This window comes from Convolutriloba macropyga, chromosome 1, assembly GCF_964194025.1.
Source record: "Convolutriloba macropyga chromosome 1, txConMacr16.3, whole genome shotgun sequence".
NCBI classification, from domain to species: domain Eukaryota; kingdom Metazoa; phylum Xenacoelomorpha; order Acoela; family Convolutidae; genus Convolutriloba; species Convolutriloba macropyga.
The window spans coordinates 79,373,734-79,511,141 of record NC_134468.1 but is presented as its reverse complement, the minus strand read 5'-3'; the positions used below and the strand labels follow the sequence as shown (position 1 = coordinate 79,511,141).

The 137,408-nt window shown below is 36.1% G+C and overlaps 1 protein-coding gene and 1 non-coding gene across 2 annotated transcripts; both read left to right on the top strand.

Annotated features, from left to right (window-relative positions):
* Nucleotides 1-39,376: 39,376 nt before the first annotated feature.
* On the top strand, nt 39,377-125,382 carry LOC142343043 (transmembrane 9 superfamily member 3-like). Its single transcript, XM_075394733.1, has 13 exons — nt 39,377-39,491; nt 39,557-39,752; nt 39,821-39,943; nt 40,049-40,212; nt 40,832-40,909; nt 40,973-41,104; nt 109,941-110,107; nt 112,276-112,370; nt 116,118-116,388; nt 117,056-117,271; nt 118,133-118,216; nt 118,612-118,688; nt 124,179-125,382. The coding sequence occupies exons 1-13, from the start codon at nt 39,417-39,419 to the stop codon at nt 124,244-124,246; spliced, it is 1,746 nt and encodes a 581-aa protein (XP_075250848.1). The 5' UTR covers nt 39,377-39,416; the 3' UTR covers nt 124,247-125,382.
* LOC142353013 (small nucleolar RNA SNORD18) lies at nt 95,980-96,042 on the top strand. Its single transcript, XR_012761016.1, has one exon. It is a non-coding gene; the product is annotated as a small nucleolar RNA SNORD18 (small nucleolar RNA).
* Nucleotides 125,383-137,408: the final 12,026 nt, after the last annotated feature.

Sequence of the window (137,408 nt, the reverse complement as noted above, 5' to 3'; positions counted from 1 at the left end):
GTTAGGATTGAGTTTTATAAAAAAACACCTCTTGTGAGCATGTTTTCTACACTTGTTGATAGTTGCAAAGAAATTTAAAACACTGTCTATTTTTAAGAAAAAATGACAACAAGGGTTTCACAAGTCATATCACATCAGTTTTTGGCGATTATCTTTAAATGAAATATGAAATTAAATTTTTTGCCATTCCATGATCCTCTAGGGGTATGTGACGATGAATTTTAAGTAGACTTCTTGGTATAACGTACTGAACAGTAACTACTGCGATATAGTTTTCAAATTTTTATTTTGTACCTCTTGTACAATATGGGAACAGATCTCGATTTGCGCAAACCTTTTTTCTTTTAATTTTGGTAACTTATCGGAGTTTCTTCTGATATCATCAATTAAGAGAGCGTTGAACTGAGTAATAAATTTTTCTATGTCCAGCTTGAGGTAGTGTCCAGACCGTCCCAGACAGCAAAAGCGTACGTCCAGACCGTACAGATGGAACCAGCTAAACAGCTTCTGTGTAGAGTTTTGAGCGTTCACGTTCAAAATTATCATGTCTCAACTTTCGTGCGTTCATATTCAGACTTTCGTGATGTTTCCAGACATTTTAGTTTTCTGCGTTCATCCTCAAGCATTCATATTTGATCTGGAATTCTGGATTCTGGCTGCGGTCTGAGTCTGTGGAACCATTCAATATTCTCTCTTGACCATTTTATTTCAAACTTTTCCTTTGTTCTTGATCGATTGAGGCAAACACGAGCAATGATCAGACATAACAAATGAACACCAACTCCTCGTGAGTCTTTAGATGACTTGCATGCTGGTTAATTTTTCGCCAGTTTTTTATTCTGGCTCACTTTTTTGGTCGAAACTTACCATGATTGAAAATTACTCCGAATATTGTTCAAAATTTACTCAGAATTGACTCAGAATTTTGATCGAAATTTATTCAGAACACATAATTAGAGTAGCATCCACCTATTGCGTGACCCAATTGGATATGTTATCACCTGATGGCAACAAAAGTTATTCTTATCAGAGGTGGTATGTATTTGCGTGTCATTGTAAAGAGGAAATACTTGCCGCTCTTTGATGTTGATAAAACGTTATGCTGTAGATCTTTGACGATAAAAACATTCTATCAAATTGCATCCTATTGCAGTGGCTGGAAATTTCAACAGCTGAACGAGATCAAAATCAAATTGGTCAAAAAAGTCCTGTCAGAGCTCGTCTTTCATAGAGCTGATGAGAAGTGTAAGGTCGCATTAAAAGTGGTCTTTGAACGTTAGGAACAAAAATGGCAAGTGTTTTGCCTGTTGCGTAACAGCTGCATACCACAATTACAATAAGCAAACACTAACATCAAAAACTCAAACGATTGGATGAATAAACAAGACGATACCAGGGTTTTCGATTCCGACACCAACCTACTTGCTCATGGACCAGTTGGTGATTTCAAATACCAAATGAAAATCGACAAAATTCTCAATTTAAAACAAATGAATTACGTCGATGTCAACATTTTCAGGTAAGTGAATCATTGTTTTTTTTTCAATTTTAAAACAAACGTAGCGTACTTAGTGTCTAAGTGAAAAAAAAGTGTAATCTCTTGATATGGCATTCAAGATTTGTAGACACTTTTAGACATCAGAGAAGGAACTGCTAAACTATCGGATCTCAGAACCTCGAACGTTTTTCCATATGGACGTCTTACTGTTAAGTCAAAACGAAAATACCCAATTTGTACTCATCAAAAACTTGCAATCCCACACATACAAAATCAATAAACCAAATGTTCAATTGCGATCCGAAAGAAATTTTTATGTCTAAATTGTTTTCATACATGCTCCAGAAAAACCAGTTTTGAGAGCCGCCAGCGTACCTGTTTAACCCATGAGCCACAGCAGATGACAATGCCAGAAAAATTTGCATTTGAAAAACAAAGCTGCTATATCATATTGCCCCTATATTTGTTACTTCGCCCTCGATTCAGTCTTACAACCACCTAGCTATGATTTTAATATCCCAAATTTTCCAGCTCTACGTTTTTTGAGAAACATATGCCAAGTAGTTTGTACCTGGTTCTTATAGAAAAAACCAACACTGCACCCTACTATTGGTTTGAAACGGGGTCCTGATGCAATGCAACAACTGTTGAAACTGCACTAAAAATTAGCTGAAAATTCAACATGAAACAAGCAGTTTTTGATTTTCACCTGAAAAAAGAAAACCTCGTTAAAAATTCTTGGATTTGTGAAGAAGCTTCTGCAGAAGATGACGTAAAAATTTTTTAGAACATTGCCAGTTTTCTAGAAAATTTTGAGATATGCACAATGAGTCTGTAAACTTCAGCCAGAAAGAACTATATTTACGCCCATTGATGCACAAAATCTGGCTAGCTGCGATCTTCATCACGGAATACGTGGCTTAGAAAATTGAAGTGAAGATAACTCTATTTCAGTAGTACCCTTTTCAACAAAAAAGGCCTCTTCGTCATATTTATAAAGAAATACTATTTCTTGAAAGCTATAAGTTCTTGCTTTGCTCGTTGGACAACATCCAGGATATTACCGAGGTACACAAAAGACTAATTTGTGTACCTCGATAGCCGTTTTTCCGCCCACTCATAAAAAGAAGAAGAAAAAGGGGGATGAGGGGCGTTCAGCATTTTTAGGTGCCCATTTCGAAGAAAATTTCAAAATACAAAATTTTCCAAAAATTTTATTTTGATTATTTTGCGAAAGTTTCTATTATTTTTGTGAACGTGGTGTCGTGAGAGTAAAAGAATTTTTTAAACGTTTGCTGAACAGTTGAAAATTTTTCAATTATTTTGTGATTTTTTAAGGAAGTTTGAATAGGTTTCTCCTCTAATGAGGAAGGACTGAAACAGCACATCTGACTAGATCGATGGAAGTGGATGAGCTATATTTGATCAGTCTTGTTCCAAAGTAGACATTTTTTTTTACAATTTTGGGAGGCTGAGGCAGAACAAGTGGTTTTTTTTTGTTGTTTTTATTGCCCATATGTTTAAGTTATTGAGTAAGTGAGATGAAGGGCAATTGGAAGCCCATTTGAAATTTGGAGTGATGTCTCAAATGAAATTTTTTTAAAAAATAGTGTATTAGAATGAATGATGGACAAAATAACGTGAAAATTGTTTAAAAATTTAAGAACATGGTGAAAAAAATTTGTCTGCCATTTGGTTAAGAAGTGATTTTTTGTGTTCAGTACTGTGTCGCGAAATGTTGTTTTGAAAACCAAGTTAATTTATGTAAATTTATGTAATAAAAAAAAACAAAAGGGAGTATTTTAAGGTGTATTTTTTAAGTCATTATGCGCCAAAAACCAAACCAAATTGGGAAGATTGAAAATTGGCGTTTTTTGGTAGTTTAAAATTTTTAAAGAAATGCTTTTCATAGCTAATGAGAACTTCTATAGAATTTTTCATATGTAAAATGTTGGCACTAAGGTATAATTAAGGAAAACAAATCGTATGTTTTTTAAAGAGCTTAAGTGGTAACAAAGAATGTTAAAACGGAGCAGACATTGGTTATTTTCAATTGAACTAGAAAAAAATTCGTCTTCCGAATTAAACCTTATGTTAACGAGTAATTGGGTGTTGTTTTTATGTTTTTTGTTGTGAAATTTCTTTCACTTTTTTGTTTTTTAGGATAAAAAAGTGGTAGCTTCGGGATTGGGAAGGTATAAAAACGTTTTTTGCTTAGTTGCTACACAGGTTAGAAGTGACTTTTGTAGCCAAAGTTTGAGCTTGAGTTCTATCTTTAGCGCAACTGTAAAATCGACAAAAGGTAGAGTAACAAATATTCTCTTGAATATTGCGTTATTTTTCAAAATCGTTTAAAATAAAATAGAGCGTGTTGTTACTATTTCAGAATTGTTAGTTCCCTCGACGGAAACAAGGTCATGACTGAAAAATGTCCCTTTCAAGATAAAAGTGATTTTCGCCATGCAATATTGTGTTCTAGCAGAAGAATTGTAGTTGCCTAATCAAGTCAAAGAAAAATTAAAAACACCGAAACTACAGGAAACAATATTACTCGAAGGCACTTCAAAAAAGGAATAAAAATTTTCCGCTCTAATCTAAGAATAACACTCTCAGCTGATAAGATCTGTTTTTTGGCCGCAATAGAAAAATGAATTCAAGTTTTATCGTCTCAAGCTACTGCAAATAAAAATTACTGAGAGCAACCAGCTTCCTGTGGAAGTGATCCTGACAAAATATCATTACGAAAAGAAAAGGAGGTAAAAAATTACGACAATATTTAAAAATAGAGCAAGTGGAAGTGACTAAGAAAATATCTTATAACATGTGGAGGCAGTGGAGACAAAAGTGCAACAACTAAAGTGTTCTTTATGACCGGCAAATTTTCACTTAATTTTAAATTTTTTTTACCTCGCAATCTTGTTCTCTAGCAAACAAATTGTTTTTGGTCCGTGGAAACATGCTATACTATAAGCACAAAAATTATTCTACGTTTCTTTAGAAAAAACTCAGAAAAAATTGTTTTAACCCAAGAATAACTGTCTCAGCTGCCGATTTCACTTTTTGGCCACAAAAAAAGATTTCAGATCTATTGTCTCAATCAACAGCAACGAAAAGTAACCGACAGCAACTAAATGCTTGTAGAAGTCATCTCTATCAAAAATACTTCTACGAAAATAGAAGCACCAAAAAAGTAAGACAAAGAGTTTAAAAAAACAAAATGAATAGGACAAAAATTTTAGATTAGAAAAATGATGGAGGCAGTGCTTGAGTGCCGAGCGCAACACTTTTGTCAGGTTGCGAACAATTGTGTTATTTGACATGCCAAAACCAATCTATCCTTGACCAGACGGCGACAGTGAACTTTGCCTACAGCCTTTATATGAACAATGATTTTTGTAATGTGCATGGACTTCACTCTCATGTTGTTGACTCCAACGATCAACTTCAAGACTTTTTAAGTCAACCGCTTCCAAGCCGTTCAGTATACCATGTCTTTTCACCTGTTTTTAACTACGTTTTAAAACAAACTCATCGAAGACATTATTGCGGAGAATTACTGAACAAACTTGATGAGACAGGGAACTACAACCAGCAAGACCAATTGAAATTCGCAAACACTAAGTGAAAACTATCAGACGTTAAATGTGTTATTTTTAGAAATACTGTGAGATCTCAAACCATATTTCTGCCTAACTGAGCGGTGGATTGTTTTCTAAAATTTTGTAATTTATATAATTCTTGTCTGTGCGGTGACATTTATAAAATACTTGACATATTGAATACTGGCTACAGATATTCGAAAGACAATAATTTGACTTTGATATACTTTGATGTGGAACCGAAGTCTATCAATTATTATTACTGCTCCTTGTTGTGTCTGATAAAAGTAATCAGAAACGTTGTTTACATAGTATTACAGCACTTGCTTAGCAAAGCGTAGCAAATCATCATTATCCAGATTCAATATAAACGGATATTTGTACCAAAACATCAAATGCAATTGTTTAGCAACTCGTAGCAACTCATCATCAATCATTTTCAATATAAACGGATATTTGTAACTAAACATAAAACGCATAAATTCAGCACTAAAAATCCTCAGAGTTTTCAGTTTTGATTTTGAACTGGATTAAGTTTTGAAAATCGGTGTTATTTTCTTTGCAAAGTTGTACCAAACCGCAACACCCTAATTGGTAGCTTTGTATCAATAGTTGCGCTCTACTAAATAAAAATCATTTTCGTGAAAAATAGGAACCATCCATTAATTTCCACATATTGCGCTGATCAGGCATTAACTATGACTAAATTTTCTCTTGAGGAAATTGTGTTTTGGGAAATATTTCGTCAAAAACAATATATGAAATGTTCACATTTTCCCAGCAAATTGCGTTCTTTCTCACTATCCATCTGTACGACAGCCAATAACGGTTTTTTGTGAACTTTGTTCCGTATAAACATAAAACGTAGAGCTTCCAAAGACAATTTTTCCCTATTAGCTGCCAATACATCGTCAAATGAACTTGAACAGAAATCAGTAAGTTCTGGACGATTGAAATTGTGAGACGTATCAGCTGCTGACTTCAGTTTTTCGGCCACAAAAAATATTATGTTTCTATTGTCTCGAAGAAATGCAAAAAAGTAACCGATAGCAACTAACTGCGTGTAGAAGTGATCTCAATCAGAAAAACCTGTAAGAAAAGAAAGGCACCAAAAAATACGCCAAAAAATATTAAAAAAGTAAATATGAGAAATGTTACAGATTAGAAAAAGGCCGAGGCAATGCTTGAATACACAGCGGAATAATTTGGTCAGGTTGCGGAACAATTTTATTACTTGACATGCTAAAACCAATCTATCTTTGATCATACAGTAACAATGAACTTTGCCTAGAGCCTTTAACTGAACAATGATTTCTGTAGTGTGCATGGACTTCACTACCATATTATTGATTCCAATGATCAACTTCAAGATTTTATCAAGTCAATTGCTTCCAACCCGTTCAGTATACCGTGTTTCTTCACCTGTTTTAATTTACTTATTAAAACATGCTCATCAAAGTCCATTTTTTGCGGAGAATTACTGAACAAATTTGATGAGACGGTGGACTACAACCAGCAAGACCAATTGAACTTTGCAAACACAATGTTGAAACTATATAACGTTAAATTTATTTTCCAAATACTGTAAGAACTCAAACCACGTTGTGTTTTACGGTGCTGTTGATAGTTTTGTAAAGTTTTTTTTAATTATAAAGTTGGCTTGTGCGATGACATTACCACAAAACTTGACATATTGACTACAGTCTACCGTGGTTTGAAAATTGACAATAATTTGTTTTTAAAAACACTTTGACTTTGATATAGAATGGAAGTCTTCAAAATAATAATTCTGCTACTTATTGTCTCTTATAGAAACAAATCAAAACGTTATATACATAGTATTACAGATGTTTAGCAACGAGTAGCAACTCATCATCATTCGTTTTCAATTTAAACAGATATTTGTAACTAAACATCAAATGCATACCTTCAGCACTAAAACTCCTCAGAGTTTTCAGTGTTGATTTTGGACTGGATTAAGTTTTGAAAATTTGTGTAATTTCCTTGCAAAGTTGTACCAAACCGCAACACCCTAAGTGGTAGCTTTGTATCGGTAGTTGGGCTCTACTAAAAAAATTCATTTTCGTGAAAAATAGGAACCATTCATTAAACTCCACATAATGCGCTCTTCAGGAATTTAATAAGATAAAAATTCTTCTTGTTGGTTTTTGGAAATTGTTTTTTGGGAAAAATTTCGGCAAAAATAATATATCAAAAAAACGAATTTTCCAACAAGTAGCGCATTTTATCACTATCCATCTATAAGGCAGGGAATAACTGTGTTTTTCTCAACATTTGTTTCAAATTATTATAAGATGTACAGCTTCCAAAGACAAATTTTCTGCATTTGCAAACAATGCTCGCTCAAGTGAAGTTGAACAAAAATTAGTAAGTTCTGGATGATTGAAATCATGAGACGCCTCTGGCGATGAAATTTAGTCTTAAGCTATAAAAAAGAAACTGGGCTATACACCCAGAGTTACATCATGCCTACCTTTGCCGAGAAAATTCTTGGCTTCAATAGTATTGAATTAAGTGCGATGGTTAAAAGATGTTGAGACAAAAGTTCCAAAAATAGGCTGAACCTGAACCTTTCCAGTTGAACAAGGTGGTTAAAATCAAATTTCTGTTTTTGGAAATAGCTATTGTCAATAACTGCGAGGTATGCTTTGATTCGTTTTCATTGAAAAAATCTTACGTCGTACCCGTTTTTCAGAGAAAATTTTCTCATAGTGTCTCTTCCTTATTAGCGTTGTAGATAAAATTTTTGGGGCAAAAATTTTCTATATGGTTACACAGCGGCGATTTTCTGTTTTTTGGGGAACAAAAACAAGCGTTTTATTATATTGCATTAAATCGGCACAAAACGTGAGAGAACGGAATTATCTCACTCCATTGACGATGGATAGTGATGATATTTGTTATTTGTTGGAAAAATGGATTCCTTAGAAAAGTTCATTTCACGGGTTTTTGTCATCAAAGAAGGATTTCCAAAAGACGGCAAAAGGTTCATGCCTCATCAACGCAATAATCGGGAAGTTGTTAGATGATTCAAATACTTTTTCGAGATAAAAGTTTTTGGGAAGATGACTTTGGAATACCGATACAAAACTACCAAATATTTAATTGCCGTCTGCTACAAAAATGGAATGATGTAATTCCAATTTTTAAAATTAACCTAGTTCAAAATCAATGCTCAAAGCTCTGCGTAGTTTTTGCATATATAATGCGCACGTGATGTTTAGTTACAGTTATCCGTTTAAACAGAAAATAAGTGATATTTTCTTGCTAGGTCTTGCTAAAGACATGCTCTATTATTTTTGAAATAACAGTTTTTGCAGATTTCATTCCTCAGAGACAACAAGGAGCACAATTATTGCTTTGATTTTTTTCATTCCATGTCGAAGTTTTTTAAAACCGAATTTTTGTCAACATGCAAACAACCGTTGCCGGCATTCAATATACCAACTATTGCGGAAAGCTCACACGACTGACCGCTATTATAAATACTACAAAGTATATAAGTGGTACAATTTAACAAAATATCAGTTTAAATGTTTACACTCTTCAGAAGAACACTAAACGATAGATAGTTTTTGCTTAGAGTTTGCAAAGTTCAATGGGAGCTTCGGTTAATAGTTTTCCGGTTCCCCATTTGTGTTAATTAATTCTCCGTCAAAAATAATCTTCCCTGATCTTGTTTTAACTATTAGTTTGAAAAATATGAAGAGATGCGTATTGTCTTGAAAAAAACTTGAAGTTGATCATCAGAGGCATCAAAATGATAGTGAAGTCCATGCACATTACAAAACTCAGCGTTCATATAGAGGCTGTAGGCAGAGTTCACTGTTACTGTGTGTTCAGAGGCAGAGATTTTTGGCATGTCAAATAACAAAATTGTTTGGCAAAATGACGAAAATGTTCCGATGCGTACGCAATTACTGCCTATAATTTCTGTCATAACAATTTCCTTTTTTAGCGTTTTTTGTCGTGGTATTTTGGTGCTTCTCTCTTCGAACAGGTATTTTTGTTTGAGATGTCTTCTACAAGCAGTAGGTTACTTTCGGTTACTTTTCTTTGCAGTTCATCCAGACAATAGATCCAGAATCTTTCTTGTTGCCAAAAAATTGAATTCAACATCTGAGGCTATTATTCTTTGGTTAATACAAAATTTTCTGGGTCTTTTTATTAAAAACCTCAGAGTAATTTTTATGCCTATCGTTTGGCATTTTTTCACTGAGGCAAAAACAATTCCTTTGCTAGATAACAAGATTTTGAGGTAAAACACTTTTAAAATGAAAGGAAAACTTATCGGTCATAAACTTGTTTCCGTTGAGAAATTAACACATTTTTGCCGTTGGAGAAATGATTACAAGATATTGATTGTAACCGAAGTTTAGGAAATGCCGTTTATTTTAATTTTCATAAAAGGGTAATGCGTTAACAAAAAATCTGTTATAGAGTTTTTTATTGCACTTTGCTTTTGCCGGTAGCACATATATGCTAAAAATTGAATTCAAATTCAATCTTAATCTAAGTTTTTTGTGTAACCACGTAGTGACGTGATACAAGAGCACCCCAAAGGGATCTTTAAAGAAACATAATTTTCGTAATCGTTGACAAAATTGTTTAAAAACTTGATTTTTTCTTGCTATCCCATACTTTTCACTCCTCTTTTTGAATTGTGTGTTGAAACAAATGATCGAAACAACATTTGTTGACAAAAAACTGGCTGGTCAGTATAACAGCTCCTTCATTATCAGTATTGCTTTTGAAATTTCTCCTAGAAATTTTTAAGTAAAAACATAAAAAATTGACAAAACTTAAAAACAACTAACATAAGTTCGAAACCCAGGTAGTCACTATTACTTTTTTTTTACCAACTTCCTACCTCACAAAATTTTCTTGTAAATCGTGTATCTCAAATTTCCCTTATTAAAATACAAAAAAAACTGACAAAATTTCCAATTCCAGTTAGTAACTATTATCTGTTTTAGCAAGGTGTTAACTGACAAAAGTTTCTTGTAAGTTGTGTGTTGACTAAAATTTTTTTCTAGTTTTCCACATCAAAATACTAAGTTTTTTCACTTTTTTGAAATCAAATATGCAACAAATTGAGAAAAAATTTTAACGAAAAATAACACTATAAACAACACCCAATCACTCATTATTATTTAATGTACCAAGTTTTACCTGCTGCAAGTTTAATATGATAAAGTACTGTAACATACTTTAACATATTAGACTTTATCTATAGAAGCTCTTAATAGCTGCAAAAAACATTTCTTAAAAAATGTTACCATGTTTAACAACTTTTAACATCCGAAAAACTGTCGTTTCGTAGTTCATTCTATCATATTCCTGAATCTCACTGCACTTCGCCTCAAATCTTTCATTTTTTGGTTAACTTAGAGATCTTTTAGTTTCAGTTTCTGTCTTTATTTTTCTTCTAAGGGTAGTTAATTTCAGCGCAAGGTAATTCAATTTCGGCGCATGAGTAGTCTTTTGGATCCATGCAGACAGATTTTGTCATTGCTTTAATCTCAAGGGGTTTTATTTGCAACTCGGAGAAACATCCAGCTGTACCATTGTTGAAAATTTACATTGGCATTCTTTTAGCTAAAGGGCTCGGAATCTTCAACTCAATTTCGGCCTTCGGGCTAACGAAGTCATAACTGCAGAAGCTGCAATTTTTAACTTTCTTCAAGTATTTTTTGCTTCATACATTCAGTACAAATTCAATGACAATCGGAGGCTTGTCGGAGAAACCCGATAGGCTGTGAGCAAAAATGGATGTTGCAATAATCTGACCTGATTTTCAAACGAGATCTGGACAGTTGGTTGTGTTTAAGATCGCCAATTTTTTATCTAAGTTTTACAGAATTTATTTCTTTGATGAGGAGTATTCCAAATGGAGATCTTGAGAAGAAGGATTTGAGATTGATGATGTTTTCAGTGTTGGTGCAAGGTCTATCAGCTTGGTGCAGGGTCTCCTCCTTCTTTTTCGTGGTCCCTAGTGTAACATGAGTTGCAGGTAGAAATCACACTGAAAATTTTATGCTGATTTTTGGACATTCTTTACGTTATTTTTCAGCGGATGCGAAATAACCTACTCCTCTGAAAACACTGATAAATTTTCAAAATCTCATACAGTTAGCCTTATCGTTGGCTCTGTTTTCTAACATTTGACAAAATAATTTATTTTGAAGAAACTTATTGTCAATTAAAGAATAATTCTGACCTCACTTTACGTTCATACTCAGGTTAAAACTGTTTGAAAAGATTTTAAAGGATGAAATGAAAAGGTGTTTACATTTGTCTGGGACTATAATTGAAATAGTTCAAGTTTTTTAAAGAAAAAACGAGTGGTTTTTAACTTTTTTTTTACATTTTCACACTATTTTAGCTTATTTAAAACCTCATGTTGAGATTTCTTACCATTTTCTTCGAAACTTGTTTTTTAAAGGGTAATCGAGAGTTTTGCACTAACCTAAAATTTCGTCATTTAGGGGGTCTGCAAATTTTGTTCGCAAATATTATGAGCCCCGAAACGTGAGATCCCAGCCCCGGTATTTGTTGCGTGTTAGTAGCCCTGGCTTCGAATGGCTTCATTGGTTATAATATTGGGTCTTTTCCATTGTAGCACCCTCGGCTTATTAGTCACTTTGCCTATAACCCCATCCCCAATCGTGGTATTTATAATATAATGGGGGGCTATAATTTCAGGGAGGGCTATAATTGGGAAGACACATAATTGTTTTTACTGTTTGTTTGGCATCAAGAATTCTCCATTCAATGCTACTCATGGGGCCAAAACATTGAGCAAGTTTTTTTTACCAGCCTTTGAATCCTATTTTACTGATCTGATATCTTAGCGGTAACATGGCGGCTTGTCTGCAAATATATTTAGCTTTGCATTCGTTACATTTTATTTCATATACTACGTGAGATTTCAGGTTTATTTCGAAAATTGCTATCAGTGTGGGGAAGCATGGTCGAATTTTGTGCATTGTCAATATAATTTGCTATTCATATTGTCTTTTCATTTCGCTTCCAACTTTTTGTAAGGTTGTTTTTGTATTGTAGAAAAATTTATTGTTTTTTTGTATCTAAAGTCTGCTTCAATTTTTTGATGACCATTCAACTGGATCCATATTTTTCTGTCCGCTAGGTCTCGTTGTTTTCAAAAGCTTCAGCGAAGGCAAACCAACTAGTTTTTGCGTTAAACACTCTGTGAACCGTCCCTTGAACTACGTTTTTCCTATGTTGAAGCGGCGCACCGCTACGAAAATTTAATATCATTTCCGTGTGAGTTGGTTTTTGATACCAATGACAAGTAATTTATTGTTGTTGCTCACGTTTATGTTGATATCAAGAGAAGTCCAGTTTCCTTTTTTCCTTAATTTTTTATTAGATGAAACGTTGTTGAATATTTACAATGTCAATCTTTTAACAAAAGTGCTCGGACTCTTGAATTCCATTTCGTCCTTCAAGCTAACGGGGTCATAACTGCAGAAGCTGTAATTTTTATCGCTCTTCAAGTATTTGCTTCTTTCACTCGGTTTAATTTTGATGGCAATCGGAAGCTTGTCGGAGAAACCTGAACGGCTGTGAGCAAAAATGAAATGTTTTCCAATAAGCTGATCTGGTATTAAAACAAGATCTTGACACTTGGTTGTGTTTAAGGTTGCCAAATTTTTATCTATGCTTTGCCGAATTAATTTCTTTTGATGGGGAGTATTCCAAATGGAGATCTTGAGAAGAAGGATTTGAGATTGATGATGTTTTCAGTGTTGGTGCAAGGTCTATCAGCTTGGTGCAGGGTCTCCTCCTTCTTTTTTCGTGGTCCCTAGTGTAACATGAGTTGCAGGTAGAAATCACACTGAAAATTTTATGCTGATTTTTGGACATTCTTTACGTTATTTTTCAGCGGATGCGAAATAACCTACTCCTCTGAAAACACTGATAAATTTTCAAAATCTCATACAGTTAGCCTTATCGTTGGCTCTGTTTTCTAACATTTGACAAAATAATTTATTTTGAAGAAACTTATTGTCAATTAAAGAATAATTCTGACCTCACTTTACGTTCATACTCAGGTTAAAACTGTTTGAAAAGATTTTAAAGGATGAAATGAAAAGGTGTTTACATTTGTCTGGGACTATAATTGAAATAGTTCAAGTTTTTTAAAGAAAAAGGATTTGAGATTAATAGTGTTCTCACTCTTGGTTCAATGTCTATCAAATTGGCACAGGGCCTCTGCCTTGTTAAAAATCGTATTCTTTTTTGTGGTCCCTACTGTTTTTTTGTGTTGCAGGTAGAATTTACATTGAAAATTTAATGCTGATCTTTGGACAATCTTTACGTTATTTTTCAGCAGACGCGATTTGACCTACTCCTCTTAAACACTGATGAAGTTTCAAAATCTCATACAATTGGCCATATCGTTGGCTCTGTTTTCTAACCTTTGACAGAAAAAATGATTTAAAAGATTTTTATTGTCAATTAAATAATAATTCTGACATCACTTTACGTTCATCGCCAGGTTAAAAAATGTCAAAGGTTCAAGAGAAAAGATTTTTACTTTTGTCTGAGACTCTAACTGAAATAACTCTAGGTTTTTTTTGAAAAAGAAACTGGTTTTAAATTTTTTTACATTTGCTCACGTTTTAGTTTGTTTACAACCTCACATTTACATTTCTTACCATTTCCCTTAAATGTTCTTATTCTGGATTAATCGATTCTTCATAGTTTTTTTTGGAGTGTGATTGACAATTTTGTCGTAACCGAAGGCTTTCCTCTTGTACGGGGTCGTGCAAATTTTGTTCACAAAATATTTTTGCACCCTTAACGTGAGGTCCCGGCCCCGGTTTTTATTGTGTGTTGCTAGCCCTGGCTTCAACTGTCTTCAACGGTCATAAAATTGTGATTTCTCATTATAACCTACCAGCTTAGTGTAGGCATGACCTATACCCCTTCCTCAAATCGTTGTTTTTATAATATAATGGGGGCTATAATTTCAGGTGGGCTATAATCGGAAAGACTCATAACTGTTTTAACTGTTTGACTGGCTTGTGGAATTTTCTGGTTAACACTACTCGTGGAGCCAAAACATTGAGCGAATTCTTGAGCCACCTTTGAACCTTATTTTACTAATCTGAGATTTTAGTGGTAACAGGGCTGCTTGTCTGCTAACGTATTTGGCTCCGACGGCTTGATGGAAAATATGTGATGAGGATTGATTTTAATTTTTGCGTTGTCAATACAATTTGCAAGCCACATAGTCTGTTCAGTTTGCCTCCCAATTTTTGTAAGGTTGTCTTGTGTTGTAGGAAAATTGTTGGTTTTTAGCCTATCTAAAGTCTGCTTCACTTTTTTCGAAGACCATTCTTCTGGACCCCGAATATTTTGTCCAGCACGATTCGATTTGGAGCGCCTTAGCGAAGACAAACCGACTAGTTGCTGCGTTAGGAACCCTGTGAACTGTCCCTCGAACTACGTTTTTCTTATGCTGAAGCGGTACAGCTACAAAAATTCAGTATTAGTCCCACGTCAGTTGCTTTTTGATGCCAAGGACAAATTATTTTATTATCGTTGCTCATGTTAACGTCGATATCAAGAGAAGCCAAGTTTCCTTAGTCGATTTTTTGCAAAGTAAAATGCAGGTTTTTGAGTATTGAATTTATGAAAATCCTTTCAAACATTGCGGATTGATTCCTCATTTCTCGCCTAATGCTGCTAACAAAGGATGGCATTTCGTCTCATATTCTCCCTAACATTACTTCTATGGGTTTTGTTATTTTCCTTCTCATCAAATTTTTCTTTCACAAGGTGTTTGGATCGCAACGATAGGACATCAGATACAAACCTGGGAAGCCTAGCTCCGTCCAAGCACCCTGTGAGAAGCGTCCAGAAGAGTTTATAGCCATGGTAAAGTCGACCACATCTTTAAGTCGCTCTCGACGTAGTGCGAACCATGTGATGAGTTTGATTGGAATGATATGTCAAAATCTCGATTCAAGTTTTCAATTGACAAGTTCACTGTGACAAAAGTTGACAAATAAACTTCTTGTTGCATTTGTGCAAAATGCTATCGCTGTTTCTGCATCACTAAAATTTCGATTTTTCTTAATTCTTTTAGTTATTGGTTTTCAAAGTCATCTATACAATAATTCAACGTCGACAATAAGCCACTGAACTCCATGTTTAGGTGCCTATCTTAACATGTTTTAACGACCTATAAATATGGTTTTCTGAAAAACTAACGGCCAACAATCAAGTTTGAACACGATTCTATGAGTTGAGGAGCGGAAGCGCAATGAGTTGGACTAAGAAGCACTTGAGGCGCTTAGTTATCGTGATTTTGGTCCATTAGAATTGCACCTACTTCTCTTCGCTGCAAATTTCTCCTTTTTCTCACTTTTTTGTGCTCAATTTTCCTCCTGTCATTATCTATCTAATTATCTGTCGCCTATATATGATTTTTTACTCCAATGATATACCGCCATTTGAAGCTCCCTTCCTTTGAATCCTTTGAATCCTATTTTACTGATCTGACTTTTTAGTGGTAACATGACTGCTTCTCTGCCAACATATTTGGCTCCGGAGGCTTGATGCAAAATCTGTGGGGAGGCTTGATTGTAATTTTCGCGTTGTCAATACATTTGGCAAGCCACATAATCTGTTCAATTTGCTCCCCAGTTTTTGTAAGGTTGTATTGTTTTGTAGAAAAATTGTTGCTTTTTAGCTCATCGAAAGTCTGTTACACTATTTTTGAAGACCATATATCTGGACCCTGAATATTTTGTCCAGCTTGATTCTATTTGGAGCGCCTTAGCGAAGGCAAACCGACTAGTTGTTGCGTTGAAAGCCCTGTGAACTGTCCCTCGAACTAGGTTTTTCTTAAGCTGAAGCAGTGCACAGCTACAAAAATTCGGTATTATTCACGTGTCAGTTGGTTTTTGATAAATTTGACAAAATTTTTTTTTATCGTTGCTCATGTTAACGTTGATATCAAGAGAAGCCAAGTTTCCTTAGTCAATTTTTTTGCAAAGTAAATTGCAGGTTTTTGAGTATTGAGTTCACGAATCTGTATTGAGTTAACGAATTGAGTTAACGAATCTGAGTTGAGGAGCGGAAGCGCAATGAGTTGGACTAAGAAGCAGTTGAGGTGCTTAGTTATCGTGATTTTGGCCCATTAGAATTGCACCTACTTCTCTTTGCTGCAAATTTCTCCTTTTTCTCACTTTTTTGTGCTCAATTTTCCTCCTGTCATTATCTATCTAATTATCTGTCGCCTATATATGATTCTTTACTCCAATGATATACCGCCATTTGAAGCTCCCTTCCTTTGAATCCTTTGAATCCTATTTTACTGATCTGACTTTTTAGTGGTAACATGACTGCTTGTCTGCCAACATATTTGGCTCCGGAGGCTTGATGCAAAATCTGTGGGGAGGCTTGATTGTAATTTTCGCGTTGTCAATACATTTGGCAAGCCACATAATCTGTTCAATTTGCTCCCCAGTTTTTGTAAGGTTGTATTGTTTTGTAGAAAAATTGTTGCTTTTTAGCTCATCGAAAGTCTGTTACACTATTTTTGAAGACCAGATATCTGGACCCTGAATATTTTGTCCAGCTTGATTCTATTTGGAGCGCCTTAGCGAAGGCAAACCGACTAGTTGTTGCGTTAAAAACCCTGTGAACTGTCCCTCGAACTAGGTTTTTCTTAAGCTGAAGCAGTGCACAGCTACAAAAATTCGGTATTATTCACGTGTCAGTTGGTTTTTGATAAATTTGACAAAATATTTTTTTATCGTTGCTCATGTTAACGTTGATATCAAGAGAAGCCAAGTTTCCTTAGTCAATTTTTATGCAAAGTAAATTGCAGGTTTTTGAGTATTGAGTTAACGAATCTGTATTGAGTTAACGAATTGAGTTAACGAATCTGAGTTGAGGAGCGGAAGCGCAATGAGTTGGACTAAGAAGCAGTTGAGGTGCTTAGTTATCGTGATTTTGGCCCATTAGAATTGCACCTACTTCTCTTTGCTGCAAATTTCTCCTTTTTCTCACTTTTTTGTGCTCAATTTTCCTCCTGTCATTATCTATCTAATTATCTGTCGCCTATATATGATTCTTTACTCCAATGATATACCGCCATTTGAAGCTCCCTTCCTTTGAATCCTTTGAATCCTATTTTACTGATCTGACTTTTTAGTGGTAACATGACTGCTTGTCTGCCAACATATTTGGCTCCGGAGGCTTGATGCAAAATCTGTGGGGAGGCTTGATTGTAATTTTCGCGTTGTCAATACATTTGGCAAGCCACATAATCTGTTCAATTTGCTCCCCAGTTTTTGTAAGGTTGTATTGTTTTGTAGAAAAATTGTTGCTATTTAGCTCATCGAAAGTCTGTTACACTATTTTTGAAGACCAGATATCTGGACCCTGAATATTTTGTCCAGCTTGATTCTATTTGGAGCGCCTTAGCGAAGGCAAACCGACTAGTTGTTGCGTTAAAAACCCTGTGAACTGTCCCTCGAACTAGGTTTTTCTTAAGCTGAAGCAGTGCACAGCTACAAAAATTCGGTATTATTCACGTGTCAGTTGGTTTTTGATAAATTTGACAAAATATTTTTTTATCGTTGCTCATGTTAACGTTGATATCAAGAGAAGCCAAGTTTCCTTAGTCAATTTTTTTGCAAAGTAAATTGCAGGTTTTTGAGTATTGATTTAACGAATCTGTATTGAGTTAACGAATTGAGTTAACGAATCTGAGTTGAGGAGCGGAAGCGCAATGAGTTGGACTAAGAAGCAGTTGAGGTGCTTAGTTATCGTGATTTTGGCCCATTAGAATTGCACCTACTTCTCTTTGCTGCAAATTTCTCCTTTTTCTCACTTTTTTGTGCTCAATTTTCCTCCTGTCATTATCTATCTAATTATCTGTCGCCTATATATGATTCTTTACTCCAATGATATACCGCCATTTGAAGCTCCCTTCCTTTGAATCCTTTGAATCCTATTTTACTGATCTGACTTTTTAGTGGTAACATGACTGCTTGTCTGCCAACATATTTGGCTCCGGAGGCTTGATGCAAAATCTGTGAGGAGGCTTGATTGTAATTTTCGCGTTGTCAATACATTTGGCAAGCCACATAATCTGTTCAATTTGCTCCCCAGTTTTTGTAAGGTTGTATTGTTTTGTAGAAAAATTGTTGCTTTTTAGCTCATCGAAAGTCTGTTACACTATTTTTGAAGACCAGATATCTGGACACTGAATATTTTGTCCAGCTTGATTCTATTTGGAGCGCCTTAGCGAAGGCAAACCGACTAGTTGTTGCGTTAAAAACCCTGTGAACTGTCCCTCGAACTAGGTTTTTCTTAAGCTGAAGCAGTGCACAGCTACAAAAATTCGGTATTATTCACGTGTCAGTTGGTTTTTGATAAATTTGACAAAATATTTTTTTATCGTTGCTCATGTTAACGTTGATATCAAGAGAAGCCAAGTTTCCTTAGTCAATTTTTTTGCAAAGTAAATTGCAGGTTTTTGAGTATTGAGTTAACGAATCTGTATTGAGTTAACGAATTGAGTTAACGAATCTGAGTTGAGGAGCGGAAGCGCAATGAGTTGGACTAAGAAGCAGTTGAGGTGCTTAGTTATCGTGATTTTGGCCCATTAGAATTGCACCTACTTCTCTTTGCTGCAAATTTCTCCTTTTTCTCACTTTTTGTGCTCAATTTTCCTCCTGTCATTATCTATCTAATTATCTGTCGCCTATATATGATTCTTTACTCCAATGATATACCGCCATTTGAAGCTCCCTTCCTTTGAATCCTTTGAATCCTATTTTACTGATCTGACTTTTTAGTGGTAACATGACTGCTTGTCTGCCAACATATTTGGCTCCGGAGGCTTGATGCAAAATCTGTGGGGAGGCTTGATTGTAATTTTCGCGTTGTCAATACATTTGGCAAGCCACATAATCTGTTCAATTTGCTCCCCAGTTTTTGTAAGGTTGTATTGTTTTGTAGAAAAATTGTTGCTTTTTAGCTCATCGAAAGTCTGTTACACTATTTTTGAAGACCAGATATCTGGACCCTGAATATTTTGTCCAGCTTGATTCTATTTGGAGCGCCTTAGCGAAGGCAAACCGACTAGTTGTTGCGTTCAAAACCCTGTGAACTGTCCCTCGAACTAGGTTTTTCTTAAGCTGAAGCAGTGCACAGCTACAAAAATTCGGTATTATTCACGTGTCAGTTGGTTTTTGATAAATTTGACAAAATATTTTTTTATCGTTGCTCATGTTAACGTTGATATCAAGAGAAGCCAAGTTTCCTTAGTCAATTTTTTTGCAAAGTAAATTGCAGGTTTTTGAGTATTGAGTTAACGAATCTGTATTGAGTTAACGAATTGAGTTAACGAATCTGAGTTGAGGAGCGGAAGCGCAATGAGTTGGACTAAGAAGCAGTTGAGGTGCTTAGTTATCGTGATTTTGGCCCATTAGAATTGCACCTACTTCTCTTTGCTGCAAATTTCTCCTTTTTCTCACTTTTTTGTGCTCAATTTTCCTCCTGTCATTATCTATCTAATTATCTGTCGCCTATATATGATTCTTTACTCCAATGATATACCGCCATTTGAAGCTCCCTTCCTTTGAATCCTTTGAATCCTATTTTACTGATCTGACTTTTTAGTGGTAACATGACTGCTTGTCTGCCAACATATTTGGCTCCGGAGGCTTGATGCAAAATCTGTGGGGAGGCTTGATTGTAATTTTCGCGTTGTCAATACATTTGGCAAGCCACATAATCTGTTCAATTTGCTCCCCAGTTTTTGTAAGGTTGTATTGTTTTGTAGAAAAATTGTTGCTTTTTAGCTCATCGAAAGTCTGTTACACTATTTTTTGAAGACCAGATATCTGGACCCTGAATATTTTGTCCAGCTTGATTCTATTTGGAGCGCCTTAGCGAAGGCAAACCGACTAGTTGTTGCGTTAAAAACCCTGTGAACTGTCCCTCGAACTAGGTTTTTCTTAAGCTGAAGCAGTGCACAGCTACAAAAATTCGGTATTATTCACGTGTCAGTTGGTTTTTGATAAATTTGACAAAATATTTTTTTATCGTTGCTCATGTTAACGTTGATATCAAGAGAAGCCAAGTTTCCTTAGTCAATTTTTTTGCAAAGTAAATTGCAGGTTTTTGAGTATTGAGTTAACGAATCTGTTTTCAAACATTGCGGAGTGATTCCTTATTACTCGCCTAATGCTGCTAACAAAGGATAGCACTTGGTCTCACATTCTCCCTAATCTTACTCCTATTGGTTTCAGTTTTTTCCTTCTCATCGAATTTTTCTCTCACATGGTGTTTGGATCCCAACGATAGGACCTCAGATACAAATCTGGGAAGCTCAGCTCCGTTCAAAAACCCTGTGAGAAGCGGCCAGATGAAATTATAGCCATGGTAAAGTCAACCACATTTTTTAGTTGCTCTCGACGTATTGCGAACCATGTAATGCGTTTGATTGGAATGATATGTCAGAATCTCAATTCATGTTTTCAATTGACAAGTTCACTGGGAGCAAAGTTGTCAAGTAAACGTCTTCTTGCATTTACGCAAAATGTTATCGCTTTTTCTGCATCACTAAAATTTCAATTTTTCTTATTGCTTTTAGTTATTGGTTTTTAAAAGTCATCTATAAAATAATTCAACGTCGACAAAAAGCCACTGAACTCCATGTTTAGGTGCCTATCTTGACATGTTTAAACAACCTATCAACATGGTTTTTTGAAAAAACGACGGACAACAATCATGTTTGTACCTGATTCTAAGAGTTCAGGAGCGGAAGTGCAAATGAGTTAAACTAAGAAGCAGTTGAGGCGCTTAGTTATCATGATTTTGGTCCACTAAAATTGCACCTGTTTCTCCTTGCTGCAATTTCCTCTTTTTTCTCACTTTTTGTGCTCAATTTTCCTTCTGTCATTGTCTATTTAATAATCAGTCGCCTATATATGATTTCTAACTCCAATTATGTACCGCCATGTTGAAGCTCCCATCCTTTGAATCATTTGAATCCTGTTTTACTGATCTGATTTTTTAGTGGTAACATGACTGCTTGTCTGCAAACATATTTGGTTCCGGAGGTTTGACGGAAAATATGTGGGGAGTCTTGATTGTAATTTTCGCGTTGTCAATACAATTGGCAAGCCACATAGTCTGTTCAATTTGCTTCCCAATTTTTGTAAAGTGTTCTTGTATTGTAGGAAAATTGTTGGTTTTTACCTTATTTAAAGTCTGTTCCAATACTTTTGATGACCATTTATCTGGAATCTGAATATTTTGTCCAGCATGATTCGATTTGGAGCGCCTTAGCGAAGGCAAAATGACTAGTTGCTGCGTTAAAAACTCTGTGAACCGTCCCTCGAACTAGGTTTTTCTTATGCTGAAGCGGTGCACAACTACGAAAATTCAGTATTAATCACGTGTCAGTTGGATTTTGATACCAATGACAAGCTATTTTAATATTATTGCTCATGTTAACATTGATATCAAGAGGAGCCAAGTTTCCTTACTCGATTTTTTGCAAAGTAAAATGGAGGTTTTTGAGTATTGAATTTACGAATCTCTTTTTAAACATTGCGGAGTGATTCCTCATTTCTCGCCTAATGCTGCTAACAAAGGGTGGCATTTGGTCTCACATTCTTTCTAATCTTACTCCTATGAGTTTCATTATATTCCTTATCATCGAATTTTTCTCTTACGGGGTGTCGGGATCCCAACAATAGGACCTCAGGAACAAATCTGGGAAGTTCAGCTCCGTCCATGCACCCTGTGAGAAGCGGCCAGAAGAATTTTTAGCCATGGTCAATTCAACCACATTTTTTTAGGTCGCTCTCGACGTATTGCCAACCATGTAAGGCATTTGATTAGAATGATATGTCAAAATTTCAATTCATGTTTTCAATTGACAAGTTCACTGGGAGCAAATTTGTCAAGTAAAGGTTTTCTTGCATTTACCCAAAATGCTATCGCTGTTTCTGCGTCACTATAATTTCAAGTCCTCTTATTGCTTTTAGTTATTGGTTTTTAAAAGTCATCTATATAATAATTCAACGTCAGCAGAAAGCCGCTGAACTCCATGTTTAGGTGCCTATCTTAATATGTTTTAGCAACCTATAAACATGGTTTTCTGAAAAAATGACGGACAACAATCAGGTTTGAACCTGATTCTAAGAGTTCAGGAGCAGAAGTGCAATGAGTTGGGCTAAGCAGCAGTTGAGGCGCTTAGTTATCATGATTTTGGTCCACTAAAATTGCACCTGTTTCTCCTTGCTGCAATTTCCTCTTTTTTCTCACTTTTTGTGCTCAATTTTCCTTCTGTCATTGTCTATTTAATAATCAGTCGCCTATATATGATTTCTAACTCCAATGTTGTACCGCCATGTTGAAGGTCCCATCTTTTGAAACATTTGAATCCTATTTAACTGATCTGATATTTTGTTGGTAACATGACTGCTTTTCTGCCAACATATTTGGCTGCGGAGGCTTGATGGAAAATATGTTTTCTCTATTTTCTCTATATCAGGGTTATTTTTTGATATTCGAACCGACTTGGTCACTTTTTACAAATTTTTGACAATTCGACCAAAAATTTTCGAAATCGATGTTTTTCGTCTCAAAAATTATGTTTGCGGGGGGGGGGGGGGCCTTACCAATAAATTCTATAAAGAACAGTTTAATTTTACTACACCAATGTCAAAAAATTTACGGGTTGAGTTTCTTGCCGTCTAAGTGATAAATCTAATTAATTCACAGCAAAAAAATTCATTAATGATCTGTCTTACAGTTTTTGTTGCATCAGTTGCATAAAATTACCCTTTCTTTGGCTCATCTAAGGACATGAGCATTGCGCACACTCATCTTTGTATGTTTGCTGGATGTATCCCTGTTATTGGAAAGAGTATTAGAATGTGAGATTTCTCGTAATTGTTTGGGAGCGATGGCGTGAAGAAGTTAGTCCCTCCAGAAGAGATCATCATCTGTCCTGTTCAGGGGTTCCGGACATCTTCCGACCTTGTCCAAACAACAACCGTCTACGCTCTCCGATGTCCGGTGGAATAAAACAATCTGCATTGTCATAAATAACTTAAACTTGCAGATGAGTTCCAATCCCGACGAACAAGAGATCGCACGTTTCATTCGGATCGAGCTTTCCAGCTGTAAGTCACTTGACAAGAGTAATCGGTGCTACTTCCAGCCCTCTTAATTCTACCGGGGGTATGTATAAATACCTTGCCTCCAATGGTTGCACAAGACAATGGTTTCTGTTTCTGAAACTAAAAGTGGCTCAGTGTGAAGGAGCGGCACCAATATAGAGGTGTAAAACACTTTCGTATCGAGTCAACTCAGTCTAAACGATGTATAAGCAATATATAGTGCTATAAATCAACGTAATAAGATCGTATAAAGCAACGTATTCGTATTGGTGATAGCAACAAGTGGTTTTTTAGACGGCAATTTTTGAAGCTCATTTGGCCGGTATTTTGTTTGATAACGAAATAGTTCAATGCCAGTCACCATTTTGTACCAATGAATCCAAAAACCGGAAAATTATTAAGCCGAATCATGTCTTATTTGATAGGTCTTATGATTAGATTTACTTGAAATTATGTTATTTGCACTTTTTCCGAGCTTTATACGTAAATTGGAACGATTTCTATGCGTATTTAAATACTCGATTCTGATTGGCTAATAAAAATGATGCATTTTGAAATATATTACACTCTTTAAATCTATTTAGTTACTAACATCCTCCGGCCCAGAAGAAGATGCTGGGAGAATGGGTACTAATTTTACAAGCGGGCGAACGAGCGATCCAGAGGACGTACGCAATACGGCGGAGCGTGCGACGCTGTCGGAACCGTAACGGAGTTCAGTGATCCGAGCAGTGGGGTAGTAACCCCTCGGGTTGGTTTCTTCAACTACCCAAACCAAATCACCGGTCTTAAGGTGATGGTCGGCAGGCGTCTGCCACTTGGAACGTCGGTTCAGCGCCGGTACGTATTCTTTGATCCAACGAGACCAAATAGCGTTAGCGTAGGACTGCGCGCGGGCGTAACGTTTACGGTGATCAAACTCATCTACGCCAATGATGGAAGGGAGACTACGTGCTTGGTTACCGAGGAGAAAGTGATTAGGTGTTAATGCGCCTAGGTCGGACGGGTTGGCGCTTACGGGCGTTAACGGACGCGAATTAAGTGCATGTTCGATCAAACAAAAAGTGGTACTTAAAACCTCATCTGTGAGGCGACGTGTTCCAAGGATTGTGTAAAGTGTTCTCTTAAAACTACGTACCAGCCTCTCCCAGATGCCACCTTGGTGTGGCGCACTGGGCGGGTTGAACCTCCACTTAATGCCTTTATGGGCAAGTTCCGCTGCAATTTTGAAAGTATTCCACTCTTCGATACTCTCGCGTAGTTCTTTCTCCGCGCCAACAAAGTTAGTGCCATTGTCTGGCAAAATAATGGCAGGTCTACCTCGACGGGAGACAAAATGCTCCACTCCCATTACACACGAACTGGCGTCCATGGACGGAACAATTTCAAGATGAACGGCACGAGTAGCTAAGCATGTGAAGAGGAAACCCCACCTCTTCTCGGTAGTCCTACGTACAGTAACGTAAAACGGGCCGAAGTAGTCGACCCCGGCATTCGTGAAGGGAGGAGACTGGTATGCGAGTCTTTCTACTGGCAGGTCAGCCATGATGGGTTGAATAGTGGCAGCGCGGAACATCCTGCACGTAAGGCAGTTAGATTTAATGGAACGTAGTGAGGAACGTAATTTAAGGATGGTATAACGTTCTTGCACTTTTGCTCGCAAGTAATCAATACCTTGATGATGATGTTTAACGTGGTAGTGCCTAAGGAACAAATTTACGAAGGAATGGCGCGCGTCGAGAACGATAGGATGTTTTACATCAAAATCAACTTCGACCAACCGTTTGATGCGGCCTTCCGAACGAATTAGACCATTTGGTCCGATGAAAGGTGAAAATGGGGCAATACGGCTACTCCGTTTAACGTATTTGTTTTCGAAGAGATCTTTTCGTTCGGAAGTAAAAGATTCTCCTTGAACGAGATACTGAAGATGACGCTCGGCTTCGTCAAGCTCAGTGGGATCTATTATACTACCATCGATATTGCGGTAGCATTCATGTGAGGGTAACAGCCGGAGTATGTATGCTGTTACTCGAAGCAACTTCTGATAAGAACTGTACTTATCGAAGGGAATTAGTTGCGGTGGTGGTTCCTTAGTTGACTTGGTTACGGATGCGGCCAATGATGTATTGGTTTCGTCAGTTTCCTTAGTTACTATACCAAGTTTGATGTTTTTAACTACTTCGATGCTTGGTTCGAACAGGAATTCCTTGTCTCTTAAGAAATCTGGACCCCTCACGCAGCTACTTGATTGCAAAACCTCAGCGGACATACCACGAGTACCGGCATCTGCTGGATTATCGCTTGAGGCAACGTGGTTCCATTCGTCAACGCTAGTGTGTTCTAAAATCTCGCATACGCGGTTTGCCACAAATATTGGCTGCTTGTTTGTGGAGTTGAGCCACTGCAAGACAGTAGTGCTGTCAGTCCACATATAAACTTTGTTGACATGCGCAGTAAGAGCTCGACAGATATCTTGTTTCAACCAAGCGGCCAGTAAAGCAGCTTGCAGCTCTAGCTTTGAAATTTTCATCACCTTCATAGGCGCTACGCGAGCTTTACCCAGGACAAATGCAAGCTCTGTTTTTGGCCCACTAGAAGTGTTTACTTGAGCTCGGAGAAATGCAACAGCGCTGAAGACCTCTCGGAAACTATCGCCAAACATGTGTAGTTCCAGGTGTTTAAAATTTCCCGAAAAGTAACTTCTCGGTATTGTGATTTCGGCAAGCTTGGGTAGTTCTAAACTCCATTCGAGGAACCTTTCAACAGTGTCCTTTGGTAATTCTTCATCCCAGTGCTGCCCGCTGACATGCCAGATGTCCTTTAGTAGCAATCGGGCACCAGCAGTAAATGGTGCCACTAGGCCGATGGGATCAAACACCTTAGACACTAGGCTCAATACCAAGCGTTGTGTTAAAGACTTAATTACTGTACTGGAGGTACCCCGACTCACAACTAGAGTATCATTGTTGTGATACCATTTTAACCCAAGCACGTGCAAAGAATCTTCCTTAGATGAGGCAATTACTTTTGGTTCGTTAGACTGAGTTGACCCATCTATTCGATCAGCCAGATTTGGTACATTGCTTACAAACTTAGTAAGCTTGAACCCACCGAGATTGAGAAGATGCATCAACTCCTTCGATCTCTTGAGAGCCCTCTCAGGTGACTCCACCGAATCCAAGTAATCGTCCATGTAGAAGTTTTCTAGGACGGCATTGGTTGCTTCTGGGTACTGATTAACATTGTCTCGGGCTGTGCGTTGCAGTGCATAGTTAGCGCATGTGGGCGAGTCTTTAGCCCCGAATATATGGCGCGTGTTTTGATACACTACAACATTTGTTGTGGGGTCCTCCCGCCACAAAAAACGCAGTGATGGCTGGTCACAGTCAGGGACACCCATTTGGAGGAACATACCCTCGATATCTGTGGACACAGCGAATTGATGTTGACGGAACTTATGTAGTACGTGGATTAGGTTTTGGAGCAGGTCGAGGACAGTGAGCAAAGGTTTATTCAAAGAAGTATCGTGGAACTTTGCTGCACCATTTAATACCCTACGCACTTTCCCCGGTTTTTTCGGGTTGATTACGGGATGATGTGGTAGGTACCACTCTTTATCCGACCGCTGCTCGACCTTGTGAGCCTCAGGGACTGTAATCAAGTAACTTTTTTCCAAGTCTTCACGGATGGTATTAGAATAATTTTCTTTCAAAGACGTATCTCTCGAGAGCCGCTTTTTGAGAGACTTGAGCTGTACCAGTGATGAAAAGTAGTTATTCGGGAGCTGGATGTTGTCATCAGCCCATAACATACCGACATCGTATCATTGGCCGTTATGAAAAGTTGTTGTTTCAAGTATTTCCTGCGCGCGAGCATCCGCTGCGGATCGTGGGTCAATTTGCTTGAACGCGCCGTACGATTTCATATCATACCAAGATTTAACCTGACAAACTAATTCAAAATCCTGTTCAATATTGGCTTTGAAACACGTCGAGACTAAACTTGAACTTGACGGGAGTGGGCCACTTAAAACCCAACCTATGGGCAAGCGGACAGTAAACGGTGAGCACTTTTCGTCGGCTGAAAAATACTCTAACGGGCGGATGGCATGGTAGACATCCTGTCCAAGTATCATCTCAATTTCTCCAAAGCTATATCTCACTAGATCTAGAACTGCCAAATGTGGGTAAGTTTCTTGCATGGACTAGACGTCAATGATGTCAGAACCTACGTTAAATGTTTCCCTAACGTAGGGACGCACAGTGAATGCTTCGAAGTCTTGGTCTTTATGAGGTGTCACAGTCAATTGAACCACCTTTGTGTCTATGAGTTCTTCCGTGTTTATACCCTTGACGGTCAGTTTTAATGCAGTACCCTGCAAACCGAGTCTAGGTGCGAGACTATCGGACACCCAAGAGTTACTGCAAGCGGTATCGCATAAAAACAACGCCAAAGTACTAGTACCAGAAAAATTAGTAACTTTCAGTTCCGTGACCTGAAGGAGGCCTTTGACATCCGTCACGGAAGACAAAGTGGTTTTTTTGCTTGGTTGCTGTTGACCAGTAGATGGTCTACTTGTACCTGCGTTCGACTTCGAAGTATCGATGTTGTTGTTTGTTGAGGGTTTAGCTGGAAAAACCCTTTCAGCTCCATGAAGTAAGGTGTTATGGGAGCTGTTGCAACCATCTTTCCTACACTCACGGGGACTTGGGCATTGCCTAAACATGTGTTTATCACGCAAACAAGAGAAACAGAGCTTTGCCTCAGCCACGACCTTGGCTCTCTGCGTGGGGGTCTTTTCCTTAAATACACGGCATTCCCACAACCGGTGGCTGTCTTTGCATACAATGCAAATAGAGACTGATGTTAACGATGATCTCTGTTGCGGCTTAAGGTTACTCTTGTGTTTTGTATTTGCAGCAAATGCTTTCGAAGCAATTTTTGATCTTGTTACTGAGTTGATGGCATCCTCAGTACTTGCTTTAGTTGCGGTATTCTTCATTAAATCGTGCGCTTCGGCCTTCTGTTTTAACCAATCGTTGAAATGAAGAAGAGTAGGTTTCATCCAATGCTTTTTGACCGTGAAGAGTGACCATGACTCCTTCATGTTGGGTGGTAGCTTCTGTACGGCAGTGTTGAGAAGCGTAGCACTCTTTAAATCCGAATCGTATGACAGCGATTTAAATACCCCGACAAGACTTGAAATGAATCCGGAGTAGTTAATGATGTTATCGCTATTTTGCATCTTCAATGGTGGAAAGCTGTTGAGTTTGTCCAAATGTGCACTTACGACCGCCTGTGGTTGGCCAAATTTACGTTCTAAGGTCCTCAGTGCGTCTTTGTACATTGCGCCGCAGTAGGCGAACTCAGCTGTAGCTGTTTTAGCTTTACCTGTAACGAGGGTCTTAAGGTATGTCAATTTTACATAATCAGTTAAGGACTGAGAGTCAATTGCGCTTTTAAACTGACCATACCATTCGTGCCACTGTAGAGGATCCCCACTGTATTGTGACAACTTCCATTCGGGTAGTGGGTCATTCCTCTTGCTAGATAAGGCGTCAGTGAATGCCTTAATCAAGCTTGCATTTTCAGATGCTGGCGCTGGAGGTGTGGGATGCGGTGGGCCACCCCAACACAATGGTATCGGGCAGTATGCCCATATATGGGCTGTATAACCGGCGTGACAAAAGGTGGCACTATGTTAGTAGTTGTACTAAAGGGGTTAACAGGGATGCTACAGGTTGCTGCTTGGTTTCTATTAAGATTTTGTTGTGCATTCAATTGCAAGATGAGATGAATCACGGTGGGGTCAGCAGTTCTTGGGGGTAGGTTCGGTTGAACGTTGTTGAAGACGGTTGCATTATTTTTAGCCTGGTTCAAATTGGGGGGAGTATTCTGAGGAAAACTACACAAATTTAAATCGGGGTTACGGTTCAGGGGAATTTTGGGTGCGGTAGGGCATGGTAACAGGCGGGCTTGAGGTGAATGAACAATGTTTTGTTGTGGAACGTTGGGGACGTGTAGGTATGTTGTTGCGCTCGCTGGAATGGGCGGCGGAACTACGGGAGGCTGAGGATTATATAATTGTTGAGGCGGAAATACAGGAGGCGGGTTCACGAGTGGGTTTAGAAGTGGAGGTACATTATGCGAGGACTGGGCAATAGAGACTTGTGTTTGGTGTTGAATGTTACTTTGAGGTGGATTCTGTTGTTGCGGAACATGAGGTATTGACATATGTAATTGACAAGGCACACTGGAGCTTTTTGGACCCAAGAATTGATTTATTTGTGGGTTTGTTGAAAAATCAGGTACAAAGATGGCGTTGGTTGGTGCCAGAGCGGGTGACGGTGGCCGGGGAGGTTGCATAGGTGGCTGAAGTGGTGGAAGTGCAACATTTTGTACGTCGACTGGTACTTGGTTCACTTGGTTCACCTTACCACTGCCTGAGGGACTATGTGCCCTTTGATCACTGAGTGATTGCGGCAGTTGAGCCTGGAGATATTCCCGATACAAAGCTTCCTGCTGGGCAACAGAAATTGCAACTCCTGGCCGTGTGTACTGAGAAAGCATTTCAAGATGATGTAAGTTATTGGCAACATTACTTGTGTTTTCTGGAAGATTACTAGGGGTATCTTTAACAGGAGGTTCGGCGGTTGCTGAACCAGGACGAGAAAAGTTTAAATCACTTGAATTGCCTGCTGGAAACGAATTTACCCAATCCTGAACAAGTCCCTGACTTCTATCTGATCCCTTATCTTTTAGCAAATTCAGTTCACTTGAGCGGTGGCTAAACAATGAATCATTATCCATTAATTCAGCCTCATCTAATTTAGCTGCGGCAACACGCTGGCGGTGGTCTTCCTCCGATTCTTGAAGTGCCATCTGCTCAATTTGTATTTCAAGTTCCTTTTTTCTCATGGCAATTTCGTGTTTTTGTTTAGCGAGGATCATGACAGCTTGTTCTTGTTTCTCGGCCTCTTCGCGTTTTAGTTTTGCCATTAGAAAGTCATGTTTACGCTGGCTAGACATTGATGATGCTGTTCGACGTGAACTTCTCTTAGACTGCCCTTGAGGGTTAAAGCCCTCACATACGGTGTCTCGGTGAGCCACTGAGTCAATATAGCTTCTAGCCGCGAGCAAGAATTTATCATTGTTCTTAGTCACATCATCCAACCATTACTCAAGGACAGGGTAAATTGACTCTGGGTTCTCCGCTTTACTGGCCAAGTCAAATAGTTCTTCATTCTTCTGCACCATTTTACTGAAGACATCCTTCGACTTAGAAACCAAGCGTTCAACTTTAACCCTCCTGTCTTGACGATCTATGGCATCTGTGATGTCCTTATGGATGTTACATAACTCAGATTCTAGATTAGCTCTTGCATTAAAGAGCTTTTTCAGTTTTTCTTGCTGTTCGGCCATGATATTGAAATGGCTAATTTATCAATGTAGAGTAACTTACAACCAAACACGTGGAATGAGGGTTATACCGAACCCAAATGACGACGACTTGATAATCAAGACGTCGAAGAGCAGAAAAGAAGTTACCGAGTAATGAATAAATCGGCGAAGGTGAGTAACAAAGGGGAGGGGGCGTCTAACGTGCTTGAAAGCAACGTGAGACTAAACAGGAATACAGGCAACCAGGGAAAGAGGACTGGGTGGACGAAGCACGACGAAACGGGAACCGAAGCGGACGGGGCGGCAAGGACGGGCAAACGGCGCGCAACGCAACAGGGAACGGAACTGGCGAAACGCGGGTAAGAAACGGGCGACAAAACGGACGGGACGGAAACGCTGAACGAGCGACGCACGAAGAAACGGGAAACGAGACTGACGGAACGGAGGCGTTGAGCGTGTAGCGCGCAACGAAACAAAAAGGCGGGTCAAAACGGGCGGGAGACGAGCGAGCGGGGAGGTCGGGAACCACTATGCTAGCGGACCGCAGCAACAAACTCAACCAAATAAACTAGCCGTAACTCCAGAACAAAATTAAGTCACACCCTAGGAAGGAGGAGAGATGCTACTGCAAGAGACAAACTAGCACCAGTCATTATGGGGCTTAATATATACAAATAACGAACTAATTTACGGCAAAGAAGTAGTATACTAAATGGAAGAAAAGAGCAAGAAATTTACTAGCCGTAACTCTAGAATAAACTTAAGTCACACCCTAGCAATATTCAAACCTAAACAACCGATCAGCATACCAACAATATTAAACAAACTACAGCAAGAGTTAAGTAATACGCAGTGCTTCTGTAGTCTATGGAAGCTGGAAAAGTTAAGAAACAATCTAGCCGTAACTCCAGAATAAACTTAAGTCACACCCCAGAAGGCAAAAAACCAAACCAACTAACAATCATACAGTTACACTCAAACATAGAGCAGCAAAAATTAATTTACTACAGCAGGAAGGCTAGTAAATTAGTAAAGTTGAAAAGTCAAAGGACAATCCAGCCATAACTCGAGAATAAACTTAAGTCACACCCTAGAAAGCTATAAGACCTAAACAACAAACCAGCATACTAGCATACTCAACATACTACAGCAAAAACAACAACATACTTCATCACATATGACATACTACATCGAAAATCGGAAAAGTAGCGAAGAATATGAAAAGCAAAGTTTTGGGAGAGCGACGTTATTGAGAAAAAACGGAACACGGACTATTGACGAGTTAAAGGACAAAAAGGACGCGTACGAAAAACGTTACATGAATGAGCGACGAGAAAAAATTCTGAGAATTCGATAATTTTTTCTTTAGGCCAGAGGTTGTGAATTTTTTTTTCACAACATTGCTCTGTGTATTGAGTTTCACTCAATTAACGAAACTTCTCGTACAAAATAATAATTTTGACGAATTTGTCAAAATTTTATGCTTTAGTCCATTTTTTTTCCAAAATTCTGGTCAATTTTTTCTGCAAATTCTTGATTACGGAACGGTAATCCAGTAAACTGGGGGATTTAAGCTCGAAAATACAGTTTATCTTTATTCGGTTTTGATTTTCTAAAGTTTTTTAGAATTGCATCAAAATTGACCAAAATTTTTCAAAAATGAACAATTTAGCATAATGTTTTCTCTATTTTCTCTATATCAGGGGTATTTTTTGATATTCGAACCGACTTGATCACTTTTTACAAATTTTTGACAAATCGACCAAAAATTTTCGAAATCGATGTTTTTTGTCTCAAAAATTATGTTTGCGGGGGGGGGGGCCTTACCATTAAATTCTATAAAGGACAATTTAATTTTACTACACCAATGACGAAAAAATTCACGGGTTGGGTTTCTTGCCGTCTAAGTGATAAATCTAATTAATTCACACAAAACAGCAAAAAAAATTCATTAATGTTCTGTCTTACAGTTTTTTTGTTGAATCAGCTGCATAAAATCATTGGAACGATTTCTATGCGTATTTAAATACTCGATTCTGATTGGCTAATGAAATGACGCATTTTGATATATATATTACACGCTTTAAATCTATTTAGTTACTAACAGATTGGCAAGCCACATAGTCTGTTCAATTTGCTTCCCAATTTTTGTAAGGTTGTCTTGTATTGAAGGAAAATTGTTGGTTTTTACCTTTTTTAAAGTCTGTTCTACTATTTTTGTGACCAATCATCTGGAACCTGAATATTTTGTCCAGCATGATTCGATTTGGAGCGCCTTAGCGAAGGCAAACCGACTAGTTGTTGCGTTAAAAACCCTGTGAACTGACCCTCGAACTAGGTGTTTCTTTTGCCGAAGCGGTGCACAGCTACAAAAATTCAGTTTTATTCACGTGTCAGTTGGTTTTTGATACCAATGACAAGTTATTATTATCATTGCTGATGTTAACAATGATATCAAGAGAGGCCAAGTTTCCTTAGTCGATTTTTTGCAAAGTAAAATGCAGGTTTTTGAGTTTTGAATTTACGAAAAATTTTTCAAACATTGCGAATGATTCCTAATTTCTCGCCTAATGCTGCTAACAAAGGGTGGCATTTGGTCTCACATTCTTTCTAATCTTACTCCTATGGGATGCATTTTTTTCCTTCTCAAAGAATTTTTCTCTCACGTGGTGTTTGGATCACAACGATAGGACCTCAGATACAAACCTGGGAAGCTCAGCTCCGTCCAAGCACCCTGTGAGAAGCGGCCAGCAGCGTTTATAGCCATGGTAAAATCAACCACAATTTTTAGTCGCTCTCAAAATTTTGCGAACCAAGTAATGCGTTTGATTGGAATGATATGTCAAAATCTCAATTCATATTTTCAATTGACAAGTTCACTGGGCAAAAAGTTGTCAAATAAAAGTCTTGTTACATTTACGCGAAATGCTATCGCTGTTTCTGCTTCACTAAAATTTCAATTTTTATTATTGCTTTTAGTTATTGGTTTTTAAAAGTCATCTATACAATAGTTCAACGTCGACAGAAAGCCACTGAACTCCATGCTTAGGTACCTATCGTAACATGTTTTAACTACCTATAAATATGGTTTTCTGAAAAACTAACGGCCAACAATCAAGTTTGAAGACGATTCTAAGAGTTGAGGATCGGAAGCGCAACGAGTCGGGCTAAGAAGCACTTGAGGCGCTTAGTTATAGTGATTTCGGTCCAATAAAGTTAAACCTGTTTCTCCTGGCTGCATTTTCTTCCTTTTTCTCATTTTTTTTTGCCTAATTTTCCTCCTGTCATTTTCTATCTAAGTATTTGTCGCCTGTATATGATTTCTTACTCCAATGTTGTACCCCCATGTCGAAGCTCCCATGCTTTGAATCCTTTGAATCCTATTTTACTGATCTGATTTTTTAGTGGTAACATGACTGCTTGTCTGCAAACATATTTGGTTCCGGAGGTTCGACAGAAAATATGCGGGGAGGCTTGATTGTAATTTCCGCGCTGTCGATGCGATTTGCAAGCCACATAGTTGGTTCATTTTGCTTCCCAATTTTTGTAGGATTGTCTTGTATTGTAGGAAAATTGTTGGTTTTTAGCTTTTCTAAAGTCTGCTTCACTGTTTTTGAAGACCATTTATCTGGACCCTGTATATTTTGCCCAGCATGATTCGAATTGGTGCGCCTTAGCAAAACAAACCAACTAGTTGTTGCGTTAAAACCCTGTGAACTGTCCCTCGAACTACGTTTTTCTTATGCTGAAGCTGTGCACGGCTACAAAAAATCAGTATTATTCCCGTGTCATTTGGGTTTTGATACCAACGACAAGTTATTTTATTATTATTGCTCAGGTTAACGTTGATATCAAGAGAAGCCAAGTTTCCTTAGTCGATTTTTTGCAAAGTAAATTGCAGGTTTTTGCGTATTGAATAAACGAATCTGTTTTCAAACATTTCGGAGTGATTCCTTGTTACTCGCCTAATGCTGCTAACAAAGGATAGCATTTGGTCTAACATTCTCCCTAATTTTACTCCTATTAGTTTCATTTTTTCCCTGCTCATCGAATTTTTCTCTCACATGGTGTTTGGATCCCAACGATAGGACCTCATATGCAAATCTGGGAAGCTCAGCACCATCCAAGCACCCTGTGAGAAGCGGCCAGGAGGGTTTATAGCCATGGTAAAATCAACCACCTTTTTTAGTCGCGCTCGACGTATTGCGAACCATGTAATGCGTTTGATTGGAAAGATATGTCAAAATCTCAATTCAAGTTTTTCAATTGACAATTTCACTGCGAGCAAAGTTGTCAAGTAAACGTCTTCTTGCATTTACGCAAAATGCTATCGTTGTTTCTGCATCACTAAAATTTTAATTTTTCTTATTGCTTTTAGTTATTGGTTTTTAAAAGTCATCTATATAATAATTCAAGGTCGACAGAAAGCCATTGAACTCCATCTTTAGGTGCCTATGTTAACATGCTTTAACGACCTATAAACATGGTTTTCTGAAAAACTGACGGACAACAATCATGTTTGAACCTGACTCTAAGAGTTGAGGAGCATAGTCGCAATGACTTGGGCTAAGAAGCATTTGAGGCGCTTAGTTATCGTGATTTTGGTCCATTAAAGTTGCACCGGTTTCTCCTTGCTGCAATTTCCTCCATTTTCTCACTTTATCGTGCTCATTTTTTCTCCTGTCATTATGTATCTATTTATCTGTTGTCTATATACAATTTCTAACTCCAGTGTGGTACCTCCATCTTGAAAATCTCATCCTTTGAATCGTTTGAATCCTATTTTACTGATCTGATTTTTTAATGGTAACATGACTGCTTGACTGCAAACTTATCTGGCTCCGGAGGCTTGATGGAAAATATGTGGGAAGGCTTGATTGTAATTTTTGCGTTGTCGATACAATTTACAAGCCACATAGTTTGTTCAATTTGCTTCCCAATTTTTGTAAGGTTGTCTTGTATTGTAGGAAAATTGTTGGTCTTTAGCTTTTCTAAAGTCTGTTTTACTATTTTTGAGGACCCTTCATCTGGACCCTGATTTTTTTTGTCCAGCATCATTCCTTTTGGAGCGCCTTAGCGAAGGCAAACCGACTATTTGCTACGTAGAAAACCCTGTGAACTGTGTCTCGAACTATATTTCTCTTATGCTGAAGCGGTGCACAGCTACAAAATTTTGTATTATTCACGTATCAGTTGGTTTTTGATACCAATGACAAGTTATTTTATTACCGCTGCTCATGTTAAAATTGATATCAAGAGAAGCCAAGTTTCCTTAGTCGGCTTTTTGCAAAAAAAACTGCAGGTTTTTGGGTATTAAATTTACGAATATGTTTTCAAACATTGCGGATTGATTCCTCATTTCTCGCCTAATGCTGCTAAAAAAGGATGGCATTTGGTCTCACATTCTCCATAATCTTACTCCTCTGGGTTTCATTTTTTTCCTTCTCGTCGATTTTTTCGCTCACGGGGTGTTTGGAACCCAACGGTAGTGGACCTCATGTACAAACCTGGGAAGCCCAGCTCCGTCCAGACACCCTGTGAGAAGCGGCCAGAAGAGTTTATGGCCATGGTAAATTCGAACACAATTTTTTGTCGCTCTCGACGTTCTGCGAAACATGTAATGCGACTGATTGCAATGATATGTCAAAATCTCAATTCACGTTTTCTATTGACACCTTCACTGGGGAAAAAATGACAAATAAACGTCTTGTTGCATTTACGCAAAATGCTATCGCTGTTTCTGCATCACTAATTTTTCAATTTCTCTTGTTGCTTTTAGATATTGGTTTTCAAAAGTCATCTATATAATAATTTAACCTCGACAGAAAGCCACTGAACACCATGTTTAGGTTCGTATCTTAACATGTTTTATAGAACTATTAACATGGTTTTCTGGAAAAGTGACTGACAACAATCGAGTTTGAACCTGGGTCTAAAATTTGAGGAGTGGAAGCGCAATGAGTTGGGCTAAGAAGCAGTTGAGGCGCTTAGTTATCGTGATTTTGGTCAATTAAATTTGCACCTATTTCTCCTTGCTGCAATTTCCTCCTTTTTCTCACCTTTTTGTGCTCAGTCTTCCTCCTGTCATTATCTATCTATTTATTTGTCTTCTATATATTATTTCTTACTCCAATGCTGTACCGCCATGTTGAAATTCCCAACCTCACATGTTTTTGCGGTCCTTCAATATATAGCCTAGCCTAATGCATGCTATTTGAGATGCACTATGTCGCCATCTTTAAATCTTTAAGTTCTTTGAACTCATAAATCATGCCGCGTAGCATAAACAAGCGAGATAAATAGCCTTTATCCAAAAATCTGCTAATTAAAAAAGGCAATAGGCGTAAGCAATAGGCATCGGTAGTGTAAAGGATAATACCAGTGGGTGTCAAGCGACGAGGGGCAGGATTTAAGTTTAACCTAAATAAAGTCGGAAAAGGACGAATAAATTACTGGGCCACAAGTTTGAGAATTTGGCTTTGTTTTTTTCCGTTCTTTTCTTTGTTTTTCATTTCGTTCTTTTCGTTGTCTCCATTATTTATCTTTTGTCCTTTTTTGGATCTTTTCTAAACATGTTTTGCGTGTATTAAGCTCACCAAAACAGGTCGTCCATTAAAGCCAACGACTAAAATAATGCTGATTCGGAAAGAGCAATAGACAAATACATTACGCATCTGTAGCGTAAGTGAAAAAAGCAATGGCCTGTGAGCAAGAGGCAAAGGTACCAGTCCTAGTAGCGTTGGAAAAATAGGCATTATTTCGGGGGCCGGAAAATGCAAGAGTGTTTTTTATTCTTTCGCTTTTTTGTTCCCTTATTTCGCTCATCCCCGTTTTTTCACTTCTCTTTCTTTCTCATCCAAATTTGCCTCATTTAGTCTCCCAATCGGCCCATGTTATGCACTCATTAAGAATGCTGCATAGAAAAAACAAAGGTGTCAAAAATCAATCGTCCAAACTAATGATTATATAGAAAGAGCAGGAGACAAGTTAAATACGCATCGTTAGTGTAAGAGAGATTTTTTACTCTTAAACAAAGGGCTAGAATTCGCAGCGAAGTTGATTCGAAAAGTGGTTATTGTAACCTTGGCAATGGTTTCTTTTTCATCCATTTCTATCGATCTTCCTTCGCTTTGTTTCTCTCTCTTTAATTGTTTCTTATCTAATTTTTGTTAAATTTTTTATCTGTGATTCTATTCAATGTAAGTCGCACTTGAGAGCAATAGTTACAGCAATCATTTATTGACCTGTTTTAGCGGTACTTAAACATGCGTTCTGGCCTAATTCTTTGGCTTTGAGGCGCTCTGTGCCACCATATTTTAGCTAATAGTCTGCGCATGTTTTTGCGCTTATTAACTACGCCTTCGAGCAAAAAGAAGTGAGTCAAGAAAGGCCTTGATCAAAAGTTTGCTGAGGTAGAAAGAACGATAGACGAACGCAGTACGCATCAGTAGTTTTAAAGGATAAGACCTATGGCTGTTAAGCGAGGGTCACGAGTTCGAAAATGCTCCATTATTTCTGGCCATTTGTAATTTGTTGGTTTACAGTTATTCCTGTCTGTCTTCTTAAATTCTTTTTCCACTTTATTATAATATATCTTTCTATCTTCCTATTATATTCAATGTAAGTCACATTTAAAAACAGTTGTCGCGCACCTATCTGCACATGCTTTATCAGTCCTGAAAGATGCAGTCTATTGTAATATGTGCGTTTTGAGACGCCCTACGCCACCATTATTGAGCTCCTTGTTTGCACCTACTTTAGCGTTCCTAAAGCGGGCCGCATAGCCAAAGTAGGCGAGCGTAATAACCTCTGACCAATATTTTGCTGATCTTAAAAAAATACGTTAGCAATAAGCAGTGGTAACGTAATGGGACGAAACCAATGGCTGTTAAGCGAGGAGGTGGGGGGAGTAAGACGCATAATTTTTGGTCAAAATAATTGGCAAATGTTTCTGTTGCGTTCCGATTTTCGCTTTTTCATGTTGCTCGCCTTTGTTTTTTCTTGTTCATGCCTTTTTTTCTCTTTCTCACTTGCCATATTTAATCTCCTAATATCTCCGTTCTCGGGCTCATTAAGCATGCCGCATAGCAAAAATTAGCGAGCCAAAAATCCATTGACCAAAATTGGTTGATGTAGAAACAGCAATAAAAAAGTGCAATACGCATCGAGAGCTTAAGGGAAAACTGCATGTGTAAGTTCTTTAACTGCACAAGTCTAAGCGCTCCTTGAACATGAAACTCAGCATAGCCAAAAATGTCGCCTAGCCGAAAGTGTATGCTACAAGGGCTATAGACCGAAAACATAGGCGTCGGTAGCGTAAGCTTTAAAACCTATGCCTGTTAAACGAGGGGCATGGGATCAAGCCTGAGTTGGGGCAAATGTGAAGTCCTAATTTCTTTTAATCATTCTTTTCTATTGAAAGAGCTTCTTGTGATGCTTTTGCGGGCCCGCTAATCTTATTGGTATTTTTGTTCTTTCCCCAATTGGGAATGTTTTCATTACATGTATTTTTCCATGACAGTGGACAGTCCAATATTTCTGTTCTGTCTGATGATTTCGTTCAAACCTTCCGTTAGTTGGTTCGAAAACAGTTTATCTTAAAAAGAAAAAAAATGTAAATTCACTTTTCATTGCCTTTTGTGCTTGTCCGAAGTGCTTAGATTTTGTAACTACATCTAGAACTTACATAGATTTTCAGATTCTATGGGTAGTCTTGCGCGTTTGTTGCACTTCTTGTGCCTTGTTTTTATTTGCTTTGCCGATGAGCACAACCATAAGGTAACTTTCAGTACTGTTAGAAAACGCGTTCACTCGTCAGTTATGGTATAAGCACTGTATTTTAGTATGAAGACAACGAAGAGGTGGTTTTATGGATGAACACAGTGGGGCCCTATCACAACAGACAGGAAACTTATAAATACTTCTCATTGCCCTTCTGTGCTGGTCCAAAGACGCAAATTGAGCACCATCACGAAACATTGGGGGAAGCTCTTCAGGGCATTGAGTTAGAATTCAGTGGATTAAATATGAACTTTAGACGTGAGGCACCTTCCATATCGGCAGTATTATCATTAAATTTGTTCCCCAAAGAGCAACCTTTGTTTCAGAAAACGTTCAAAAGACGAGCTATTGCAACATCAAATTGACTGTGGATAAACTGAAGGACTTTGGGAATGCTGTCAAACAATTTTACTGGTACCAGATGTACATTGATGATCTTCCGATTTGGGGTAAGATAAGCAAGCGTTTTTAGCGTAACTGCTCTAACAATATTTTAAAGTTTTATAATTTTGTCAAGCGTTTTTTAGCCTCAATCCAAACTTTCTTAATTTTAGGAATCGTTGGCGAAGTTGATGATTCTGACAAAACTACGAAATACATTTGGACGCACAAAAAGTTGGACATTGGTTATAATGGGAAGCAAATTGTGGATGTGAATTTGACAAGCGAAAACAAGGTCAAACTTGAAGCAGACTCGCAAATCGAGTTCACATATGAGGTTTGCAATGTTGTTTTAACCAACCACAGCTCTATTGGTCGATCGCTTGTTTTCAATTGATTATGTTTAATAGCCGCCCTCATCTTCTCAGCCGGCTATTATTGCGCTCGTATTTTTTTTTTACTTCGTCAAACTTTTTTTCGCTTTACCATTTTGCCGCTTTTTCGACATTTTGCGTGAAATCTTTTTGACTTCTCTAGGCTTGTTTCTCTCTTCTCTCATTCTGCTAAAAGTGAATTTGAACATCAGTTGCTAAGCAAAGCAATTCAAAATGAACAGAGTCGGTATAAAAAATTGAAGTCAGAAATAGAAACGGGATAAACCCATAAAGCCCAATTTTAGATGCCCGCTATTTGAACGTCGTTCCTATAAGTCTTAGTTACCACCTCTAATGCTTACTGGTGTTGATAGTAGCTCCTGTAGCCTCTCTCTAAGAAACAGAAGTATGTTCAACTACGAAATGCCATCAAAATAAATCGGACTTAAAAAATATTTTTGTACAAAAATCTTTTTTTTTTTCAATATATTCTATTCGTTCAATCCCAATCATGCTTATTGGAATCAACGGCGGCTATTTTCCGGCAATCTGCCGGGTATGTTTATTTTTGTTGTCTTCTAGGTAAACTGGAAGCCGTCTGAAATCAAATTTGAGGATAGATTTGACAAATACCTGGATCCCACTTTCTTCCAACACAGGGTACGTAATAAAAATGATTTATTTGGTTTAAATCGTGTTTTTTACGTTGAATCTTTGTTTTAGATCCATTGGTTCTCAATCTTCAACTCCTTTATGATGGTCATTTTTCTGGTGGGTCTCGTGACTATGATACTAATGAGGACATTGAGGAAGGACTACGCTAGATATTCCAAAGATGACGATATGGATGACCTAGTTAGTAGTCAAAATCGTTAATAGCATTATTAAGACGATGACAGGCTTTTTTGGATCTCGTGGTATTTTTGAAAAATTAAAAGGATTCGTGGTCGTATGACCTTCCCACCCTTCCAGGACGTTCACAAATAGGGTTTTGAGTTGCTTTGGGAAGCAATAATGGTAATGGAGATATATTTATTTCTAGAAGTGTGATGTTTCCGCACACTGAGAACCAGAAGTTATTTTTATTGTGACTGAAAGCGAGTATGTTTTTCATCTCTATGTGCTATCATCGCTCTTCTCGATTTAAAATAATCGCAGATGATATACAGGCTAAATTAAGCTTCTTCTGTTACACAGCTCAAATGCTTATCTCTGATGAGAGAGAGTTCTGCCGCAAACTAAAGACAAAACAACGTACATGAACAGCAACGGGCTGATGAAAACTTAAGACAGCTGTTCAAGGGAATCTTTTATAAATCATAGAATTCAGAGTTAGGTCAGAGGGAAGTCGAAAAATTGAGTGTTATAGCTCCGAGTGGATCTTTCACCCGATAATTGTTTGGACCATTTCTTTTTCCCATAAATACATGCGTGTCCACAGTGACCTTCATGTTCCATCAACATTTGGAGTACACTTGTTCATTCCTTTTGTGCTATCAATAGCCTACAGAAGTATAAAAAAGTCAGTTTTCGCTGAGCCTATAATTTAGGAAGCATATAAATACCGAAATCAGCGGAAACGCGCGAGTACTCAAACGCAGTACGCGTAAATATAGTACCAGAAATTTAGCAAATATAGCAAATTCTTCAATAAGAAAAAGTTTTGTTATTTCAAATAACTATGTGACCCAATCGTGATAGAAATCCCCGATTTTCTCGTTCTAACCTATTTTCATGTGAACAGACCAATTGACACAATACCAACGGGAAAATCACGTAGACGTTAAGAAAGAGCAACAATTATGTAAAATCTTTTTTTTAGCCTATAAACGTCAACTAGATTTCGCCTGAATTGTGGTGTTTCATTTGTGGTAGTTTATTTCTCGTTCAAATTCTTGTCAGTAACCTAAACGGCATCAAGGAAGGCTCATGAAGTGAATTGCTTTTACTGCTATCGATTTTTACTTTGCTGTGCATCGTTGTTGAATGCGCGGGCCGATAGAGTTAATCCCTACGCCTGGCGCAGCTCCTTTTTAATAGCCAAACAGCGATAGCTGGGGGATATTTTTGGCCTGCTCTTAGTTTTACGACTCGAAGAGGGGTATTCGTTTTCTTACGGTTTTGTTACCGGAAGCACTATTTGTTCAGGCGGCGTTTTGACCTAATAGTGAAAGTGAGTAAAATTGCCGTTTGAACTAACTTTTTCTAAACAACAGAAATTTTTTGTTTATGCGGTGCGTTCAGTGAAGGACTTTTTGACTTGAAAGGAGTTTTTGAGAGGTTGGCGCTTATACATGACAGTTCTCAACCGTGCTTTCGTCCATCTGGCCCAATTTTTTTATTGTAACTTGGTTTACTGTAGAAATAAGTTTTGCTCGATGCCGCATGGATATGAAAGCAATGGAAATCGAAACCACAATTATCCTGCGTGCTTAATAGTGTGTTTCAAGTGCAAAATTGGACCATATTTCTCTTTTTTTTTGTCAATTGTTTGCTTTTTTTTATTAATTTCATTTTTGGCTCTTTAGCGGTCTTCTTTATAAAAAACTCAAATTAGTAGGTATGTCAAAATCTTTTTGATAGTTCGTGAATTGGATGTCTCTTTGACTTGAGGTGTTTTTTGATGAAATTGTACACGTACTTATCAGATTTTGGCGGTTTTTGTCAAAATTTTCTCAAGTTTCTTGTTTGTATTTTGAGTTTATTTAGCATTAAAATGTTGATGATTAATGGTTGGTAATTTTGAGCTATGATTATGCTGCAAAAAGGAATTTCGTCTATTTTTGAATTGGTCAGACTGCTGTTTCTTGGCTGGGTTATACGGCCCACTTTTCTTTTCAATCATTTAACGACGTAAACCTGTGATGATTGTCCTGTGTTTAATACTTGATTGTTTTGTCTGATTGCTTTCCTTTTGTGCATTTACAGGGCGTTTTCTTCAATTATTGTATCGGTGTCACTTTTCTTCAGGTTTAATCCTACTAATGAATTTTAGCTGGTGTGAAATTTTTTAAACAGCGTTTATTGTAACTGTTAGAGAATTTGTTTGCTATTTTTGGATATTTTCTCAACCATTTTGGGTTTTCTCTGCAAAACGTAACCACTTTATGACGATTTTAAGATGATCCTCTGAATGTGTTTTAGGTGATGAGCCATGGTCCGTGTTTCCGAATTTTGATTTTGTTTTACGTTTTTTGATTATTTGGGGCTAGTAGTTGTCTCGCTCACAATAATTTTAGAGGCATTTTTATATCGGTTTTTTTTTGGAAATTTTATCAACGTCTGTTGTGCTATATTATGCAGACTGCTTTTGTCTCAGACTTCCTTACCTTGGCATACATTTATGATGACCTCACGTTTTTCTGGTACCTGATTTAAATCTGATTGCTTTACATTTTTGTTGCTATTTAGTGCGTTCTCTGCCAAAATTCATTGCTAACCTAACTCCAATCCTCCTCATTCCGTGTTTTCTGGCGTTTTTGTCGGAAGAGTTTTTATAGCTGTTGAATGTTTTTGCTGTTGTTGGATACTTTCTTAGTGATTTTTGGGTTTTCTGCAGAACGTAATCTGTTCATGATAATTTTAAGATGATCGTCTGCATGTGTTTTAGAAACTGAGTTATGATCGGTGTTTTTGAGCTACGATTTTGTTTTACGTTTTTGATTATTCGGGGCTAATAGTTGTCTAGCTCAATAATTTTTAGAGGCATATTTCTGATTGATTTTGAGATTTCTCTTCTTGACGATTTTAAGATGATCATCTGCGTCTGTTTCAAGTGACGAGTCGTGGTCCGTGTTTGAAATATGATTTTGTTTTAAGTTTTCTGATTATTCCGGGCTAATGGTTCTCGCTTACATTAATTTTAATGGGCATTTTGATTTCGTTTTGTTTTAGTTTTTTATCGACTTCTGTTTGTGTACTATATTATGCAGCCTGATTATGTCTCAGACTTACTTCCAATGGCATACATTAGTGATGATCTCACGTTTTTCTGATGCGCGATTTAAATCGATTGTTTTTCATTTTTGTTGCTAATTAGTGCGTTCTCTGCCACAACTCTTTACAAGTTAGCTAACCTAACTGCATTTCTGCTCATTTAATGTTTTCTAGCGTTTTGTATGAGCGTTTGTGGAATCTGTTGAATATATTCAAGGTTGTTGTCCTCGTTTCGCTGTTCTCTTAATAATTTTGGGTTGTGCTTGCCGAAGGTATTCTTATGACGATTCTAGAATGACCTGCAGTTGTTCAAGACGATAGTTACTGATCCTCATTCCTGAACCATGATTATCGTGGATTTTCTGATATTTTCTTGTTTAACACCTGTCCCCTAATAGACCTTTTCGTTGTCTGTTTTGAATCTGTCTTGAGTGCTGCGTTGCTGGCTAGGCTATTATACAGACCCACATTTATTTTTCAATCACTTCTTATCTACGATGTAAACCTGTTACGATTATCCCGTGTTTCTGATTATATGTTTCTTGATTATATGTTTCGTCTCATTTCTTTGCTTTTGTTCCTTTTTAGTGTGGTTTTCTTTAGCAACTCTACCTTTGTCACTTTCATTTAAGTTTAATTCTGCTCCTGGGTTCAGCTGGTGCGAATTTCTTTTTGTCTAAGTGATCTTTTCATGACGGTTTCAAGATGACCGTCTGCACATTTGTTTTAGGTGATGAGTCATGCTTCGTGTTTCTGAACTATGATTGTCCTTGTTTAACACCTCTACCGTAATAGGAGTTTCTCAGTATGTTCAATGTCTGAGTGCCGTATTTTGTTGGTTAGGCTATTTAGTCCCCACTTTCTTCTCAATCACTTATTATCTACGACGTTAACCTGTGACGCTTATCCCTTTTTTGATACTTGATTATTTGTTTCGTCTCATTGCTTTCCTTTTGTTCATGTACAAGGTGTTTTCCTTCAGCATTTCTCTGTTTACTTTCATTTAAGATTAATCCCGCTTATGATTTGTGGCTGGTGCAATTTTTTTGAAAGTATTTTTATAACTTGAAAATTTTGATTGCTGTTGTTGGATGTTTCGATTATCGTGGGTTTTCTATGCAGGCAGTATTCTTTTAGTGACGATTTTGAGATGACCCTCTGCACTTGTGTTTTAGGTGGTGAGTCATAGTCCGTGTTTCTGAACAATGATTATCCTGCATATTTCTGATATTTTCTTGTTTAACACCTGTCCTCTAAGAGGAGTTTCTCAGTCTTTTTGCTGTTTGTTTTGAATTTGTCACAGTGCTGTTTTTTGTTGGCTTTGCTATGCACTCCACACTTTTCTTTTCAATCACTTCTTATCTACGACAGAATCTTTTGATGATGATCCCGAGTTCAGATGCTTGATTTTTTCGTCTCATTGCTTTCCTTTTGTTCCTTTACTGGGTGTTTTTCTTCAACAACTCTATCTGTGTGGCTTTTGTTTCAAATTAATCCTGCTCATGGGTTTTAGCTGAGTGCGTTTTTATAACTTGATTTTTTTGATTGTTGGTGTTGGATCTTCTAATGATTTTGGGGTTTCCATGCAGGACGTAATTTTTTTATGACGATTTTAAGATGATCCTCTGCACATATGTTTTAGGTGATGAGGCATGGTCGGAGTTTCTTAACTATGATTAGCCTGCAATTTTGTGATATTTTCTTGTCTATTACCTGTCCCGTAATAGGAGTTTGTCAGTCTCTTTGTTGCCTGCTTTGAATGTCAGGAGTGTTGTTTTTTGGCTAGGCTATGCACTCCCCACTTTTCTTTTCAATCACTTCTCATCTACGACGGAAACCTTTGATGATTATCCCGAGTTCAGATGCTTGATTTTTTCGTCTCATTGCTTTCCTTTTGTTCCTTTACTGGGTGTTTTTCTTCAACAACTCTATCTGTGTGGCTTTTATTTCAAATTAATCCTGCTCATGGGTTATAGCTGAGTGCGTTTTTATAACTTGATTTTTTTGATTGTTGGTGTTGGATCTTCTAATGATTTTGGGGTTTCCATGCAGGACGTAATTTTTTTATGACGATTTTAAGATGATCCTCTGCACATATGTTTTAGGTGATGAGGCATGGTCCGAGTTTCTGAACTATGATTAGCCTGCAATTTTGTGATATTTTCTTGTCTATTACCTGTCCCGTAATAGGAGTTTGTCAGTCTCTTTGTTGCCTGCTTTGAATGTCAGGAGTGTTGTTTTTTGGCTGGGCTATGCACTCTCCACTTTTCTTTTCAATCACTATCATCTACGACGGAAACCTTTGATGATTATCCCGAGTTCAGATGCTTGATTTTTTCGTCTCATTGCTTTCCGTTTGTTCCTTTACTGTGTGTTTTTCTTCAACAACTCTATCTGTGTGGCTTTTATTTCAAATTAATCCTGCCCATGGGTTTTAGCTGAGTGCGATTTTATAACATGATTTTTTGATTGTTGTTGTTGGATCTTCTAATGATTTTGGGGTTCCCATGCAGGACGTAATCTTTTTATGACGATTTTAAGATGATCCTCTGCACATGTTTTAGGTGATAAGGCATGGTCCGTGTTTCAGAACTATAATTAGCCTGCAATTTTGTGATATTTTCTTGTCTCTTACCTGTCCCGTAATAGGAGTTTGTCAGTCTCTTTGTTGCCTGCTTTGAATATGTCAGTGTTCTTTTTTGTTGGCTAGGCTATGCAGCCTCACTTTTGTTTTCAATCGCTTCTTATCAACGGCATAAACCTGTGATTATTATCCCGGGTTTCTGATACTTGATTATATGTTTCGTCTGATTGCCTTCCTTTTGTTCCTTTACAGGCTGTTTTCGTTCAACATTTCTATCTGCGTCACTTTTATTTAGGTTTAATCATTTCATGGGTTTTAGCTGGTGCAATTTTTTTGTCTAAAGCGTTTTCATAACTGATTTTTTTTTGTTCGATCTTATAAAGATTTTAGTATTCCGTGCAGAACGTGATTATTTTATGACGATTTTAAGATGATCCTCTGCACATATGTTTTAGGTGTTGAGGCATGGTCCGAGTTTCTGAACTATGATTAGCCTGCAATTTTGTGATATTTTCTTGTCTATTACCTGTCCCGTAATAGGAGTTTGTCAGTCTCTTTGTTGCCTGCTTTGAATGTCAGGAGTGTTGTTTTTTGGCTGGGCTATGCACTCTCCACTTTTCTTTTCAATCACTATCATCTACGACGGAAACCTTTGATGATTATCCCGAGTTCAGATGCTTGATTTTTTCGTCTCATTGCTTTCCTTTTGTTCCTTTACTGGGTGTTTTTCTTCAACAACTCTATCTGTGTGGCTTTTATTTCAAATTAATCCTGCTCATGGGTTTTAGCTGAGTGCGATTTTATAACATGATTTTTTGATTGTTGTTGTTGGATCTTCTAATGATTTTGGGGTTTCCATGCAGGACGTAATCTTTTTATGACGATTTTAAGATGATCCTCTGCACATGTTTTAGGTGATAAGGCATGGTCCGTGTTTCAGAACTATAATTAGCCTGCAATTTTGTGATATTTTCTTGTCTCTTACCTGTCCCGTAATAGGAGTTTGTCAGTCTCTTTGTTGCCTGCTTTGAATATGTCAGTGTTCTTTTTTGTTGGCTAGGCTATGCAGCCTCACTTTTGTTTTCAATCGCTTCTTATCAACGGCATAAACCTGTGATTATTATCCCGGGATTCTGATACTTGATTATATGTTTCGTCTGATTGCCTTCCTTTTGTTCCTTTACAGGCTGTTTTCGTTCAACATTTCTATCTGTGTCACTTTCATTAAGGTTTAATCATTCTCATGGGTTTTAGCTGGTGCAATTTTTTTGTCTAAAGCGTTTTCATAACTGATTTTTTTTGTTCGATCTTATAATGATTTTAGTTTTCCGTGCAGAACGTGATTATTTTATGACGATTTTAAGATGACCCTCTGCATATGTGTTTTAGGTAATAAGTCATAGTCCATATTTTCAACTATGTTTATCCTGTAATTTTCTGATATTTTCTTGTTGAACACCTGTCCCGTAATAGGAGTTTCTCAGTCTCTTTGTTGACTTCTTTGAATGTCATGAGTGTTGTTTTTTTGTTGGCTAGGCTATGCACTCCCCACTTTTCTTTTCGATCACTTCCTATCTACGATAAAAACCTTTGATGGTTATCCCGAGTTCAGATGCTTGATTTTTTCGTCTCATTGCTTTCCTTTTGTTCTTTTACTGGGTGTTTTTCTTCAACAACTCTATCTGTGTGGCTTTTATTTCAAATTAACCTGCTCATGGGTTTTAGCTGAGTGCGTTTTTATAACATGATTTTTTGATTGTTGTTGTTGGATCTTCTAATGACTTTGGGGTTTCCATGCAGGACGTAATCTTTTTATGACGATTTTAAGATGATCCTCTGCACATGTTTTAGGTGATAAGGCATGGTCCGTGTTTCAGAACTATAATTAGCCTGCAATTTTGTGATATTTTCTTGTCTCTTACCTGTCCCGTAATAGGAGTTTGTCAGTCTCTTTGTTGCCTGCTTTGAATATGTCAGTGTTCTTTTTTGTTGGCTAGGCTATGCAGCCTCACTTTTGTTTTCAATCGCTTCTTATCAACGGCATAAACCTGTGATTATTATCCCGGGATTCTGATACTTGATTATATGTTTCGTCTGATTGCCTTCCTTTTGTTCCTTTACAGGCTGTTTTCGTTCAACATTTCTATCTGTGTCACTTTCATTTAGGTTTAATCATTCTCATGGGTTTTAGCTGGTGCAATTTTTTTGTCTAAAGCGTTTTCATAACTGATTTTTTTTGTTCGATCTTATAATGATTTTAGTTTTCCGTGCAGAACGTGATTATTTTATGACGATTTTAAGATGACCCTCTGCATATGTGTTTTAGGTAATAAGTCATAGTCCATATTTTCAACTATGTTTATCCTGTAATTTTCTGATATTTTCTTGTTGAACACCTGTCCCGTAATAGGAGTTTCTCAGTCTCTTTGTTGACTTCTTTGAATGTCATGAGTGTTGTTTTTTTGTTGGCTAGGCTATGCACTCCCCTCTTTTCGATCACTTCCTATCTACGATAAAACCTTTGATGGTTATCCCGAGTTCAGATGCTTGATTTTTTCGTCTCATTGCTTTCCTTTTGTTCTTTTACTGGGTGTTTTTCTTCAACAACTCTATCTGTGTGGCTTTTATTTCAAATTAATCCTGCTCATGGGTTTTAGCTGAGTGCGTTTTTATAACATGATTTTTTGATTGTTGTTGTTGGATCTTCTAATGACTTTGGGGTTTCCATGCAGGACGTAATCTTTTTATGACGATTTTAAGATGATCCTCTGCACATGTTTTAGGTGATAAGGCATGGTCCGTGTTTCAGAACTATAATTAGCCTGCAATTTTGTGATATTTTCTTGTCTCTTACCTGTCCCGTAATAGGAGTTTGTCAGTCTCTTTGTTGCCTGCTTTGAGTATGTCAGTGTTCTTTTTTGTTGGCTAGGCTATGCAGCCTCACTTTTGTTTTCAATCGCTTCTTATCAACGGCATAAACCTGTGATTATTATCCCGGGATTCTGATACTTGATTATATGTTTCGTCTGATTGCATTCCTTTTGTTCCTTTACAGGCTGTTTTCGTTCAACATTTCTATCTGTGTCACTTTCATTTAGGTTTAATCATTCTCATGGGTTTTAGCTGGTGCAATTTTTTTGTCTAAAGCGTTTTCATAACTGATTTTTTTTGTTCGATCTTATAATGATTTTAGTTTTCCGTGCAGAACGTGATTATTTTATGACGATTTTAAGATGACCCTCTGCATATGTGTTTTAGGTAATAAGTCATAGTCCATATTTTCAACTATGTTTATCCTGTAATTTTCTGATATTTTCTTGTTGAACACCTGTCCCGTAATAGGAGTTTCTCAGTCTCTTTGTTGACTTCTTTGAATGTCATGAGTGTTGTTTTTTTGTTGGCTAGGCTATGCACTCCCCACTTTTCTTTTCAATCACTTCCTATCTACGATAAAAACCTTTGATGGTTATCCCGAGTTCAGATGCTTGATTTTTTCGTCTCATTGCTTTCCTTTTGTTCCTTTACTGGGTGTTTTTCTTCAACAACTCTATCTGTGTGGCTTTTATTTCAAATTAATCCTGCTCATGGGTTTTAGCTGAGTGCGTTTTTATAACATGATTTTTTGATTGTTGTTGTTGGATCTTCTAATGATTTTGGGGTTTCCATGCAGGACGTAATCTTTTTATGACAATTTTCAGATGATCCTCTGCACATGTTTTAGGTGATGAGGCATAGTCCGAGTTTCAGAACTATGATTAGCCTGCAACTTTGTGATATTTTCTTGTCTATTACCTGTCCCGTAATAGGAGTTTGTCAGTCTCTTTGTTGCTTGCTTTGAATATGTCAGTGTTCTTTTTTGTTGGCTAGTCTTTGCAGCCCCACTTTTCTTTTCAATCGCTTCTTATCAATGGCATAAACCTGTGATTATTATCCCGGGATTCTGATACTTGATTATATGTTTCGTCTGATTGCCTTCCTTTTGTTCCTTTACAGGCTGTTTTCGTTCAACGTTTCTATCTGTGTCACTTTCATTTAGGTTTAATCGTTCTCATGGGTTTTAGCTGGTGCAATTTTTTTGTCTGAAGCGTTTTCATAACTGATTTTTTTTGTTGTTCGATCTTATAATGATTTTAGTTTTCCGTGCAGAACGTGATTATTTTATGACGATTTTAAGATGACCCTCTGCATATGTGTTTTAGGTAATAAGTCATAGTCCATATTTTGAACTATGTTTATCCTGTAATTTTTTGATATTTTCTTGTTGAACACCTGTCCCGTAATAGGAGTTTCTCAGTCTCTTTGTTGACTTCTTTGAATGTCATGAGTGTTGTTTTTTTTTGTTGGCTAGGCTATGCACTCCCCACTTTTCTTTTCAATCACTTCCTATCTACGATGGAAACCTTTGATGGTTATCCCGAGTTCAGATGCTTGATTTTTTCCTCTCATTGCTTTCCTTTTGTTCCTTTACTGGGTGTTTTTCTTCAACAACTCTATCTGTGTGGCTTTTATTTCAAATTAATCCTGCTCATGGGTTTTAGCTGAGTGCGTTTTTATAACATGATTTGTTGATTGTTGTTGTTGGATCTTCTAATGATTTTGGGGTTTCCATGCAGGACGTTATCTTTTTATGACGATTTTAAGATAATCCTCTGCACATGTTTTAGGTGATGAGGCATGGTCCGAGTTTCAGAACTATGATTAGCCTGCAATTTTGTGATATTTTTTTGTCTATTACCTGTCCCGTAATAGGAGTTTGTCAGTCTCTTTGTTGCTTGCTTTGAATATGTCAGTGTTCTTTTTTGTTGGCTAGTCTATGCAGCCCCACTTTTCTTTTCAATCGCTTCTTATCAACGGCATAAACCTGTGATTATTTTCCCGGGATTCTGATACTTGATTATATGTTTCGTCTGATTGCCTTCCTTTTGTTCCTTTACAGGCTGTTATCGTTCAACAATTCTATCTCTGTCACTTTCATTTAGGTTTAATCGTTCTCATGGGTTTTAGCTGGTGCAATTTTTTTGTCTAAAGCGTTTTCATAACTGATTTTTTGTTGTTCGATCTTATAATGATTTTAGTTTTCCGTGCAGAACGTGATTATTTTATGACGATTTTAAGATGACCCTCTGCATATGTGTTTTAGGTAATAGGTCATAGTCCATATTTTGAACTATGTTTATCCTGTAATTTTTTGATATTTTCTTGTTGAACACCTGTCCCGTAATAGGAGTTTCTCAGTCTCTTTGTTGACTTCTTTGAATGTCATGAGTGTTGTTTTTTTTGTTGGCTAGGCTATGCACTCCCCACTTTTCTTTTCAATCACTTCCTATCTACGATGGAAACCTTTGATGGTTATCCCGAGTTCAGATGCTTGATTTTTTCGTCTCATTGCTTTCCTTTTGTTCCTTTACTGGGTGTTTTTCTTCAACAACTCTATCTGTGTGGCTTTTATTTCAAATTAATCCTGCTCATGGGTTTTAGCTGAGTGCGTTTTTATAACATGATTTGTTGATTGTTGTTGTTGGATCTTCTAATGATTTTGGGGTTTCCATGCAGGACGTTATCTTTTTATGACGATTTTAAGATAATCCTCTGCACATGTTTTAGGTGATGAGGCATGGTCCGAGTTTCAGAACTATGATTAGCCTGCAATTTTGTGATATTTTTTTGTCTATTACCTGTCCCGTAATAGGAGTTTGTCAGTCTCTTTGTTGCTTGCTTTGAATATGTCAGTGTTCTTTTTTGTTGGCTAGTCTATGCAGCCCCACTTTTCTTTTCAATCGCTTCTTATCAACGGCATAAACCTGTGATTATTTTCCCGGGATTCTGATACTTGATTATATGTTTCGTCTGATTGCCTTCCTTTTGTTCCTTTACAGGCTGTTATCGTTCAACAATTCTATCTCTGTCACTTTCATTTAGGTTTAATCGTTCTCATGGGTTTTAGCTGGTGCAATTTTTTTGTCTAAAGCGTTTTCATAACTGATTTTTTGTTGTTCGATCTTATAATGATTTTAGTTTTCCGTGCAGAACGTGATTATTTTATGACGATTTTAAGATGACCCTCTGCATATGTGTTTTAGGTAATAGGTCATAGTCCATATTTTGAACTATGTTTATCCTGTAATTTTTTGATATTTTCTTGTTGAACACCTGTCCCGTAATAGGAGTTTCTCAGTCTCTTTGTTGACTTCTTTGAATGTCATGAGTGTTGTTTTTTTGTTGGCTAGGCTATGCACTCCCCACTTTTCTTTTCAATCACTTCCTATCTACGATAAAAACCTTTGATGGTTATCCCGAGTTCAGATGCTTGATTTTTTCGTCTCATTGCTTTCCTTTTGTTCCTTTACTGGGTGTTTTTCTTCAACAACTCTATCTGTGTGGCTTTTATTTCAAATTAATCCTGCTCATGGGTTTTAGCTGAGTGCGTTTTTATAACATGATTTTTTGATTGTTGTTGTTGGATCTTCTAATGATTGTGGGGTTTCCATGCAGGACGTAATCTTTTTATGACAATTTTAAGATGATCCTCTGCACATGTTTTAGGTGATGAGGCATGGTCCGAGTTTCAGAACTATGATTAGCCTGCAACTTTGTGATATTTTCTTGTCTATTACCTGTCCCGTAATAGGAGTTTGTCAGTCTCTTTGTTGCTTGCTTTGAATATGTCAGTGTTCTTTTTTGTTGGCTAGTCTATGCAGCCCCACTTTTTTTATAAATCACTTCTTATCTACGACATAAACGTGTGATGATTATCCCGTGTTTCTGATACTTGATTATACGTTCCGTCTGATTGCCTTCCTTTTGTTCCTTTACAGGTTGTTTTCCTCCAACATTTCTATCTGTGTCACTTTCATTTAAGTTTAATCCTGCTCATTAGACTTAGCTGGTGCAATTTTGTCTAAAGCGTTTTCATAACTGATTTTTTTTGTTGTTCGATCTTATGATTTTAGTTTTCCGTGCAGAACGTGATTATTTTATGACGGTTTTAAGATGACCCTCTGCATATGTGTTTTAGGTAATGAGTCATGGTCCATATTTTTGAACTATGGTTATCCTGTAATTTTCTGATATTTTCTTGTTGTTGAACACCTGTCCCGTAATAGGAGTTTCTTAGTCTCTTTGTTTACTTCTTTGAATATCATGAGTGTTGTTTTTTGTTGGCTAGGCTATACACTCCCCACTTTTCTTTTCAATCACTTCTTGTCTACGATGGAAACCTTTGATGATTATCCCGAGTTCAGATGCTTGATTTTTTCCGTCTCATTGCTTTCCTTTTGTTCCTTTACTGGGTGTTTTTCTTCAACAACTCTATCTGTGTGGCTTTTATTTCAAATTAATCCTGCTCATGGGTTTTAGCTGAGTGCGTTTGTATAACTTGATTTTTTGATTGTTGTTGTTGGATCTTCTAATGATTTTGGGTTTTCCGTGCAGTACGTAATCTTTTCATGACGATTATAAGATTAGCCTCTGCTCATGTGTTTTAGGTAATGAGTCATGGTCCATATTTTTGATCTATGGTTATCCTTGAATTTTTTGATATTCTCCTGTCCAGCACCTGTCCCGTAATAGGAGTTTCTATCTTTTCGTTGCTTGTTTTGAATTTGTCAGAGTGTTGTTTTTTGTTGGCTAGGCTATGCAGCCCCACTTTTTTTCAATCACTTCTTATATACGACATAAACCTGTTATGATTATCCCGTGTTTCTGATACTTGATTATACGTTTCGTCTGATTGCCTTCCTTTTGTTCCTTTACAGGTTTTTTTCCTCCAACATTTCTATCTGTGTCACTTTGATTTAAGTTTAATCCTGGTCATTAGATTTAGCTGGTGCAATTTTTTTTGTCTAAAGCTTTTTCATAACTGATTTTATTTTGTTCGATCTTATAAGGATTTAAGTTTTTCGTGCAGAACGTGATTTTTTTTTGATGGTTTTAAGATGACCCTCTGCATATGTGTTTTAGGTAATGAGTCCTGGTCCATATTTTTGAACTATGGTTATCCTGTAATTTTTGTTATATTTTCTTGTTGAACACCTGTCCCGTAATAGGAGTTTCCCAGTCTCTTTGTTGACTTCTTTGAATACCATGTATTGTTTTTTTTGTTGGCTAGGCTCTGCACTCCCCTCTTTTCTTTTCAATCACTTGTTATCTGCGACGGAAACCTTTGATGATTTTCCCCGAGTTCAGATGCTTGATTTTTTCGTCTCATTGCTTTCCTTTTGTTCCTTTACTGGGTGTTTTTCTTCAACAACTCTATCTGTGTGGCTTTTAATTCAAATTAATCCTTCTCATGGGTTTTAGCTGAGTGCGTTTTTATAACTTGATTTTTTGATTGTTGTTGTTGGATCTTCTAATGATTTTGGGTTTTCCATGCAGTACGTAATTTTTCATGACGGTTTTAAGATGACCCTCTGCATATGTGTTTTAGGTAATGAGTCATGGTCCATATTTTTGATCTACGGTTATCCTGTAATTTTCTGATATTCTTCTGTCCAGCACCTGTCCCGTAATAGGAGTTTCTATCTTTTCGTTGTTTGTTTTGAATTTGTCAGAGTGTTGTTTTTTGTTGGCTAGGCTATGCAGCCCCACTTTTTTTTCAATCGCTTCTTATCTACGACATGAACCTGTGATGATTATCCCGTGTTTCTGATACTTGATTATACGTTTCGTCTGATTGCCTTCCTTTTGTTCCTTTACAGGTTGTTTTCCTCCAACATTTCTATCTGTCACTTTCGTTCAAGTATAGTCCTGCGCATGGGTTATAGCTGTGTGCGTTTTTTGTCTAAATTGTTTTTATAACTTCAATTTTTGATTTTTGTTGGATCTTCTAAGGGTTTTGGTTTTTCCTTGCAGAACGTTATCTTTTCAAGACGATTTTAAGATGACCCTCTGCACTTGTGTTTTAGGTGATGAGTCACGGTCCGTGTTTCTGAACAATGATTATCCTGCATGTTTCTGATATTTTCTTGTTGAACACCTGTCCCGTAGTAGGAATTTCCCAGTCTCTTTGTTGACTTCTTTGAATATCATGTGTTGTTTTTTTGTTGGCTAGGCTATGCACTCCCCTCTTTCCTTCTCAATCACTTGTTATCTGCGACGGAAACCTTTGATGATTTTCACTGAGTTCAGATGCTTTATTTTTTCGTCTCATTGCTTTCCTTTTGTTCCTTTACTGGGTGTTTTTCTTCAACAACTCTATCTGTGTGGCTTTTATTTCAAATTAATCCTTCTCATGGGTTTTAGCTGAGTGCGTTTTTATAACTTGATTTTTTGATTGTTGTTGTTGGATCTTCTAATGATTTTGGGTTTTCCATGCAGTACGTAATTTTTTCATGACGGTTTTAAGATGACCCTCTGCATATGTGTTTTAGGTAATGAGTCATGGTCCATATTTTTGATCTACGGTTATCCTGTAATTTTCTGATATTCTTCTGTCCAGCACCTGCCCCGTAATAGGAGTTTCTATCTTTTCGTTGTTTGTTTTGAATTTGTCAGAGTGTTGTTTTTTGTTGGCTAGGCTATGCAGCCCCACTTTTTTTTCAATCGCTTCTTATCTACGACATGAACCTGTGATGATTATCCCGTGTTTCTGATACTTGATTATACGTTTCGTCTGATTGCCTTCCTTTTGTTCCTTTACAGGTTGTTTTCCTCCAACATTTCTATCTGTCACTTTCGTTCAAGTATAGTCCTGCGCATGGGTTATAGCTGTGTGCGTTTTTTGTCTAAATTGTTTTTATAACTTCAATTTTTGATTTTTGTTGGATCTTCTAAGGGTTTTGGTTTTTCCTTGCAGAACGTTATCTTTTCAAGACGATTTTAAGATGACCCTCTGCACTTGTGTTTTAGGTGATGAGTCACGGTCCGTGTTTCTGAACAATGATTATCCTGCATGTTTCTGATATTTTCTTGTTGAACACCTGTCCCGTAGTAGGAATTTCCCAGTCTCTTTGTTGACTTCTTTGAATATCATGTGTTGTTTTTTTGTTGGCTAGGCTATGCACTCCCCTCTTTCCTTCTCAATCACTTGTTATCTGCGACGGAAACCTTTGATGATTTTCACTGAGTTCAGATGCTTTATTTTTTCGTCTCATTGCTTTCCTTTTGTTCCTTTACTGGGTGTTTTTCTTCAACAACTCTATCTGTGTGGCTTTTATTTCAAATTAATCTTTCTCATGGGTTTTAGCTGAGTGCGTTTTTATAACTTGATTTTTCGATTGTTGTTGTTGTACCTTCTAGTGATTTTGGGTTTTCCGTGCAGAACCTAATCTTCTCTTGACGTTTTAAAGATGACCCTCTGCCCATGTGTTTTAGGTAATGAGACATGATCCATATTCGTGAACTATGGTAAGCCTGTAAATTTCTGATATTTTCCTGTCTAACAACTTACCCGTAATAGGAGTTTGTCGGTCTCTTTGTTGACTGCTTTGAATATGTTTGTGTTGTTTTTTGTTGGCTAGGCTATGCAGCCCCACTTTTCTTTACAATCACTTCTTATCTACGACGGAAACCTGTGATGATTATCCCGATTTTCCTTATACTTGGTTGTTACGTCTCATTGTTTTCCTTTTGTTCATTTACAGGCTGTTTTCCTTCAACATTTCTATCAGTGTCACTTTCATTTAAGTTTTATCCTGCTCATGGGTTTTAGCTGGTGCAAATTTTTTGTCTAAACCGCTTTGATAACTGATTTTTTTGTTGGATCTTTTAATGATTTTGGGTTTTCCGTGCTGTAAGTGATCTTTTATGAAAATTTTAAGATGACCCTCTGCACATGTGTGTTAGGTAACGAGTCATGGTCCATATTTTTGAACTATGGATATCCTGTAATTTTCTGATATTTTGTTGAACACCTCTCCTGTAATAGGAGTTTCTCAGTCTTTGCGTTGTTTGTTTTGAATTTGTCACAGTGCTGTTTTTGTTGGTTAGGCTATGTAGTCCCCACTTTTCTTCTCAATCACTTCTTATCTACATAAACCTGTGATAATTATCCCGTGTTTCTGATACTTGATTATATGTTTCGTCTGATTGCCTTACTTGTGTTCCTTTACAGGTTGTTTTCCTCCAGCATTTCTATTTGTGTCACTTTCATTTAAATTTAATCCTGCTCATTAGTTTTAGCTGGGGCAATCTTTTTGTCTAAAGCGTTTTCATAACTTATATTTCTTGTTGTTGGATCTTTTAATGATTTTGGGTTTTCCGTGCAGAATGTGATCGTTTCATGACTATTTTAAGATGACCCTCTGCACATGTGTTTTAGGTAATGAGCCATGGTCCATAATTTTGAACTATGGTTATCCTGTAGTTTTCTGATATTTTGTTGAACACCTGTCCTGTTATAGGAGTTTCTCAGTCTTTTCGTTGTTTGTTTTTTTTGTCACAGTGCTGTTTTTTGTTTGCGAGTCTATGTAGTCCCCACTATCTACGACGGAAACCTGTGATGATTATCCCGAGTTTCAGATACTTGATTGTTTCGTCTCATTGCTTTACTTTTGTTCCTTTACACGGTGTTTTTCTTCAATTCTATCAGTGTCGCTTTAATTTAAATTTTATTCTGCTCATTGGTTTTAGCTGATTTTTTTGTTTAAAGCGTTTCTATAATTTGATTTTTATAATTGTCACTGTTGGATCTTTTAATGATTTCAAATTTTCCGTGTAGAACGGAATCTTTTCATGACAATTTTAAGATGACCCTCTGCACATGTGTTTTAGGTAATGGGTCGTGGTCCAGATTCTTGAGCTATGGTTATCCTGTAATTTTTTTCTGATATTTTGTTGAACACCTGTCCCGTAAGAAGTTTCTCAGTCGTTTCGTTGTTTGTTTTGAATTTGTCAGTGCTGTTTTTTTGTTGGCTAGGCTATGCAGTTCGCGCTTTTCTTTTCAATCAGTTATCTACGACGGAAAACTGTGATGATAATCCCGAGTTTCAGATACTTGATTGTTTCGTCTCATTGCTTTCCTTCTGTCCCTCTACAGGGTGTTTTTCTTCAACTCTATCTGTGTCGCTTTCATTTAAATTTATTCCTGCTCATGGATTTTAGCTGAGTTTTTTTTGTCTAAAGTGTTTTTTAACTTGATTTTTTAATGGTTACTGTTGTGATGATTTCGGGTTTTCCGTGCAGAACGGAATATTTTCATGACAATTTTAAGATGACCCTCTGCACATGTGTTTTAGGAATGAATCATGGTCCATATTCTTGAACTATGGTTATCCTGTAATTTTCTGATGTTTTGTTGAACACCTGTCCCGTAATAGGAGTTTCTCAGTCTTTTCGTTTTTCGTTTCGAATATGTCACCGAGTTTTGTTTTTCGTTGGCTAGGCTATGCAGACTCACTTTTCTTTTCAATCACTTCTTATCTACGACGGAAACCTGTGATGATTATCCCGAGTTTCAGATACTTGATTGTTCCCTCTCATTGCTTTCCTTTTGTTCGTTTACAGGCTGTTTTCCTTCAACATTTCTATCTTTGTCACTTTCATTTGAGTTTAATCTTGCTCATGTGTTTTAGCTGGTGTAATTTTTTTTGTCTAAACCGTTTTTATAACTTGATTTCCTTTTGCTCCTTTAAAGGGTGTTTTTCTTCAACAACTGTGTCACTTTTATTTAAATTTAATCTTGCTCATGGGTTTTAGCTGGTGCAAATTCTTTTGTCTAAACCGTTTTTCATAACTGTGATCTATTGTTGTTGGATCTTTGAATGATTTTGGGTTTTCCGTGCAGAACGTGATCTGTTCATGACGATTTTAAGATGACCTTCTGCACATGTGTTTAAGGTGATGAGTCATGGTCTGTGTTTCTGAACTATGATTATCCTGCAATTTTCTGATATTTGTTTTATACCTGTCCTGTAATAGCAGTTTTTCAGTTCTTTCATAGTCTGTTTTGAGTTTGTCAGTGTTGTTTTTTGTTGTCTAGGCTATGCAGCCTTACTTTTCTTCCCAATCACTTCTTATCTACGGCAAACCTGTGATGATTATCCCGTGTTTCTGATACTTGATTATATGTTTTGTCTGATTGCCTACCTTTTGTTCCTCTAAAGGGTGTTTTTCTTCAATTCTGTCTGTGTCGTCAGTTTCATTTAAGTTAAGTCCTGCTCATGGGTTATGGCTGTGTGCATTTTTCGTTTAAATTGTTTTTTTTAACTTCAATTTTTGATTGTTGTTGGATCTTCTAATGGTTTTGGGTTTTCCGTGCAGAACGTTATCTTTTCATGACGATTTTAAGATGACCCTCTGCACTTTTGTTTTAGGTGATGAGTCATGGTCCGTGTTTCTGAACGATGGTTATCCTGCATATTTCTGATTTTTTCTTGTTAAACACTTGTCCTATAAGAGGAGTTTCTCAGTTTTTTCGCTGTTTGTTTTGACTTCGTCACAGAGTTGTTTTTTTGTTGGCTAGGCTATGCAGCGCCGCTTTTCTTTTCAATCACTTCTTATCTGCGACGTAAACGTGTGGTGATTATACCGTGTTCCTGATACTTGATTTTGTGTTTCGTTTAATTGCTTTCCTTTTGTTTCTTTAATAGATATTTTTCTTGCACAACTATGTGTGTCACTTTTATTTAAGTTTAATCCTGCTCATGGATTTTATTTGGTGCATTTTTTTGTTCCAAAGGTTTTTTATAATTTCATTTTTTTTTGTTTTTAAAGATTTAGGGTTTAACGTGCAGAACGTAATCTTTTCAGGACGATTTTAAGATGAACATCTGCACATCTGTTCAAGGTGATGGTTGATGGTCCGTGTTTCTGAACTATGATTATCCTGCAATTCTCTGATAATTTGTTTAATACCTGTCCTGTAATAGCCGTTTCTCAGTCTTTTCATTGTTTGGAATTTGTCAGACTGTTGTTTTTTGTTGGCTAGGCTATGCAGCCTCACTTTTCTTTCCAATCACTTATCTACGACAAACCTGTGATGATTACCCCGTGTTTCCGTGGTTCTGATACGTGATTATATGTTTCGTCTGATTGCCTTCCTTGTGTTCCTCTACAGGGTTTTTCTTCAACTCTATCTGTGTCGTCACTTTCATTTAAGTTTATTCCTGCTCATGGGTTATAGCTGTGTGCATTTTTTTGTCTACTTTGTTTTTCTAACTTGAATTTCTGATTGTTGTTGGATCTTCTAATGATTTTGGGTTTACCGTGCAAAACGTAATCTTTTCATGACGATTTTAAGATGACCCTCTGCAGATTGTTGTAGGTGATGAGCCATGGTCCGTGTTTCTGAACAATGATTATCCTGCATATATCTGATATTTTCTTGTTTAACACCTGTCTTCTAATATGAATTTCTCAGTCTTTTTGCTGTTTGTTTTGAATTTGTCCTAGAGTGTTATTTTTTGTTGGCTAGGCTATTGAGCCCCGCTTTTCTTTTCAATCACTTCTTTACGACGTAAACCTGAGGTGATTATACCGTGTTTCTGATACTTGATTATGTGTTTGGTCTGATTGCTTTCCTTTTGTTTCTTTAAAAGGTGTTTTACTTCACAAACTATGTGTGTCACTTTTATTTAAGTTTAGTCCTGCTCATGGGTTTTATTTGGTGCAATTTTTTTGTTCAAAATTGTTTTTAAAATTTGATTTTGTTATTGTTATTGTTGGATAAGTTTATGATTTTGGGTTTAACGTGCGGAACGTAATCTTTTCATGACGATTTTGAGGTGACCATCTGCACGTGTGTTTAAAATGATGAGTCATGGTCCGTGTTTCTTAACTATGATTATCCTGCAATTTTCTGATATTTTGTTTAATACCTGTCCTGTAGTAGCAGTTTCTCTGTCTTTTCGATGTTTGTTTTGATTTTGTCAGAGTGCTGTTTTTGTTGGCTAGGCTATAAAGCCCCTTTTTTCCAATCACTTCTTATCTACGACAAACCTGTGATGATTATCCCATGTTTTTCATACTTGGTTATATGTTTTGTCTAACTGCCTTCCTCTTGTTCCTTTACAGGGTGCTTTAATTTAAGTTTAGTCCTGCTGATGGGTTACAGCTCTGTGCATTTTTGTCTAAATTTTTTTAACTTGAATTTTTGATTGCTGTTAATGGATCTTCTAATAATTTTGGGTTTTCGTGGAGAACATAATCTTTTCATGACGATTTACAAATGACCATCTGGACATGTGTTATAGGTGATTAGTCATGGTCCTTAATTCTGAACGATGATTATCCTGCATATTTCTGATAATTTCTTATTGAACACCTGTCCTAATAGGAGTATCTCGGTCTTTTCGCTGTTTGTTTTGAATTTGTCACAGAGTGTTAATTTTTGTTGGCTAGGCTATGCAGCCCCGCTTTTCGTTTCAATCACTTCTTATCTACGATGTAAACCTCAGATGATTATCCCGTGTTTCTGATACTTGATTATATGTTTCGGCTGATTGCTTTCGTTTTGTTCCTTTAAACCGCGTTTTAGTTGAAAAACTATATCTGTGTCACTTTTATTTTAGTTTAATCGTGCATTTTTTTGTCTAAAGCGATTTATAACTGATGTTTTTTGTTGTTGTTGGATCTTCTAATGATTTTGGGTTTAACGTGCAGAACGTAATCTTTTCATGATGATTTGCACATGATTTGCACTGACCATCTGCACATGTGTTCTAGGTGCAGAGTCATGGTCCGTGTTTTTTAACTATGATTACACTGCAATTTTCTGATATTTTGTATAATACCTGTCCTGTAATAGCATCTTCTCAGGCTTTTCATTGTTTGTTTTGAATTTGTCACAGTGTTGTTTTTTGTTGGCTAGGCTTTGCAGAACCACTTTTTTTTCAAATCACTTCTTGTCTACAACAAACCTGTGATGATTATCCCGTGTTTCTGATACTTGATTATAAGTTTCGTCTGATTGCCTTCCTTTTGTTCCTTTACAGGGTGTTTTTCTTCGACTCTATCTGTGTCGTCACTTTCATTCAAGTATAGTCCTGCTCATGGGTTATAGCTGTGTTCATTTTTTGCTTAATTATTTTAACTTCAATTTTTGATTGTTGTTGGATCTTCTAATGGTTTTGGGTTTTCCGTGCAGAACGTTATCTTTTCATGACGATTTTAAGATGACCCTCTGCACTTGTGTTTTAGGTGATGAGTCTTGGTCCGTGTTTCTGAACAATGATTATCCTGCATTTTTCTGATATTTTTTTGTTTAACACCTGTCCTCTAATAGGAGTTTCTCAGTCTTTTTGCTGTTTGTTTTGAATTTGTCCTAGAGTATTGTTTTTTGTTGGCTAGGCTTTGCAGCCCCGCGTTTCTTTTCAATCAGTTCTTATCTCTGACGTAAACTTGAGATGATTATCCCGTGTTTCTGATACTTGCTTGTTTCGACTGATTGCTTTCCTTTTTGTCTTTAAAGGGTGTTTTTCTTCAACAACTAAATCTGTGTCACTTTTGTTCAAGTTTAATCCTGCTCATGAGTTTTAATTTGTGCAATTTCTTGTTCTAAAGCGTTTTTATAATTTGTTTTTGTTTGTTATTGTTGGATCTTTTAATGATTTTGGGTTTAACGTGCAGAACGTAATCTTCTCATGATGATTTTAAGTGATCATCTGCACATGTGTTCTAGGTAATGAGCCATGGTCCGTGTTTCTTAACTATGATTATCCTGCATTTTTCTGATATTTTGTTTAATACCAGTCCTGTAATAGCAGGTTCTCAGTTTTTTAGTTGTTTGTTTTGAATTTGTCAGTGTTGATTTTTCTGGCTAGGCTATGCATCCCCACTTTTCTTCTCCAATCACTTCTTTTCTACGACAAACCTGTGATGATTATCCCGTGTTTCTGATAATTGATTATACGTTTCGTCTGATTGCCTTCCTTTTGTTCCTTCACAGTGTTTTTCTTCAACTCTATCTGTGTCGTCAATTTCATAAGTTCAGTCCTGATCATGGGTTATAGCTGTGTGCTTTTTTTGTCTAAATTGTTTTTATAACTTGAATTTTTGGTGGTTGTTGTTGTTGGATCTTCTAATGATTTTGGTTTTTCCGTGCAGAACCTTTTCATGACGATTTTAAGATGACTCTCTGCACATGTGTTTTAGGTGATGAGTCATGGTCCGTGTTTCTGATTGATGATTATCCTGCTTATTTTTCTTTTTAACACTTGTCCTCGTATAGGAGTTTCTCAGTCTTTTTCCTGTTTGTTTTGATTTTGTGACAGAGTGTTGTTTTTTTGTTGGCTAGGCTATGCAGCTACGCTTTGCTTTTCAATTGCTTCTTATCTATGACAAACCTGTGATGATTATCCCGTGTTTCTGATACGTGATTATGTGTTTAGTCTGATTGCCTTTTTTTGTTCCTCCACAGGGTGTTTTCTTCAACTCTATCTGTGTCGTCACTTTCATTTAAGTTTAGTCCTGATCATGGTTTATAGCGGTGTGCATTTTTCGTTTAAATTGTTTTTTTAACTTCAATTTTTGATTGTTGTTGGATCTTCTAATGGTTTTGGGTTTTCCGTGCAGAACGTTATCTTTTCATGACAATTTTAAGATGACCCTCTGCACTTTTTTTTAGGTGATGAGTCATGGTCCGTGTTTCTGAACAATGATTATCCTGCATATTTCTGATAGTTTCTTGTTTAAAACTGTCCTCTAAGAGGGGTTTCTCAGTCTTTTTGCTGTTTGTTTTGAATTTGTCCTAGAGTATTCTTTTTTGTTTGCCAGGGTATGCAGCCCCGCTTTTCCTTTCAATCAGTCCTTATCTGCGACGTAAACCTGAGATGATCATCCCGTGTTTCTGATACTTGGTCGTTTCATCTGACTGCTTTCCTTTTTGCCTTTAAAGGGTGTTTTTCTTCAACAACTAAATCTGTGTCACTTTTATTTAAGTTTAATCCTTCTCATGATTTTTATTTGGTGCAACTTTTTTGCTCTCAAGTGTTTTGAGAATTTGTTTTTCTTTATTGTTATTGTTGGATCTTTTAATGATTTTGGGTTTAACGTGCAGAACGTAATCTTTTCATGATGATTTTAAGGTGACCATCTGCACGTGTGTTTAAAATGATGAGTCATGGTCCGTGTTTCTTAACTATGATTATCCTGCAATTTTCTGATATTTTGTTTAATACCTGTCCTGTAATAGCATCTCTCGAGGCTTTTTGATTGTTTGTTTTGAATTTGTCAGTGTTGTTTTTTGTTGGCTAGGCTATGCAGCTACGCTTTGCTTTTCAATTGCTTCTTATCTATGACAAACCTGTGATGATTATCCCGTGTTTCTGATACGTGATTATGTGTTTAGTCTGATTGCCTTACTTTTGTTCCTCCACAGGGTGTTTTTCTTCAACTCTATCTGTGTCGTCACTTTCATTTTAGTTTTGTCCTGATCATGGCTTATAGCTGTGTGCATTCTTCGTTTAAATTGTTTTAACTTCAATTTTTGATTGTTGATGGATCTTCTTATGGTTTTGGGTTTTCCGTGCAGAACGTTATCTTTTCATGACGATTTTAAGATGACCCTCTGCACTTGTGTTTTAGGTGATGAGTCATGGTCCGTGTTTCTGAACAATGATTATCCTGCATTTTTCTGATATTTTTTTGTTTAACACCTGTCCTCTAATAGGAGTTTCTCAGTCTTTTTGCTGTTTGTTTTGAATTTGTCCTAGAGTATTGTTTTTTGTTGGCTAGGCTATGAAGCCCTGCTTTTCTTTTCAATCAGTTCTTATCTGCGACGTAAACCTGAGATGATTATCCCGTGTTTCTGATACTTGATTGTTTCGTCTGATTGATTTCCTTTTTGCCTATAAAGAGTGTTTTTCTTCAACAACTAAATCTGTGTCACTTTTATTTAAGTTTAATCCTGCTCATGATTTTTATTTGGTGCAACTTTTTTGCTCCAAAGCGTTTTTAGAATTTGTTTTTCTTTATTGTTATTGTTGGATCTTTTAATGATTTTGGGTTTAACGTGCAGAACGTAATCTTTTCATGATGATTTTAAGTGACCATCTGCTCATGTGTTCTAGGCAATGAGTCTTTCTCCGTGTTTCTGAACTATGATTATCCTGCAATTTTCTGATATTTTGTTTAATACCTGTCCTGTAATAGCATCTTTTCAGGCTTTTTGATTGTTTGTTTTGAATTTGTCAGTGTTGTTTTTTGTTGGCTAGGCCATGTAGCACCACTTTTCTTTCCAATCACTTCTTGTCTACAACAAACCTGTGTTGATTATTACGTGTTTCTGATACTTGATTTTGTGTTTCGTCTGATTGCCTTACTTTTGTTCCTCCACAGGGTGTTTTTCTTCAACTCTATCTGTGTCGTCACTTTCATTTAAGTTTTGTCCTGATCATGGCTTATAGCTGTGTGCATTTTTCGTATAAATTGTTTTTTTTTAACTTCAATTTTTGATTGTTGTTGGATCTTCTAATGGTTTTGGGTTTTCCGTGCAGAACGTTATCTTTTCATGACGATTTTAAGATGACCCTCTGCACTTTTGTTTTAGGTGATGAGTCATGGTCCGTGTTTCTGAACAATGATTTTCCTGCATATTTCTGATATGTTCTTGTTTAACACCTGTCCTCTAAGAGGAGTTTCTCAGTCTTTTTGCTGTTTGTTTTGAATTTGTCCTAGAGTATTGTTTTTTGTTGGCTAGGGTATGCAGCCCCGCTTTTCCTTTCAATCAGTCCTTATCTGCGACGTAAACCTGAGATGATTATCCCGTGTTTCTGATATTTGACTTTCATCTGATTGCTTTCCTTTTTGCCTAAAGAGTGTTTTTCTTCAACAACTAAATCTGTGTCACTTTTATTTAAGTTTAATCCTGCTCATGATTTTTATTTGGTGCAACTTTTTTGCTCTAAAGCGTTTATTAGAATTTGTTTTTTTTTGTTATTTTTAGATCTTTTAATGATTTTGGGTTTAACGTGCAGAACGTAATCTTTTCATGATGATTTTAAGTGACCATCTGCACATGTGTTCTAGGCAATGAGTCTTTCTCCGTGTTTCTGAACTATGATTATCCTGCAATTTTCTGATATTTTGTTTAATACCTGTCCTGTAATAGCATCTTTTCAGGCTTTTTGATTGTTTGTTTTGAATTTGTCAGTGTTGTTTTTTGTTGGCTAGGCCATGCAGCACCACTTTTCTTTCCAATCACTTCTTGTCTACAACAAACCTGTGATGATTATTACGTGTTTCTGATACTTGATTATGTGTTTCGTCTGATTGCCTTCCTTTGGTTCCTTTACAGGGTGTTTTTCTTCGACTATCTGTGTTGTCACTTTCATTCAAGTATTGTCCTGCGCATGGGTTATAGCTGTGTGCATTTTTTGTCTAAATTGTTTTTATAACTTCAATTTTTGATTGTTGTTGGATCTTCTAATGGTTTTGGGTTTTCCGTGCAGAACGTTACCTTTTCATGACGATTTTAAGATGACACTCCGCACTTGTGTTTTAGGCGATGAGTCATGGTCCGTGTTTCTGAACAATGATTATCCTGCATATTTCTGATATTTTCTTGTTTAACACCTGTCCTCTAAGAGGAGTTTCTCAGTCTTTTTGCTGTTTGTTTTGAATTTGTCCTGGAGTATTGTTTTTTTGGTTGCTAGGCTATGCAGCTACGCTTTGCTTTTCAATTGCTTCTTATCTATGACAAACCTGTGATGATTATCCCGTGTTTCTGATACGTGATTGTGTTTAGTCTGATTGCCTTATTTTTGTTCCTCCACAGGGTTTTTTTCTTCAACTCTATCTGTGTCGTCACTTTCATTTAAGTTTAGTCCTGATCTTGGGTTATAGCTGTGTGCATTTTTCGTTTAAATTGTTTTTTTAACTTCAATTTTTGATTGTTTTTGGATCTTCTAATGGTTTTGGGTTTTCCGTGCAGAACGTTATCTTTTCATGACGATTTTAAGATGACCCTCTGCACTTTTGTTTAAGGTGATGAGTCATGGTCCGTGTTTCTGAACTATGATTAGCCTGCATATTTCTGATATTTTCTTGTTTAACACCTGTCCTCTAAGAGGAGTTTCTCAGTCTTTTTGCTGTTTGTTTTGAATTTGTCCTAGAGTATTGTTTTTTGTTGGCTAGGCTATGCAGCACTTTTCTTTCCGATCACTTCTTGTCTACAACAAACCTGTGATGATTATTACGTGTTTCTGATACTTGATTATGTGTTTCGTCTGATTGCCTTCCTTTTGTTCCTTTACAGGGTGTTTTTCTTCGACTATCTGTGTTGTCACTTTCATTCAACTATAGTCCTGCGCATGGGTTATAGCTGTGTGCATTTTTTGTCTAAATTGTTTTTATAACTTCAATTTTTGATTGTTGTTGGATCTTCTATTGGTTTTGGGTTTTCCGTGCAGAACGTTATCTTTTCATGACGATTTTAAGATGACCCTCTGCACTTGTGTTTTAGGTGATGAGTCATGGTCCGTGTTTCTGAACAATGATTACCCTGCCTATTTCTTATATTTTGTTTAACAACTGTCCTCTAATAGGAATTTCTCAGTCTTTTTGCTGTTTGTTTTGAATTTGTCCTGGAGTATTGTTTTTTTTTGTTGGCTAGGCTATGCAGCTACGCTTTGCTTTTCAATTGCTTCTTATCTATGACAAACCTGTGATGATTATCCCGTGTTTCTGATACGTGATTATGTGTTTAGTCTGATTGCCTTATTTTTGTTCCTCCACAGGGTTTTTTTCTTCAACTCTATCTGTGTCGTCACTTTCATTTAAGTTAAGTCCTGCTCATGGGTTATAGCTGTGTGCATTTTTTGTCTAAATTGTTTTTATAACTTCAATTTTTGATTGTTGTTGGATCTAATGATTTTGGGTTTTCAGTGCAGAACTTTATCTTTTCATGACGATTTTAAGATCACCCTCTGCACTTGTGTTTTAGGTGATGAGTCATGGTCCGTGTTTCTGAACAATGATTATGCTGCATATTTCTGATATTTTCTTGTTTAACACCTGTCCTCTAAGAGGAGTTTCTCAGTCTTTTTGCTGTTTGTTTTAATTTGTCCTGGAGTATTGTTTTTTGTTGGCTAGGCTATGCAGCACTTTTCTTTCCAATCACTTCTTGTCTACAACAAACCTGTGATGACTATTACGTGTTTCTGATACTTGATTATGTGTTTCGTCTGATTGCTTTCCTTTTGTTCCTTTACAGGGTGTTTTTCTTCGACTATCTGTGTTGTCACTTTCATTCAAGTATAGTCCTGCGCATGGGTTATAGCTGTGTGCTTTTCTTGTCTAAATTGTTTTTATAACTTCAATGTTTGATTGTTGTTGGATCTTCTAATGGTTTTGGGTTTTCCGTGCAGAACGTTATCTTTTCATGACGATTTTAAGATGACCCTCTGCACTTGTGTTTTAGGTGATGAGTCACGGTCCGTGTTTCTGAACAATGATTATCCTTCATATTTCTGATATTTTCTTGTTCAACACCTGTCCTCTAAGAGGAGTTTCTCAGTCTTTTTGCTGTTTGTTTTGAATTTCTCCTAGAGTATTGTTTTTTTGTTGGCTAGGCTATGCAGCTACGCTTTGCTTTTCAATTGCTTCTCATCTATGACAAACCTGTGATGGTTATCCCGTGTTTCTGATACGTGATTATGTGTTTAGTCTGATTGCCTTATTTTTGTTCCTCCACAGTGTTTTTTCTTCAACTCTATCTGTGTCGTCACTTTCATTTAAGTTTAGTCCTGATCTTGGGTTATAGCTGGTGCATTTTTCGTTCAAATTGTTTTTATAACTTCAATTTTTGATTGTTGTTGGATCTTCAAGTGGTTTTGGGTTTTCCGTGCAGAACGTTATCTTTTCATGACGATTTTATGATGACCCTCTGCACTTTTGTTTTAGGTGATGAGTCATGGTCCGTGTTTCTGAACAATGATTATCCTGCATGTTTCTGATATTTTCTTGTTTAACACCTGTCCTCTAAGAGGAGTTTCTCATTCTTTTTGCTGTTTGTTTTGAATTTGTCCTAGAGTATTGTTTTTTGTTGGCTAGGCTATGCAGCACTTTTCTTTCCAATCACTTCTTGTCTACAACAAACCTGTGATGATTATTACGTGTTTCTGATACTTGATTATGTGTTTCGTCTGATTGCCTTCCTTTTGTTTCTTTACAGGGTGTTTTTCTTCGACTATCTGTGTTGTCACTTTCATTCAAGTATAGTCCTGCGCATAGGATATAGCTGTGTGCATTTTTTGTCTAAATTGTTTTTGTAACTTCAATTTTTGATTGTTGTTGGATCTTCTAATGGTTTTGGGTTTTCCGTGCAGAACGTTACCTTTTCATGACGATTTTAAGATGACCCTCTGCACTTGTGTTTTAGGTGATGAGTCATGGTCCGTGTTTCTGAACAATGATTATCCTGCATTTTTCTGATATTTTCTTGTTTAACACCTGTCCTCTAAGTTTAACACCTGTCTTTTTGCTTTTTGTTTTGAATTTGTCCTGGAGTATTGTTTTTGTTGGCTAGGCTATGCAGCTACGCTTTGCTTTTCAGTTGCTTCTTATCTATGACAAACCTGTGATGATTTTCCCGTGTTTCTGATACGTGATTGTGTTTAGTCTGATTGCCTTATTTTGTGCCTCCACAGGGTGTTTTTCTTCAACTATCTTTGTTATCACTTTCATTCAAGTATAGTCCTACTCATGGGTAATAGCTGTGTGCATTTGTGTCTAAATTGTTTTTATAACTTCAATTTTTGATTGTTGTTGGATCTTCTAATGGTTTTGGGTTTTCCGTGCAGAACGTTATCTTTTCATGACGATTTTAAGATGACCCTCCGCACTTGTGTTTTAGGTGATGAGTCATGGTCCGTGTTTCTGAACAATGATTACCCTGCCTATTTCTGATATTTTGTTTAACACCTGTCCTCTAATAGGAATTTCTCAGTCTTTTTGCTGTTTGTTTTGAATTTGTCCTAGAGTATTGTTTTTGTTGGCTAGGCTATGCAGCCCTGCTTTTCGTTTCAATCAGTTCTTGTCTGCGACGTAAACCTGAGTTGATTATCCCGTGTTTCTGATACTTGATTGTTTTGCCTGATTGCTTTCCTTTTTGCCTATAAAGAGTGTTTTTCTTCAACAACTAAATCTGTGTCACTTTTATTTAAGTTTAATCCTGCTCATGATTTTTATTTGGTGCAACTTTTTTGCTCCAAAGCGTTTTTAGAATTTGTTTTTTTTATTGTTATTGTTGGATCTTTTAATGATGTTGGGTTTAACGTGCAGAACGTAATCTTTTCGTGATCATTTTAAGTGATCATCTGCACTTGTGTTCTAGGTGATGAGTCATGGTCCGTGTTTCTGAACTATGATTATCCTGCAATCTTCTGATATTTTGTTTAATACCTGTCCTGTATCAGCATCTTTTCAGGCTTTTTGATTGTTTGTTTTGAATTTGTCAGTGTTGTTTTTTGTTGGCTAGGCTATGCAGCACCACTTTTCTTTCCAATCACTTCTTGTCTACAACAAACCTGTGATGATTATCCCGTGTTTCTGATACTTGATTATATGTTTCGTCTGATTGCCTTCCTTTTGTTCCTTTACAGGGTGTTTTTCTGCGACTATCTGTGTTGTCACTTTCATTCAAGTATAGTCCTGCTCTTGGGTTATAGCTGTGTGCATTTTTGTCTAAATTGTTTTTATAACTTCAATTTTTGATTGTTGTTGGATCTTCTTATGGTTTTGGGTTTTCCGTGCAGAACGTTATCTTTTCATGACGATTTTAAGATGACCCTCTGCACTTGTGTTTTAGGTGATGAGTCGTGGTCCGTGTTTCTGAATAATGATTATCCTGCATATTTCTGATATTTTCTTGTTTAACACCTGTCCTCTAATAGGAGTTTCTCAGTCTTTTTGCTGTTTGTTTTGAATTTTTCCTAGAGTATTGTTTTTGTTGGTTAGGCTATGCAGCCTTGCTTTTCGTTTCAATCAGTTCTTATCTGCGACGTAAACCTGAGTTGATTATCCCGTGTTTCTGATACTTGATTGTTTCGTCTTATTGCTTTCCTTTTTGCCTATAAAGAGTGTTTTCCTTCAACAACTAAATCTGTGTCACTTTTATTTAAGTTTAATCCTGCTCATGATTTTTATTTGGTGCAACTTTTTTGCTCTAAAGCGTTTTTAGAATTTGTTTTTTTTATTGTTATTGTTGGATCTTTTAATGATGTTGGGTTTAACGTGCAGAACGTAATCTTTTCGTGATCATTTTAAGTGATCATCTGCACTTGTGTTCTAGGTGATGGTGATGAGTCATGGTCCGTGTTTCTGAACTATGATTATCCTGCAATCTTCTGATATTTTGTTTAATACCTGTCCTGTAATAGCATCTTTTCAGGCTTTTTGATTGTTTGTTTTGAATTTGTCAGTGTTGTTTTTTGTTGGCTAGGCTATGCAGCACCACTTTTCTTTCCAATCACTTCTTGTCTACAACAAACCTGTGATGATTATCCCGTGTTTCTGATACTTGATTATATGTTTCGTCTGATTGCCTTCCTTTTGTTCCTTTACAGGGTGTTTTTCTGCGACTATCTGTGTTGTCACTTTCATTCAAGTATAGTCCTGCTCTTGGGTTATAGCTGTGTGCATTTTTTGTCTAAATTGTTTTTATAACTTCAATTTTTGATTGTTGTTGGATCTTCTTATGGTTTTGGGTTTTCCGTGCAGAACGTTATCTTTTCATGACGATTTTAAGATGACCCTCTGCACTTGTGTTTTAGGTGATGAGTCGTGGTCCGTGTTTCTGAATAATGATTATCCTGCATATTTCTGATATTTTCTTGTTTAACACCTGTCCTCTAATAGGAGTTTCTCAGTCTTTTTGCTGTTTGTTTTGAATTTTTCCTAGAGTATTGTTGTTGTTGGTTAGGCTATGCAGCCCTGCTTTTCGTTTCAATCAGTTCTTATCTGCGACGTAAACCTGAGTTGATTATCCCGTGTTTCTGATACTTGATTGTTTCGTCTTATTGCTTTCCTTTTTGCCTATAAAGAGTGTTTTCCTTCAACAACTAAATCTGTGTCACTTTTATTTAAGTTTAATCCTGCTCATGATTTTTATTTGGTGCAACTTTTTTGCTCTAAAGCGTTTTTAGAATTTGTTTTTTTTATTGTTATTGTTGGATCTTTTAATGATGTTGGGTTTAACGTGCAGAACGTAATCTTTTCGTGATCATTTTAAGTGATCATCTGCACTTGTGTTCTAGGTGATGGTGATGAGTCATGGTCCGTGTTTCTGAACTATGATTATCCTGCAATCTTCTGATATTTTGTTTAATACCTGTCCTGTAATAGCATCTTTTCAGGCTTTTTGATTGTTTGTTTTGAATTTGTCAGTGTTGTTTTTTGTTGGCTAGGCTATACAGCACCACTTTTCTTTTCAATCACTTCTTGTCTACAACAAACCTGTGATGATTATCCCGTGTTTCTGATACTTGATTATATGTTTCGTCTGATTGCCTTCCTTTTTTTCCTTTACAGGGTGTTTTTCTTCGACTATCTGTGTTGTCACTTTCATTCAAGTATAGTCCTGCTCATGGGTTATAGCTGTGTGCATTTTTTGTCTAAATTGTTTTTATAACTTCACTTTTTGATTGTTGATGGATCTTCTTATGGTTTTGGGTTTTCCGTGCAGAACGTTATCTTTTCATGACGATTTTAAGATGACCCTCTGCACTTGTGTTTTAGGTGATGAGTCATGGTCCGTGTTTCTGAATAATGATAATCCTGCATATTTCTGATATTTTCTTGTTTAACACCTGTCCTCTAATAGGAGTTTCTCAGTCTTCTTGTTGTTTGTTTTGAATTTGTCCTAGAGTGTTGTTTTTTGTTGGCTAGGCTATGCAGCTACGCTTTGTTTTTCAATTGCTTCATATCTATGACAAACCTGTGATGATTATCCCGTGTTTCTGATACGTGATTACGTGTTTAGTCTGATTGCCTTACTTTTGTTCCTCCACAGGGTGTTTTTCTTCAACTCTATCTGTGTCGTCACTTTCATTTAAGTTTAGTCCTGATCCTGGGTTATAGCTGTGTGCATTTTTTGTTTAAATTGTTTTTTTTAACTTCAATTTTTGATTGTTGTTGGATCTTCTAATGGTTTTGGGTTTTCCGTGCAGAACGTTATCTTATCATGACGATTTTAAGATGACCTTCTGCACTTTTGTTTTAGGTGATGAGTCATGGTCCGTGTTTCTGAACAATGATTATCCTGCTTTTTGATATTTTCTTGTTTAACACCTGTCCTCTAAGAGGAGTTTCTCAGTCTTTTTGCTGTTTGTTTTGAATTTGTCCTAGAGTATTGTTTTTTGTTGGCTAGGTTATGCAGCCCCGCTTTTCCTTTCAGTCAGTCCTTATCTGCGATGTAAACCTGAGATGATTATCCCGTGTTTCTGATACTTGATTGTTTCATCTGATTGCTTTCCTTTTTGCCTTTAAAGGTTGTTTTTCTTCAACAACTAAACCTGTGTCATTTTATTTAAGTTTAATCCTGCTCATGATTTTTATTTGGTGCAACTTTTTTGCTCTAAAGTGTTTTTTGAATTTGTTTTTTATTGTTTTTTTTAGATCTTTTAATGATTTTGGGTTTAACGTGCAGAACGTAATCTTTTCGTGATGATTTTAAGTGACCATCTGCACATGTGTTCTAGGCGATGAGTCATGGTCCGTGTTTCTGAACTATGATTATCCTGCAATTTACTGATATTTTGTTTAATACCTGTCCTGTAATAGCATCTTTTCAGGCTTTTTGATTGTTTGTTTTGATTTTGTCAGTGTTGTTTTTTGTTGGCTAGGCTATGCAGCACCACTTTTCTCTCCAATCACTTCTTGTCTACAACAAACCTGTGATGATTATCCCGTGTTTCTGATACTTGATTATATGTTTCGTCTGATTGCCTTCCTTTTGTTCCTTTACAGGGTGTTTTTCTTCGACTATCTGTGTTGTCACTTTCATTCAAGTATAGTCCTGCTCATGGGTTATAGCAGCTGTGTGCATTTTTGTCTAAATTGTTTTTATAACTTCAATTTTTGATTGTTGTGGGATCTTCTAATGGTTTTGGGTTTTCCGTGCAGAACGTTATCTTTTCATGACGATTTTAAGATGACCCTCTGCACTTGTGTTTTAGGTGATGAGTCATGGTCCGTGTTTCTGAACAATGATTACCCTGCCTATTTCTGATATTTTGTTTAACATCTGTCCTCTAATAGGAATTTCTCAGTCTTTTTGCTGTTTCTTTTGAATTTGTCCTAGAGTGTTGTTTTTTGTTGGCTAGGCTATGAAGCCCTGCTTTTCTTTTCAATCAGTTCTTATCTGCGACGTAAACCTGAGATGATTATCCCGTGTTTCTGATACTTGATTTTTTCGTCTGATTGATTTCCTTTTTGCCTAAAGAGTGTTTTTCTTCAACAACTAAATCTGTGTCACTTTTATTTAATTTTAATCCTGCTCATGATTTTTATTTGGTGCAACTTTTTTGCTCTAAAGCGTTTTTAGAATTTGTTTTTTTTATTGTTATTGTTGGATCTTTTAATGATGTTGGGTTTAACGTGCAGAACGTAATCTTTTCGTGATGATTTTAAGTGATCATCTGCACATGTGTTCTAGGTGATGAGCCATGGTCCGTGTTTCTTAACTATGATTATCCTGCAATTTTCTGATATTTTGTTTAATACCAGTCCTGTAATAGCAGGTTCTCAGTTTTTCAGTTGTTTGTTTTGAATTTGTCCTAGAGTATTGTTTTTTGTTGGCTAGGCTATGAAGCCCTGCTTTTCTTCTCAATCAGTTCTTTTCTGCGACGTAAACCTGAGATGATTATCCCGTGTTTCTGATACTTGATTGTTTCGTCTGATTGATTTCCTTTTTGCCTATAAAGAGTGTTTTTCTTCAACAACTAAATCTGTGTCACTTTTATTTAAGTTTAATCCTGCTCATGATTTTTATTTGGTGCAACTTTTTTGCTCTAAAGCGTTTTTAGAATTTGTTTTTTTTATTGTTATTGTTGGATCTTTTAATGATGTTGGGTTTAACGTGCAGAACGTTATCTTTTCGTGATGATTTTAAGTGATCATCTGCACATGTGTTCTAGGTGATGAGCCATGGTCCGTGTTTCTTAACTATGATTATCCTGCAATTTTCTGATATTTTGTTTAATACCAGTCCTGTAATAGCAGGTTCTCAGTTTTTCAGTTGTTTGTTTTGAATTTGTCCTAGAGTATTGTTTTTTGTTGGCTAGGCTATGAAGCCCTGCTTTTCTTCTCAATCAGTTCTTTTCTGCGACGTAAACCTGAGATGATTATCCCGTGTTTCTGATACTTGATTGTTTCGTCTGATTGATTTCCTTTTTGCCTATAAAGAGTGTTTTTCTTCAACAACTAAATCTGTGTCACTTTTATTTAAGTTTAATCCTGCTCATGATTTTTATTTGGTGCAACTTTTTGCTCTAAAGCGTTTTTAGAATTTGTTTTTTTAATTGTTATTGTTGGATCTTTTAATGATGTTGGGTTTAACGTGCAGAACGTTATCTTTTCGTGATGATTTTAAGTGACCATCTGCACATGTGTTCTAGGCGATGAGTCATGGTCCGTGTTTCTGGAATATGATTATCCTGCAATTTTCTTATATTTTGTTTAATACCTGTCCTGTAATATCATCTTTTCAGGCTTTTTGATTGTTTGTTTTGAATCTGTCAGTGTTGTTTTTTGTTGGCTAGGCTATGCAGCACCACTTTTCTCTCCAATCACTTCTTGTCTACAACAAACCTGTGATGATTATCCCGTGTTTCTGATACTTGATTATATGTTTCGTCTGATTGCCTTCCTTTTGTTCCTTTACAGGGTGTTTTTCTTCGACTATCTGTGTTGTCACTTTCATTCCAGTATAGTCCTGCTCATGGGTTATAGCTGTGTGCATTTTTGTCTAAATTGTTTTTATAACTTTAATTTTTGATTGTTGTTGGATCTTCTAATGGTTTTGGGTTTTCCGTGCAGAACGTTATCTTTTCATGACGATTTTAAGATGACCCTCTGCACTTGTGTTTTAGGTGATGAGTCATGGTCCGTGTTTCTGAACAATGATTACCCTGCCTATTTCTGATATTTTGTTTGACATCTGTCCTCTAATAGGAATTTCTCAGTCTTTTTGCTGTTTCTTTTGAATTTGTCCTAGAGTATTGTTTTTTGTTGGCTAGGCTATGAAGCCCTGCTTTTCTTTTCAATCAGTTCTTATCTGTGACGTAGACCTGAGATGATTATCCCGTGTTTCTGATACTTGATTGTTTCGTCTGATTGATTTCCTTTTTGCCTATAAAGAGTGTTTTTCTTCAACAACTAAATCTGTGTCACTTTTATTTAAGTTTAATCCTGCTCATGATTTTTATTTGGTGCAACTTTTTTGCTCTAAAACATTTTTAGAATTTGTTTTTTTTATTGTTATTGTTGGATCTTTTAATGATGTTGGGTTTAACGTGCAGAACGTAATCTTTTCGTGATGATTTTAAGTGATCATCTGCACATGTGTTCTAGGTGATGAGCCACGGTCCGTATTTCTTAACTATGATTATCCTGCAATTTTCTGATATTTTGTTTAATACCAGTCCTGTAATAGCAGGTTCTCAGTTTTTTAGTTGTTTGTCTCGAATTTGTCCTAGAGTATTGTTTTTTGTTGGCTAGGCTATGAAGCCCTGCTTTTCTTTTCAATCAGTTCTTATCTGCGACGTAAACCTGAGATGATTATCCCGTGTTTCTGATACTTGATTGTTTCGTCTGATTGATTTCCTTTTTGCCTATAAAGAGTGTTTTTCTTCAACAACTAAATCTGTGTCACTTTTATTTAAGTTTAATCCTGCTCATGATTTTTATTTGGTGCAACTTTTTTGCTCTAAAGCGTTTTTAGAATTTGTTGTTTTAATTGTTATTGTTGGATCTTTTAATGATGTTGGGTTTAACGTGCAGAACGTAATCTTTTCATGATGATTTTAAGTGACCATCTGCACATGTGTTCTAGGCGATGAGTCATGGTCCGTGTTTCTGAACTATGATTATCCTGCAATTTTCTGATATTTTGTTTAATACCTGTCCTGTAATAGCATCTTTTCAGGCTTTTTGATTGTTTGTTTTGAATCTGTCAGTGTTGTTTTTTGTTGGCTAGGCTATGCAGCACCACTTTTCTCTCCAATCACTTCTTGTCTACAACAAACCTGTGATGATTATCCCGTGTTTCTGATACTTGATTATATGTTTCGTCTGATTGCCTTCCTTTTGTTCCTTTACAGGGTGTTTTTCTTCGACTATCTGTGTTGTCACTTTCATTCAAGTATAGTCCTGCTCATGGGTTATAGCTGTGTGCATTTTTTGTCTAAATTGTTTTTATAACTTCAATTTTTGATTGTTGTTGGATCTTCTAATGGTTTTGGTTTTTCCGTGCAGAACGTTATCTTTTCATGACGATTTTAAGATGACCCTCTGCACTTGTGTTTTAGGTGATGAGTCGTGGTCCGTGTTTCTGAACAATGATTATCCTGCCTATTTCTGATATTTTGTTTAACATCTGTCCTCTAATAGGAATTTCTCAGTCTTTTTGCTGTTTCTTTTGAATTTGTCCTAGAGTATTGTTTTTTGTCGGCTGGGCTATGAAGCCCTGCTTTTCTTCTCAATCAGTTCTTATCTGCGACGTAAACCTGAGATGATTATCCCGTGTTTCTGATACTTGATTGTTTCGTCTGATTGATTTCCTTTTTGCCTATAAAGAGTGTTTTTCTTCAACAACTAAATCTGTGTCACTTTTATTTAAGTCTAATCCTGCTCAAGATTTTTATTTGGTGCAACTTTTTTGCTCTAAAGCGTTTTTAGAATTTGTTTTTTTTTATTGTTATTGTTGGATCTTTTAGTGATGTTGGGTTTAACTTGCAGAACGTAATCTTTTCGTGATGATTTTATGTGATCATCTGCAGTTGTGTTCTAGGTGACGAATCATGGTCCGTGTTTCTGAACTATGATTATCCTGCAATCTTCTGATATTTTCTTTAATACCTGTCCTGTAATAGCATCTTTTCAGGCTTTTTGATTGTTTGTTTTGAATTTGTCAGTATTGTTTTTTGTTGGCTAGGCTTTGCAGCACCACTTTTCTTTCCAATCACTTCTTGTCTACAACAAACCTGTGACGATTATCCCGTGTTTCTGATACTTGATTATATGTTTCGTCTGATTGCCTTCCTTTTGTTCCTTTACAGGGTGTTTTTCTTCGATTATCTGTGTTGTCACTTTCATTCAAGTATAGTCCTGCTCATGGGTTACAGCTGTGTGCATTTTTTGTCTAAATTGTTTTTATAACTTCAATTTTTGATTGTTGTTGGATCTAATGATTTTGGGTTTTCCGTGGAGAACGTTATCTTTTCATGACGATTTTAAGATGACCCTCTGCACTTGTGTTTTAAGTGATGAGTCTTGGTCCGTGTTTCTGAACAATGATTACCCTGCCTATTTCCGATATTTTGTTTAACACCTGTCCTCTAATAGGAATTTCTGTCTTTTTGCTGTTTGTTTTGAATTTGTCCTAGAGTGTTGTTTTTGTTGGCTAGGCTATGCAGCCCTGCTTTTCTTTTCAATCAGTTCTTATCTGCGACGTAAACCTGAGTTGATTATCCCGTTTTTCTGATACTTGATTGTTTCGTCTGATTGCTTTCCTTTTTGCCTATAAAGAGTGTTTTTCTTCAACAACTAAATCTGTGTCACTTTTATTTCCTGCTCATGAGTTTTATTTGGTGGAATTTCTTGTTCCAAAGCGTTTGTGTAGTTTCTTTTTGTTATTGTTGGATCTTTTAATGATTTTGGGTTTAACCTGCATAACGTAACCTTTTCATGACCATTTTAAGTTGATCATCTGCACTTGTGTTCTAGGTGATGAGTCATGGTCCGTGTTTCTGAATTATGATTATCCTGCAATTTTCTGACATTTTGTTAAATACTTGTCCTGTAATAGCGGTTTCTCAGTCTTTTCATTGTTTGTTTTGAATTGGTCACAATGTTGTTTTCGGTTGGCTGTGCTATGCAGCCCCACTTTTCTGTCCAATCACTTTTTATCTACGACAAACCTGTGATGATTATCGCGTGTTTCTGATACTTGATTGTTTCATCTGATTGCTTTACTTTTGTTCCTTCAAAGGGTGTTTTTCTTCAACAGCTATGTACTATTATATCAAAGGGCTTTTATAAATTGATTTTTTTAAATTGTTATTGTTGGATCTTTTAATGATTTTGGATTTAACGTGCAGAACGTAATCTTTTCATGACGATTTTAAGATGATCATCTGCACATGTGTTCTAGGTGATGAGTCATGGTCCGTGTTTCTTAACTATGATAATCCTGCATTTTTCTGATATTTTCTTTAATACGTGTCCTGTAATAGCATCTTTTCAGGCTTTTTGATTGTTTGTTTTGAATTTGTCAGTGTTGTTTTTTGTTGGCTAGGCTGTGCAGCACCACTTTTCTTTCCAATCACTTCTTGTCTACAACAAACCTGTGATGATTATCCCGTGTTTCTGATACTTGATTATATGTTTCGTCTGATTGCCTTCCTTTTGTTCCTTTACAGGGTGTTTTTCTTCGACTATCTGTGTTGTCACTTTCATTCAAGTATAGTCCTGCTCATGGGTTATAGCTGTGTGCATTTTTTGTCTAAATTGTTTTTATAACTTCAATTTTTGATTGTTGTTGGATCTTCTAATGGTTTTGGTTTTTCCGTGCAGAACGTTATCTTTTCATGACGATTTTAAGATGACCCTCTGCACTTGTGTTTTAGGTGATGAGTCGTGGTCCGTGTTTCTGAACAATGATTATCCTGCCTATTTCTGATATTTTGTTTAACATCTGTCCTCTAATAGGAATTTCTCAGTCTTTTTGCTGTTTCTTTTGAATTTGTCCTAGAGTATTGTTTTTTGTCGGCTGGGCTATGAAGCCCTGCTTTTCTTCTCAATCAGTTCTTATCTGCGACGTAAACCTGAGATGATTATCCCGTGTTTCTGATACTTGATTGTTTCGTCTGATTGATTTCCTTTTTGCCTATAAAGAGTGTTTTTCTTCAACAACTAAATCTGTGTCACTTTTATTTAAGTCTAATCCTGCTCAAGATTTTTATTTGGTGCAACTTTTTTGCTCTAAAGCGTTTTTAGAATTTGTTTTTTTTTTATTGTTATTGTTGGATCTTTTAGTGATGTTGGGTTTAACTTGCAGAACGTAATCTTTTCGTGATGATTTTATGTGATCATCTGCAGTTGTGTTCTAGGTGACGAATCATGGTCCGTGTTTCTGAACTATGATTATCCTGCAATCTTCTGATATTTTCTTTAATACCTGTCCTGTAATAGTATCTTTTCAGGCTTTTTGATTGTTTGTTTTGAATTTGTCAGTATTGTTTTTTGTTGGCTAGGCTTTGCAGCACCACTTTTCTTTCCAATCACTTCTTGTCTACAACAAACCTGTGACGATTATCCCGTGTTTCTGATACTTGATTATATGTTTCGTCTGATTGCCTTCCTTTTGTTCCTTTACAGGGTGTTTTTCTTCGATTATCTGTGTTGTCACTTTCATTCAAGTATAGTCCTGCTCATGGGTTACAGCTGTGTGCATTTTTTGTCTAAATTGTTTTTATAACTTCAATTTTTGATTGTTGTTGGATCTAATGATTTTGGGTTTTCCGTGGAGAACGTTATCTTTTCATGACGATTTTAAGATGACCCTCTGCACTTGTGTTTTAAGTGATGAGTCTTGGTCCGTGTTTCTGAACAATGATTACCCTGCCTATTTCCGATATTTTGTTTAACACCTGTCCTCTAATAGGAATTTCTGTCTTTTTGCTGTTTGTTTTGAATTTGTCCTAGAGTGTTGTTTTTGTTGGCTAGGCTATGCAGCCCTGCTTTTCTTTTCAATCAGTTCTTATCTGCGACGTAAACCTGAGTTGATTATCCCGTTTTTCTGATACTTGATTGTTTCGTCTGATTGCTTTCCTTTTTGCCTATAAAGAGTGTTTTTCTTCAACAACTAAATCTGTGTCACTTTTATTTCCTGCTCATGAGTTTTATTTGGTGGAATTTCTTGTTCCAAAGCGTTTGTGTAGTTTCTTTTTGTTATTGTTGGATCTTTTAATGATTTTGGGTTTAACCTGCATAACGTAACCTTTTCATGACCATTTTAAGTTGATCATCTGCACTTGTGTTCTAGGTGATGAGTCATGGTCCGTGTTTCTGAATTATGATTATCCTGCAATTTTCTGACATTTTGTTAAATACTTGTCCTGTAATAGCGGTTTCTCAGTCTTTTCATTGTTTGTTTTGAATTGGTCACAATGTTGTTTTCGGTTGGCTGTGCTATGCAGCCCCACTTTTCTGTCCAATCACTTTTTATCTACGACAAACCTGTGATGATTATCGCGTGTTTCTGATACTTGATTGTTTCATCTGATTGCTTTACTTTTGTTCCTTCAAAGGGTGTTTTTCTTCAACAGCTATGTACTATTATATCAAAGGGCTTTTATAAATTGATTTTTTTAAATTTTTATTGTTGGATCTTTTAATGATTTTGGATTTAACGTGCAGAACGTAATCTTTTCATGACGATTTTAAGATGATCATCTGCACATGTGTTCTAGGTGATGAGTCATGGTCCGTGTTTCTTAACTATGATAATCCTGCATTTTTCTGATATTTTCTTTAATACGTGTCCTGTAATAGCATCTTTTCAGGCTTTTTGATTGTTTGTTTTGAATTTGTCAGTGTTGTTTTTTGTTGGCTAGGCTGTGCAGCACCACTTTTCTTTCCAATCACTTCTTGTCTACAACAAACCTGTGACGATTATCCCGTGTTTCTGATACTTGATTATATGTTTCGTCTGATTGCCTTCCTTTCGTTCCTTTACAGGGTGTTTTTCTTCGATTATCTGTGTTGTCCTTTTCATTCAAGTATAGTCCTGCTCATGGGTTACAGCTGTGTGCATTTTTTGTCTAAATTGTTTTTATAACTTCATTTTTTGATTGTTGTTGGATCTAATGATTTTGGGTTTTCCGTGGAGAACGTTATCTTTTCATGACGATTTTAAGATGACCCTCTGCACTTGTGTTTTAGGTGATGAGTCTTGGTCCGTGTTTCTGAACAATGATTACCCTGCCTATTTCCGATATTTTGTTTAACACCTGTCCTCTAATAGGAATTTCTGTCTTTTTGCTGTTTGTTTTGAATTTGTCCTAGAGTGTTGTTTTTGTTGGCTAGGCTATGCAGCCCTGCTTTTCTTTTCAATCAGTTCTTATCTGCGACGTAAACCTGAGTTGATTATCCCGTGTTTCTGATACTTGATTGTTTCGTCTGATTGCTTTCCTTTTTGCCTATAAAGAGTATTTTTCTTCAACAACTAAATCTGTGTCACTTTTATTTCCTGCTCATGAGTTTTATTTGGTGGAATTACTTGTTCCAAAGCGTTTGTGTAGTTTGTTTTTGTTATTGTTGGATCTTTTAATGATTTTGGGTTTAACCTGCATAACGTAACATTTTCATGACCATTTTAAGTTGATCATCTGCACTTGTGTTCTAGGTGATGAGTCATGGTCCGTGTTTCTGAATTATGATTATCCTGCAATTTTCTGACATTTTGTTAAATGCTTGTCCTGTAATAGCGGTTTCTCAGTCTTTTCATTGTTTGTTTTGAATTGGTCACAATGTTGTTTTCGGTTGGCTTTGCTATGCAGCCCCACTTTTCTGTCCAATCACTTTTTATCTACGACAAACCTGTGATGATTATCGCGTGTTTCTGATACTTGATTGTTTCATCTGATTGCTTTACTTTTGTTCCTTCAAAGGGTGTTTTTCTTGAACAGCTATGTACTATTATATCAAAGCGCTTTTATAAATTGATTTTTTTTAATTGTTATTGTTGGATCTTTTAATGATTTTGGATTTAACGTGCAGAACGTAATCTTTTCATGACGATTTTAAGATGATCATCTGCACATGTGTTCTAGGTGATGAGTCATGGTCCGTGTTTCTTAACTATGATAATCCTGCAATTTTCTAATATTTTCTTCGATACCAGTCCTGTAATAGCAGGTTCTCAGTCTTTAAGTTGTTTGTTTTGAGTTTGTCAGTGTTGTTTTTTGTTGGCTAGGCTATGCAGCCCCACTTCTCTTTACAATCACCTCTTTTCTACGACAAAACTGTGATGATTATCCCGTGTTTCTGATACTTGATTATATGTTTTGTCTGATTGCCTGCCTTTTGTTCCTTCAGGGTTTTTCTTCAACTCTATCTGTGTCGTCACTTTCATAAGTTCAGTCCTGATCAGGGGTTATGGCTGTGTGCATTTTTTGTCTAAATTGTTTTTTTTTATAACTTGAATTTTTGGTTGTTGTTGTTGTTGGATCTTCTAATGATTTTGGTTTTTCCGTGCAGAACGTAATCTTTTCATGACGATTTTAAAATGACCCTCTGTACATGTGTTTTAGGCGATGATTCATGGTCTGTGTTTCTGATTGATGATTATCCTGCATATTTCTCATATTTTTCTTTTTAATACCTGTCCTCTTAGTCTCAGTTTCTCAGTCTTTTTGCTGTTTGTTTTGATTTTGTCACAGAGTGTTTGTTGGCTGGGCTATGCATTTACGCTTTGCTTTTCAATCGCTTCTTATCTACGACAAACCTGTGATGATCATCCCGTGTTTCTGGTACGTGTTTATATGTTTCGTCTGATTGCCTTCCTTTTGTTCCTCTACAGGGTGTTTTTCTTCAACTCTGTGTCGTCGCTTTCATTTAAGTTTAATCCTGCTCATGGGTTTTAGCTGTGTGCTTTTCTTGTAAATTGTTTTTATAAATTAATTTTTCGATTGTTGTTGTTGGATCTTCTAATGATTTTGGGTTTAACGTGCAGATATCTTTTCATGAAGATTTCAAGATGACGCTCTGCACATGTGTTTTAGGTGATGAGTCATGGTCCCTGTTTCTGAACGATGGTTATCCTGCAGGTGTCTGATGTTTTCTTGTTTGACACCTGTTTTCTAATAGCAGTTTCTCAGTCTTTTTGCTGTTTGTTTTGAATGTGTCCTAGAGTACTGTTTTTTGTTGGCGAGGCGATGCAGCCCCGCTTTTCTTTGCAATCAGTTCTTATATGCGACGTAAGCCTGTGATGATTATCCCGTGTTTCTGATACTTGATTGTTTATTCTGATTGCTTCCTTTTTGCCTTTAAAGTGCGTTTTTCTTCAACAACTAAATCTGTGTCGCTTATTTAAGTTTAATCCTGCTCATGAGTTTTATTTGGTGGATTTTCTTGTTCTAAAGCGTTTTTGTTTTTGTTAGTAATTGTTGGATGTTTTAATGATTTTGGGTTTAACGTGCTTAACGTAACTTTTTCATGACCATTTTAAGATGATCATCTGCACTTGTGTTCTAGGTGATGAGTCATGGTCCGTGTTTCTGAACAATGATTGTCCTGCATATTTTTCTTTTTAACGGCTGTCCTCTAATAGGAGTTTCTCAGCCTTTTAGCTGTTTGCTTTGAATTTGTCCTACAGTATTGTTTTTGGTTGGCTAGGCTATGCAGCCCCGCTTTTGTTTTCAATCAGTTCTTATCTGCGACGTAAACCTGAGGTGATTATCCCGTGTTTCTGATACTTGATTGCTTCGTCTGATTGCTTTCCTTTTTGCCTTTGAAGAGGTCGCTTATTTAAGTTTAATCCTGCTCATGAGTTTTACTTGGTGGGTTTTCTTGTTCTAAATCGTTTTTATAATTTGTTTTTGTTTGTTATTGTTGGATGTTTTATCCATTTTGAGTTTAACGTGCATAACGTAATCTTTTCATGACCATTTTCAGATGATCATCGGCACTTGTGTTCTATGTGATAAGTCATGGTCCATGTTTCTTAGCTATGATTATCCTGCAATTTTCTGGTATTTTGTCCTGTAATACCAGTCCTGTAATAGCAGGTTCTCAGTCTTTTAGTTGTTTGTTTTGAATTTGTCAGTGTTGTTTTCTGTTGGCTAGGCTATGCAGCCCCTACTTTTCTTTACAATCACTTCTTTTCTACGACAAACCTGTGATGATTATCCCGTGTTTCTGATACTTGATTATTTGTTTCGTCTGGTTGCCTTCCTTTTGTTCCTTCACAGTGTGTTTTTCTTCGACTCTATCTGTCGTCACTTTCATAAGTTCAGTCCTGATCATGGGTTATAGCTGTGTGCATTTTTTGTCTAAATTGTTTTTATAACTTGAAGTTTGGATTGCTGTTGTTGTTGGATCTTCTAATGATTTTGATTTTTCCGTGCAGAACGTAATCTTTTCATGACGATTTTAAGATGACCCCCTGAACATGTGTTTTAGGTGATGAGTCATGGTCCGTGTTTCTGATTGATGATTATCCTGCATATGTCTGATATTTTTCTTTTTAACATCTGTCGTCCTATAGGAGTTTCTCAGTCTTTTTGATGTTTGTTTTGATTTTGTCACCGAGGGTTGTTTTTTTGTTGGCTAGGCTATGCAGCTACGCTTTGCTTTTCAATTGCTTCTCATGTACGGCGTTAACCTGAGATGATTATCCCGTGTTTCTGATACTTGATTATGCGTTTCCTCTGATTGCGTTCCTTTTTTCCTTTACGGGGTGTTTCTCTGCAACAACTCTATCTTTGTCACTTTCATTCAAGTTTAATCCTGCTCATGGGTTTTAAATATGTGCATGTTTTTGTCTAAAGCGGTTTGATAACTCTTGGTTTTTTATTGTTGTTGTTGAATCTTTTAGTGATTTTGGGTTTTCCGTTTAGAACATAGTTTTTTCATGACGATTTTAAGATCACCTGAACATGTGGTTTAGGTGACGAGTCATGGTCCGTATTTCTGAACTATGATTATCTTGCAATTTTCTGATTTTTTCTTGTTTAACATCTGACTCGTACTTGGAGTTTCTCAGTCTTTTCCTTATGTGCTTGAATTTGTAACAGTGTTTTTTGTTGGCTGGGCTATGCAGCCCGACTTTTCTTTCCAATCACTTCTTGTCTACGACAAACCTGTGATGATTATCCCGTGTTTCTGATGCTTGATTATATGTTTCGTCTGATTGCCTGCCTTTGGTTCCTTTACAGGGTGTTTCTCTTCAAATGTATTTTTGTCACTTAAGTTTAGCCTTGCTCATGGGTTTCGTCTTTGTGCATTTTTTTGTCTAAATTGTTTCTATAACATGAATTTTCGATTGTTGTTTTTAGGATCTTGTAATCATTTTGCGTTTTCTGTCCCGAACGTAGTCTTTTCATGGCGATTTTAAGATGATTCTCTGCACATGTCTTTTAGGTGATGAGTCATTGTCCCTGTTTCTGAACTATGAATTATAAGATGACGAATACTGGTCCGTGTTTCTGAGTTACGATTTTGCTGCAAGTTTTATAATGTTATTCTTGGTAAAAAAATGTCACGCTAGAAGTGAAGATTTGGAGATATCTTGGTTTCTGATTGGAATTTATCGCCAACTTGTTTTTTCGGCTGGATTATGAATGGTACCTTTCCTTGTTTGACAACTCATACCATTATTATGTAGTTATGATAAATGCACCGATTTTCTGATGCCTGATTGCTTTGAAACTCACTGCTTTACATGTTGTTTGATCATTTAGAGGGTGATTTACTGATCTTTTTCATATTAGTGTAACTTTGACTGAGATCCTATCCTGCCCACACTTGGTTGCTCATGTGATTTCTCGTTTGTTTGTGCATGCGTATATAATAACTGTTGAAGATGTTGATTTCTGCTGTTGGATCTTGTCCTCTTCTTCTCATCTTTCTTATTGATATGTTTATCATGCAAACCGTTATGTTATCTTGACGTTTTTTAAGGATTTTTTTGCAGTTATATAACCTCATACCATTAATTTGTAGCTTTGTTGAATGCATCAAATTTCTGATACCTGGTTGCTTCGAAACTGACTGCTTCTTCATTTTGGCTGTTCATTTAGAAGATGATTCACTGATCATTTCTTATGTTTGTTTAACTTTGACTGAAATCCTATCTTGCTCACAATTTTTTTGCTCATGTGATATTTCTCGTGTTTGTACATGCGTATATAATAACTGAAGATGTGAATTTCTGCTGTTAGATCTTCTACTCTTTTTCTTATCTTTATGAGTGATATCTGAATGTTATGATGTTTTGGAACGATTTTTGGCAGTTGTATGAGATGATGAGTACTGGCCTGTGTTTCTGAGTTACAATTATGCTGCGAGTTTTATAATGCTATTCTTGGTAAAAAAATGTCACGCTAGAAGTGAAGATTTGGAGATATCTTGGTTTTTGATTGGAATTTATCGCCAACTTGTTTTTTTGGCTGGATTATGAATGGTACCTTTCTTTGTTTGACAATTCATACCATTATTATGTATTTATGATAAATGCACCCATTTTCTGATGCCTTATTGCTTTGAAACTCACTGCTTTACATTTTGTTTGATCATTTAGAGGGTGAATAACTGATCTTTTTCATATTAGTGTATTTTTGACTGAAATCCTATCCTGCCCACACTTGGTTGCTCATGTGATTTCTCGTTTGTTTGTGCATGCGTATATAATAACTGTTGAAGATGTTGATTTCTGCTGTTGGATCTTGTCCTCTTCTTCTCATCTTTCTTATTGATATGTTTATCATGCAAACCGTTATGTTATCTTGACGTTTTTTAAGGATTTTTTTGCAGTTATATAACCTCATACCATTAATTTGTAGCTTTGTTGAATGCATCAAATTTCTGATACCTGGTTGCTTCGAAACTGACTGCTTCTTCATTTTGGCTGTTCATTTAGAAGATGATTCACTGATCATTTCTTATGTTTGTTTAACTTTGACTGAAATCCTATCTTGCTCACAATTTTTGTGCTCATGTGATATTTCTCGTGTTTGTGCATGCGTATATAATAACTGAAGATGTGAATTTCTGCTGTTAGATCTTCTACTCTTTTTCTTATCTTTATGAGTGATATCTGAATGTTATGATATTTTGGAACGATTTTTGGCAGTTGTATGAGATGATGAGTACTGGCCTGTGTTTCTGAGTTACAATTATGCTGCCAGTTTTATAATGTTATTCTTGGTAAAAAAAAATGTCACGCTAGAAGTGAAGATTTGGAGATATCTTGGTTTTTGATTGGAATTTATCGCCAGCTTGTTTTTTTGGCTGGTTTATGAATGGTACCTTTCTTTGTTTGACAATTCATACCATTATTATGTTTTTATGATAAATGCACCGATTTTCTGATGCCTTATTGCTTTGAAACTCACTGCTTTACATTTTGTTTGATCATTTAGAGGGTGAATAACTGATCTTTTTTATATTAGTGTAACTTTGACTGAAATCCTATCCTGCCCACACTTGGTTGCTCATGTGATTTCTCGTTTGTTTGTGCATGCGTATATAATAACTGTTGATGATGTTGATTTCTGCTGTTGGATATTGTCCTCTTCTTCTTATCTTTCTTATTGATGTTTATCATGCAAACCGTTATGTTATCTTGACGTTTTTGAAGGATTTTTTGCAGTTATATAACCTCATACCATTAATTTGTAGCTTGATGAATGCATCAAATTTCTGATACCTGGTTGCTTCGAAACTGACTGCTTCTTCATTTTGGCTCTCCATTCAGAAGGTGATTCACTGATCATTTCTTATGTTTGTTTAACTTTGACTGAAATCCTATCTTGCTCACAATTTTTTTGCTCATGTGATATTTCTCGTGTTTGTACATGCGTATATAATAACTGAAGATGTGAATTTCTGCTGTTAGATCTTGTGCTCTTTTTCTTATCTTTATGAGTGATATCTGAATGTTATGATATTTTGGAACGATTTTTGGCAGTTGTATGAGATGATGGGTACTGGCCTGTATTTCTGAGTTACAATTATGCTGCGAGTTTTATAATGTTATTCTTGGTAAAAAAATGTCAAGCTAGAAGTGAAGAGTTGGACATATCTTGGGTTCCGATTGGAATTTATCGCCAACTTGTTTTTTCAGCTGGATTATGAATGGTACCTTTCTTTGTTTGACAATTCATACCATTATTATGTATTTATGATAAATGCACCGATTTTCTGATGCCTTATTGCTTTGAAACTCACTGCTTTACATTTTATTTGATCATTTAGAGGGTGATTAACTGATCATTTTTATATTAGTGTAACTTTGACTGAAATCCTATCCTGCCCACACTTGGTTGCTCATGTGATTTCTCGTTTGTTTGTGCATGCGTATATAATGACTGTTGAAGATGTTGATTTCTGCTGTTGCATCTTGTCCTCTTCTTCTCATCTTTCTTATTGATATGTTTATCATGCAAACCGTTATGTTATCTTGACGTTTTTGAAAGATTTTTTGCAGTTGTATAACCTCATACCATTAGTTTGTAGCTCTGATGAACGCACCGATTTTCTGATAACTGATTGTTTTGAAACTGACTGCTTCTACATTTGCTTGTTCATGTAGGTGATTCACTGATCATTTCTTATATTTGTTTAACTTTGACTGAAATCCTATCTTGCTCACAATTTTTTTGCTCATGTGATATTTCTCGTGTTTGTACACGCGTATATAATAACTGAAGATGTGAATTTCTGCTGTTAGATCTTGTGCTCTTTTTCTTATCTTTATGAGTGATATCTGAATGTTATGATATTTTGGAACGATTTTTGGCAGTTGTATGAGATGATGGGTACTGGCCTGTATTTCTGAGTTACAATTATGCTGCGAGTTTTATAATGTTTTTCTTGGTAAAAAAATGTCAAGCTAGAAGTGAAGAGTTGGACATATCTTGGGTTCCGATTGGAATTTATCGCCAACTTGTTTTTTCAGCTGGATTATGAATGGTACCTTTCTTTGTTTGACAATTCATACCATTATTATGTATTTATGATAAATGCACCGATTTTCTGATGCCTTATTGCTTTGAAACTCACTGCTTTACATTTTATTTGATCATTTAGAGGGTGATTAACTGATCATTTTTATATTAGTGTAACTTTGACTGAAATCCTATCCTGCCCACACTTGGTTGCTTATGTGATTTCTCGTTTGTTTGTGCATGCGTATATAATAACTGTTGAAGATGTTGATTTCTGCTGTTGCATCTTGTCCTCTTCTTCTCATCTTTCTTATTGATATGTTTATCATGCAAACCGTTATGTTATCTTGACGTTTTTGAAAGATTTTTTGCAGTTGTATAACCTCATACCATTAGTTTGTAGCTCTGATGAACGCACCGATTTTCTGATAACTGATTGTTTTGAAACTGACTGCTTCTACATTTGCTTGTTCATGTAGGTGATTCACTGATCATTTCTTATATTTGTTTAACTTTGATTAAAATCCTCTCCTGCCCACAGTTTTTTTGCTCATATGATATTTCTCGTCTGTTTGTGCATGCGTATATAATAACTGTTGAAGATGTGGATTTCTGCTGTTAGATATTGTCCCCTTCTAATCCTTCTGAGTGATATTTGTTTGCCATGCAGAACGTTATGTTATCATGATGTTTTGGAACGATTTTTGGCAATGTATAAAATGATGAGTACCCGTCTGTGTTTCTGAGTTACGATTATGCTGCGAGTTTTTTAATGTTATTCTTGGTAAAAAAAATGTCACGCTAGAAGTGAAGTTTTGGAGATATCTTGTTTTCTGATTGGAATTTATCGCCAACTTGTTTTTTCGGCTGGATTATGAATGGTACCTGTCCTCGTTTGACAACTCATACCATTAATATGTAGTTATGATAATTGCACCGATTTTCTGATGCCTAATTGCTTTGAAACTCACTGCTTTATATTTTTTTTTGATGATTTTGAGGGTGATTAACTGATCATTTTTATATTAGTGTAACTTTGACTGAAATCCTATCCTGCCCACACTTGGTTGCTCATGTGATTTCTCGTTTGTTTGTGCATGCGTATACAATAACTGTTGAAGATGTTGATTTCTGCTGTTGGATCTTGTGCTCTTCTTCTTATCTTTCTTATTGATATGTTTATCATGCAAACCGTTATGTTATCCTGACGTTTTTGAAGGATTTTTTGCAGTTGTATAACCTCATACCATTAATTTGTAGCTTTGATGAATGCATCAAATTTCTGATACCTGGTTGCTTCGAAACTGGCTGCTTCTACATTTTGGCTGTTCATTTAGAAGGTGATTCACTGATCATTTCTTATGTTTGTTTAACTTATTGACTGAAATCCTATTTTGCTCATGTGATATTTCTCGTGGTTGTGCATGCGTATATAATAACTGAAGATGTGGATTTGTGCTGTTAGATCTTGTGCTCTTTTTCTTATCTTTCTGAGTGATATCTGAATGTTGTGATATTTTGGAACGATTTTTGGCAGTTGTATAAGATGACGAGTACTGGCCTGTGTTTCTGAGTTACAATTATGCTTTGAGTTTTATAGTGTTATTCATAGTAAATAAATGTCACGCTAGAAGTGAAGTTTTGGAGATATCTTGGTTTCTGATTGGAATTGATCGCCAACTTCAGTTTTTTTTGGCAGGATTTGAATCGTTCCATTCCTCGTTGTACAACTCATACCATTAACTTGTATCTTTGTTGAACGCACCGATTTTCTGATACCTGATTGCTTTGAAACTGACTGCTACCTGTTTTTTCTCCATTTAGAAGGTGTTTCCTTGATGAATTGTTACATTAATATAATGTTGACTGAAATGCTGTCCTGCTCCAGCTTTTTAGATAATGTCATCTTTCTGGTGCGTTTGTGAAAGCGTTTGTAGTTAATGTTGAAAATGTTGATTTATGCTGTTGGATTTTGTCCTCTTCTCATCTTTCTTTGGGATATCTGTTTGCCATGCAGAACGTTATGTTATGACGTTTTGAAACGATTATTGGCAGTTGTATAAGATAGTGAGTACTGGTCCGTGTTTCTGAGTTACGATTATGCTGCGAGTTTTTTAATATTATTCTTAGTAAATAATTGTCACGCTAAGAGTGATTTTTCAGGGGTTATTTTGGCTGTCTTCAGTGTTATTTCGGCTGGATTATTAATCCTACCTTTCCTCTTTCCACACTTCATACCAATATGTAATTATGATGAATGCACCGATTTTCTGATACCTGATTGCTTTGAAACTGACTGCTTCTACTTGTTGTTTCTTCATTAATAGTGTGATTCATTGATCATTTTTTATATTAGTTTAACTTTGACTGAAATCATCCTATCCTGCCCACACTTGTTAGCTCATGTGATTTTTCGCGTGTGTTCGCAAGCGTATATAATAACTGTTGAACTTGTTGATGTATGTTGTTGGATCTTGTCCTCTTCTTCTTAGCTTTCATGGAGATTTTTGTTTGCAAACGAACAGCTTTACATTTTTTGTCAATTTAGAGGATGATTCCTTGAGCAATTCCTGTGTCTGTGTATCTTTGGATTAACTTCGGTCCTGCTCCAACTTGTTAGATTATGTGACCTTTCGTTTCTTGCTCCAGCTTTAGCTTTTGTTTTGTGCAAGTGTTCTTTTTAAATGTTGAAGATGGTGATTGATTGTTATTGGACCTGGCCCTTTTTCTCATTTTTCATTGTGATATCTGTTTGCCATGCAGAACGTTACATTATCATGACGTTTTGGAACGAGTATTTGCAATTGTGTGAGATGATGAGTACAGGTCCGTGTTTCTGATTTATGAATATGCTGCAAATTATCTGATGTTATTCTCGGTAATTAATTGTCACATTAAGAGTGGTTTTCCAGACACCTTGGTTCTGTCACATGATTCTGCTTCTACATTTTGTTGGTCCACTTAGAGGGTGTTTCATCGAACTTTTCTAGAGAGTTTTCTTTGTTTCTGCCCATCTTTATAATGATAGTTGAAGATATGATAATTTTATTGATGATTTTGAGACGATCTTTTGCTGCTTAGAGGGTGGTTAACTGATCATTTCTTATATTAGTGTAACTTTGACTGAAATCCTATCCTGCCAACCTTTGGTTGCTCATGTGATTTCTCGTTTGTTTGTGCATGCGTATATAATAACTGTTGAAGATGTTGATTTCTGCTGTTGGATCTTGTCCTGTTCTTCTCATCTTTCTTATTGATATGTTTATCATGCAAACCGTTATGTTATTCTGACGTTTTTGAAGGATTTTTTGCAGTTGTATAACCTCATTCCATTAATTTGTAGCTTTGATGAATGCATCAAATTTCTGATACCTGGTTGCTTCGAAACTGACTGCTTCTACATTTAGGCTGTTCATTTAGAAGGTGATTCACTGATCATTTCTTATGTTTGTTAAACTTATTGACTGAAATCCTATTTTGCTCACAATTTTTTTGCTCATGTGATATTTCTCGTGTTTGTACATGCGTATATAATAACTGAAGTTGTGAATTTCTGCTGTTAGATCTTGTGCTCTTTTTCTTATCTTTCTGAGTGATATCTGAATGTTATGATATTTTGGAACAATTGTTGGCTGTTGTATAAGATGATGAGTACTGGCCTGTGTTTCTGAGTTACAATTATGCTGCGAGTTTTATAATGTTATTCATGGTAAATAAATGTCACGCTAGAAGTGAAGTTTTGGAGATATCTTGATTTCTGATTGGAATTTATCGCCAACTTCAGTTTTTTTCGGCAGGATTATGAATCGTTCCAATACTCGTTGTACAACTCATACGATTAGTTTGTATCTTTGATGAACGCACCGATTTTCTGATACCTGATTGCTTTGAAACTGACTGCTACCTGCTATTTCTCCATTTAGAGGGTGTTTCCTTGATGAATTGTTACATTAATATAATGTTGACTGAAATGCTGTCCTGCTCCAGCATTTTAGCTAATGTCATTTTTCTTGTGCGTTTGTGCAAGCGTTTGTAGTTACTGTTGAAAATGCTGATTTATGCTGTTGGATTTTGTCCTCTACTCATCTTTCTTTGTGTTATCTGTTTGCCATGCTGAACGTTATGTTATGACGTTTTGAAACGATTATTGGTAGTTGTATAAGATAATGAGTACTGGCCTGTGTTTCTGAGTTACAATTATGCTGCGAGTTTTATAATGTTATTCTTGGTAAATAATTGTCACGCAAAAGTGATTTTTCAGAGGTTGTTTTGGTTGTCTGATTGGAATTTATCACCAACTTCAGTTTTTTTCGGCTGGATTACGAATTCTACCTTTCCCCTTTCGACACTTCATACCAATATGTAATTATTATGAATGCACCGATTTTCTGATACCTGATTGCTTTGAAACTGACTGCTTCTACTTGTTGTTTGTTCATTAATAGTGTGATTCATTGAACTTTTTTTTTATATTAGTGGAACTTTGACTGAATTTCTATCCTACCCACACTTGTCAGCTCACGTTTTTTCGCGTGTTCGCAATCGTATTATAGTAACTTTTCAAGATGTTGATAAATGGTGTTGGATTTTGTTCTCTTCTTCTTAGCTTTCTTAGTAATTTCTTTGCCATGCAGAATTTAGCTTATCACGACGTTTTTGGACGATTTTTTGCAGTTGTATAAGGTGATGAGTGCTGGTCCGTGTCTCTGATTTATTAGTATGCTGCGAGTTTTCCAATGTTATTCCTGGTAAATAATTGTCACGGTAAATATGATTTTTCAGTGGTTATTTGGTTGTCTTATTGGATTTTATCATCAACTTCAGTGTTTTTTCGGCTGGATTATGAATCCTACCTTTCCCTATTTCCACACTTCATACCAATATGTAGTTATGATGAATGCACCGATTTTCTGATACCTGATTGCTTTGAAACTGACTGCTTCTACTTTTTGAATTTCATTAATAGTGTGATTCATTGATCATTTTTTATATTTGCTTAACTTTGACTGAAATCATCCTATCCTACCCACACTTGTTAGCTCATGTCATTTTTCGCGTGTGTTTGCAATCGTATATGATAACTGTTGAACATGTTGATGTATGTTGTTGGATCTTGTCCTCTTCTTCTTAGCTTTCTTAGAGATTTTTGCTTGCAAACGAACAGCCTTACATTTTTTGTCATTTTAGAGGGTGAATCCTTGAGCAATTTCTGTATCAGTGTATCTTTGGCTTAACTTCGGTCCTGCTCCAGCTTGTTAGCTTATGTGAGCTTTCGTTTCCTGCTCCAGCTTTGGCTTTTGCTTTGTGCAAGTGTTCTTTTTAAATGTTGGAGTTGGTGATTGATTGTTATTGGATCTGGCCCTTTTTCTCATTTTTCATTGTGATATCTGTTTGCCATGCAGAACGTTACATTATCATGACGTTTTTGAACGAGTATTTCCAATTGTATAAGATGATGAGTACAGGTCCGTGTTTCTGATTTATGATTATGCTGCAAATTATCTGATGTTATTCTCGGTAATTAATTGTCACACTACGAGTGGTTTTCCAGACACATTGGTTCTGTCACATGATTCTGCTTCTACATTTTGTTGGTCCACTTAGAGGGTGTCTCATCGAACACTTTTTATTAGTGTTACTGGGGGTTTAAGTGCACTTCTGCTCTAGCTTATTAAGAGTTTTCATTGTTTCTGCCCATATTTATAATGATAGTTGAAGATATTTTGAGACAATCTTTTGCTGCTGATGAGATGGTGAGTACAGGTCTCTGTTTCTGAACTTTGATTCTGTTCCAAGTCTTCTGATATATTTCTTTGTTAATAATGGTAACGATAAGTTTTTTTCAGGGGCATTTTGTTTTTATATTTTGAGTTTTTCGCCAACTTCAGTTATTTTGGCTTAATTTCTGGACCGTACTTATTGCTCTCAAACATTTCCTATCAATGATACAGCTAAGATGAACCCACCAATTTTCTAATAATTAATATGTTTGAAAACTGACAGTTTCTATATTTTTGTGGACTTGGAGGTTTCCGTGAACAATACTTATATCAGTTCAACTTTGACTGAACTTCAGTCCTGCTCCAGCTTGTTAGCTCGTGTAAGCTAACTTAGAGAGCTGACTCGAAAATATAAACAGAATGAGAAAAAACGAGAGGTTTCAAAGTTTCCTGACTTCATAATTTAGTGTAAAATCGTAGCCTTCATAATTGAACAAACATAAATTTTAAACAATTTGATAAAGTGCGGCAAAATTGCCATAGAGAAATTACTTGGGAATATCTTAAACAGATGAGGATATTTATCATATTTGTTGTTCAGATGTCGGAAGAGTTCTGATCGCACTCAGCAATTGCAGACAATCGCCATAAAATAGTGTTGAGATTGAGAGTAGAAAGAACTGGAAACCGCATTCGCGCACCTTTGCATCTCCTTTTTAAGCTTGATTTTAAGGCATTTGTTGAAACTATGAGAGAAAAGTGTTTCAATTGTTGATTGATCTTATTTTTAACATTACGTGAGATTTTCTGCTGTTCAGTATTGTACGAATTTGTCTTATATGCGTTTCTATTCTGTTAGAAAATTGTTCCGCTGCGAATTGTTTTATGGAATTTTGTCGTTAGCTTTATTTAAAGTTGATTTTTTTTTCAATTTGAGAAATTTAAATGGCTCTAAGCAAAATCTGTAACAATTTTTTTTGTCCTGTAGTCATTTTTATGCGATTTTTTTGTCTCGCGCCTTTAAATTCGCTTACTTTAAAACCTGACACGCATCTCCTCTGAGATCCCCACGTGGCTCACCCATAAGCCCCAGCTGTCTACTACTTAAGCCTAGCGCTCGCCGATCGTTAAAGCAATTAGTTGGTTATGTTTATTAGCCTCCCTCATCTCAGCCGGCTATGATGGCTGCCCTATTTGTTTTAACTTAACCGAGTAAAAATTTGTTTCGCTTCACCGTAAGTGATAGTTCGTTCAACACTTTCCGTGAATTCTTTTTGATTTCTCGAGGCTAATTTTGTTCTTCCTTCCTTCTCAAACGGTTTTAAACAGCAGTTGCTCGGCAGAGCATTGTAAAATGAACGGAGTCATAAAAGCGAACTCAAGAATAGAAACGGGATAAACCCATGAAGCACAATTTTAGATGTCTGCTGCTTGATTTTTGTCCTGATAAGAGTTACCATCTCTAATGCTTGTTGGTACTGATGCTAGGACCTGTATCCACTCATGAAACATGAGTTTAATTACGGAATGACATCAAAATAGATTGCACTTTTAATATACGTTTGTACAAAATCCTTTTATTTCTGTCTCAGCCTAATTTGAGTTTTGGGAATCAATGGAGGCTATTTAAAAGTTCTATTCGAAATTAATCTCCTGAAATTTTGTAATAGTTAGATCATATGAAGTATTGGTCTTCTTATTGATATAATTCCCATTTGAGCGGATTTCTGCGTTTCATGTTGCTGATACCTGATTATTTTTCATCTATTCGTGCTACGTTAAATTAGTGCCTTCATGTACTTAAAATAAAACTGTTGGATCTGATCTTCTTTCTCTATTTTTGTGATGATTTTTCGTACTGGAAACCTCTTTTTATTAATGTTTTTTGTTGATTTTCTGCAATTGCTGAGTGTCATGAAAACTCCTGCGACTATAATTATAGTTGTGGTGATTACCCTAAAGTTTTTTCGGCGTTAGATTTTTGAACTCAGATAATGTTTCCCTGGCAGTATTGTTGCCCCTTTTCAATTTTAATTTTAAAATTTAAAAGAAGGCAACAAAACTTTATTTATTTCTTCATTTTTGTTTGTTTGTTTATTTCATCATTTTTGTTTCTTCTAAATTGCACATTCAGGAATTTATGAAACCTGTTGTTTTTTCTGATTGGGTTGCTATTTTTCATTCGTTTTGGCTGTGAATCCACATTGCTTTAATTTTAACTGTTAATTCTTCTTAAAAATTCTTTTGGCAGTGGTTTTATGCTAGCTGTCGTAATCTCTATATCATTTTTTAATTACTGCTCTGTGTTTTGGATGTTCTTCGTTGGAGTGCAGAGGCTAAGGAAAAATTGAATTCATTGCTATTTAGTTTAAACAGCGCTTTATGTGCATTTTTGTGCAGTCTTTTTTGGATGACTTCTGTCCTTCTGATGCTTTTATAATATTATAATACTAGTTTTTGACCTCGTTTTATGCGTTGCGTGATATTTTACATTATGACTGATTTGTTTTGAGACGCCGAATTTTTATTTTTCACGTTTTTAATGTCAATGAGACCACAAAATCGAATTGGTTTTAGTCACATCGAAGTAATAAAGAGAGTGAAATTCGAATAATTTTATGACGTGCTTTTTAATAGCCGCCGTCAGCCTCTCAACGGCTATTATTTAGGCGCTCTCCTTTTGGTCTCGCCGAAACAGGAAGTGGAGCGAAAAAGCGAGTGGTTCTGCGGCGTGAAATTTTTTCTATCTAATTTTAAAGTAGAGTGAGAAAACGGTGGTTGAACAAAAATTTGCTTTCTCGCTAGTGGTTTTTTGTTCAAATGCGGCAATTTCACTTTGATGTTTACTGTTTTTTCATTTTTTGGATTGGATTTTTTTCTAAACGGTTTTTCCAATGCATTCATAGTTCATTCTAGGCCTAGTTTTTTGTTTGAACCAAATTTCCATTTCTCGTTGGTGGTGTTTTGACTTTGATTTTCTGTTTTCTTTTTAAATTTATTTGATCTGATTTTTTTAATTATGTTTTTTTTTTCAATTTACTCATAGTCCGTTCTAGGTCTAGTTTTTTTGTTTAGTCATTAAATATTCTTTGAATTTTACGTCAGGACTTTTCCTGCTATGTTTTTTATTTCGCTTTACCTTGTGATCACGTTTTTCGCTTTACCTTTTGATCCGTTTTTCGCTTTACTTAAGTCATGATTTTCACGTTTGACTTTGACTTACTTCACTCACTGTTTAAACTGAATGGATTTTAAATTTTTTACGCATTCGTTTACGCAATGTTGTGAATACTGTAAAAGTCGAAAAAGACTCTAAAAATCAAAAGAGAGGGGATAAACCGATAACGCCCGGTTATTAAATCATTGAGAATTAGGCTATCAAATTTCATTAGAGTGTTTGCTAGCTGACAGCGGTATTAAGCTTATTAGCTTTCAGTCTAGAAGCTGAATTAAGTAAAGTTTTAGAATCCAACTGAAACTGCACGCCAAATTAGCACACTTTTTGACACTGAAAAAAAAACAAAAACATTGGATCAATTTATCTCTTCTTTTTTCTTTTTGTTTCAATCCCGATGTGCATCAAGCGCGTCAACGGCGGCTATTTTCCGGCAAAATTGTTATTACCTTTCCAGGTCAGTTGTTGTCTAGGTTTTGTATTGTGCTTTTAGTTTTTATATATTGATTTTGACTATATTAACAAAGTATTAGATTAATTTTTCCTTTTTCTGACCCACCTCCTCTTTTGGCTTATAAGGGTATTTTGGAGAGCAACATTTTTTTTACATTTGCTATTTGTTTTTTTTTGGCTATCATTGGGAGGCTTTGATTCTTGGGATGTTGTCCGTCCGTTTGTGAAGCCCAACCTTCTTTTTTTTCTCTTATAAACATAAGTGAATTGGGAATAACTGAAAACGAAATTGCTCACGTACAATGTTGAAGCAATTATTGTAGTCGTGTGTATTTTTGTTTTTATTCAATTTTCGCTTGACCATTTTGAGTTTTCGAGTGACTTTTATCATGCTTGACTTTTTGGTCTTCGCATGATCTAAATTGCTCTATCATTCAAAGTTTTAAGCAGCTGAGTGGTGGCAGTTTACTATTGGAATTCAAATGAAAATATAACTCGTTTATCATTCCCTTTTAAGTACTTTTAGTGGTAGATACTGAGCTATAATATGGAAGATCGCCCCGGCTAAAGCAAGCTACAATCAAAGCATTGACTCCTCGCTGAAAGAGGTTACAATAGAGTTCAGCTCCGCCTGTTCTTAAAACATTTAGTTGGATGTTTAGAAAAGTTTTTAACTCAGCCTCGTGCAATAGCTCTGAGGCGAAGTTTGTCGCAATTATATTGGTCTTGCTACTTTTTGCTTTATTGATTTTTCGTTGGACGCTTTTGAGTTTGGACAGCACTCTCTGAGAGCTCTGCTAGTCTCGTAGTGTTCAATTCTGCGGAGCTGCGTCTTCTCCTCCCTCGTCCTCCCTTTCACTCCATCTCATTCCACTGATTCCATGCCTAACCCCGCACCCCATTGAGACTCCCGCTCCAACCCCTCTCACCCATGCTCCAACTGTTATTCCGTTATGTTTATAGCTGCGTAGTTGAAAGCTGAGCAAAGCTAAATTGTGGTAATCTTTTTTTAGAAATTGAATTGTATTGGGGCGCTGTCTTTAACAAATGTTGAGAGTGCAGCAAAAATGGCGTTAAGTTTTTGTTCAGATTGCTGTTTTCGAGAGAGTGAGAAATTGAGGCTCAAAAGAATTTTCTGTAAGAGTGACATTTTGTGAGCGAGTGTCATTCTGTAAGCGAGTGCCACCCCGAACGCATCCTTGACAATGTACTCCTTAATACTAGCATCCCTAAGCCCAAGTCCGAACAAGGGTAATAGCGTGTCCGAACGAAACAGTCCCAGACAAAACAGTCCCAAATTGCAGAATATTCCCTAACAAAACTGTCCGAGACAAAATAGTCCAATAAAAGCAGACAAAACATTCCCAGACAAAACTGTCCGAGACAAAATAGTCCAATAAAAGCAGACAAAACATTCCCAGACAAAACTGTCCCAGACAAAATAGTCCAATAAAAGCAGACAAAACATTCCCAGACAAAACTGTCCCAGACAAAATAGTCCAATGAAAGCAGACAAAACATTCCCAGACAAAACTGTCCGAGACAAAATAGTCCAATAAAAGCAGACAAAACATTCCCAGACAAAACTGTCCGAGACAAAATAGTCCAATAAAAGCAGACAAAACATTCCCAGACAAAACTGTCCCAGACAAAATAGTCCAATAAAAGCAGACAAAACATTCCCAGACAAAACTGTCCCAGACAAAATAGTCCAATAAAAGCAGACAAAACATTCCCAGACAAAACTGTCCCAGACAAAATAGTCCAATAAAAGCAGACAAAACATTCCCAGACAAAACTGTCCGAGACAAAATAGTCCAATAAAAGCAGACAAAACTTTCCCAGACAAAACTGTCCCAGACAAAATAGTCCAATAAAAGCAGACAAAACATTCCCAGACAAAACTGTCCGAGACAAAATAGTCCAATGAAAGCAGACAAAGCATTCCCAGACAAAACTGTCCGAGACAAATTAGTGCAATAAAAGCAGACAAAACATTCCCCGACAAAACTGTCCGAGACAAAATAGTCCAATGAAAGCAGACAAAACATTCCCAGACAAAACTGTCCGAGACAAAATAGTCCAATAAAAGCAGACAAAACATTCCCAGACAAAACTGTCCGAGACAAAATAGTCCAATAAAAGCAGACAAAACATTCCCAGACAAAACTGTCCCAGACAAAATAGTCCAATAAAAGCAGACAAAACATTCCCAGACAAAACTGTCCCAGACAAAATAGTCCAATAAAAGCAGACAAAACATTCCCAGACAAAACTGTCCCAGACAAAATAGTCCAATAAAAGCAGACAAAACATTCCCAGACAAAAACTGTCCCAGACAAAATAGTCCAATAAAAGCAGACAAAACATTCCCAGACAAAACTGTCCCAGGCAAAATAGTCCAATAAAAGCAGACAAAACATTCCCAGACAAAACTGTCCGAGACAAAATAGTCCAATAAAAGCAGACAAAACATTCCCAGACAAAACTGTCCCAGACAAAATAGTCCAATAAAAGCAGACAAAACATTCCCAGACAAAACTGTCCCAGACAAAATAGTCCAATAAAAGCAGACAAAACATTCCCAGACAAAACTGTCCCAGACAAAATAGTCCAATAAAAGCAGACAAAACATTCCCAGACAAAACTGTCCGAGACAAAATAGTCCAATAAAAGCAGACAAAACTTTCCCAGACAAAACTGTCCCAGACAAAATAGTCCAATGAAAGCAGACAAAACATTCCCAGACAAAACTGTCCCAGACAAAATAGTGCAATAAAAGCAGACAAAACTTTCCCAGACAAAACTGTCCAAGACAAAATAGTCCAATAAAAGCAGACAAAACATTCCCAGACAAAACTGTCCCAGACAAAATAGTCCAATAAAAGCAGACAAAACATTCCCAGACAAAACTGTCCGAGACAAAATAGTCCAATAAAAGCAGACAAAACATTCCCAGACAAAACTGTCCGAGACAAAATTGTTCAATAAAAGCAGACAAAACATTCCCAGACAAAGCTGTCCCAGACAAAATAATCCAATAAAAGCAGACAAAACATTCCCAGACAAAACTGTCCCAGACAAAATAGTCCAATAAAAGCAGACAAAACATTCCCAGACAAAACTGTCCGAGACAAAATAGTCCAATGAAAGCAGACAAAGCATTCCCAGACAAAACTGTCCGAGACAAATTAGTGCAATAAAAGCAGACAAAACATTCCCCGACAAAACTGTCCGAGACAAAATAGTCCAATAAAAGCAGACAAAACATTCCCAGACAAAACTGTCCCGGACAAAATAGTCCAATAAAAGCAGACAAAACATTCCAGACAAATCTGTCCCAGACAAAATAGTCCAATAAAAGCAGACAAAATATTCCCAGACAAAACTGTCCCAGACAAAATAGTCCAATAAAAGCAGACAAAACATTCCCAGACAAAACTGTCCCAGACAAAATAGTCCAATAAAAGCAGACAAAACATTCCCCGACAAAAACTGTCCCAGACAAAATAGTCCAATAAAAGCAGACAAAACATTCCCAGACAAAACTGTCCCAGACAAAATAGTCCAATAAAAGCAGACAAAACATTCCCAGACAAAACTGTCCCAGACAAAATAGTCCACTAAAAGCAGACAAAACATTCCCAGACAAAACGGTCCGAGACAAAATAGTCCAATAAAAGCAGACAAAACATTCCAAGACAAAACTGTCCGAGACAAAATAGTCCAATAAAAGCAGACAAAACCTTCCCAGACAAAACTGTCCCAGACAAAATAGTCCAATAAAAGCAGACAAAACATTCCCAGACAAAACTGTCCCAGACAAAATAGTCCAATAAAAGCAGACAAAACATTCCCAGACAAAACTGTCCCAGACAATATAGTCCAATAAAAGCAGACAAAACATTCCCAGACAAAACTGTCCGAGACAAAATAGTCCAATAAAAGCAGACAAAACATTCCCAGACAAAACTGTCCCAGACAAAATAGTCCAATAAAAGCAGACAAAACATTCCCAGACAAAACTGTCCCAGACAAAATAGTCCAATAAAAGCAGACAAAACATTCCCAGACAAAAACTGTCCCAGACAAAATAGTCCAATAAAAGCAGACAAAACATTCCCAGACAAAACTCTCCCAGACAAAATGGTCCAATGAAAGCAGACAAAATAGTCCAATAAAAGCAGACAAAATAGTCCAATAAAAGCAGACAAAATAGTCCAATAAAAGCAGACGAAATAGTCCCATAAAAGCAGACAAAATAGTCCTGAATAAAAATTCAAAACGATTGTTTATTAACAAACATAACTCAAAAACTTGTTTCAAAATACATAATTTGGTAAAATCTATAGTGTAATAAGCTTAATTTTTGTTCATACAATTATATTTAGTGAATAATCTAAGTAGTTTCTTTGTTAATTGGTGCGCATATGTTTAACTCTATATTTAGTTCGGACTATGTAATCAGCTCCCTGTTATCATCTTTTCATAAACCATTGTTTCTGATTCTCATTTTTGTGATCAAAATGGTGGTCAGTTAGATAGATAGATGGTCAATGTGATTGTTTTTGATAGCGTTGTCCTTTTTACTATGTCATTAGATTTGCAAATTTTTCTAAGAACTATCATTTTGATTTGGGATGATCTATTGAAACTTAATTCGATTGAAGTTGACCAGAAATGACGTGGATTGTAGAATGATCTTCATAGCTGTCTCTTCTCTTTCTACTGCGCAAGTGAAAAGCAGCGAGTGTGGTAGAAAAGAGATATTGTATGAAAATATGTAGTGTGTTGATATTTTTCTCTTTGCAGTTTGGCGTTATGAATTGTAGTGGCTTTCCTTCTATGTGGATATATGAAGCACTTGTGCTGAAAATAAAATTAGTTCTTGCTGCGCAGTTTTATTTCAACTATTCTGTCTACAATTATTTTATGGTGAGGAAAACATGCTTAGCTATAAGAGAAGCACTAATAAAGACTATTAAGCCGTTTGTTTCCTTGAGTTAAAATCGATTCAAGAAAGGTGTCAGCTACTATATTAAAATATATACAATTTTTTTGAAGACATAGTTCTTAAGCTGTTTTTCTCAAATTGCGTAAAAAATGGCTTTGCTCGCCCTGTAAAATTAAAATGAATTTTTTGTATGAATATAACGCGTCCCTGAATGCGTGTTTAACCAGAATTAGGCGCCCACTTCAATTTTTCTAATCATAAATCAAAAAGTTATCAGAGCAGCTAGCATTTTGTGAATTAAAGAAACGTTTCCTCAGATTCATCATTGCGCTGCAAAATGTACATTAAGTAAATTTACTCAAAAATACCAGCATTTGCCATTCAGCTATTTATACATGCAGTTGTTAAAAGCAGTGCCGACAATTCGGTCCAAAAACATTGTCACAGATATTCTGTCTCCCTCGATGATTTTCGAAGTTTAACCAAACTGTCTGCGGCAAATAGCATTTAATCTTAAGGATTGTTTATTGGCAATAATTGTATTAAAGGTTCATTCTACTTTTTACTCATTTGTTCTAGTTATTACACCTACAAATGTAGTTTGTTAAAGTAACATCGAGGCTAGGTAAACTGTTCTGCCACACAGTTCAATGTGATTAATTTCAAATACGGTTTTTGAATATGGGCAGCAGTAATATGTTACAGTAAAGAGACATTAGAAAAAGATAAAGAAAAATGACTATTTTGTACGTACCAGTGATTTCAAATGAATATTTTGTAACAGGAAATTAAGAGAAAAAACGAATATCAAATTGAAATTTTCAAAAATCGTCATATAACTCTGTGTTTTACACTGCAGGTCTTTATCATGGATGGTTGAGTAATAAAACTGGTGGTTCGGAGATGTGATCGAAAACTTGTTTCTGATTTTTTTCATTGTTATAGCTGTAGAATTCAATGCAATTTTTATGCAAAGTGCCATTTCCCCCTGTTCGGGTCTTAAGAGCTGCATGGTTGTTTTCTGCAAAAAGCTAAGTTGGTTTTTCGCTGCCTTAACACCAAAAGGCTAAGCTGTATAATCTATTATCTAAATTTGTGAAACTTTCTGCTCTGTGCCATGAAAGAAAAAAACTTTACCAGGAACTGTATACTATCCCTACTTTTTGGTGTACCAATTCGATATCTTTTGTCGAGAAAAAATTGGTATCATCAGAACTCCCTCAAAACTTTGAATCAATAGTTTGTTGGGAAACTATTCAATTTCAAAAATTTGTTGGATGTAATGTGTTCCCCCCTCCACGTGGTTTTTGCGCCTCCCAGATGCAAAATTATATGTTATACAGCACGGTACTATGTAAAAAATAGAACGAGTGCCTGGTGGGCGTAAATGATATAAGCCCACTAAGCTGGGGCGGGGGGGGGGCAAATAGATTCAATTTTTTTTTACTGTACTCGTCTTTTCACGTAAGGTATTTCAATCTACTAATAAAGCGTGAAACTGACACTGAAAAAAAATACGAAAATGCGATAAATAAGGAGAAAAAGTTTCAGTAGTTTTACCCTGCGATGTAAAATCTTTTGAAATGAAAATAAGCAGAGAATACTGAATAAATACTTTTGAAATTGTTCATCAAGTTATGTATATGGTGCTGCAGTTGTTTTAAGTTGTCATAATCAGAAATTTTTCAGCTTAAATTGTTATCAATTTTGAATTAAGGTTTGTATCTTTTTTTCAAATTATCGGGGAAAATATTGCTTCAAGAACTCTTTGACTAAACTGCTATTACAGAGCTTGTGGTGCAGAGCAAATGCTTTTGAAACATTTCTTTGAACATTTCAAAAAAAAAACAGTTGAAAAGTTGTCCAGCGTCGTAGCATTTAAACATCAACGCGAATGAAACAAAAGACGGGACGAGATTTAAGAATCAATAAGATGCAAGAAACGGCCTTTAAACAAAATCGGAGGTTTAGCCCATATGATGTTAACAACTCAACACAAGTTAACTTAAGTAAAATAAATTGTGTAGTGTAATATAGCCTTGGCGGCAAAAAGGCTAAACAAGGCCTGTTGGCCTTGACGCAATCTGGCCTTGCTTTGGGTCTAAATTTCAATCATAAAGAACGTTTGATTATTATTTATTATTTTTTATCCAGGCCATAATTGCTTAAATGGTGAAAATTTAGCTAACTGCGGCTCTCAAACTAGTCGTTGATTAAATAATTTAAAATAGCACTGGCGGAAAAAAGGCTAGATCACACTTGTTAGCTTTTTGCTAGTCAAATATAGGTCAATTCAGTTCAAATATAACGCAGTGTCACCTAGCGTTGGCCTTAAATTGAACTTCAAAGTTCGTGTTTTATATTAGTAAGATATCTAGACCATATTTACCTAAATGGCGCAATTTTAGTGTAATTTTTCTGCTCAAACTAATCGTTGCTCAAGCCACATATTTTAGAACACTGATTTTGCTTGGTCAAATTTGTCCTAGTCTGGGGCTCAAACCAGTGACCCCGTGCCATTTCAATGCGATACCATCTGCGCTTTATTATGCTGCTTACCCCTTTTTACAATAGAAATATTTTTTTTGCCTCAAGCGCTCGCTTAATATACAATCGTTTGCTTTGCGTTTGCAACAAAAAGAAGCGACATTGGAAGCCAAAGTATAGGAGCTAGGCTATTTCTTCATAATAAATTTAACAAGCTGTAGTGCTCAGTCTCGGCAAAAGTGATTTCTCAACAAAATATGTTTAATTTTTTCCAAATATTTCCGTTCTATTCTGTAATCTTTTAATATGTTTGGTTGTGTTGTATTTGTAGTTTGTTACTAAACGAAAATATTAGAAGCTAAAATGTTCTGTAATGTTTCCATATTGTTTTAACCTTTTTGTGATCAAATGACAATGTCTATAGAGTTAGTAAAGTTTTTTGGGCTACAGACACAACTACTATATGCACAATATTTCTCTAAGCTGCCAATTTGCTGTTTCTATAGAAAATTTTTTTTACCTTAAGCCGAAATATTACAATTTGGCACAGAAAATTTTCGTATTTAGCAGCTTTTTGTAATTTTACAAGTTTTCTGAGAGTTGTCATTTCTCGAATGGATTTCTGAAAATAGTTCCGTCAACTTTTTTCAGGTTCTTTTTGCGACGTTGTTCTCTATATGTTGATCAAGTTTGTTAGTCGGCCTACAATTTTACGTGTATTTGACTAGAAACACGAGGGATTTCATATCGAAAATAGTGCTAAAATTAATCTTTTAGTGAATGTGGCAATTTTTAATTCTCTTCTCTGCTGGGACCTGCTTTTGGCATGTTTAGAGTGTTTAATTGCTCTCAAACGAAGTTCGACTTTTCGTCCTTGTGGGCTGTAAAAGTATGATTCTGAAGCTGCTTAGAGGGCAGAACTTCGAATTTCATGGTGTGAAGGGCATTTTTGATAGCGGTTCTACCCTCTCCCCAAATTTTTCTGCCCCCACCTCTTTCATACACTGCTCTTACCCAGTGTATATGACGCAGTGTCACCTAGCGTTGGCCTTAAATTGAACTTTAAAGTTCGTGTTTTATATTAGTAAGATATCTAGACCATATTTGCCTAAATGGCGCAATTTTAGTGTAATTTTTCTGCTCAAACTAATCGTTGCTCAAGCCACATATTTTAGAACACTGATTTTGCTTGGTCAAATTTGTCCTAGTCTGGGGCTCAAACCAGTGACCCCGTGCCATTTCAATGCGATACCATCTGCGCTTTATTATGCTGCTTACCCTTTTTTTTACAATTGAAATATTTTTTTTTGCCTCAAGCGCTCGCTTAATATACAATCGTTTGCTTTGCGTTTGCAACAAAAAGAAGTGACATCTGAAACCAAAGTATAGGAGCTAGGCTATTTCGTCATAATAAATTTAACAAGCTGTAGTGCTCAGTCTCGGCAAAAGTGATTTCTCAACAAAATATGTTTAATTTTTTCCAAATATTTCCGTTCTATTCTGCAATCTTTTAACATGTTTGGTTGTGTTGTATTTGTAGTTTGTTACTAAACGAAAATATTAGAAGCTAAAATGTTCTGTAATGTTTCCATATTGTTTTGACCTTTTTGTGATCAAATGACAATGTCTATTGAGTTATTAAAGTTATTTGGGCTACAGACACAACTACTATATGCACAATATTTCTCTTAGCTGCCAATTTGCTGGTTCTATAGAAAATTATATTTTTCACTTTAAGCCGAAATGTTACAATTTGGCTCAGAAAATTTTCGTATTTAGCAGCTTTTTGTAATTTTACAAGTTTTCTGAGAGTTGTCATTTCTCGAATGGATTTCTGAAAATAGTTCCGTCAACTTTTTTCAGGTTCTTTTTGCGACGTTGTTCTCTATATGTTGATCAAGTTTGTTAGTCGGCCTACAATTTTACGTGTATTTGACTAGAAACACGAGGGATTTCATATCGAAAATAGTGCTAAAATTAATCTTTTAGTGAATGTGGCTAGTGAATGTGGCAATTTTTAATTCTCTTCTCTGCTGGAACCTGCTTTTGGCATGTTTAGAGTGTTTAATTGCTCTCAAACGAAGTTTGACTTTTCGTCCTTGTGGGCTGTAAAAGTATGATTGACCGAAGCTGCTTAGAGGGCAGAACTTCGAATTTCATGGTGTGACGGGCATTTTTGATAGCGGTTCTACCCTCTCCCCAAATTTTTCTACCCCCACCTCTTTCATACACTGCTCTTACCCAGGGAGTCGGCCACCCTAAGCCTAAGCTAGTTACAACCAAAGGAAACCCCTCGCGTATAATTAGAGAGCAATTCGTCCGACGCTTGTTCGTTGGTCTGAAGAAGTTGTCAACTATTTGCTAAATTTTGTCTCACTTCCTTGCTTGATTTACATCGTTCTCCTCCAAACTTCAGTTGAAAAAAAATTGCTCTGAAAAGTGATTATTTCTTTCCGATAAGTTTTTTTGTTTTCTTTAGGCAATTGTAGTGCCAATTGTATCACTGGTTAATTGCCTGATGATTTATCACCAAACTTTGTATCATTCGGAGCATTACAGTTGTCGTTTTGGCGTTTTTTTAATGGCTGTTAGCTATACTTTAATTTTGCTCATTTGCAGGAGAAGGATCTTGGCGACGAGTATGGATGGAAGCAAGTTCACGGAGATGTGTTCCGCCCTGGAGAGCACCGGACCCTATTCTGCGCATTCGTGGGCACCGGATACCAGATCACAGTAGTCTCTCTCCTCGTTATCATGCTCGCCATATTCGGAGAGTTGTATACTGAGTTAGTGCTATTGATTTTTTATCTCATGTTTGCTTTTGGAAGCGACCTTGCCCACCCAAAAGAAGTCGGATATAACCGTTAAGCGGGTTTTGAAAGATCGGCATTAGCAATCAGTCAAATACATAAAGTATGTTTGATTGGCTTTTAAAACTTTTGGAATTAGGGTGGAAAAGGTGGAACCAACTGTTGGTGTTTGTGGCTTGGGTTCGTAAATTATGCTATTAATCGTATATTAATAGCCGCACAGCGATAGCTGGGGCTATTATTGGTCTTCTCTTGGTTTTTACGATTCAAAAAATTTGAATTGTATTGGGGCGCTGTCTGTTTTTTAAGATGTGTTCACACATTTTCATGATTTTTGAGGTCAAATTGGAGTCGTGATTTTGGTCACGTCCAAAAGGGAAGTGGAGCGAAAAAGCGATTGGTTTTGCGGCGTGAAATTTTTTTGCTCTAATTTAAAAGTAAATTGAGAAAACGGTGTTTGAACAAAAATTCGCTTTCTCGCTAGTGGTTTTTTGTTCACATCCGGCAATTTCACTTTGATTTTTTACTGTTTTTTTTCAAATTTGTGGATGGGATATTTTTATTAACCACTGAATGGTTTTCCCAATCCATTTATAATTCATTCTAGGCTTAGTTTTTTGTCTGAGCCATGTTTCCATTTCTCGTTAGTGGTTGTTTTGTTCACATGTGGCGTTTTGACATTGATTTTCTGTTTTTTTTAATTGTTCTTAAACGCAGTTCATAGCAATTTTTGTAAACGTGTGTCTTTTTTTGCAAATTTTTCGCTTGACAATTTTGCGCTGTTCTTCTAAAACATTCTTTGACGTCTCAAGTGACTTTTTGACGCTTCCGTTCCTCATTTTTGAGTGATCTCTATTGCTCTGAAGTAAAGCTAATATAAATTCGGTTGCAGAATAAGTGAGGTATGTGATCTGTAGCGCAGTGGTTGTGGCTGTGGATCGGGAGGTCAGTGTTACGAATCCCGGAGGCGTCAAGGTTTTTTGCACCCATAAAGAAAAATTGATCTATACTAAAGACCATGAATTAAATTGCCTCGCCTGTCGTTCAAGAGCAGTTCTTCCGACATTTGTCGGTTTATGTTTAACTTTTTTGATCTGATTTTGTATAGAAGTGTTTTTCTTTCATAGTCTGTTTCAGGTCCAGTTTTTTGTTTAGTCAATGAAAATTCTTTGAATTGTACGTCAGGACTTGGCCTGCTATGATTTTTTTTAGTTCGTCGTCAAGATTTTTGTTACGACCATATGACGTCACAACCACTTCAAATCTGCTTTTTATTCATTCGTTCATGCATTTTCAACTGAAGTGAGTGCGTGACGTCATTTTTCGCTCTTAGTGGAGCGAGTTTTATGTTCATTCGCGTGATTAAAGTTTTGGTCACACGTGACTTAACCTCACTCTCAAAAATGACCTCCTCACTTCGAAATAGACTTTTAATTCTAAGAGATAAGGTTAAGTGACTATATGTCACTTAACCTTATCTCTTATTTGAGAGCAGTTATTTGAGAGAAGGTTATTTGAGAGCAGTTAATAGAGGCAGCAATAACTTATACAGACTCTTAATCAAAGTATAACATCTCAGCCTTCAATGAAAAGACTATTTTTTTTGTTTGTCTTTTTTACTGTTTTTCTGGCAATACTATTTTTTACTATTTTCTGGCAATCGGCCTGCTATGTTTTTATTTTTTGATATCTCTGGTAGGAACTCTATTGGAGGAAACTCATCTCAAGGAAAAACGCATCTGCTCAATAAAAATCTAGCATAAGTAAATAATCTTGCATAACTATCCCTTGCATAAGTAAATAAGTAATAAGTATCTTATCGCAACACATAAGATGTATTGAAGACTTGATTGTGTGAGATGCCCTTTTAATGTGGACACATTGGATGATATAGTTTGTTCTGATATAGATATACTCTGATATTATGCGAGGAAATGAAATTTGTGTTATTAGTCAGCATTCTTCTCAAGGGTGATAAAACCAAAATTTTTAAGGCTGACATCTGATCAGAGAATTGAGATTTTATTTATTGTCTAGTATTGAGATTTTCTAGTGGACATTAAGGTGGAATTTATATCCATAAGTAAAATAGACATAAGAAAAAAATATCCATCAATATATCAAATGATTTTGGTTGTTTGCAGGCGTGGATCTCTGCTGAGCACGGCAATCTTTGTCTACGCTGCCACTTCTCCTGTCAATGGATATTTCGGTGGCAGTCTCTACGCTAGAATGGGAGGTATGACACTTTCATACAGGATATACCGACTAAATTGATGATGTCGCTTTAATGTTCAGTAGGAGCTGCGTTTGATATCCATATGAAAATCGTACTACCTTGATAAAATCTTAATAAACGATCGGTGGTTATAGAAATTATCAAGATACTTCCGATCTTTGAATGCGTTTCAAGGAGTATGTTACTTACCGATATTTTATCAATGTTAGCAACATTGAATATGAAAATTGGCTCATAAAGATCTTGCTAAAGTATCAGAAATATTAAATAAGCAAGATCTTTCATATGTTGCTAAGATAATTCAAGCATTTGTGCATTTTTGTTGTCATTGCGAGCCAGAAAATTAATATAATTTTCCTCGTTCTGTCCAAATAAATGTAAAAAAAGCTCCTGGAGACAATTTTGTTTTGCGTTAGTTGATTAGTTCTTAGTTTATGCAAGCTACAAGAATACCAATTCAAAAGGTGTAAAGCATTGTAAAGTTAACAAGAAGGCTGGCTTGTTCTGTGCGTGCCAGAGAATATTCCCATATTTGCATTTGAATGTATAATACATATTAAATGTATATATCGAAAAAGATATTCCAGAAACGTTTGTTTTAGCACCAAACATTGTTTTCAACAAGCTGTTACGAAAAAAGTTTAGCACCAAACATTGTTTTCAGCAAGTTGTTACGAAAAAAGCTTAGCTATTTAGCTAAATTTGAAAAATAATTAGTTTCAGAGGAAGCAAAGAACCTGAGTAATCTTCAATTCCGAAATAATTAGGTGCAATTAATTTATGATAAATTTTATGAAAACAGTTCCTGAAACATGCTGTATCTACACACGAACACTTTAAATTTGAATTGTCTTGACGATTGACAATTCATATTTGGCGGTTTTGATTGAGCTCCATTAGTCTCTGTCTATTACTCTTTGAGAAACGAAAGATTTTTTTTATCTTTTTTATCTCCGTGACAAATTGGTCTCATTTTTTCAAGTTTCCTTGCAATACACCCCGAACGGTGTTTGGTTAAAATGATTGAATTAAGTTACGTAACTTAAAGAAGTGAAAATAAGTTTCGGCAAATGTATAAACAAGCGGCAAAAGCAGGCGAAACGAAGGTGAATATACTGTTTGAAAACTGTGGTTTCAAAGTAAACGAAAATCATGCTATTCGACAGATTCTGCTGCGAACCCTGATGATGCACCAATATCCCACGATAAAATAGTTACAACAAAAAATACTGACGAGCTGAAGAGTGGGCAAGAATTCGAAAATTTGATTTGGCTTTTCTGAAACATGTGGCGTCTCACTTATTCCAAAGCATGCAAGTTTTGATAGCTTTGAAAAGAACAAAAAGTAAAACATAGAAAATGCATATTAGACTAATTTATGAGAAAGTAGCAGCCAAAAGATATGCGATTTAAGTGATCAAGTGATCAGCTTTCTTCTTCACGTCTTAAGAGATTTTGTTCTATAAGACAACACTGAATTAGTAAAAATTCTTTTGGGCCCCGAGATACCTGTGAAGTTAAATTAAAAAGCTCAAAATATAGTGATAGTTTTGAGCTGTAGTTTTCGTTTAAGCATTCCGGGAGCAAATATATTATGTGAGCAAACTATATGAGCATCAAATCTGAAAAGTTTAAGTTTTCAAAAAAAACATCAAATTTGATAGAACCAAGAGCTATGTACAAGAATGGGCAAAAGGACGATGGTACGATATGCTTTACAATAGAGCATTTGAGATTTTTGTGTTTCGAATAGAAAGACGGAACAAACATCAACGTTGAATTTAAAATTTAATTCTTTCTAATTAAATTTGTAAAATTTGTTTCTTGAAAAAAGTAAGTCGTGAAGATGTCTAATATTGAAAAGGGTGTACAGCTGAGAACAGCAGTCAAAGCACCAACAAACATTGCAAGTCAGCCAGAACCTGATTTCTCTGATCTCCAAGTGGCCGTCCGCGCCCTCAACTTGAACGTTTTTTGTTAACCGTGCTGCGTCTGATTGATTACCTGTTCTGCTGCCTGATGTGCAACCTCAAATTTAAGTTCCAATCAACCTCAAAATCATAAATTTTTATGAAGAGTTGTGGGCTCAGAAACGAAGAGCTTGGGTGCAAAGAAAGAGTTTGGGTGCATTTATGAAGAGTTTGGGTGCAGAAAAAAGACTGCACCCAAAAATAATCTGAATTATGTGAAACTGGAACTCAATAATAGCTGACTGAGCATGTGGAGCTGCTCCTTAACTCATTTTCAATGTTGTTTAATAGCCGCCGTCAGCCTCTCCAACGGCTATTATTTAGGCGCTCTCCTTTGTTTTAATTCGCCTTACCTTTTGATCACGTTTTTCGTTTTACTTTAGTCAAGATTTTCAAGTTTGACTTGCCCCACTCATTGTTTCAACTGAATGGATTCTAAATACTTTCACGCAGTGAATGACGTAATGTAGCAATTACGGTCAATGTCAAAAGAGCTAGATCAAATAAAACGGGATAAACCGATAAAGCCCGGTCATTAAGTCCTAGTGTATTAGGTTATCAAAGTTCCTTAGAGCGATTGCTAGCGGATATTAGTGTTAAGCTTAATACCCTTCAGTTTAGAAGCTAGAGTAAGCATTGGTTTAGAATCTAACTGAAATTGCACAATGAATTAGAACTTTTTGAAACTTCGGAAAAAATTTTGTCCATTTCTATCTCTCATTTTTGTTCTTTTTCTTCCAATCCCGATGTGTTTCTAGCGCGTCATTGCCGGCTATTTTCCAGCAATCTGCCGGCTATGTTTTAGTGAGTGACACAAATATGAAAAATTCAAATCTCAGTTTAGTGCAAAAAAGTATAAAACGAGTCAAAGTTGATTGGTGTTCAGTCATTTTCAGACAAATATGATTGGTGTTCAGACAAATATGAAAAATTCAAATCTCAGTTTAGTGCAAAAAAGTATAAAACGAGTCAAAGTTGATTGGTGTTCAGTCACAAAGTGCATGCTATCACATAAACTAAGATTTAAAATTTCTCTTAGTTTTTCCAGTTCGATATAAAATATCTTTAAAATTTTTTTTTGCAATTAACCCTTAATGGATCTCAAATCATTTTCACCCTGATTGTCAATACATCAACAATGATTTAAATCAAGCTTAACATTGGACGAAAAGTTAATTTATAACAGGTGATGGACAGGTTAAAAATTCATAAAAATGCCTTAAACTTAGCTAAAAATTTTCCTCAAAAAGACAAATTTTTTGTATTTTTGTAGCATATGGAGACACTGATAAGTGGATAATGCACTTGTTTTTCAAAGATACTCTCGAATAAACCGCTAGATGTCGTAAACGATTGAATTTTGACCAAATTTTTAGTAAATTTGCTTAAAAATTAGGTTAAATTGCAAAAAGTCGAAAATTCTCTGAACAAAAATGGGGGTCTAGCATAAAGTTCTAATTTTTTTCAAAAAATGTGGTAACAATAATAGTCTTCAACTGCATACCGTGTTATCAGTCTAGGGCAACTTAATAATGAATAGCAAAATTTGTCGGTTTTTTCTGGTCATGGTATTTTTAAAATTAAGTTCAATTTGATCAGCGAGTCTTCAAATCCCGCTTCCTACCTGTTCTCTGCTTTTTCCCTCTTGAATTCGGATTCAAAATTTTCAGCAATACCCTCATTGAGTGACTGATGTAATAAAAAAAATTCCCTTTCAATCCAGTAATCGAACATTCAATAGACTGCTTATTAATTCTGTTGGTTTGCTGTGCTCTAGGCAAGCAGTGGATCCGACAGATGTTTGTGAGTGCGTTCCTGATCCCTGCCTACGTCTCAGCTACAGCTATAGGCATCAACTTCATCGCCATGTACTACCATGCATCCCGGGCAATTCCCTTCGGGTCCATGATAGCTGTGGCCTGCATCTGTCTCTTCGTTATTCTCCCCCTGACTCTCGTTGGAACCATTCTGGGACGGAACCTGGCAGGTCTCCCAGATGCCCCATGCAGAGTGAATGCTGTGCCAAGACCGATTCCGGAGAAAAAGTGGTAAGTTTTGCATTAAACAAAGCATTCTTTTGTATCGATTTTGTTCCCGAGTTTGGTTTTACGGGCGGCGTATATGTAGTGTGCTTGCTAAATTTATTATTGATAATAAAATTTATATTGCCTACTAGCCCGCATTAACTAACTGTTAGAAAAACGACCGGAATCATTATTGAACTCACCCAATGAGAGGGTATCCTTTTCTTAAGCAATGTCATCTAACAGGAGGGGACTTGTGCTCATTTCAAATTCAATAACGCGAGGAAATTAAAAAAAAACGAGAATTGAAAGGCTGAGGACGAGAGGAAGAAACATCAAAGATCGGAGAAAACATTAAGATTGGCAACAAGAAAAAAGCATCAAACATTTGAATTTTAGATCAAGATAAACCAAGATTATTTAATAATGGAGACCACGCAGATTGCAATAAATTTTTAGCTATTAAAAAAAGTTCTTGTAGTTAAAAAGCAATTCGTCCGACGTCAGACGTATTTGGTGAATAATGAAATCGCGTCTTTGTCATTCTAGACGACTAGCTTACTGGAGCCGCCTATGAACTATAGAGTCGCCTTTACAGTATTTATGCAGTATTTATACAATAATGGGAAAGGGTCTCATATTATGTGGGTTATTTTGACGTTTATCTCGTTGACGCACGTGTGTTTTCAAGGATAATGGAGCCTGCGATGATAGTTCTGCTGGGTGGGGTGTTGCCTTTCGGGAGTATCTTCATAGAGATGTACTTCATCTTCACCTCCTTCTGGGCATACAAGATCTACTACGTGTACGGATTCATGCTCCTCGTCTTTATCATCCTCATGATCGTGACTGTGTGTGTGACCATCGTGGCTGTTTACTTCCTACTCAATTCTGAAGACTATCGATGGTTAGTTGGTTATACGCAGAATAACCTGACTTAAATTGGAATTTGTTATAGAAATTTGATATTCACCGTCTTGTAAAAAAATTAAAGCTTATCGTTAATTGAAGTTAAAACCAAGTTGACTGCTAAAAGTTGAGGGTCTTTCCCATTATAGCCCCCCCATGAAATTATAGCCCCCCCATTATGGTATATTTACCATGATGGGGAGGGCTATAGGTTATCTGACCACTAAGCTGGGGGGGGGGGGGGGCTATAATGGGAAAGACCCAAAGTTGAAACAGGGAAGTATAACTCGGAAATCAGCGCTGCAGTGTTTAAAATTCTATGCGGATAATATTAAGGGAGCGTTTCTCGTATTAAAGAATTGCTCACGTTTTCTTGGTGTTTTTAATTGCTCTCCAAAAAAGTCTGTAGCAATTGTATTAGTTCTGTGGTCTGTTTATGCAATTTTTCGCTTGACTAGTTTTTCATCTGAGGCTTCTTAACTTTTTGTCCTCAAAGACGGGATGAACAGGTGGCGCCCGGCGGGATTTAACTGGCTGAAAAGCTCCCTTAGCCTTACGCCTTACTAGTCTCTTAAGTATGCGGTTCACCGAAGCTGTTTTGAGGAGACAATTTTGTGGTGTGAAAGGAGGTTCTTAATCTTAAAATTTTGATCCCTCAGTCACCCCCCACCCCCACCCCCCCCCCCCCCCCCCAACACCGTCCCTCGTTCACTCTCCAACTAACTGGCAATTTGGATTTGGACCTCCACAATCTTTTTGACCCCCCCCCCCCCCCCCCCCCCAACGCTTGACCACTTAAGTCGTTTATGACGACGTTAGTCGGTTCTGTTTAAACCTGAGGATGTTTTGGCTGTTTTAGGCAATGGACTAGCTTCTGGGCTGGGGCGTCGTGTGCATTCTACGTGTACCTCTACTGTATCTACTATTTCTTCTTCAAAACCAAGTCAGTAGTATTCAAATTTAATTCAATTCAAGAAATTCCAATCAAATTGAAAGTATTAGCTTGATCTAAATAGTATGTTGTAAGGGAAAAGTTTGACCAAGTTCTTACAAGTCGATGAGAAGAATACATAATCCTTAAAAGTAGTACAATTTTTTTGTTCATAGCTGTTTTTTTTTACTTAAAAAATATATTATCAAGTTGTCGAAAGTTATCCTTGTGAATACTGTGATAGAGTGACAATTACTTTCACCAATTCAATAGTTTCGTTAAAAAGCTTCGGTTTCTGCCTCTTATTAGCACTGTCTTTTATCTTTTTCTTGCAGTTATGTACTAACTTTATTGTTCTGTCCTTTTAAGGTTGTCGATTAATTTGTCATAAGCTAGTCTGTGTTTAGGATGTTCGGATTCTTCCAAACGGCCTTCTATTTCTCCTACATGGGAATATTCTGTGTGTGTCTCGGAATACTGTGCGGTAAGTTTTGTCTATAACTTTCAATGTAACAAATTTAAGGTCTGCTGTTTTGCCACCTCACTCAAGCTTAAACAAAACTCTTCGACCCCAAGCGCTCGCACTATTTTAGTCCTAGTATGGTGTCAAATTAAAACCATTGATTTGCCCCTGAGTGTTTATAAAAAGCACGGATTTTGAATAGATCACGTATTTCAGTCAGGTTTTATTTTGGATTTGTATTGAAATTTTTTAGCAGGCAATTTTTAAAATTGAAATTAGCAGGCAACGTGGAATTATGCTTCGCGCGCTTGCATAGTATAACGTCCGGACATCTGTTCTTAAAATTTTTCTTTTTATAATTGCGAATTTGCAAGCTGAGCGAAGCTAAATTAGGTAGTCTTTTTTAAAAGAATTTTAATTGCATGTAATGGAATTTGGTTTAGTTTCAGACCGCTATTTTCAAGATTGAGAAATATTTTCAAGAGGCGTAAAAGAATTTTCTGTAAGCAAGCAGCATTTTGGTATAAACAGGTGAAGCCCGGACGATGTTAAGTGGCTGAGCAGCTCTCTTAGACCCTGATCTCTCTAGTCTCTAAGTTTGCGAGTAGCTGAAACTTTTTTGGGGAGACATAAACTCATGGCGTCAAGGGCCGTTCTTAATCTTAACTGTTTGACCCCCGCCCCAACGCTTCTTTGACGCCCTAATGCAAGCATTTATGCTAGCATCTCTAAGCCCCAGCTGGCTGCTGCCGAAACCAACCTCTCACAGGCCTTGTGTGAGTGATTCGTCAGGCATTAGTATCAGTTGGCCATGTTAATTAATTAGTTGCTCTCAAACGAAGTTTGTAGCAATTATATTAGTCCTGTCGGTCTTTTTTTATGCGATTTTTCGCTTGACCGATTTTTCGTCTGACGCTTTTGACTTTTCGTCCTCAAAAACGGGATAAACAGGTAGCGCACAGCGGGCATTAAGTGCTCTTAGAGCCTTTCAGCTCAAACTGTTTTGGAGACTCATACTTATACTTATGGTGTGAAGGGCTGTTCTTAGAGGTTGAAGACACCCCCACTGTTGCCCCACCCCTATTGCCCCCCCACCCCAGTGTTGCCCCCAAACAGCCCCGGATGCAGCCACCCCCCGGGATCAGAAAACATCCTATGGGGTTTGATTACAAGTTACTGACAAATTTTTAATGGTAATGGAATAATTTTTCAACTTTTTAATGTCACAAATTTTAGCAATTTTTTGATAAAACTTGCTTTTTTTGAAATTTTTTGTCGTTTTTTAGATTTTGTCAGCCTTAAAAGCCAAGTAACCTCCTCTCCGGTTCGCAAATAGGTTTCTGAACATATTTTGGATTAAATGGAATGTCGTGCAATATTTTAACAGCACCAAATTTAGCATATTTTTTGATATTTTTTGCCATTTTTTTCCAATTTTTTAACATTTATAGTCATTATTCAAGTTTTTTGAGCCTCAAAGGTCAAAAAAGCCTCCGTTAGGGTTTGATAATAAATTATTGTAAAATTTTTGTTGGTCATGGATTAATTTTCAAATTTTTAATATCAAGTTTTATCAATTTTTTTTAAAACTTGCAATTTGAAGTTTTTAAATTTTTTGTCTTTTTTAAGGTTGCTCTAGCCTCAAGGGCCACGGAAAATCCTCTAAGATTTGATAATATGTTACTGTATAGTTTATAGGTGAAGTGGAATGTTCTTGGAGATTTTAATATCATGAATTTGAGCAATTTTTTAAAATATTTGCAATTTTTTCATGTTTTTGAATTTTTTCCGGCAACAGAGGCCCTGGGACCTCCTCCAAGGTTTGATAATCAGCTGCTGCATAGTTTCTAGAGCTAATAAGATTGTGATCAACAGTTTTTAGACTTTAGTTTTAGTAATATTTGAAAACATTAAAACTTTTAGTTTTAAAGTAATAAAATTTAAACTTTTCAGATTTTTGGAAACTTTTTCATGTTCCAAGCATATGGATCTTTATGAGCCAGTGAAACTATTTCAGGCTTGAAACATCGATACTGGATAGTCTCTTGAGACAATGAAATGGTTCTTAAGGTATTAATGTCTTGAGTTTTAGCAAGATTTTGTTAAAATTTGAAATTTTTTCCAAATTTTTTCAATATTGTCCTTTTCTGAGTTTAACAACCACTACTGGCCAACGAAACTTTCAAGTCTCGGAGATGGGTTACTTGACAGAAATTTCGAGTCAAAAAATTGTTTTGATTTTTTTTATTGCCCAAGTTCAAAACTTTTTTTTTAATTTTGCTTTTTTCAGTTTTTTTTATGATTTATTTATCAACAAGGTTAGAAAACTAGAAGTTGCAGTGTCGAATCCAATCATAGAAGATATTCCTGCCTCCTTTTCTCTCTCGCGTCTGGGGCTCCTTTCCTTCTCTTTCTCGTTCACTTTTTATCTCTCTCTCTCTCTTTTTGTTGAATCCGCACTTCAGCTGCTGTTATGTGGCGTAATGTCACCATCTTTTTATGATTTATTTATCAACAAGGTTAGAAAACTAGAAGTTGCAGTGTCGAATCCAGTCATAGAAGATATTCCTGCCTCCTTTTCTCTCTCTCGTCTGGGGCTCCTTTCCTTCTTTTTCTCGTTCACTTTTTATCTCTCTCTTTTTGTTGAATCCGCACTTCAGCTGCTGTTATGTGGCGTAATGTCACCATCTCTGATCCTCATTATTAATGAGTTATAGTTGAAATGTTTTTTTTTGCCATAAATGATCTAACAGGTACTTTTAGGAAGGCATTGTTAATTGCTCTCAAAAGCAATTTATAGCAAATATATTAATCCTGTTTGTCTTTTATGCAGTTTTTCGCTTGGCCGATTTCGTCTAACTCATTTGACTTTCGTATTCAGAAACGGGATAAAGAGGTAGCGCCCTGACGGCACTAAACCGTGGCTAGCTGTTGACAAAGGCAACCGCTCGCCGGTCGTTTGAGAGCAATTCGCCCGACGTTAGTCGGTTATGTTCGTTTATTTTCCAATTAAAAATTGATTCTGCAAATATAAACGAGTTAACCGCTAATTTGAATGTTTGGATTCTCAGGCTATTTTAGAGAATTGTGGCCCATTCTTTTGTTGTAGTTATTCGGAATTGATTACAAAGTCATTTCTTTGGGACTTTCTGTTATCTATTGATTACAGTTGTATTGGTATAAAGCAGGTTTTTTAAAATGTGACCAAAATTCTAACACTTTTTAATAGCGACCGTCAGCCTCTCAACGGCTATTATTTAGGCGCTCTCTTTTTTTACTTCATTTTACCTATTGATAACTTTTGTCGTTTTACGTAAGTCACGATTTTCTTGTTGACCCGTGACTTACTTCACTCTCTGTTTAAACTGAATAGATTAAGATGTTTCACTCATTGAATTACGCAATGTAGTGAATACGGTCAATGTCAAAAGAGCAAAATCAAAAGAAACGGGATAAGCCGATAAAGCCTGGTCCTTAATTCATTGTGGATTAGGATATCAAAGTTCATTAGATCCATTGCTAACTGATGTCTGATTAACAGCTTTCAATTTAGAAGCTGAATTAAGTCTGAGTTTAGAATCTTACTGAGACTGTACAGCAAATTATAACAACAGCAAATTATAACTTTTTTTTGTTTTTAATCCCGATGTTTGTCAAGCGCGTCAAAGGTTGCTCTTTTCCGTATATTAGCCGGCTATATTCTCATTTTCTTCCAAATTAGATAATTCTGTGAGCCTATTATGTTCTGAGAATCGGCACTTCATTGTTAAAACGACAAATACCTAAATAAATGCATCCAGAACGCGACCGTAGTTTTTTGAAAACTTTCGAAAAAAGTGGTTATAGATGGAGTTTTTGAATTTAGTCTTAGATCATGTTTTGCAAACTTGTTAATCTTTGTAGTTTTTGTTCTAAAAACGTTGTACAAAACGGAATATTTTGTTATCGCTAAGTTATCACTAGTTCATGCTGAGCAGAAGAGATGAATAGTTAAACAAGAAAGAAAACTTTTTTCAATCAAAAGAAGCGGGATAAACAGATGAAGCCCGATCATTGTTATTTTGCCTTAGGTAATCAAATTTCATAAGAGCTTTTGCTAGCTGATATTGGTACTAAGCTTGATAGCGTTCAGTTTATTAGTGGCAATATGGCAATTTCTCTTTGATGATTCCTATACTCAACGCCTCTTTCTACCTCGATGTAATTTTGTTCCATAAAATTGTACATATGCTAATCCGATTTTGGTAGTTTTTTCCAATTTTCGTCAATTTTTCGTTTGTATTTTGGTTGTAATTGCTAGAAATAGTTTTTTTGTGCAACATGAGGGACTTTAATTTCGTTTCAATAAAAATTCAATCATTTTTTGGCCTTAAGTTTTGAGAAAACAGTTAAAACTTTATCATAAGTGCAGTTCTTTGACCATTTTTTTGCAAAATGTTTCTTATTTATGAATTCTGCTTTTTCCTATTTTTTGGTCTCTTCAGGAGGATAGATCTTTGTATCGGATGAATAGTTATCTTTTCTCTGTCTTGAATGCTTAACAATGAACTGTATTCGTTTTTTTGAATTTTTTAAATTGATTACATGGTTTTTAATTGAATTTTTTAAATTGCTTAAGTGGTTTTTTCGCGCTTGATTTCACGCTTTCTGCGTGACATAAATTGCGGTTATTCAGAAGTTGTCTGTTGCTAAAACAAAGTTGATTGTAAGAATGAGATTGTATAGTCCGACAGCGGAGTGGTTAAGGCGACTGACTGTTAAGCAGGAGATCAGCCGTTCGAGCCGCGGCAGTGAAAAATTTTTTGCATCCAAAAACAACCTTTGAATTAAACTTGTAAGTTTTATAGGCGGCGGCGATAACTTCTATCAACTCATTTCTGTATCTTTTTCCATCTGTATTTTAAAGCACGCAAGTCTATTTCGCTGCTGTTCCGGCAATCTGCCGGCTATGTTCTTTTTGTTCCAATCCCGATGTGCGTCAACGGTGGCTATTTTCCGGCAATCTGCCGGCTATGTTCTTTTTGTTCCAATCCCGATGTGCGTCAACGGTGGCTATTTTCCGACAATTTGCCGGCTGTGTTTCTGTTTTCGAGAAATATTTCTTAAAATCCTCCCATTTTCTGGAAAACGTGGGTAATTTTGTAAAATCATATTAATTTGTGAAGCCTGACATTAAATTTAGATTAAATTATGAAGCCTGATAATTGAGCTGAGTTTAACAGTACCGAAAAAAAATTATAGCCATTAGTTTATGTTGGATGTAGCTTTTGACTGTAAGTAAACAAATATTTCTCTCAAGCTAGTGAAGTGTTCCAAAGTAGGAAGTGATTTGTGGACAAAACACTTTCACGTTGTCGATAAAAGTGTTGCTTATATGTCTTCCACGGCTCTCATAAAGTAACAAAATGTCAGCTGCTTTTAGACACCATAAATGCGGTAGAATAAACATCTCGATTTATTTTATATTTCGAGCAATTTTGGTAATTGATTTTCATTTTCATTCTTGTTTAGGTACGTTTGGATACGTGGGAACTAGTTACTTCGTCAGGAAGATCTACTCAACTGTCAAAATTGACTAGACACATCAATTCATGGGGACTAGCTTCTGTCATTGCGAGTGTCTGTGGTTTCTAGTTCTGCTGGGAAAGATGTCAACAAATCTGAGTTGTAACTCGGCGATATTGCTCATTGAACTCATGCATTCATTAACATCAAGAAAAACTACTCCAGTTTCCTTTCTCAATTGAGTGTCAATGAACCTACTTGAGTTTCAACTGGTTCAAAAATTATCTAAGTTTCTAGAATGCGTAACTAATACGCTGTATTAGTACTTGCTTTTTTTACTATGATATACAATCCTGTATCGCAGATAAAATATGAAAAATTATATCAATTAGCTTATTAAAAAAAACCTAATCTCAATAATGATGAAAGGAGATGGATACAAAGTTAACGCGTACTTACAAAACTTACTACAAACTTATTACCAGAATTACTGTTGCGCTGATTTTAGAGTTGCTAACCATGGCTGTATGTTTTCAGAAAGGCTTACCTAGTCTTTAAATAAACCCATGTTTAAAATGATGCCCAAAGAGTTGAAAACTTAGTTTGAAAAAAAAAATTAACGACTGTAGTTTTAAACATATAGTATATGTTTTCAACTCCATAGCGCTATTTGATCATTCAGGTTCTCATATACCATAAAGTGATAAATGGCTTTCAAAGATAAGATATTTGTGAAATCATGTCGAGTTTGACTTGAAGGCGGTGTTATTTGAGTTCATTTTTGTATTTCTGTGTAAATATTATTATAAACTGCTGTTGTTAAACTCCTACATATCTAATTTCATTTACTTCCTTTTACTGAGTGCATATATGAGTTTAAGTGTACGGTGTTATCCATAACATTTTCGGTTTGTCACCCCTCTCCCCCCACTTTTCGTCGGATTTCGGTGCTGGTGCTTTTTTGATAGAAGATCAAACATAATGACTTAGTCTGTAAAGATGTTAAGATGTTACACAACTATCACTTATTCACGCCTCTAAGTGCTACATGGTTATGATATTTTTGTTACCCTACCCGACCCGCAGCCCTTACTTGTGTTGTAATGTTATAAATGGTCCCAAATATGAATTTGATCTGATCAGATATATAATGTAAAGTTTTCTCAATCTAAAATATGTAGTATTTACTCAAATACTTTTCTTCGTATTACTCGTTTTCACAACTGAACGAAAGTCAATGTCTGTCGACTTAATAGGGCGGCGAACAAAAACAGTCTTGCTTAGAGAAACTTGACACTTGCTTTGAAAACTTGCACAGAAGTCGGTTGCTCAGGGTAACGCAGGGATAATAGATAATGGCGAAATTGATAATGGCAGAACAATGTTTTCAAACTTTACGTTCGAGAATGCTCCATTGCACGAGTGTAAACTCAAATCACTGCAAGAAGTTTCACGCAGAAGCGTTTATTCCGAGATCTTGTTGACTTAGTGATTAACTGCTCTTGGAGTGGTATATGTTAACCTCTAATGTGGTTATTATTTGAAGCCCACTACTGAACTTCTTAGTCCCATTTAGGCTCCCCCTCCGCCATCCCCCCGACTGAAGCAGGCTGCAATTGATTAGAGCTCCCACTAGTCCTCTTCCGACGTATAGTCGGTTATGTTTTCAACGAGCTATCTGATTGAACTCCCAGAACAGCATCAGTGAAACTGCATTTGTGGACGATCATTACGTAGCAAATTAAGTACGTAATGATCATTACGTACGTTTATGAACGATCATTACGTTGTAAAATTTTGTAATTTTGAGGCTTTTGTGCCCGTTCGAGGACAACAGTGGCAATAATCATCACGAAGTTTCACTCGAAAAAACTTGTCATGTATGAAAAACGATACCGCAACCATGGAAAACAAGTCATACATTATTTCACGTGTACTCGCGTTACGATTTTGAGCATGTAAATGCACAAGTCTCTTCATTTAGCTGAAAACTCTTTCTATAACTTATTTAATAATTACTTGAGAACCAATTTTACAGGAGGAATTATACTTGAGATGACGTGATATTAGTGGCAAAATCGTTAATTATGTCTTAATTCGCAATTAGTATTGCGAGGGACTTTCCTGAAATGAATTAATTAGGTTTTCTTTTAATGCCGTCCAATCCACACGTTAAATAGCGTGGAAATTAGATACGGCAACCAACGTGAAAAAAATTGGCTATCTTGGACAATATCTACTGGCATATGTGAAATCGGATACTATAACTATCGTGGATCTTAGATAATCCCGCTAAATTTGGAAATTAAACGAGTTCGCTAATATTAACAAGTAAAGAGCAAATAATCATGCAAAGAACCGAATCGGATTTGGCTCTCTGAATGACTTTAGTTTTTTCATTGTTAATTTTTGAGGGGGCGAGTATACTTGGGTTGTTATTCTCTTAATCGGAAAATGCTTAATAGCCGCGAAGCGATAGCTGAGGCTATTATTGGCCTTCTCTTGGTTTTTTATTTATTTCGTCAAGATTTTTGTTGCGACCATATGACGTCACAACCACTTCAAATCTGCTTTTTGTTCATTCGTTCATGCAATTTCATGAATTGTGTGCGTGACGTCATTTTTCACTCTTAGTGGAGCTAGTTTTTTTAATTCGCGTGATTAAATTTTTGTTCACACGTGACTTACCTCACTCTTCAAAAAGACTTCCTCACTCTGAAATTGACTTCTTTTATTCGAAGAGGTAGGGTCAAATGAGTGCTTGCCACTCTAATTGAAGGTCATTTAAGAGCAGCAAATAGAAACAGCAGTAAGTTATACAGATTCTTGATCAAAGTTTAACATCTCAGCCCTTAATGAAAAGAATAAGTTTCTTTTTTGGCCTGTCTTTTTACCTTCTTTTTGAGACTACAGACTACTATGAAGCTATTGCGGCTATTTTCTGGCAATTTGACAGCTATGTTTTAGTTGCTCATCATTCAATGAAGCAAATATTCTCATGTGGTTTTTATGCCTCTTTCATTGTTTGAGATCGCGTGATCTTAAATACTCTCATTCACAATTGTCAGTAGCTGTGCTGAATTGGTGGACGTTTTTTATAATGTCCCATAAAAGTTACGCCGCAGTTGATTTCGTGCTTAATTGTTCTCGAACGATGTTCGTAGCAATTATTAAAACGTGTTGGTCATTTTTATGCAAATTTTCCGCCTGACCGTTTTTGCGCTTTTCTGCTTGAACATTCTTTGACTTGGCAAGTGACTTTTTTACGCGTTCGTTCTTCAGTTTTGAGCGATCTCCATTGCTCTCACTCCGTAGTAAAGCTTGTTGTTAAAATGAAATCGATTGCAGCATGACAACAAGAAGCGCCTGACAGTTGAATGGGCAGTGTTTCTGGAGAGGGAGAGGGAGGTCCATGGTTCGAAACCCGGTGAGGTTAACAATTTTGCACCCATAAGGAAAAATTCATCAAGGCTACAGCCCCTGAATTAAATCGCATCGCTTGTCGTTCAAGAGCAATTCTTCGGACATTGGTCGGTTTATGTTCTTATTTTAATTCTTGTAATATTCTCTAATCAGCTCTCCTAACGTTCGCTAACGAATATTTAAGGAAAACAATGCCCCTCTTGAACTGCTTCCCCTGAGATCCCATCAGACATTTGAGTTGCCTCAGCTCGATGTTATTTGGTTATGTTTATTTCATGTTATCAACGTTTGTTAATTTAAAGTTCACTAAAAAAATTTAGTTTTAAACAGAGTGCTGAATCTTAAATTTGAACATCAAAGTGAACGTTTTGATGCAGAATGTTGCTGAACTAGTGACATCCTGTGTTCAGTTTTTATTTGCTCTCAAACGAAGCTTGTAGCAATTGTATCAGTCCTGCTGGTCTCTTTTTAGTGCAGTTTTTCGCTTGACCAATTTTTGGTCTGACCCATTTGACTTTTCGTCCTCAAAAACGACACAAACAGGTAGCACCCAGCAGGCATTAAGTGCTCATAGAGCCTTTCAGCTCACTAGTCTCCAAGTATGCAATTCAGATACACCATTTTGGAATTTTATATTTATGGTGTGAAGGGCGGTCCTCGGAGGTTGACCCCCTCCCCCCCCCCCCACACACACACACATCAACCCCCTCTCACTTCACCCCCCCCCCCCCACTGTTGCCCCCTATCCCCCGGTGCACCCCCCAACCTCATCTGCGCTCACCTCACCTCGCGCCCATTCAATTAAGCTAAAATTAGCCTCACTAAACCTTGGCTAGCTACTGACGACGCCAACCGTTGGTTTGGGAGCAATTCGCCCGAATGTTAGTCGATTATGTTTGGATGCATTTGTTCACTTGTTTTTTCAATTTTGATATTCTGCTGGGATTATAAAATTCCAAATTGTTTCAAATATTCAACTAATTTATGGATTTTGCGTTCTTACGGCAAAATTTAATAGCTTTGAAGCTGTCATGAATTTGTTCACTTTGATCTTCTTGCTCTTCTCTAAATACTTATCGTCGTTGTTATCAGCTGTAAAGCTATCACCTTACAGCAGGGGAATGCGTGACCATAAAAAATATAATAAGGATAAAAATTGCATGCTCCACAATGGCAGTTCATCTAGTATTTCTCTACTGACGGCAAATCAGAATGAAGCTCAAGGGAATTTTCTTAAAAATCAAATCATAAAAAATAATGTTAAAAATTCAAAAAATAAGTTTAGTACTTTCTTTTTCTTCTCTTCAAAAAATAGTCAATAATAGTGTTAATTAAATCGTTTTAATGAAACCATATGTGAGAATGCAGCATAAAAGCGTCAGGCAACAGGAAGTCAAGATAAACTTAGTAAAAACGCAAAATAAACTGTGCGCAAAAAAAGGTTACAATTTTGAAAAATAACAAGCAGGACTTTTCAGAAGGGAGCAATCACAGTATCATTTTTCCATATTTCCTGAAATAACAAAGAAATGGACAAGCCAAACATGAGCAAAAACATGCAGGAGAAAAGAGACCCTTGATGTCATTGACCTGGAATCAAAAACAGAACAACGAAAAAAAAAAACAAAATTACAATGAGTTACGAGACAAATGCAAACATGGAACCAAGTTCAAGCTGGAAACTCTACAAATTAGGAAGAGCTCGATAAACTAGTAGAAACATTGAGAGAGAGAGAGATCCGAATGAAAATTGAAAATCCACAGCTTTAGTCATTTCCATTACTATTACAGAGAGAAGCATCAACCTCAATGCAAGGTGAAATTAAAACAGACAAGGATTTTTGAGAAAAAGCCAAAAAAATTAAGTTTTTGAGATAACAATTAAACAAAATTTAATGGGGATAGAAAAAGATGATAGTGTGTTGGAGTCGGTAGCTGATACGTATTTAGGATTCAAGCATACTATCTACTGCAAACCACTCTGTCTACTCAAAATATTGTGGAAACAGTTAATGATGGGTATATTATTAATTTTGTTTAATGATAACCTGACCTCAGGACTAAAGCGACAACCAAATTTTGACTGATCATATCGCTGCAAAGTTGAATTGAGTTCCAAGAATGGGAAAAGCGCTACAGTTTTTCGCACAAGACACAAATAGTGACGCACAAATAATGATAATTACAGGAAAAAGGAAGTGATCTAGACGCTCCCGTACCTAACTCTAAGCACTAACTCTAAGCACGTATTTGCACTGAATTTTGCTCTGATTCAGAGAACTTCAGAAATCACTTCACAGTTGGTTCTGAAATCCTTCTGAATCAGCACTAAATCATAAAATTTTACTGAATTTATTCTGAATCAGTACTGATTGACACTGAACCTTAGGAACGGGCTTCCATTTCACCCAACTCAAAATGTGATATCTCATGTAGCCACCCATATGCCCGCCAACAGCTTGGTGAACGTCTTCAAAAAAGATCAAAAGCAAAGACAAGTTATTACAGTGCGCAGAATTGAACCACTAAGGCCTTTGAAAAGGCGCAGAATTTTTTATTTACGTATAACAATAGAAATTGACAATTAAAAATGGCTAAAATGACTATGTTTTTATCAAAACAGCATATCAACAGTTTAATGAATCAATTTTCATCAGTCCATTTTATTTCATCACATATGAAGTGTATGTTTCTATTCTCTCCTTTTTGGTCAGGTAAGAATTACAAAGTTATAAATTAATTTAAATCTATATTTTTAAATTTGAAAAAGGTCATATTTACTCTAAAGTGTCGTGTCATAAAACATAAACGGTTGAGTGACCTTGCCCTTTACGATTTATGTTAGTACGTTCTAGCCTACTTATGCATTGTTGTATAAAATTCAGTGCGTTACTGAGTAAATGTATAGGGTGGTTGAGTTCTGACCATTAATCTTCCATTTCTATTGGATGTAAAAATTGATTCGAATGTACAAACACTATCTTCCTTCCTATGAAAGTTTGTATTACATACAAACAATAATGCGATGAAAAAGCATCTCAATTATGGTCAAAGCTCATATTTCTATTAAAAACGTTAATGTCTTAATTCAATCATATCGTAAAATGAAATTCTGTTGAGTTATTCAATAACCTTATTTAGTTATCAAAAATAACGATGAGTTTTACAAACAAGTAATTTGTCAATTCGTTCATATTATGAAATTATAGGTGTGCAATTTGAGCATTTAACGTTTGTTATTGCGTTATTGTTCTAATATTTTGTTCAAAAATCTGGGAATAAATAAGCGAGGTAGATTTTGTCATCATTTTTTTCAACTTTTGTTTACAAGTTGGAGAGAAAAGTGAAACGCATTTTTAGCCGGTAGAGTCCAATTTTGATTAATTTAGAAATATTAAATTTTCAAAAATTTGGCAATGAGGAGCATTTTAAAACCTTGAAGGAAAAATGTATCCAGAAAAACCATGAGCCGGAATTCTTCAGATTCAGTGCCATTTGAATTTTTTAGAACTCAATGTAAAACCAATTCTCACTGTAAGGCAACCTTTTTGATAATGGTGAACTAAAAAAACAAACTATGTTACCAATGGATTTCGAAAACCGTCACTAAATACTTTCAAAAAAACTTTCTTAGTTAATCTGATTTTTTGTCTCTTTTATGCCTGAAAAAATAAAAGTTATGCCCTTAGAAATGGGTACAATTTCCAAAAAATCTAATAATGAAATTTTTTCAACTCACTGTTTTTATTCTCCGCATCTCAAAATATACTTAAATTCTTCGATAGGTGGGCTGTCAACTTCACAGCCAATTATTATTGCGCGCCTGTTTATTTATTTAGAAAAATTTGGGTTGTAAGGGCTTCCTGTCTTTTTTAAATGTCTCTTCACATCTTTGCAACTGTTTGTTGGCAATGGGATGTCAATTTGCGGCAATTTGCGATCTGATTTAACTGTTTAAAATTGTTGTTTTTTCATGTAATTTTTTAATAGTTGAAACTTTCGTTCTACTGTTGCATAATTGCTGTGCAATGAATCAATCGGTAGCTAATGTTTTATATGATTGAGACATTGTTTGTTTTGAAAAATACTGTGTTGTGTTTCTGGTTTTGATAGCTTTTAGTTTTTGGCAGTCTGCAAACATTTTTGGTCATTGGTATTTTCTTTCCATGGCTCTCCAAGGAGGCTTATATTGAAGCCATATAATCCTGTTATTTTATATCTAGGAATTCTAACGTTTTTGAATAACTTAATTTCAAAAAATTGTTAATCTTTTGAATTTTGGTCTCCTCTGCTGTTATTGTTTTTGCAGCAATGTCTCTCGGTCTCAACGAATATTGATCGCAATGTCTCCCTGCTTGTTCATTTTTTGCAGATGTGTGTTGTCCTGCCACCTACTTTCCTAATTGACTGGACCTGTTGTCACTATGTTGAGGCATAGTTGTTGCAGTTCAAAACATTGAAACTTTTATTTTACAAATTTAACAACCTTAAATTTTAAGATTTTAAGCCCTATTTCTTGTTCTTTTCGTTGTTTGGTTACTATCAGCAGATGTTTTATTTTCATTTTGCAGAATAGGAAGAAAAAAACTTATGGCAACTTTAATTTTTGCCACTTTTTTGGCAGTATTTGTTTTCAAAAGAAGAATAAATTTTTCGTTTCCGCCTACTTTTGTCGTTACTCTTCTCATGCTCTTTTATTTATCAAATTATTTGCATCCTGAATGGAATATTTTTTTGTTTAATTGCGTGTTTTATTGATTTGGACGCCAATTTTTTCAAATATCCTATTTGGGGTAAAGCTTTGTCAGTTTAATATTTTGTTGACCTTATATGTGGGCTCCGAATCGATTCCTATTAAGTTGGTTTTCTTACAGTCATTTCAAAAGTCGTTCACTGTGAATGAGTCAAGTATAGCAATTTTTGTACGAAAATGTTAAGAGGAGCATGTATTTTTTTCCAATTGTCTTTGTGCACTAATGTTTTTTTAATGATGAATATAGTCAGGACATTAATTGTTGAATTAGTTTTTTAGTGTTCTTCTAGACGCATCTTGATAAGTTTTGATTTCGTCTGAACTATTTGTTCTGCTTTTTCGAATTTTTCCGTCTTCCCATATTTTAACGATTTCTTTTATAAATCCATTCTATTTTCAATTCTTAATGTTTTAGTTTATGTTAGCTGCCAGGACTATAGGTTATCAGTGAAATCCAAAATTCACAAAATTAGTTTCGGAATCGGAATTGAAAAATCGGAGAGTACCAAAACCATGTATGCAATGCTAGACGCACAATAAATGCAAATTGCTCTAATTAGTTTTAATTAACAATTTACGTTTTTGTTTATTGATTCTCCCGCTTGTATCATCTCTGCAAGAAGCAGGGATTTGCCCACCTATGAGATCTAACTCAATCAATTATGAATGCCTTTAAAAATATTCTGAGATCATGTGCTTCAATGCTTTCTGGTTTTGAGCAATGTGTCATTTATTTATCCTCCTTCTAAAATTGGTCAAAGAGTTTTTCAAAAAGGTTTTGGACACAGTAATTATTACTGAAAAAATGTTTCATTGGTTTCTAGTATAGATATTGGGACAATATTTAATCGGGAAAGAAAAGTTCTTAAAACCTAACTTGTTTCTTATTTCTTTGTTTTCGTTACTAAATTGAGATAAAAATATGTATTTTACTGCGTAAAAGCTGATCAATGACTATTAATTATCGACCCTTTGAATTGGACCTGGTCGTCCACTTTTTCTTGATAAAACTTGAACTGTAAACTAAAATTTCAACTCTTTTCGGAATGAAATCCTTTCTGTTAGTATTAACTATCAATTAAGATGATTTTGAACAAAATTGAAAGCGGGAAACAAAATTGAATAGAAAAGTGCTAGAACAACTAAAAAATCAAAACTTGAAAGTTTGTTTCAAACCCTGTTTTCTCTGTTTAATTCCCTGGGCTCATAAAATGAAAAAACTGAAGTAGAATCTTTTCAACAATGCAGGCAACCGTGCTTTAAATCAGTTAAGAGTAAACTCTGAAAAAGTATGTTGAAGTTTTACAACAAAAACATACGAAATTTTTCGTTATGTTTACGCAAATGCCTTTTATTATACGGCTGTAGACAAACCTATAGAAAAGTGTAAGTTCCATATAAAGTGTAGAAAAGTGTAAGCTATATAAGCGTCCGTTGATGCCAAATGAGTATTGTTCTTCATGACATTTTCAAATATCAATTCAAATAACTTCATTAAAACAAATGATGATGTCAAATATGTAATGCCACTTTTTTCCATGAAAGTATGATTATCTTAGCAACTAATATGAAACTGGGAAAACTCGAAACAACAATAAATAGACAAAAACATACCCTGAATTTATAGGCGAAAACATCAACAAGGGTATTATTTCCAATAAACTGCTATTGGTGAAGCTTAAACGGAAGGATTTAAAATGAGGAATGAACTAGGAAACTTTGAATTTTTTTTCAAAAGTTTCCAAGTTAAAACTTATTTTATCAAATCCTGAGTGCCAAAATATTTGTTAGCAAAAGAAATCATCAATATCTAAAACTTTATCAAATATTCTGCCTCAAAGTTTTTAAACTCAATTTGAGTATCCACGTATTCTAATTATTCGGCATTTCGTTAAAATTTCTGTTCATTGATTCTACTGAGCCAAAAATGCGCAAAGATCTGTTTACTGATATTTTTCGGAAAAATATCAGTACTCATTTTACTGTATTTCAAAACCACTGCATTTTCCTCTGAATTTCAAAATTATGTTTCAGAACATTACCTTAACCGGAGGTAGATTAATTTTGTTTAAAGATAAAACAAAAAAAATTTCTGTTGGAAACGGACAATATCGAACGCACTAAACGAACAAGTCGACTTAAAATTGAATACTTTTCATTTGCTGTCCGTCACTTTTTAGATTGTTTTTTTTCTTTTGTCTTCAAATAACTATTTTTTTTTTAAAATTAAATCCGATGCTATGTTGAATTGAAGGTAGCATTGAGTTGCGCTTTTCGTGAAACAATGAAATTTTCAAATTTTCAAACTAGATGTCCTTTTTTGGACCGTTTGCAGGATTTCAACTGGTTTTTAGCTTTCAGTGTGGTTTTTTATTTTTGTTGAACTGAAAATTTTACCGATGAACAGTTGTTTTTAGTCAATAATTGGTTTTAAAACAAATTGATAGCTATGTGTACTGAACGGCAAAAGCAAATCAGCGCCTAAGCTTTTGAACACTTTTAAAAGCTTGCATGAAAATTTGTTTTTTTCAATACTTCCTTCACATTTTCAAACAAATTCCATCCAATATTCTCGTCTAAATGGTAAAACTATCTGCTTCTGATCGTTGGCAAACAATCGGAATGATAAAAAGTGGTTCAAACTTAACACAAATTTCAAAGTTATTTCGAAGTTCTCGACTAAACGTTCAATGTTTGAAAAAAATATGACCGTGCGGGTTGCGTGAAAGACAAAAGATGTGGGCGTGAAAAAAATATTAGAGGAACGGGTCAAAAGATTATTGATACGTCATGCAAAAGAGATCCATTCAAGTCAGCTGTGGAGCATTCAAGAGAATTTTTTATCAAACCACATACAGTTTGTCGAATGCTCAAGAAATATGGAATATAATGCCGACAATTCCATTGTGGCCCCATTTTAACCCAGGAAAGGGAAAGGAAAAGGAAACGCCACATTTTTGCAAACGAAAAGCGCAATTGGAAAAAGAATGGAAGCATGTACTTTTCCAAAATAAAATTTGTTTTTTTTTCCTCAGCACAAACAACCACAAATGGGGTGTATCGTTCAGTAGATAAACGGCTAGCAGATGGTGCAGTTTTTGAACCCGATCGATGAAATCAAAAAGGAGTAATGGCATGGGGTGGCATCTCTTTCATTTGCAAAACCTAATTAGTTTTTGTTGATGGGAGAAAAATACCCCGAAAAATACTGTAGAGGGATCATTGATGATCTTATACTTATAAAGATGGTGTCAGGACAGTTTACCCAATGTCATTATACCCAATGCCAATATACCCACGATGTTATGGAATTTCCAGCACGATAGCGCTCGACCCCACTCAGCTCTGCAGACAGCCAATTGTCTTCGAGAAATTGTTGTTAGAAAGCTTCCATGGCTCAGTTATTCTCGTGATCTCAAATCAATTGAGCATTTATGGAATCAATCAAGCGCAAAAATTAACTGCCAGAAAGTTTTTGTCAACTAAAAAAAAAACAAAAAAATTCTTCTGGATAACTGATCCTCAATCGGAAATCAGAGCACTTGTTCAGTCGATGTTTCGTGGAATTCGCGCTTGCCGGATCAATAAAAGTAGTCACCATGCTCATTGACTAAAAATCAACAAAAATTTAAGGGTGCTACCCAGGTCAAGGTGGTCAGACCGAAGTGACCCCTGCTCAGAATATCTTCGAGCGCACACATGTTCCCTCAAATTACATGAACAATGGTCTGGAAGTTGGCTGATCAGAGGTCACTTCGATGTGGGACGGTCTGATCAGAGACAGTTTCGAGCGCACACTATTCTGATCAGAGACAATTTCGAGCGCACACTAGTCTGATCAGGGGAAATTTTGAACGCACGTTAGCTTGATCAGAAGACCTTTCGAGGGCAAAAATAGATAAATAGGTTAAATACTGTCGGAACAAACCAACAGTTGAACTAACAAACAACTTTTTGAGATCTTCCAGTACGTATTATATATATATATATATATATATATATATATATATATATATATATATATATATATATATACATATACATACACACACACACACACACATATATATATATATATATATATAATATATATACCTCAGACGTGCACGCTGATTTTCTACATAATGAAAACGTGCTCTGTAATTGGGATTATTCATTTGTTTTTTTTTGAAGAATATATTTTTGTACATTGCTCTCAAAGGATCAGTTGTTACTTTATATGATGTTCTGAATCCCTCATTTTAAGAAAAGTTCGCTTCTCTTTTCCTTATAAAACCTGTCTGATTGCAACTAAAGTTTAGTCTTCCAAAATGTGTTTTCAAGATATTGAATTTTTGTTTGCATTGTCACCGTAGGTTGCCGCTGGAAAACATAAGTATTATTTAGTTGAAGTTTGAGTCTGTGCATTTTACATTGCCTTGATTTGCAGTGGTTGCCGATTCAACAAATCTCAGTTGCGTTGCCTAGTTGGTTAAATTTGTTGCTAAGTTTGTGCAAAAATATGTTATTAAATATGTGCAGAGATCACCCATGCATATGGTCTAGGACATTTCGAGCGCACTTTAGTCTGGACAATGGTCTGGAACTCGTCTGCAGAACGGCCTGATACTTGTTTGATCGGAAGTCATTTCGGTCTGGAACTCAGAGCGCACTATGATCTTCGAGTGCACACTAGTCTTATCAGAGGTCCTTTTGGTCTGGGACGGTCTAATCAGAGGTCACACTTGTCTGGGACGGTCTGATCAGAGGCGATTTGGAGCGCGACCTCAATCTGGGTAACTTGCTTTTGCTGTTCAGTATATTTTTTCACCTCAGCTATAGGATTACAGAATTCTCAGAACTTCTTAAAATGTAGTTTAAACTTCATTCCTAAAACAATTTCCCTGGGGCTGAATAGATCTTGTTTCTGAGCTTGAGGTGTATTTTGGAACATTATGTGCTATTCACAGACTCGCCTGAGCCGTCTTTTTTGCTAATTTTTTAAAATCAATTCAAGACCAATCCAGCTCTAAAACTCGAACCATCCCCCCTACAGTAGCATAAATGTGTATATCGGACAT

Coding starts and splice junctions, on each gene's coding strand:
- LOC142343043 (XM_075394733.1), top strand. CDS start 39,417: ATGGGTAGTCTTGCGCGTTTGTTGCACTTCTTGTGCCTTGTTTTTATT. Junction 40,213..40,831: donor AAATCGAGTTCACATATGAG/GTTTGCAATGTT, acceptor GTTGTCTTCTAG/GTAAACTGGAAGCCGTCTGA. Junction 118,217..118,611: donor TATTTCTTCTTCAAAACCAA/GTCAGTAGTATT, acceptor GTCTGTGTTTAG/GATGTTCGGATTCTTCCAAA.